The 144,179-nt window shown below is 38.7% G+C and overlaps 3 protein-coding genes across 9 annotated transcripts; 2 read left to right on the top strand and 1 right to left on the bottom strand.

The window, feature by feature from the left end:
• Nucleotides 1–11,982: 11,982 nt before the first annotated feature.
• LOC121467815 (uncharacterized protein K02A2.6-like) lies at nucleotides 11,983–13,500 on the top strand. The gene is made up of 2 exons (XM_041710121.1): nucleotides 11,983–12,188; nucleotides 12,465–13,500. The coding sequence occupies exons 1-2, from the start codon at nucleotides 11,983–11,985 to the stop codon at nucleotides 13,498–13,500; spliced, it is 1,242 nt and encodes a 413-aa protein (XP_041566055.1).
• Nucleotides 13,501–57,671: 44,171 nt separating this feature from the next.
• Nucleotides 57,672–59,006, bottom strand: LOC121467814. The gene has a single exon (XM_041710120.1). It carries the CDS (start codon nucleotides 59,004–59,006, stop codon nucleotides 57,672–57,674), a length of 1,335 nt encoding a protein of 444 aa, XP_041566054.1.
• A 4,858-nt stretch (nucleotides 59,007–63,864) lies between these two features.
• Nucleotides 63,865–126,728, top strand: LOC108136294 (eukaryotic translation initiation factor 4B). Of its 7 annotated transcripts, none has more exons than XM_041710113.1 (5): nucleotides 63,865–63,971; nucleotides 64,393–65,535; nucleotides 73,678–73,723; nucleotides 98,688–98,811; nucleotides 126,607–126,728. In XM_041710113.1, the coding sequence occupies exons 1-5, from the start codon at nucleotides 63,959–63,961 to the stop codon at nucleotides 126,658–126,660; spliced, it is 1,380 nt and encodes a 459-aa protein (XP_041566047.1). In that variant the 5' UTR covers nucleotides 63,865–63,958; the 3' UTR covers nucleotides 126,661–126,728. The 7 variants fall into 7 exon arrangements, with proteins under 7 accessions (XP_041566047.1, XP_017112898.1, XP_017112890.1 ...); XM_041710114.1 differs by having other exon boundaries at nucleotides 63,944–63,971; nucleotides 64,393–64,401; XM_017257409.2 differs by lacking the exons at nucleotides 98,688–98,811; nucleotides 126,607–126,728 and adding an exon at nucleotides 80,846–80,887.
• The last annotated feature ends 17,451 nt before the right edge of the window (nucleotides 126,729–144,179 follow it).

Raw genomic sequence — 144,179 nt, 5'->3', positions numbered from 1 at the left:
ACATCAACAGAAGGGCGAAAAGAGAGTCCTAGAGGTAGTTGTAGTCTAGAGGTAGTTGTTTGGACTTCTTGCTTGTTGAAAATTCGGATTTTCTCGGATTCAAATACACAGGATAGCATTGACTATTAAGAACATTAAAATCCGATCGAGCAACCGTATATTTCGAAAAGCCCGTCCTTTTGTACTATTTGTAAGTGTTTGTTTTTAGGTTTGTAAGTCATTGAAGGTCTTGTGTAGACCACGGGGGTATGTTGTCTTGAAGGAAGACTTTCAGGAACGCATTCATTAAAAACGTTTTTATATCCATATACATGCATTTGTATAAGTTTGTCCAGTTGTAATTGGAAATCAAGTAGTTTAGCTTATGTAGTCACAAAACAAAAATTGTTTGCAAAAGTTGGTTGCAAGTAGCTCGCAGATCCTTTTTTGTCCTGAAGAGGATCGAATTAACTGAGTTTTAACTGCTTTCACATTGGCTTCTTACAAGTCTCAAAAGTTGGGGCTATATGGTGGGTTAAAATGACACAAAATCTGACGAAGTGCTAAAAAGGGGACTACTTATTTTGAAAGTTGTTGTAGAAAATGGTGATTCTAGATCTTAAGTGCTGCATCAGCTTAAATAAAATTTGTGCCGTAATCGCTGGACATATGCTGGCAGTATCCACGACTAGAGATGAAGCGATTTAAGGCCATTAAAAAATGTTCTGTTGACAATCCCGTAAAATATATGCTTTATAAGTTGTGTTTCCTCGGAATCGAAAGGCAGGTATTACTTTTGCTCCGGTATAGTCATTTCCTGTTGCAATAATGGCTCGGCTCTGTGGATTCACCCTGTGAAGAGGAGAGTCTGTCATCACTTGTGTGCTTGGTTTTGGAAGATGTCTAAAGCAGCGTATGCATTTGAGAAGAACATGTTTAACAAATTCTTTCCCGTTCACAATCCAAAATTGTTGTCTTATCGTAGGCACAGAGAGCTCGTTGCCGCCATGTAAAGAGATCATATGTGCATTTCGCATTAGTTATTCCGTAAAAGGAAGATTTTGAGGTATTATCATCGGATTTCTTTGCTCCATTTCAAGATGCATTGCAGTAGTTTCGCAGTCAAACCCAGACGCGTAGAATCTGGTTTTCCAAAAATTGGGATAGTTATCACAGCTTACTAGCTGTTGGTAATGATTTCTTGTTATTCAGCACTATTATTTCGTAAGTGTATTTTTCTAATTGGATAATGCGTATTATATGTCGTTTATAAATCGTAACGCATAAGCTAATAATAATAATGATTTGTTGTATGATGCTTGAAAAATGGCTGCTGTTCTTCAAGCTACTTCATAGACTGCAATACGACCGAAGACGAATTTTCCTCACAGCTAGGAACGTCGACGTTTTGGACTGCCAGGGTACCGGTTGACTTATGTAATTCCGGTTATTGAAGTCATGCAGGTCCTGTCCACCATAACGGATGAACTGCAATTTCTTGGCGTGTGAGGCCATGCGTTGCGCAGTCAGCCGGGTTGTAGCTTGTAGGGAAATGTCGCAACTTTGTCTGTGAACTGCATTGAAGAACATGCCCCACGCCGCTTGCCACAAAGGTTTTCCAGCGTGCTGTATCTCCGTTTTTCCATTAAAAGACGATAGAGACGTCTGACCAGTAATTTACAGGTATTACCTCGTTTCCAGTAATTGTGTACATAGCAAATGCTTGTATGTATCATATGATAAGCTTAAACCGATATCTTGGCATGTGTCATCGATATTAGAGATCTTGGATCAAGGAAATAAAAGTTATACGCACAACAAAAACTAAATGCCGGACAATAAGCAAAACCTTGCCGACGCGCAAAGTGCGAGGTAGAGCCATCCTAACCTCACTTTCGTCCAGACCGTTAGTTTTTCAGAATTCGCACATATCGAATCCACATGGCTGAAGTGATTAGAGCGGCTTGAGGTGCATTTCTCAGAAATGGGAATTATGTTAAACGACTCCAGTTGGCTCGAAAGCCTATTGTGAAATACACAGTCTCTGCAGCCCAGAATTACCAACAAAAAAAACATACGAGGAACTATGCGCCATGCTAAAAACCCATTACGCACCGCCAACAATCACATTCCACGAACGTAGTCAATTCCACAGATGAATCGGTGGCAGCGTGGTTTGCAAGGGTAAAAAAACTTGCGCTCAGCTGCACTTTTAAGCAGCAATTAGAAGCATTCGTTTTAGACCAGTTCATCGTGGGAATGCTCAACGAGCTGTTCGAAAGTGTTATGTATAAGCAAAATGTATTCTCGCTACATCGCACATCCAAAACTAATCTGTATTCCTTCATTCTATAAGCACACACATGTATACACACACACGTTACTTTTGTTCATTCTCTCGCTGATCTCTGAATAAAGCCAGTCTGTACCAAGTCTCACCGAGAACGCTTCTAACCAAACACAACATTATTGGCGACGAGGATAAAAAGCAGAATCTCAGCCACAAGAATTATCGTTTTTGTGTAATACAGTGTCGCGTAGTCGTTGATTTTCATCAAGATGCCGGCAGATCAGAACATAATCCAGACAATGCTTGCTCAACAGCAAGAATTTACAGCAGCTCTTATTGAACAACAACGAACATGGATGCAAGCAATCCCAGAAAAAAACGCTTCTCCAGTTGCTAGTGATTCAAGCCACGCGGGTGAATTATCTATGTGTCCTCCATTCCACAAATTCGACAAAGACAATCAAAATTGGGAGTCATATCTGGAACACTTCAACGCATATTCGGTTAGTGCAGAACAAAAACAAAAAGCTTATTTCCTTTCATGGTGTGGTGTTAACATATTCGAACTATTAAAAAATCTATTCGGGAGTAACAATTTGAACACGTATAAATTAGATTTTTCACTGTGCGATATATTAAAAAAAAGCGATTTTTATTTTAATATACAGTGGAGTTTTATTGGTAATGTCTTAATAGTTAGATTCCCAAAATTGAACTGTCTTTACAATTGCATTATTCTTATAACTATGGCTTTTATCGGTGACAGCGACGCTAGCAGCGAAAGTGGACTTCGATCAGAAGATTTCGATTGGTCGAATTGGTGGCCTGATGGGTGGGTTGTCAGGCTGCATCTTTTGTTTATTAAATTTGGATTGGTCAAAGCTTCTATGCTGATGAATGGGTTCTCATGCTGGACCCTTTGTTTAAAAGTTTACCTCTTGTTTGTGTCTGCTGTCGTCGGTAAAGGCGTGCGAAATGTTTATAATAAGGGGACTGCTGATAACAGGCGTGGGAAATGTTTATGTCTAACGGGAAATGTTTACGTCTGATTAATTTGAATAACTCCTATAGTAGGCTCTGAAATGTTATGTTTGACAAATGAATTAATGGGTATCTCGGGATATACAGGTTGGGTGTTTTGTTTGACAATTGAAGTAATGGGTATCTCGGGATATACAGGCTGGGTGTTAGGCTTGATGTCTGGAGTATTTGGTAATACGTCACTCGCTCCTCCTTTAGAACATTCAACATCCTTGTTGAATCTAACAAAAATTTCTTTTTTGTTGGCTAGACGCCTGTAGGTAAATATGATGTAAGTAGTGATAGTTAAAACTATAATTACTAAAATTGTGAATACAATCCACTTGTAAACTGTTTGTTGCTTTTCTTGATAACTAATTGATTTCTTAATTTTTAACAATGGAATTGGTTCATATAATGTTACATTGGTGCTAGATAATATAATTTTATATTCGTCTATAATCTGTGAAGTAGTAAATTTTATGTTTCTTATTTCTAAAGTGCATTGACTTAATTGTATTATGTTGTTTCCCTGTATCGTTTTGTTGAATATTTCACAATCTTGTTTAATTTGTGTTTTGCTTAAATTATAAGTTATAATGATTCGGTTCAATATATTTTATGGATTCATTTTCTGATATAAACGTGTGTTGATTAGTAAGAATTTGAGAGATACATTGATCAGTGATTATAAATTTTTGGCCTAAATTTGGTGTGTTTTCTAAATAAAAAACAATGTTTTTATCAGTTACAAAATATTCAAAATTATCATTTATGTCAATTTGTCGGCCTATATTATCTGGGTATTTTATAATTCTATATTTTTGGGTTTCCTTAAATGAAGTTGGTATATGAACTAAAATAAAAGTGTCTTTAGTCTGGCTACTTATCCAAGCTGAAGTTTTGATTGCTAAAAGTTTTTCTTCGTCTATATCATCCAACTCTTCATGTTTCAATATTTTAGGATTGAATATTCCTATTCTTGTTAATTGTAATCCCGTTTGTAAATATTCAATATACTCAAGGAAAATGTTTAATGAATATCTAAAAATGTGTAATGCATCCATTTCTTCTTCATCTTTCACAAGTCTTTTTATGTCTTCGGATTGTTTATTTATTACGGTAACTATTTCATTAAAATCTTTATTTTCAATTACTTGATCTTGTAAATTTTCTAATTTATCTTCTAGCTCTTTTTTATCGTCTTCTGTTAATGTTCCAAATAAGTATTTATAAGCAGTTCCTACAATATTAAATAATCCTCGTTTTTGTCTTTGTGTAGAAATAATTCCCTTGATTTCATGTTTTAGTTGTTTTAGTGCTAAGGCAATATCTGGTACGTAATTAAACTTGTTTTGGTATTTCATAAAGTCCTGGTATGTTTCTAATATTTTTGTTTGATTAATCTGTATCATATGATGTTCGTAACTTAAAGGTATTTTTACAATCCCTGTGTTCAGAAGTAAATAACCGTTATTTGAAATGATAGGTGTAATACTAATTTGTTGAGCTGTTGTCGATGTTACATTCGTCCACGTCAGTATCAAGATCATTTTCAAGATCAGAGTCAGTATTGTCAGATTCCCTGGAATGATTAGAGAGATTTTGCGCTTTAGCTTTTTTAAATTTACTTATGTACTTTATTACTTTATGACCCCTATTAGTTTCTTGCCAATGCTTTTCGACTTTCTGTTCTAATGCTCCTGTCTTTTTGAATGGGCTTACTAATTTCGCTTTACGTTTCATATCTTTTTCAACTTTAGTATATCTAAGATCTACTTCATGTTACTCACGATTTTTATTAATTTTATCTATTTTATGTTCTTTTTGTTTTTGCATATTTTTACTCGGTTCCATACCATAAAGAAAGATTTGAGCAGGGGTTTTACCAGTGGCATCATGGGTTATTTCGTGATTATAGACATAAGTTGCTTTTTCTATATTCATTAATTTGTCTTCAGCATCTGAGAGTGTATTTATGATTCTAAGTTTTTCGTTAATTGTTTTATGAACCCTTTCTATGTCAGCTATACCGTTTTTACTACTAGTGATTTCAATATTGATATTTTCTTTCTGTAGCCAGTTTTGTAAAGATTTCGATACTAGGCCGGGATCTTGATCCATTTTAATAGTTTTCGGTTTACCTATCATATTAAAAATTTTGAGTAATGCTTTTTTACTTTCAATCCAGTCTGTGGTTTTTGTTTCTATAATGGAAATGAATTTTGAATGAATGTCAATACATGTCAAAAATTTAAGTTGGTCAATAAAATAATAGTCAATAACATATTTATCACGAATATTTTGAGTTTCAGGAGTCTTTTCAAAAGGGAGTGCAACTTTTCTGTGCTCTGCTTTGCATAAATTACAGGCCTTGCATTTATTTATAATGTTTTGAATAAGTTTTTGTGCGTCTGGGAAATAGTATTTAGTTTTAAAATCGTCATACGTCTTTTTAATGCCTTGGTGTATCTTCTTTTCGTGTATTTCTAATATTTTTTCGTGGAAGTCTGCATATGTGGACAAGTTGGGAAGTATTACTGAAGTTTTCATTAATTTTGTACCAGTGTTTGATTTAATTAAATCCATATAGGCTCGTTAAAAGACAGCGAAGTCTTCGTCATTATTAATGAACATAACAAAATTGTGTCCACATATGAATTTTATAATTATATATTTTGCTAAACGGTCAGTCATGTCACTGTAAATTATTTTATTAATAGTTTTGTTAAAGTAGTGAGTAAGTGTCTTTATTTCCTTTTTCAAATATTAGTTGGTGATTAAAAACGTTAATAGGTCGTTCAGTGATCTGTATGCAATTGCCATTATCTTCTTGTGCACTATGCACTGTTGCTGCAGTAGTTTCTAATTCATCATCATTTTGAAAACTTCTTCAAATTTTTTATCTTTAGTTTCCTTTTTTGTAATTCTTGATAAAGCATCTGCTACGTGATTCTCTTTTCCTTTAATGTATTTAATTTCATAATCAAACTCTCTAAGTTTAATTTTCCAACGTTGTAACTTCATATTAGGTTCTTTTATATTATGTAACCAAACAAGCGGTTTATGGTCTGAGCATATTTTAAAACTTCTTCCAAAAAGATAAGGGCGGAAATATTTGGTTGCCCATCCTATAGCTAGTAATTCTTTTTCAATAGCTGCGTAATTTAACTCATGTTCATTTAAAGTTCTACTGGCGAAACAAATAGGCTTACCTTCTTGTGATAAAACAGCACCTAATGCATAATTGCTTGCATCTGTAGTTAAATCAAACTTTTTTTCGAAATCTGGATATGTGAAAATTGGGTCGTTACTTATTAGAGTTTTTAATTTTTCAAATGCTTCGTTATAAGTGGGATCTTTAACATTTATTTTGGCTCCTTTCTTTAAACAAAGAGTCATTGGTTTTACGATTTTGGCGAAGTCTTTTATGAATTTGCGATAAAATCCGCAAAGGCCTAAAAATGATTTTATTTGTTTCGGAGAGTTTGGAATTTTAAAGTCTTGAATAGCTTGAATCTTATTTGGATTCGCTGAAGGAATAGTTGTATATATATGTCCTAAGAATTCAGTTTCTCGTTTCATAAACTCACATTTATCTAATTGCAGTTTAAGATTTGATCTGCGAAGACGTTCGAATACTTTTCTAAGAGATTGGATATGCTCTTGCAAATAGGTTGAAAATATGACAATATCGTCCAAATACACAAGACAATGGGTACCTATTATGTCGTATAAAATATTATTCATGCAACGCTGAAATGTCGCGGGGGCATTTTTTAGACCAAATGGCATCCTAGTATACTCATATTGACCTTTCTTGGTGGAAAATGCAGTTTTTTGTATAGATCCTGGGTCCATTTCAATTTGATGGAATCCTTTAGCTAGGTCTAATGTTGTAAAGTATTGGCATTTATCTAATTTATCTAAAATTTCATCCATGTTTAGAATAGGAAATTTGTCATTTATGGTTATTTCATTGAGTCCTCTGTAATCAATGGCCATACGAAATTTGGGAATGCCCGATGCATCCTTTTTCTTTGGTACCATTACAATAGGACTACAATAAGGAGATTTTGATTTTCTGATAATACCTTGATTTATCATTTCCTCAATTTGTTTTTCTACTTCTGTGTCATAAATGTACGGATAACTATATGGTCTCCTATAAATCGGTTCTTCATTTTTTGTTTTTATTATGTGTTTGATTTCGTTCGTGAAAGTCAAATTGTCACCTTCGCGACAATGAAGTTCAGTTTTTTCTTCATTATTTAAGTGATCGTCTCTTAAATAATTATTTGTTAAGTCTGTTTGCATGGCATAAATATATTCGTCATCGTTTGTTATACTTGAAAAAGTTTTATTACGTTCCTCTGTTATATTTATCATTGGGAATTCGTAATTATTTAGAATAATAGTGTTTCTCATGAAATCAATTTTGGCTGAGGTTTCTTTTAGAATTTTTCTTCCTTTAAGAATATCATAATGATTTGAAAAGTTTTTAAAAAAAAATGTTTGCTTGGATGAAAATAATTTTGGGATGCTAAATTCGATATATTTTTCTAAAGTTACAGATACTCCTATCGTTTGGACTTTTGTCAAAATATTTTTAGTTGGTTATTTCAAAAAGTTTTCGTTTATCAAATTTATGCTTGAGCCTGTGTCAATAAGACAGAGGCATGGTTTGTTATCAATTTTAATTTTTATTGCAGTGGTGTTTCTTCCGAGGCTATTGTCTGAAAATTTTCACTTGTGTCCATTGGCTCAGTTCTACGTTGTTGACCTGAGTCTGAGGTTCGGGCACGTTTTTGGGGAATATTAGTACTTTGAGTAGTCTGGGCATTTTGTACTTGATTATTTTGAAAAGATCTAGGATAATATTGATTGCCAGAGGAATTATTATTATAACTGCTATTATTACCCCAGTTCCTATTTGAGTCGAACTTGTTCTGTCTCTGTTGATTGTTGTTATATCGATTTTGGTAGTTAATATTTTGGATTCTTTCTCTTTGACTATTATCTGACTGCTTATTTGGGTTGAAGTTTCTTGCTGATCTAAAGTATGGATATTCGTCGTCATCATTAGAGAATGAGAATAGAGAATTAGAATTTTCTCAACGTAATATATGTTTGAACTGGCAATTTTTCACGAATCACTTCAGCTAATGTATCATTCAAAGTTCTTGAAACTAAAACCGTGTTTGATGGATTGTTATCTAAGCTGAGTTTACAACATATTCTACTTGTTTGTTCTTCTAATTCTTCGACAAATCTACGTAAATTATTTTTATATTTAGTCTCACGTAATTCCATAATCATCCGATGTGGAGGTGTTGCGCTGTTGTATTCGCTGATAAGTAAAGTCCTTAATTCCTTCCAGTCCTGTGGTATATTTCTCATCAACAATGTTCGGGCTCGTCCTATTAGAAGGTTTCGGATGGCTGCTTGTATAATTTGATGTTGGGCTTCTGATGTTGTCGGATAATGGTAAACTAGTTCGTCAACTTCCTTTATGAAGAGAGCCAAGTAGAGTGGGTCTCCATTAAATTTGTTTATCTGCTTAAGTTGCAGAAGAAAATGGTTCATGGCCACGTCTGTAAGAATTTGGGTTGCTTTTGCGGCTGTGGCTGCGGCTGCTGTTGATGTTGATGGCATTTCCATTTTTACAGTTTATTAAAATTTTTTTTTTTTTTAATTTTTTAAATAAATTTTCCTTACACGAAATATATCAGTTATTAGATTTATTATCGCTGAATTTAGACATTAGAAATCCTCATTCGTGATTTGACTAATGTTGTTGTTTTATTTTCCCAAAATTTTAAGTAAGTTCGTTTTGCGGATACAAATAAATTTATTTTCACGAAGTGATTTTTTGAAGTCCTTTTTAGGTAGTCACTCCCGAGGATATTACTTGTGTCCTACCGGCTGCGCCAATTAGATTTTTCACTGTGCTATATATTAAAAAAAGCGATTTTTATTTTAATATACAGTGGAGTTTTATTGGTAATGTCTTTATAGTTAGATTCCCAAAATTGAACTGTCTTTACAATTGCATTATTCTTATAACTATGGCTTTTATCGGTGACAGCGACGCTAGCAGCGAAAGTGGACTTCGATCAGAAGATTTCGATTGGTCGAATTGGTGGCCTGATGGGTGGGTTGTCAGGCTGCATCTTTTGTTTATTAAATTTGGATTGGTCAAAGCTTCTATGCTGATGAATGGGTTCTCATGCTGGACCCTTTGTTTAAAAGTTTACCTCTTGTTTGTAAAGGCGTGCGAAATGTTTATAATAAGGGGACTGCTGATAACATGCGTGGGAAATGTTTATGTCTAACGGGAAATGTTTACGTCTGATTAATTTGAATAACTCCTATAGTAGGCTCTGAAATGTTATGTTTGACAAATGAATTAATGGGTATCTCGGGATATACAGGTTGGGTGTTATGTTTGACAATTGAAGTAATGGGTATCTCGGGATATACAGGCTGGGTGTTAGGCTTGATGTCTGGAGTATTTGGTAATACGTCACTTATACATACAAGCAGCTCACAGACAAGCTAACGGAGCATTTCACCACAAAACGCCATATTGTAGCAGCTCGCTACGAGTTTTTCAAACGAGAGATGAAGCATTCACAAACACATAGAGAGTGGGTAGCCGACTTGCGCGGGATCGCTCGTGAATGCCAATTTGTGTGCAACGCAAACGGTTGTTTATCAAATTATGTAGATGAGATGATACGAGATCAGATCATAGTACATACTCCGTATGATGCAGTCCGGGCATCTGCTCTTCAAAAGTCACAGCCAACTCTTGAAGATGTTCTCATAGTTGCAGAAACCTATGAGACAACAACAAAAACCGTTGCAACGCTAAAAGAGAACGTATACAAACAGGATCCAATCAATGCGATCCACTCATACACAAAAAAAGCCAGCAAGCAGTGGAAATGATGCCAGATCGTTTAAAGGTGATCTTAAATCTTGCTCTGGTTGTGGTCAAACTCACCAGAGAGAAAAATGTAAGTTCAGAATCGACGTATGTCACCAGTGCGGTAGGAAAGGTCATATAGCAGTCGTCTGTATGTCAAAGTATGTCAAGTCAAATGTCAAATGGCCGGGTCAAGTAAATAACCGGGAAGTAAAGTCCAATAAGAACGAAGCAAACGAAGTCGAAGTGATCGAAGCAGTTTACAGTGTCACAGGTCAAGTAAATGTCAACAAAACAGAAAAGTTACTGACTACAAAATATTAAAACAAGTTATCTCATTTCAAATGGATTCCGGAGCAACAGCATCCGTGATAAACTCCAATACATACGCCTTGCTGCAGAAGCCGAAATTGCATAAGTGTTCCCGAGTTTTACATGCGTTTGGACATACTCCAATACCAATACTAGGGGAGCTGCACACTTTCGCAAAGTGCGGAGAGAAAGAGAAACAAGTGGTCATAATCGTGGTAAATATAGAAAGTTCTACTAATCTCTTCGGCATGGATTTATTTAATGTTTTCGGATTTGATATCATGCAAGTATCAAACATTTTTGAGGTACATAATGACAAAGTAAGTGACCCCTGCAACAAGTACAGCAAAGTGTTTGAACCAGCCATGGGTGTCATTAAAGACTTCAAAGCCAGCGTATTTTTAAAATCTTCAGCGACACCAAAGTTTTATAAATGCCGCCAAATTCCGTTCGCTCAAATGGACAAATTTAAAGCCGAAGCAGACAGACTCACACAAGCCGGAATTTGGAAACCAGTAAAATTCAGTAAAATTCAGTAAAATTCATATTCGTATTTGTGGCGATTTTAAACAGGCAGTCAACGCACAAATCGACGTCGAACAGTATCCGTTACCAACAAACGAAGCTTTATTTCACATCATGGTAAGCAGTTCAGCACGATAGACCTCAAGGATGCCTATCTCCAGATGGAATTAGATGAGGCTTCGAAGGAAATCATGGTGGTAAGCACACCACTGGGCCTTTTTCAATATCAGCGTCTTCCTTACGGGATTGCAAGCGCACCAGGCACCAAGAGAACGACATCAGATGCAAACGGCAAAAATGCTTCTTTTTCAAGGAAGAAATAGAATACTTAGGGCGAAGAATCAGCGCAAACGGCATTCTCCCAGACAGCTCAGGCTTGGAGGCTGTAAAACTGTTGTGTCCGCCTTCTAACTTACAACAATTGGAAGCATTCATGGGTAAAGTTAATTATTATTGTAATTTTATTCCGAACTATTCGCAGTTGGCTGCTCCATTGAATCAACTTCGCAGAAAAGACGTAGCCTTCTTTTTTGACCCACAACAGCAGCAGGCTTTTACAGTTCTTAAGTCCCACATCATTAACGCAACGCAGCTAGCTCACTTTGATGAAAAATTACCGCTAGTGCTCGCTACATATGCCTCATCCTTTGGCATCGGGGTAGTCCTTTCGCATCTTCAGCCAGTTGGCGGAGAGAGACCCATTGTTTTCGCATCTAAAACGCTCGACAAGCATCAGGTTAAATACAGCCAAAGCGAAAAGGAAGGACTTTCCATAATATTTGGAGTAAAACGTTTTCATCAATACCTTTATGGCAGAAAGTTTATCCTAATCACAGACCACAAGCAGCTTGTTACCATTTTTAATCCAGGCAAGCATCTTCCGTTGATGACGTCAAACAGGCTACAACGTTGGGCTATTATTCTCATGGCCTACAACTTCGATATCCAGTATCGATCCACATCTGCTCAGGGTAATGCAGATGCTCTCTCACGCCTCCCAGTGGGTACAGATCCAGACTTCGACAAAGAAGAGGAAGCTTGCCACAATGAAGTCGAAGTATCACCACCGATAAATTCCGAGCAAATTCGCAACCACATGGACAAAAACAAAGTTCTCAAACAGGTCCTGCAGTACGTATCTATAGGATGGCCAGAAAAACTCCAGCCAGGCAACGAAGCCCTATTGCCTAACTTTAACCGGAAGTTTGCTCTTACAATTAACAAACAAATGCTTTGCCTACACACAGACGCAAATCGTATTATAATTCCAGCCAGTCTACGTGCCCATATCCTAAAACTCTTACATGAAGGCCTTTGGGGCATTATTCGAATGAAGCAGTTGGCAAGACAACATGTTTGGTGGCCTACCATAGACGATGACATCAAAAGCCTTGCTCAGTCTTGTAGCATCTGCAAGTGCAACAATCCTGCACCACCAAGAGAGTACCAAAGTTGGCCAGCAGCAACAACAGCATGGGAGCGAATTCATATCGACTTCGCCGGTCCAATCTTTGACGCTATGTGGCTCATATGCGTGGACGCGTACTCACAGTTCCCATTTTTCATCCAAATGTCGTCTACAACAACTGCCAACAAGATCGCTGCACTTTCTTCGATTTTCGCCATCGAAGGATACCCGAAAACCATGGTTAGCGACAACGGTCCTCAGCTTACATCTGACGCCTTCGAAGAATTCTGCAAACTGCACGGTATAGAGCATATTATCACAGCACCGTTTCATCCAGCATCCAACGGATTAGCAGAGCGATTTGTACAGACATTTAAATTCGCAGTCAAGAAGAACCTCAAAGACGGTATACCACTTAAGGAAGCTGTAACAAAATATCTTTCTTTTTACAGGTTCACTCCAAACGCCCAAGGTAAAACTCCTGCCGAGTTAATCCACGGTCGAACAGTCCGCACCGTGCTTAGTCAACTTATCGAGCAGCCTGTCGAGAATAAACGGACAATCACCAAGTACATCTCTAATCAAATGGTATACGCTCGAAACTATTCAAGGGGAGAAAAGTGGATTGAAGGCATTATCGACCGTCCAGTTGGAAAAATGCTGTTCATTGTTCGCACGTCAAATGGTTACATCAAGCGCCATTTCAACCAGCTAAAACCGAAGTTGTCAGCAAACAACTCAATCAAGAGACCTCCAGAGTTTTGGTGGATTCCTGAACTGCCAAAGTCATCCTTCAATCAAGAAATACAGCAGCAAGATCGACCGCTAACTCCGCCAGTTGTTCAGCAATCTGATCCTGTTCCTGTTTCTCGTCCTCCTGAACGCGCAGCAGAGCCTACCCAGCAGCCGAGGCAGAACCAATCTACACGACGTCTTTCAGGCATACCAGTACGCCAAAGCAGCCGTGTTCGCCAGGAAGTCGATCGTTTTAAGCCAAAGGACTTCAGAAAAACTAAGCATATAAATAGTTCTTAATTAAAGGAGGAGATGTGTTATGTATAAGCAAAATGTATTCTCGCTACATCGCACATCCAAAACTAATCTGTATTCCATCATTCTATAAGCACACACAAGTATACACACACACGTTACTTTTGTTCATTCTCTCGTTGAGCTCTGAATAAAGCCAGTCTGTACCAAGCACTCACCGAGAACGCTTCTAACCAAAGACAACAGAAAGATTTTGTGAGGACGACGGGAGCATACCCTTAGACTTGGCACTAAAAAAGGCGTTAATGTACGAGACTAAGCTGGCGACCAAGGCGAGCACAATGGAGCACGAGTGGAAATACAAAGACCGTACGTGCCATAAATATGGCAAAATTGGACATCTTGCAACTGTATGCAAGTAACGAAAATCACACAATATAAACTTTGTATGTGCTCCAAGCCACCTGAGTAGTCATAACGACATTTATAATAATAGCATTTTCAGTATTGTAGGTAAAGGCTCAGAGGAAGCGTACACACTTAACATCAAATTTGAGCCGCTTGTGACACTGATGCATTTTGTAACCGGATCCCTGTAGATCTATTTCGAAAAATGAAAACGTCCAAGTTAAAATCGTGCAAAACACCATATGTAAATTATAATGGTGGCCCGATAAGGATTCTGGGTGAGTTCGTTGCACAAATAAAGTTCAAAGATACCTGTGCAAATTCTATTTTTGTTGTGACTAAATATAAAAACATGCCTCTACATGGAAGATCCTTTTTACGAGCATTTAATTTAGAGTTGTTTCAAATTAATGCCATAAAGAGCAGTGATTGATCAAGTTGAAAACGAGTTTTGTTCAGTTTTTTCGGAGGAAACCCAGTTAAACTTAGAGTTTCTGAGGAAACTAAACCTATATTTCACAAACCGACAGTAAGTCGAACGCAACGCAATTACCTTATTTAATTTCCATCGACGAGAGCCCTCATTGTGGTATTCTAGGTTCGGAAAATTAATTATACACATATGCATAAATATATATATATATATATAAGTGCAAATTCACTTAACACTGTTGATAAATAGTTGAATTAATTTATATAAAACAAGAAAGGAAGCAAACTTCGGCAAGCCGAAGTTCATATACCCTAGCACCTATTGCAAAAACAATATTCTTGAAAACGTTAAAATTATGATTTACTTGCGTGTATGTTGAAGCTATGATGATTTGCAGCTTAATTATTTGATATTTCCTATGGCAGCTTATGATATCGTATTCAAAATAAAAAGCGTAATTCTGAACTGTCATATTATTAATTTGTTAAAAAGAATTTCTAAAAAAATTACAAAATAAAAAAGTTAAATTAAAAAAAAAATTAATATTTTTATTGTTTCCATGGGAACTATATAATATAGTCGTCAGATTTTAATGAAATTTAAACCGTAGTTCTGAAATAATAAACCACTACTATGTCGCAAAACTAAAAAAAAAATTTAAAAACAGCAAATTTAAAATTTTTTTAAATTTTTTTTTCCGATTGATTTTATGGGAGCTATATGCTATAGTATTCCGATCCGGCTCGTTCCGACTTATATACTACAGGCAATAGAAAGACAACTTTTGTGAAGGTTTCATGCAGATAGCTTTAAAACTAAGAGACTTGTTTGCGTAGAAACGGACGATCAAGAATATATATACTTTATAGGGTCGGAGATGTTCACTGCGTTGCAAATACCCTCTGCAAGTGTATAAAAATTATGTTATATGAAATTGTTTGGAATTGGTCAATTTTGGTAATTTTTCACAAACAAAAAAAATAGTATTCGCTTTATTGCGTTACAAATTGCGGGAAGAGAAGAGTGAAAACGGCACTCGCGATGTTTGACGGTGGCGCTTCTAACCAATAACATACAAAAACTTTGGTCTTTTGCTTGCATTTAATTGTTCATTTATTATTGTTAGACGTTGTTGATTGTTCACACAAGTCATATATTGACAAAATTTAAATAATTAGTTATGAAGTATAAGTTAGTTGTGCACGGATTGATATTTTATGGCTGGCTCCTTTCTGGCCATTTGGTAGTGACAGCTACGATTTTCTCCAGTTCGTGTCCGTGGTCCCGACGAATCTGCACAGATCGCTTGTACATCCGGAGTAAACTCAGAAGCAAAGTAAGAATGAAGAGTCCAGTAGTGAAGCACCAAACATTGTAGACTTTAGTGATGTCCTCCTTGTGATTTACAATTTCGACGTTGTTTACCACGTTGGCCGTATTGTCGACTGCCTTCGAGGTTGTGGATCTTATGTGTTGCATTTTCAGTTGAAGCCGTCTGGAAAATACAAAAACGAACCGATACGTCAGCAGGTCCCACTATCGATAAGATTCGGTGGTGACACCGACTATTGATAGCGGGAGAGGATCTAGCTATTTAAATTTAGCCCGGTTCGCTCGTTAACTGGGTTAAATAGCCTTGAATATGTTCGCTGACCCATCTTGAGAGAGCGGGAGGGAAAATGGCGAGCGACTTTGCTGTAGGTCAGAGTTTTGCTTTAGTTAACTAACTAATATAACTTTGATTTGTTTTGATTTGTAAAAGAGATGGTAAATCTCCAGGCTAGTGTTGTGAGACGTCCGATGAGTCGGAATCGATTGTTCGGACTGCAGGGCATAGGGGGTACTCCGCCCTGGGACTCCGTGGCTAGTCGGCGCTGCCCTCCGGGAAAGATGCAGTTCCGTAACAATATGGCGCCCAATCTAACAAATAAAATATGTGATAGCCGAGTCGACGTCTTCTCGCATATCTATATATCTCCAGCCAGCCCATGACACACATGCAAAATTTAAATTTTGTAGGGATAAAGGGAGGCGTGTCCACTAGAGGTAGGACAATTGCTCCCGAGGCACAATTCACAGGGTTTAGCTGTGATTTGGCGGTGACATCCTCTTCGAAGGAAATCGAAAGATTCGCATCCCAGGTCGTCCGTGCAATAAGCACGAAAGGTTAAACCAAAAACTGTGATAAAACTGTGATATAGGTATTAGGGACATATTTTTTTTTTTGTTAACGTAATTTCAATGAATGTTTTGTTTTGAGGGTTACAGTGTTGTTGTTTGTTTTGTGCAGATCCTTGGGCTTTCTTGGTAATTGCTGTTCATATCATATCGGTTTCAAACTTAAATGTGTGGTCGTGACCCGTGACGTCCTCACGCGCTGCTCGGCCACCGCGACTTGAATGATTATAATTTATTGGCCTGGTAATATAAGTATGCCTGTTATTTAGGTGCAGATTATTTAGTGGTATTTATTTATTATATCATTATTATTCAGCATAATTTATTTATTTATACATAATTTGCGTTTTTGGTTGTCACATTGAATCCGGGTTTCGGAAGTTACCAAAATTCAGGATGTCAAAGCGACAAGGCAGCAAGCATGATCACCTGCTTCGGTCGAAGGGTTTTCCAGGCGAGGACGACGAAAATATGTGGTCCACGGATGTGGAGAGCGCTACCGAGGGTGGCTTGCCGCGCATATCGGAAGGGTTGGCTAGGACTCCGCTTGCCCGTTTGCGCCAGGGACTGCAACAAAAGCAAAAAAGACCACAGGACACCGGACTGCAGCAGGACCTGGAGGGAATTGGTTCCGCGGCGGATGAGTTGTTGCAGCTGGACGATAAGGACGCAAGACTCCACGATCCTTTTGTGGATTCCGCGGCAAGGTCGGCCGTTAATGTGGCTTTGGCACAGGCGGAGACCCATCGGAAGGCCCAAGAAGGCGGGATCAATCAGTCACTGAGGGACGAGATCCAAAGTGGCTTCCTGGAAATGATGAAGCTGATGAACGAGGTGTTAAGGCCTGCTGCTCAGCGGCCTCAGCTTCCCCTGGAGAGCATGCCGGATGAGCGAAGGCGTCCGGATTCAAAGATCACCGCAGGAATCCCTGGTCAAGCCCCGCAAGGTGCGGTGCCGAATAGCACACGGGTCGCCGGCATGGACGGTTCCAGGCTACCTCCGCCGAGGGTGCCACCCAAACCGCCGAGGAGGCTGCTAGATTTCCAGGAGTTGGAGAGTAGCAGTCCCGGGTATCCTCCGGATTATAGAAGGTCGCGCCGAGACGATGGCCCGGCCCGAAGCTGGTGCGTTGAGGACTGCAGGGCCTCAGAGTTTCGCGAGGAGCCTCACCTGTATGCCAATGTGGGGCCGGTAGCCGCCAACCAGCAATGGCGAATTGAGCGGTGGGGCGTGTCCTTTGACGGTGAGGATGAACGAAACTCGGTGGAAGATTTTCTCTTCCGGTTGGAGTTCTTGCAGCGGCAGTGCCAATGCCCGTGGCAAGAGGTGCTCGGAAACTTCCCCCTGCTGCTTACTGGGCGGGCTCGGGAGTGGTACTGGGTGCACGTGCGTCACTGCAGGGTGGACAGGTGGTTCCAGCTTCGAGCCTCGGTGATGGATAGGTTCCGATGCCACCAGACGGAGCACGACCGGATGCACCAACTTCTGCAGGGGGAGCAGCAGCCCGGAGAAGGAGTTGGCGATTACATCCACGCGATGCAGCAGTTAGCGGCCCGTCTGAAAAGGCCACTGTCAGAGCGACAGTTGGTTAAGATAATTAAAAAGGGCTTGAGGGAGAGCATCGCAAGGTTTGTCTATGCGATGGATGTGCTTACAGTGGATGAACTGCGGGAAGAGTGCTGCGAGGTGGAACGCAGTTTTGGACGACGTGGACGGACCACGTACACGCAGCCGATGCGGTATCCTCCGGCGGAGAAGGTCAAGGTTAACGAGGCTATTGGCCCAGATCCTGGTGAGGATCCTCCGTGGCACGAAGTGGACGAAGTGCGGGCGAAGAATCCGTTCCGAGCCGGCTGCTGGAATTACGGAGCCGTGGATCACGGGTTCCGTGACTGCGCAGCAACAGAACGCAGACTGTTCTGCTACCGATGTGGGAAGCCAGACACCGTGTCTCCCAAATGTCCGGATTGTGCGGAAAACGGTCGGCTGGGCGGAGAGGATGCGTCCAGACAGGAGTTCCGCAGAGAAGAAGAGCTGGTAGGGTAAGATAAATGTTTACCTTCTAAGAACAGTAATAAGTTTGCATTACGATACTTACCTTATGCGGAGAGGATGCGGCGGTACCTTGAGACCAGGAACAGAATCTTCTCAGAGCACCAATTAGGCGGAATGCGTATGGTGTCTCGCAAGGTGCAGAAGGCCAGGGATCGATTTCGCAAATGTCGGGCCTGCCGACGCGAAGCAGTGGCCGCCGTGAAGCTGAGTTTATCGCGAGATCCCAGACCATTCGACGCAGTCCGAGTCCTGACCAAGCAACTGACGGGATTTTTGGACACTGGAGCGAGTGTTAGTCTGCTTGGTAAAGGTTGCAGAGAGCTGGTTGAGGCATTGGATGTGCCCGTCTAGAAGTACTTATCCGCAGTCCGAACGGCGTCTGGAGAGTATCGGTCAATTATAGGACGGGTCAAGCTACCGGTGGAATACCGAGGACGGACGGGGCACATCCTCTTCTACTTGTGTCCTGGAGCAGCCAGCTTATTTTGGAGTGGATTTTTGGCAAGCATTCGGACTGGCCCGAGCAATTATATGCCACATCGATCCCGAAGACCTGAAGAAGGCCGAAGAATTACACGCCAGGGAGATGGAGCACTACGTTGAGGTCGAGGATGACGATGAGGAGAAAACCGATCCCGAGTCCTGGACGCTTTCCAAAGCCGAGGAACAAGAGCTGGAGGAGATCAAGCAGCAGTTCTTTACTTTCGAGAGGGATGGCTTAAGTACCACCAGTCTGGAGAAGCACACTATTGAGCTGATGGACGGAGCCAAAGTGTTCAAGGATCGACCCTATCCGATGTCTCCCGCGAAGCAGAAGGTGGTCGAGGACGAGGTCGACAAGATGCTAGCGCTCGGAGTCATCGAGGAGAACAAAAGCTCCTGGAGCAACCGCACCACCGTAGTATCAAGATCTGGAAAACACCGGTTCTGTTTAGACGCACGTAAGCTTAATAATGTGACCATCAAATATGCTTACCCGTTGCCCAGCATAGACGGAATCCTGTCCGAAATCGACCAAACGTACTACATTTCCAGCGTGGATTTCAAGTTCGCTTTTTGGCAGATTGAGTTGGACACGAGCAGCAAGGAATACACAGCCTTTACGGTTCCTGGTCGGCCGCTTTACCAGTTCCGTGTGATTCGTTTCGGACTCTGTAACGCATCACAGAGGCTGGTGAGACTCATGAACCGAGTAATTCCAGCTGAAATCCGCTCGAATGTGTTCGTCTACTTGGATGACCTACTAATACTAGCGCCTGACATGAGAACGCACTTGAAGTATCTTCGCCGAGTCGCTGAATGCCTGAAAGAAGCAGGCTAAACCATTGGTCTGAGCAAGTCGAAGTTTTGGTTCAAGTCTTTGACCTACCTCGGCTTCATAGTGGGTGGAGGATGTCTACGGATGGATCCAGGGCGTGTAGCAGCTATTAGGCGGATGCCTAAGCCAAGGACCATGAAGGAAGTGAGAGCCTTTCTTGGAACCGCGGGTTGGTACCGTCGGTTCATAAAGAACTTCGCGACGTTGGCGGCCCCGCTCACGGAATCCTTGAAGAAGACGGGAAATAAAAAGTTTTCCTTGAGTCCAGAAGCACAGCTGGCAGTAGAGTCCTTGAAGTTGGCCCTAACTACTGCGCCAGTGCTGGTACATGCGGACTTCAAGCGGCACTTTTTCATCCAGTGCGATGCATCCCAGATCGGAGTCGGTGCAGTGTTGTTCCAGCGGGATAAAGACGGCCAGGAGCAACCCATAGCGTTCTTCTCGGCCAAGATGAATTGTCACCAAGTGCACTACACCGTCACCGAAAAAGAATGCCTCGCAGCCCTGCTGGCCATTCGAAAGTTCCGGCCGTATGTGGAAGTAATGCCGTTCACGTGCATCACGGATCATGCCAGCTTGAAGTGGCTCATGTCCATGAAAGACATTTCGGGTCGGCTGGCTCGGTGGTCATTGCAACTCCAGGGATATGACTTCAACATCGAACACAGGAAAGGAAGCGAGAACGTCGTGGCAGATACCCTTTCGCGTTGTTTTGAAGAGCTAACGGTGGACCCGTCAGAGTTGATCGTCTTCAAGACCACTGAGTTTGCTGGAGAAGAGTACACGGAGTTGTTACAAGAAGTGGAAAAAAACTTGGCCCACCTACCTGACTTGAGGATAGTGGACGGTCTCATCTTCAAGAGAGTCTCTTCGGAAAATCTGGATGACGAGGTGGAAGGCTTCGAATGGAAGTTGTGGATTCCCCAGAGTCTGACCCACAGCATAATTGAGCGTGCACATTCGGATCCAATGGCAGCCCATGACGGAATGGGAAAAACTCTGGAAAACCTACGGCGGCAGTTTTACTGGCCTGGCATGGCACTGCAAGTCCGGGAGTCCATACGCAGGTGTGAAGTGTGCAAGGAGACGAAATCCCCGAATTGCCGGATGCAAGTTGGCATCGGTGAGAGAGTCCAGACTGAGCGGCCATTTCAGAAGCTGTACATCGATTTCCTGGGGAAGTATCCGAGGTCGAAGAAGGGACAGGCCTACATCTTCATTGTGGCGGATCACTTCTGCAAATATACATTTCTGAAAGCCATGCAAGAGGCATCGGCCTCAAATGTAGTGGAGTTCTTAATTCACGAGGTTTTCTACAAGTTTGGGGTTCCAGAAATTGTGCATTCGGACAACGGCCGCCAGTTTACGTGCAAGATCTTCGAGGAGGCGATGGAAAGCTTTGGCATTACGCACATCAAGACGCCAGTCCACTCTCCGCAAAGCAACGCAGCGGAAAGGGTAAACCAAAGCGTGTTGGCGGCGATCCGAAGCTACTTAGAAGAAGACCATCGAGAATGGGCCGCGTATCTTCCGGAGATTGAGGAGGCCATCTATTCAGCAACTGGAGAAGCTCCGTTCTTCACCGTATTTGAACGACACAGCTACAAGTCGGCAAGGAAGTTGAAGTCGCTGTGTGATCACGAAATGTCTGTGATGAGAACAGCTGATAAACTCCAAGTGACCCATGACAAGGTGCAGAAGAACCTCGAATATGCATACGATCGGAGTCGCCTGCGGTACGACAAAAGGACTCGTACTTTCCTTGCGAAGCCAGGTCAGGAAGTGTATCACCGCAACTTTGCCCCCAGCGATTTCAAAAAGGCCTTCAATGCAAAGTTTGCTCGGAAGTTCTTGAAAGCTCGGGTGGTCAAGACAGTCGGCAATAATGCGTACGAGCTTGAAATTCTTCAAGGACGACCGATCGGAGTGTACCATGCCAAGGATATTAGGTTGTGATCTGGAAAGAGGAATAACAAAGTACACGAGCTCAGCATCGGCATGCGTCTACTTCCCGTAAGGCGTGAGCCCCGCGTTGGACACCGTTGGAACTGCATCTTGGTATCGAGACCGGCTGAATCCGAATAGTCCAAGTCCAAATGCTCCCAAGTATTCCTGCGCTTGTCTAAAACTCTGTGTTAGCGTGTCTCGGAATCCAGAGTGGTGTTGCATTTTCAGTTGAAGCCGTCTGGAAAATACTAAAACGAACCGATACGTCAGCAGGTCCCGCTATCGATAAGATTCGGTGGTGACACCGACTATTGATAGCGGGAGAGGATCTAGCTATTTAAATTAAGCCCGGTTCGCTCGTTAACTGGGTTAAATAGCCTTGAATACGTTCGCTGACCCATATTGAGAGAGCGGGAGGGAAAATGGCGAGCGACTTTGGTGTAGGTCAGGGTTTTGCTTTAGTTGCTGCAAGAAGTAGTAGGAGAACGGTCGGGAAAAAGCTGAAGACTTTAAATTCGTAATTATTGGATAACTCAAAGTGAGTGGTTATTTATTAGTCCTGAACTTGTAAACGACAGTGTTTTTTTTTTAAATGTTAAAGCCGCCGGGGACCCTATCTAAAGGGCCCAGGAAATTTAAAAGATTCGGGAAGGTCAAACCTTACCAGGCGAACCTAACCTGGTCGTCTTCCACCAGCCGCTGCAGCATAAGCCGCAGCACCATCTCCAGCAGCAGCGATCGGCTCCAACAGCGGCAGCGATTAGTGGCATCAGCCGCAGCAGCATTAGCCGCAGCAACATTAACCGCAGCAGCAGCATTAGTCTCAGCAGCATCAGCCGCAGCAGCATCAGCCGCGGCAGCATCAGCCGCAGCAGCATCAGCCGCAGCAGCATCAGCCGCAGCAGCAGCAGCGATCAGCAGCAGCAGCAGCAGCCTCCAGCGTCAGCAGCTCCAGCAACTGCCTCCGAGACGGCCAGATACGGAGATTCCCTCGGTGAGTCCGTTCCGGGAACGAATGCCCGCGCTGACCACGTGGTCATCTCTAAGTCCACCGACGCACCGCCTCCGGCCCCGCTTACGCAGACGCTGCGCTATCCTCCGGACCAATTGGCTCCGTGCGGACTCGCGCTGGTTTTCACCGCTAGCGATTTTCTCTTCTGGCTGCAGTTTCAACCACATCCGACGTTGAACTCTGCAATAAATAAGTTTTAGTTATTAATTTTGTGATATCATACAGTCAAGATTGTCAAGTACTCACTGTGAAATCTAATCTAAAATTAGAGGCTTAATTCCGAACCCTAGCCGCGCGTCCAACTACGTCTAAATTGGGCCGCGAAATTCAACCACATCCGACGTTGAACTCTGCAATAAATAAGTTTTAGTTATTTTTTTTGTGATATCATACAGTCAAGATTGTCAAGTACTCACTGATCTGATCTAAAATTGGAGACTTAATTCAGAACCCTAGCCGCGCGTCCACTACGTCTAAATTGGGCCGCGAAATTTAATGACTTATGGGATTTATTTAGCGTACTTACCTTTTCAGCACGTCCCTTCTTTTCCCTTGGAGCTCCTCAGGATTAGGCGACCCGGTTGGCAAACGCCTCCAATTTAGTGCCGTGCGGCGATTTTGCCATCGAAGCCACCAATTTCGTCCAATTGTGTTAGTTTTTTGATGTAAATATAACTTTGTTTTGTTTTGATTTGTGATAGAGAAGGTAAATCGTCAAGTAAGTGACGTGAGACGTCCGATGAGTCGAATTCGATTGTTCGGACTGCAGGGCGGGGGTACTCCGCCCTGGGATTATTCATTTTTTCTTCCATCTCATCTGTATAATCTTGTACTAATGTTCCGAATAGGTATTTATAAACTGATCCTATAATATTGAATAAACCTCTCTTACTTCGTTTTGCTAAAGTTATTCCATTGATTTCTCTTTTAAGTTTTTCTACTAGATATCGGATTTGTATTAACACTAAATTCATTAGCTTTTTCCAAAAGTCTTTCGAAGGTTTGTTCAGTCTTTGTTATGTTTACACTTAATAATTACACTTACATAATTAATCGGTATATCTATTGATCATGTTATAAATACAGGATATCCGTTTTGTGCCTTAATGGAATTTATTTCGATACTCTGACCGATTGAAATTGGAATTATAGTTAGTTGTTAATACTGTGGAGAAAATCATTGTTTTCATTGAGTTGTTGTTGAGTCCGTTAATTTTCTTCTGATTGCCTGGAATTATCATCATATTTACTTTTATTAATTTTCTTCCTCTTTTTAAATTTTGATTTATAATAAATAATCTTTCTTCCCCTATTTGTTTCTTCAAAATGTTTTTCGTCTATTCATCTATTTCTTCAAAATGTTTTTCGTCTATTCATCTTAAGGCTTGGTCCTCAAGAACTAGTGGGATGGTTCGAAGGGAGGCTTAGCTGGGGCCACCAGGCGGGTCGCAGGTTGCGGATAGCGAACGACCTTCTGGGAAGGTTAGTTGCGAATAAGCGTAAGCAAATAAGCAACCCCGGACAAACAGCGGGTATACCGATGGAGGTATACCGACAAGACGCTTGTTTGGCCGTCTTAACACCGTAGCCTTACACACCCCCTCCCTCACGACTACCCACCTCCATCCTATCCCCCACATCTCACCTCGGTGCCGGACTAAGGTGTCATTCGACCCGTGCCGATAGTCAGCCTGGCTGGGGGCCCGAGTTAACAAATAGCCCAGTCGCAAACGGAGGGTTCAGGCAAGTGGCGACCGCCTGTCCTAAGTACGCCTTACCCGGGTACAGCGGATCTCTGCCCGGGCGGACCACATACTTCTCCGCAGCTCGTGGGAACACATGAAAAGAAGCAAAGAAATAAAAATCCCGCAGGATATCCCTGCAACCGGTGTCGCAAGACACTTTGAGGAAAGATCCCTCGAAGGCGACAGACCCCAGGCGGCAGCGCACCCGCCTAGGAATAAACCAGCAGCCCAGACATTCCCAGCCAGGGAGCGTGGGGTGCCAGCAGGAGCTACCCTGCCAGCACGCCCACCTCTCGCATCTGATAGGCCAACCTCTATCAGGCAGCTGAAGAAGCAGGACGCTCTTCCAGCCCTGGGACAGCCTGGAGGACTGGACGACCCCAACAGGCGTGGCCTGCCAGGGTCAAAGGTAAAGTGGTACCTGAGGTACCTCATGCAGGGCATGAAACCAGAGGAGGCCTTGAAGAAGGCAAAGGAGCCGAGGGAGCAGCCGGCTTTGGGGACAGCACCGGTTGGTAAACGGCTGAACACCAGCCGCACACCACCGACGGACACCCCCAAAAGGTCTAGGCACGGCCCGGGGGCTAGTGAGACGTCCTCACGGGTCCCTGAGCAAGAGGGGCCTAGCACATCAGCAGCAGCGGCAGTAAAGGCAAAAGTGCGGGCCAGGAAGATACCTTCCCAGCCCCATCAAAACCAGAAGCCGACAACCGCTGGAGGAAGACCCTCTAGCTCGGCACCGCCGGTCATCGGACCCCGTCCGACTTACGCGGAGGTTGCCAAGAAAGCCACCCTCATCAGGGTGGCTATACTCCCGGAAGGTTTCCCGGCGGCCAGCCTGACCGCAGAGGAACTATCCGGGCTTCAGGAGTCGGTCATGGACGAGATGCTCACGTCAGCGTGGAGCGGTCCCGTCGTGTTCAGGGGAATCCACTTCAGGGTGGGTTACCTGATTATCGACTGCCTGGATGAAGGCTCAGCTGAGTGGCTCAAGATTGCCGTACCTCAGCTGCGGACGTGGAAGGGAGTACCCCTAGAGACCCGCACGGGAGCAGACATCCCGGCAGCATACAACGCCACGTTGTTCTGCCCGAGGAGCTCCGACCGGACCAATGAAGAAATACTGGCCTTCATTGGTTTCCAGAACCGGGTCGAGACGGACGCCTGGAAGGTCATCTCCAGGAAGAACGACGGAGCTGGTGCACTCCTGGTCGTAGGGATGGACCAGACCGGAAGGGATGAGATAGTGGAGCGTGACCACAAACTCAACTTCCGGTTTGGCCACGTCACCGTGAGCGGTCTGAAAAAGACCAAGAGAGCTCCGGAAGAGACGCCCAATGACGGCACATGCAAGGCTGTCGAGGATACCCTCGAACAACCGAATGTGGAGCCGAAGTCACAGCGAGGTGAACAGGATGAACAATCCATCACCAGCATGGACATTGGGGACGACCAAGGGGATGGACACCCTATGTCATCCCAAGAGCTGGCCCAGGAGCTCCTCCTGGACGAAAGCTGCGAAGAAGCCGAGGTGACCGTGATAGCCGGTGGTGGAGAGACTTGCTCTCTCTCTTCACCAGACCTCACGGAGCATCAAACCTCGGAGTGATGGCTGCATCAAGCAGCACTCGGCTAGCCCAGGTAAACATCCATCGGGCCAAAGCAGCATCTGCTGTCTTGGCGAGGATGTTCACCTCCCAACACCTCGGGCTAGCCCTTGTACAGGAGCCATGGTGGCACCATGGCATAAAAGGCCTGTACACGAAGGACACTAAGGTAATATGCGATCCAGGAGGATCACCTCCCAGATCATGCATCGTTATAAGGAAAGATATCAACTATAGTATCTTTTCAGAGTTCATGAGCAGAGACTGCGTCGCCGTAACCATCGACGGCACAGAAGCTGCACCGAAGCTAGCAGTGGCCTCCGCCTACTTTGCCGGGGAGGAGGCCTGTCCACCGCCAGGAATACCCGGGCTAGTAGACCACTGCCGGACGAACAAGATCCCCCTCATCATAGGATGTGATGCCAACGCACATCACGTGATCTGGGGTAGCACGGATGTCAACAACAGAGGTGAGCAATTACTAGAATTTATTTTAAACAATAACCTAGAGATCTGTAATGTCGGCGCCAGGCCGACATTTGTTACTAGGGTACGAGAAGAGGTGCTAGACATAACTCTAGTAACCAACTCTTTTAAACCCCACATTAAGAACTGGCATGTGTCACCAGAAGAATCAATGTCAGACCACAGGACAATTTTGTTTGAAGTAGCCTTCAAAACAAAAAGATGTAGCCCTAAAAGAAACCCCAGAAAAACAAACTGGGACAAATTCAGGTCAACTCTAGAGCTCAATCTTTCCAACGAACCGTCAGGATACCCTAGGCATCCCTTGGAATTAGACAGAGCGGTAGACAACCTGGGTCACAAGATAGTAAATGCCTTTGAAGACAGTTGTCCTCTAGGTAGACAGAGGCGGGAAACAGACGCACCATGGTGGAATGCTAGTCTTGAACGACTACGAGTAACCACTCGGAAGCTTTTCAACAAACCAAAAACTGATAGAAACTGGGAACTATACAGGCAAAGCCTGACGCTCTACAACAAAGAGATCAGGAAGGCCAAACGGAAAAACTATAGGAACTTCTGTGAGGCAATAAGTAACGTCAACGAGGGCGCGAGACTGCAAAAAGCAATGGCTAAAAGTGCAGCGGATAGTAATTTAGCCCTGAGGAAAGGGAATAACACCTTCACCTCCACGGATCGGGAGAAATTAGAATTGCTATTTGACACGCATTTCCCGGGGAATACTCCCACTATGGGAAACGCAAGGCGTGATCAACATAGAACCCCTAGGACAGTAGCCAGTGACTGGGCAACAGCCAAATCTATAGTTACGCCCGAGAAACTCAAATGGGCTATTGGAACCTTCCAACCATTTAAATCACCGGGATTAGACATGATCTCTCCAGCTTTCTTACAGCAGGGGCAGGAACTACTCCTAACCCGCCTAAGAAGACTATTGGTGAGCAGCCTAGCCCTTGGGTATATCCCAAGTGCATGGTGCAGCGCTAGGGTGGTCTTCATCCCCAAGATCGGGAAGAAAGACATCACCAGCCCAAAGTCCTTCAGACCTATCAGCTTAACTTCGTTTTGTCTCAAAACGCTGGAAAAACTGGTAGACTACAACATCAGAAGAACAGCTCTCAGAGACTGTCCGCTGCAAAACACACAGCATGCATATAGAGCAGGCCGTTCAACAGACACTGCACTTTATCAACTATGTCGCACCCTAGAAGGGGCAATTGACAGCAAAGAAATAGCTATCTGTGCCTTCCTAGACATAGAGGGAGCCTTCGACAACACATCACATGATGCAGTTCGAGCTGCCCTGTCCAGAAGGAACATAGACACTACTACGAGCAAATGGATTGGCAACCTACTTGAATCCAGGCAAGCAACATGTACACTGGGTTCGGAAAGAGTAACAATCGCTACCAGCAAAGGCTGTCCGCAAGGAGGAGTACTGTCCCCTCTGCTATGGAGCCTGCTAGTAGATGACCTTCTCAGCAAGCTTGCTGGAAAAGGAATTCAATGTCAAGGATACGCCGATGACATCGTGATAATCGCCAGAGGCAAATTTGAAGCGACACTCTGCGACATCGTCCAACTAGGACTAAGGACAACGCTAGACTGGTGCAGGGAGGTTGGACTCAACTTAAATCCTGCTAAGACAGTCATCGTTCCTTTCACAAGGAAGTACAAACTACAGAGAATGAGACAAATCTCACTGCTAGGAACTCCTATAGAAACTAGCCGAGAGGTTAAATATCTAGGAATCACCTTAGATAGTAAACTGACTTTCGCTTCCCATGTCCAAAAGACATTGGAAAAGTGTTACAGAGCACTCTATACCTGTCGGAAAATTGCTGGGAAATCCTGGGGAACCAGGCCTCAGATAATACGATGGCTATACTTAATGATCGTGAGACCAATCCTCACCTACGGAGCACTTGCATGGGGCAAACGAGCTAAGCTCATCAGCATGCAAAACCAGCTAGGAAAACTACAAAGACTTGCCTGCGTATGCATGACAGGGGCAATGAGAACCTGTCCTACAGCTGCCTTAGAAGTTTTGATGGAGCTAACACCACTCCACTATGTGATTGATATCCAACGCAAAGCTACACTCCTGAGAATAAGCACTGAGGGCACAGGTAGTGGTTGCATTCTAAATAACAGGGATGCGACTAATTTGCTAGGTGAGGTGCCCCTAATACTCCACCCTAGGGATGAAATGACAGCCGAACTAATCTTCGAGCAGAACTTCACAGCACACCTAGGCAATAAGAAAGATTGGACCACACTGTCTGAAGTGCATCCGATGGCTAAACACACCATTGCATGGTACACAGATGGATCCCTGACACAACAAGGCACGGGCCTTGGAGTAGTAGGGCCTCGCATTAAATACCACGAATCCCTTGGCCAATACACCAGCATATTCCAGGCTGAGGTATGTGCCATTGGACGTTGTGCAGAGCTCAACATACAGCGTGGATACAAGGAAAAGGACATATCGATCCTTTCGGACAGCCGAGCAGCAATTACTGCCTTACATAGTAACAAAATCACCTCGAAGCTAGTCCTAGAGGTGAAGAGTAAGCTAAATATACTGGGCAGTCGAAACAGGCTGGCCCTCAGATGGATTCCGGGACATAAGGACATATCCGGAAATGAACTTGCCGATAAAATGGCAAAACTAGGAGCCGAACAGCCCCTGGTAGGCCCAGAGCCCTACTGTGGCATAGGGAGGCACACTATAAAAGAATACCTTAGGAAAGCGGAAGGCGCCATGAGACAAGAACACTGGAGAAATACCCCAGGTCTTAGGCAAGCCAAAACTCAAATAAATAACTATAACAAGAAGAGGTTCAAGGAACTTATTCAACTGGGGAAAAACTCACTTAGGATCGTTACCGGATTACTAACCGGGCACTGTAGACTGAAAAGTCACCTAGGTAAGATGGGAATAACCAGCAGTGGAACTTGCAGATTCTGCGACATAGAGGACGAAACCTCTAGACACATCATTGCAGACTGTCCGGCGTTAGCAAGCATAAGATGTAAAATCTTAGGAACCAGAACTCTTACACCTGAGCTCCTAGTAAGAATCAACCCACTAAAACTCCTCGACTTTATTCGAGGAAGTGGGTTGATATCTGAGCTGTAGGCTCTGAATGGGGGTACAATAGATCTTATAGGTCGCGGTACACTGGACACCCCGATATTAATAATAATAATAATTCATCTTAAGGTCTTCCTTAATGGACTAGTAATTTTGGACTTTATAAAAGGTGCTTGTCTATATTTTGTATCTATTTCATAATCATTACGTTTTTCATTTAATTTTTAAATTTTTTTATTTATACGTTTTATTTGTTTATTGAAGCTTCTCTAGAAGAGACTTACAATAAGTATTGAAATCTTAACCTATACTGCATTAGAATTGTTAATTGGTTAATGGCCCTAAGTTGGGCAGGAGTGGACGGTCGTTGCGCTGTAACCGAGAGTGGTTACTGAGCTGCCTGGCTAGTTGGTTTGGATGTATTGATAGTCTAGCTTCGTACTTCGAAACTTTACTATACATTTTTCTTTAACGGGTTTTATATTCAGGTCCCTATGGATGTTTGCGTTGCGAATATACCCGGGGGCCAAGTTATTGTTCGCAGTATCTTCGACTGTATTCGTTGAATGATTTCTATGTTGCTACTGCTTGCGCTTCCCCAGAGTTCAGACGTGTACATCCAGGTTGGATTTAATTAAGAGTTTTAAACAAGTAATTTGAGTTCCAGTGGCAGAGGTGAGCGGGAATTAATGAGCCAGTGGAAACTGTTGGTCTTGAGTTTTAGGGAAATCTTCTTCGCTTCAATGTGCTTTTTGCAGGTAAGCCGCCTGTCTAAGTGGATGCTATTTTTCTACGGCCCACAGGTGGTTTTTTAAATACGATGTTGCTGTTTCTGGACATTTTGAACGACTGGTCATAGCTGTGTCATCAGCAAAGGTGGATAGAGTTGTCTGACTGCTTGTGGGAATGTCAGCCGTGTATAGGATATACAAGATCGGTCCGAGCACACTACCTTGGGGACCTTCAGCTTCGATTTTGTGATTGTCTTTAAGGTAAGATTCAAGTAATTTGCAGTTTTCCCTGCGTTCAAACGCTCTGGGTATTTCAACTGTTATGCGATTTACCTGTTCGGTAGTTCCGTGCTTTTCCCTGTAGCCGAACTGATGCAGGGGGATCGCTCTATCGTTTTAAAGATGTGTTCTGAGGTGGCACAAAGCAGTTTTAATTTTTTTTTTGGATTCATCTGTTCTGGAATGGCTTTTATGATTGTGCTTGTTTCAAGAATTATTGTGCTTGTTTCAAATTGTGTTTATATATATATGTCAGCCGCTTAGCAGCAAGAACCAATACTTAATGGCTACTGTTGTTGTTAATAAAAACTTACGCACATATTTTCCGGTGCCGATTCGTTGGGCCCATCGAAGATTCAGGTGCTGTTTAGGATTTCTCAAAGAGCGTGGTTATTCAATTTAAACAGGATTAATAGTTGTGGCATCTGGCATTCAGTTAAATTATATGCAAAATAAAAAGAAACAGCTAATAAGGACAATGTCTGATTCTCAAAAAATAATTTCAAGCTAAATCAAAACAATAGGACTTCTCTTATGGGCGATCGGTATCGCCGACGTCTGCCAGTGTAGGCGCTGTTTTGCAAGTATGTGTGCTTGAATCGGTTGTACTCCGTAGCGGACTACATGCTGCTAAAAGTGCCAAACCCTCTTCACAGGTTTGCTTCGCCGATCTCCTTTAGACCTGTTTATTTCAGCCCAGAAATAGTATTATCCGCAGGCTCTCCCAAAAGGCTGTTGGACAAGTCTTCTGACGTTCTAGGTTAGGGTTCCCGATACGTGCGTTTCACCAAGTTCCGGACAGGTATCACTTGTGCTCCGCACTTAGTTCCGTATGCGACGTTTACGAACATGAGGTTGCAAGCTCCTAAACCTGCAGCAGCCCTAGCTGGGCTATACTGGTAAAGGGGTTAGGTTGTCACGTGTTGGCGTAAGTGAGCTTCAGCAACGCACAACGCACGCATCAGCACAAGGCAGGATGTTGCTAAATGACACCCACTCAGCAGAGCTCTAGAAAATACTTTGCTAGCATTTATACACTCACACATACATAATTGTAAACACATAAAATTCTTTGTCGAAGGTTCGGTTTGAATCTCAAGCCACAATAAAGATTATTCCGTTTGGAACAACCTAACCGAACACATCGACTGTTTATTAAAATCCTCTCTGAATTTGTAGTTATTACAACTAACTATAGCTCGTGTGCTTTCTGGTCGGCCTCCGATGAACGTGCTCTACATACAAGACACATTGTGAGATTACACTCGCACATTTCATTTAACACAAATAATTACCCTTGCAGTTTGACCCACTTTGTTGCCTACGGTTAGGCTCTTTTCTTCTTGTAAGAGTGCGATGGTCTATGTTCTTTATGGCTTTTTTGGTACAGGCTATGCACGTGTCAATATTAAAGTTTAAAATTAATACTGCAGACCAAATACTTGTGGTTGCTTGTCGTTCCCAAAAACAAGTGAGCGAGTATCTCTCGGCGTTGCTTCAGGCAGCTCGAATTGGAAACTTCTAGATCCAAAAAAAACGGGACTTTTCCCAAACTTTTTTTTTTTTTTGTTTACATATGCATTTTATTTGTTGAATATTCTCTGAATTGAGACTAATAATAAGTATAAAATCTTAAATTAAAGCTATATCTGACAGTCAAGATGACTGATGCGAGATGAAAGGGCTCTAATAACTATTGCTGAGCTACAAGGTCATTTCATTGTTATCGGGTCCGGTTGGAAACCCTGGCTAGGCCCATGGCGAGCTGGTTTGGATGAGAAGTTAGTTTGGTGTGGTAGGACGCTTTTTGTTTTGATATTTCATCTTTTACGGGCAGAATGCCAAGATCTCTGTGGATGTTGTCGTTCCGAACATACCAAGGTGCCCCAGTGATAGTTTTCAGGATTTTTGATTGTTCTCGCTGGATAATATCGATTTTACTGCTACTCGCGTTTCCCCACAATTGGGAGCCGTAATTCCAGACTGGCTTAAGCGTTAATTTGTAGAGCAGCACCTTGAAGTCTAGGCAGAGGGGGCAGCGAGCGTTTATAAGCCAATGAAGGCTATTGGATTTTAGTTTTAGATGAATTTTCTAAACTTCGATATGTCTCCGCCATGTAAGTCTCCTGTCTAGGTGGACGCCAAGGTACGTTACATCGTCAACTTGTGGAAGTGGCGTGCTATCTTGAGTTAACGGGGGACACGGTTGTCTGTTAAGAGTAAACGTTATGTGTTTACACTTTTGCGCATTTATTTTTATACGCCAGTCTGATACCTCGCCTCTCCACTACCACGAGATGATCAGCTAGTAGTGCTGTTGACTGAATTGGGCATTTGAACTGACTTAGGATCGCGGTATCGTCTGCGAATGTAGAAGTAGTTAGCCGCTCGTTCGTAGGAATATCTGCGTTGTAGACGAGAAAAAGAGTTGGACCAAGGGCGCTAGCTTGTGGAACTCCAGCCTCTATCGTGTAATGTTCGGATATTGTAGTGTTGCATCTTACGGCGAAGGCTCTGTTGTAAAGGTATGATTCAAGTATCCTGTGGTGTTTTCCGGCAGTAACATTCTGATTTTATGCATAAGGCCATCGAGCCAGACTCGGTCGCTCTATTGTTCCTTGGCTTTCTCGAATGCCAAATTGATGTGCCGGAATAACGTTGTGCTCTTTCAGATGTGGGATTATGCGCGACACAAGGCATTTTTCGAGCAGTTTTGACAGACACGAGAGTAAACTTATCGGTCTGTATGAAGCTGGTATTGTGTGATCTTTTCCTGGCTTTGGGATCATTATGATTACCGACTTTTTCCATTTTTTTGGAATTCTGGCCCAGCTGCCTGAAGAGTCTCTTATGGGAGTAAGTAAATCATGTAGTTTCCTAAGATCTGTAGGCCATTATGTAGGACTGCCTGGTGAAACGTAGTCCAGTTTGTTGCATGTTTGGATGAGTGCATTATATAATTGCCTTCCTTTGGGGGTCACAAGGCGGGATCCCCAGTGTGTGTGCTTGGCGTTGTAATCACCTGCTGCTATAAATCGCACTCCAAGTAAATTGTAGAAGTCCATGAATTGGTCTTCGGAGACTGTAAAGCGGGGTGGGCAGTAGACAGCGGCAATGGCAAGGTTGCATTTTCCCAATTGTAATTTTATCGATGTAGCTTGCAGATAATTTTTTGCAAACCGTTGGTGAAATTGGTGTTTGATGCGGTCTCTTATTAGGGTGCCGGTTCCGCCATGTGCTTTACCATCTGGATGATCGGTGCCGTAAGGCGTGTATCCCCGTATTTGAAAGTTATATTTGCTGGTGAGATGCGTTTCTGCCAGCAACATATCGTCGATGTGGTTTTCGTTCAGAAATTGAGTTATTTCAGGTATATGCCCTGAAATAATGTTGGCGTTCCACAGAGTTATTCGAAGGCTAGGCATAATTTATTTGGACTTGCTAAGCTGCAAGCATATGTAACAAGATATTTTGGTTTTGCATTAGAGTTTGCATGGTGGTTTTCATGAAGGACATAAATTCCATCATGTTTTGTTGCAAAGTTATCATCATAGTTTTCATGTTACTTTGTGGCTGCCCCATGGCCTGCTGTATGTTATCGATTTTCGGCTATATGTGAGCTGTGCCTGATCATAGAGCACTGGCGTAGGAAATGCCGTTGGTGGTAATTGAGGGCGCAAATGATGACCTGGCTTCTTTTGCGAAGAAAACTTCCGGTGTCGCTTGTGATTTCATGCGATGTTCTGGAGTGCCGTTGTCGCTCGTTGCATACGACTTTTCATCTGCTTGTAGACTGGACAGCCTCTGTAGTTTGCTGTGTGGTTTCCTTGGCAGTTTACACACTTTTTAGTGAGAGAGTCTTCCTTGTTGGCAGGGCAGGGTTCGGAGCCGTGGCAGTTTCCACAAGCTACACAAACTGACCTGAGGGTGCAATAAGCCCTGGTGTATCCGTATTCCTGGTAATTTGTGCATTGCACTGGCCTGTTCCGTTTGTGCGGCTCTTCTACTTGATCCTACGGTGCAGAAGGTACTGCAACTTGTTAATTGGGTGCACTGCGTTTTTTTACAAAGTTCTGCTGTCTGGCTCCGGCTCGACCTTTAAAAGTGGTTGCGGCTTCTTGTTTTCGTTTATAATATTTATAACATGCTTTGCGTAAAAACCGTTTTTTTTTAATGCCTCTATAATTTCGGAGGGGATCACATCGGGTTCTATTCCCTTGAGCACAACTTGTAAGGCCTTGCAACTTTTCAGCTGGAACGTGTTTTTGACATCGTTTAAGTACTTCGACACTGCTCGGTTCTGTTTGGTTCTTCTGTTTTGGTTTGAAGTTTGGTTTCGCTTATATTCCCTTTCATAAGCGGAATAACATGAAAGTTATCTTTTCCGACAAGCTCAACTATTTTGTTGACTAGGACGTTGGAGATCTTCTCCCGAACAAAGATAGGTGGTGGCTTAATTTTCTTTGGGGCTAATTCTTCAGACTCTGTTTCAGGCTCCGCCAGAATGGAAAATCTATTTTCATTTAATGGACCGAGATTTTCAGGGCCTTTGTTGGTACGGTTTATTTTTCCCAAACTCGCTCATCTTTCCTTCTTTACCTTTCGCACGCCGATAGAGAGCGCGAGAGGTCTAAGTGGGTGTGTGTGTGTGTGGACAATGCTACTCAGCAGGCATAACCGATTTGAAGTTTGGAAGTATTCCCTACATTTCTGCCCGGGCCTATCCGAATTGACATGCGTGATACGTTTTGTTCATTGCTATTACCCCGAACCCTACACCGCAGTTAATTCTGCTAGAGTCCTATCTCGAAGAAGTATTAACTGAAACAAGGTCGGACATTCTTCTTTAAGGTCCTTATATCTTTTAAGTGGTATACCCCAGAGGTTTGTCATCTTCGGATGCTAATTCGTAGTATATATGACTAATTTTCTTCCACACTTTAGCCTTAATGAAAACTGGGGCAAGCTTATTGCTAAACTTGTTACGAGCGTATACAGTATCGCCTACTTTAAAACGAACTGAACGGCTACGCAAGACATATACTTTAGCGTTAGCGGCGTGAGCTTCCCTTACTTTTTCCTGTGCCTGCCTCCGAGTCAATTGCATCAGATCAGACGTTCTAATCAAATTCAATTTCCTTAGAAGTTCATAGACCTTGCCGTTCATCACCATATTCTATCCGAAACACAAAAAGTACGACGAAAATCCTGTGCTTACATATGCATTTTATTTGTTGAATATTCTCTGAATTGAGACTAATAATAAGTATAAAACCTTAAATTAAAGCTATATCTGACAGTCAAGATGACTGATGCGAGATGAAAGGGCTCTAATAACTATTGCTGAGCTACAAGGTCATTTCATTGTTATCGGGTCCGGTTGGAAACCCTGGCTAGGCCCATGGCGAGCTGGTTTGGATGAGAAGTTAGTTTGGTGTGGTAGGACGCTTTTTGTTTTGATATTTCATCTTTTACGGGCAGAATGCCAAGATCTCTGTGGATGTTGTCGTTCCGAACATACCAAGGTGCCCCAGTGATAGTTTTCAGGATTTTTGATTGATAATATCGATTTTACTGCTACTCGCGTTTCCCCACAATTGGGAGCCGTAATTCCAGACTGGCTTAAGCGTTGATTTGTAGAGCAGCACCTTGAAGTCTAGGCAGAGGGGGCAGCGAGCGTTTATAAGCCAATGAAGGCTATTGGATTTTAGTTTTAGATGAATTTTCTAAACTTCGATATGTCTCCGCCATGTAAGTCTCCTGTCTAGGTGGACGCCAAGGTACGTTACATCGTCAACTTGTGGAAGTGGCGTGCTATCTTGAGTTAACGGGGGACACGGTTGTCTGTTAAGAGTAAACGTTATGTGTTTACACTTTTGCGCATTTATTTTTATACGCCAGTCTGATACCTCGCCTCTCCACTACCACGAGATGATCAGTAGTGCTGTTGACTGAATTGGGCATTTGAACTGACTTAGGATCGCGGTATCGTCTGCGAATGTAGAAGTAGTTAGCCGCTCGTTCGTAGGAATATCTGCGTTGTAGACGAGAAAAAGAGTTGGACCAAGGGCGCTAGCTTGTGGAACTCCAGCCTCTATCGTGTAATGTTCGGATATTGTAGTGTTGCATCTTACGGCGAAGGCTCTGTTGTAAAGGTATGATTCAAGTATCCTGTGGTGTTTTCCGGCAGTAACATTCTGATTTTATGCATAAGGCCATCGAGCCAGACTCGGTCGCTCTATTGTTCCTTGGCTTTCTCGAATGCCAAATTGATGTGCCGGAATAACGTTGTGCTCTTTCAGATGTGGGATTATGCGCGACACAAGGCATTTTTCGAGCAGTTTTGACAGACACGAGAGTAAACTTATCGGTCTGTATGAAGCTGGTATTGTGTGATCTTTTCCTGGCTTTGGGATCATTATGATTACCGACTTTTTCCATTTTTTTGGAATTCTGGCCCAGCTGCCTGAAGAGTCTCTTATGGGAGTTACTGTTTCGGCCGGCGCACTTATATTTGGGTGGGCCCTCCACAAGGGATACTTGGTGCTGGTTGGGTGAATGTTGCAACTAACGTACTTTTTGAACTTAAGCCAGTTGGTTCGATGCGACGTCAGCCTGCAAGGGTGCTCGATTAGTTGCAGGTTTTGAAGAAAAGTTATTAGCACTGGTGAGTGGTCCGATGATTGATCCAAAAGCGATTTTGCAGATATTAGATTGCGAGGAATATTTTTTGTCACAGCAAAATCAAGTAAATCATGTAGTTTCCTAAGATCTGTAGGCCATTATGTAGGACTGCCTGGTGAAACGTAGTCCAGTTTGTTGCATGTTTGGATGAGTGCAATATATAATTGCCTTCCTTTGGGGGTCACAAGGCGGGATCCCCAGTGTGTGTGCTTGGCGTTGTAATCACCTGCTGCTATAAATCGCACTCCAAGTAAATTGTAGAAGTCCATGAATTGGTCTTCGGAGACTGTAAAGCGGGGTGGGCAGTAGACAGCGGCAATGGCAAGGTTGCATTTTCCCAATTGTAATTTTATCGATGTAGCTTGCAGATAATTTTTTGCAAACCGTTGGTGAAATTGGTGTTTGATGCGGTCTCTTATTAGGGTGCCGGTTCCGCCATGTGCTTTACCATCTGGATGATCGGTGCCGTAAGGCGTGTATCCCCGTATTTGAAAGTTATATTTGCTGGTGAGATGCGTTTCTGCCAGCAACATATCGTCGATGTGGTTTTCGTTCAGAAATTGAGTTATTTCAGGTATATGCCCTGAAATAATGTTGGCGTTCCACAGAGTTATTCGAAGGCTAGGCATAATTTATTTGGACTTGCTAAGCTGCAAGCATATGTAACAAGATATTTTGGTTTTGCATTAGAGTTTGCATGGTGGTTTTCATGAAGGACATAAATTCCATCATGTTTTGTTGCAAAGTTATCATCATAGTTTTCATGTTACTTTGTGGCTGCCCCATGGCCTGCTGTATGTTATCGATTTTCGGCTATATGTGAGCTGTGCCTGATCATAGAGCACTGGCGTAGGAAATGCCGTTGGTGGTAATTGAGGGCGCAAATGATGACCTGGCTTCTTTTGCGAAGAAAACTTCCGGTGTCGCTTGTGATTTCATGCGATGTTCTGGAGTGCCGTTGTCGCTCGTTGCATACGACTTTTCATCTGCTTGTAGACTGGACAGCCTCTGTAGTTTGCTGTGTGGTTTCCTTGGCAGTTTACACACTTTTTAGTGAGAGAGTCTTCCTTGTTGGCAGGGCAGGGTTCGGAGCCGTGGCAGTTTCCACAAGCTACACAAACTGACCTGAGGGTGCAATAAGCCCTGGTGTATCCGTATTCCTGGTAATTTGTGCATTGCACTGGCCCGTTCCGTTTGTGCGGCTCTTCTACTTGATCCTACGGTGCAGAAGGTACTGCAACTTGTTAATTGGGTGCACTGCGTTTTTTTACAAAGTTCTGCTGTCTGGCTCCGGCTCGACCTTTAAAAGTGGTTGCGGCTTCTTGTTTTCGTTTATAATATTTATAACATGCTTTGCGTAAAAACCGTTTTCTTTTAATGCCTCTATAATTTCGGAGGGGATCACATCGGGTTCTATTCCCTTGAGCACAACTTGTAAGCCCTTGCAACTTTTCAGCTGGAACGTGTTTTTGACATCGTTTAAGTACTTCGACACTGCTCGGTTCTGTTTGGTTCTTCTGTTTTGGTTTGAAGTTTGGTTTCGCTTATATTCCCTTTCATAAGCGGAATAACATGAAAGTTATCTTTTCCGACAAGCTCAACTATTTTGTTGACTAGGACGTTGGAGATCTTCTCCCGAACAAAGATAGGTGGTGGCTTAATTTTCTTTGGGGCTAATTCTTCAGACCCTGTTTCAGGCTCCGCCAGAATGGAAAATCTATTTTCATTTAATGGACCGAGATTTTCAGGGCCTTTGTTGGTACGGTTTATTTTTCCCAAACTCGCTCATCTTTCCTTCTTTACCTTTCGCACGCCGATAGAGAGCGCGAGAGGTCTAAGTGGGTGTGTGTGTGTGTGGACAATGCTACTCAGCAGGCATAACCGATTTGAAGTTTGGAAGTATTCCCTACATTTCTGCCCGGGCCTATCCGAATTGACATGCGTGATACGTTTTGTTCATTGCTATTACCCCGAACCCTACACCGCAGTTAATTCTGCTAGAGTCCTATCTCGAAGAAGTATTAACTGAAACAAGGTCGGACATTCTTCTTTAAGGTCCTTATATCTTTTAAGTGGTATACCCCAGAGGTTTGTCATCTTCGGATGCTAATTCGTAGTATATATGACTAATTTTCTTCCACACTTTAGCCTTAATGAAAACTGGGGCAAGCTTATTGCTAAACTTGTTACGAGCGTATACAGTATCGCCTACTTTAAAACGAACTGAACGGCTACGCAAGACATATACTTTAGCGTTAGCGGCGTGAGCTTCCCTTACTTTTTCCTGTGCCTGCCTCCGAGTCAATTACATCAGATCAGACGTTCTAATCAAATTCAATTCCCTTAGAAGTTCATAGACCTTGCCGTTCATCACCATATTCTATCCGAAACACAAAAAGTACGACGAAAATCCTGTGCTTACATATGCATTTTATTTGTTGAATATTCTCTGAATTGAGACTAATAATAAGTATAAAACCTTAAATTAAAGCTATATCTGACAGTCAAGATGACTGATGCGAGATGAAAGGGCTCTAATAACTATTGCTGAGCTACAAGGTCATTTCATTGTTATCGGGTCCGGTTGGAAACCCTGGCTAGGCCCATGGCGAGCTGGTTTGGATGAGAAGTTAGTTTGGTGTGGTAGGACGCTTTTTGTTTTGATATTTCATCTTTTACGGGCAGAATGCCAAGATCTCTGTGGATGTTGTCGTTCCGAACATACCAAGGTGCCCCAGTGATAGTTTTCAGGATTTTTGATTGTTCTCGCTGGATAATATCGATTTTACTGCTACTCGCGTTTCCCCACAATTGGGAGCCGTAATTCCAGACTGGCTTAAGCGTTGATTTGTAGAGCAGCACCTTGAAGTCTAGGCAGAGGGGGCAGCGAGCGTTTATAAGCCAATGAAGGCTATTGGATTTTAGTTTTAGATGAATTTTCTAAACTTCGATATGTCTCCGCCATGTAAGTCTCCTGTCTAGGTGGACGCCAAGGTACGTTACATCGTCAACTTGTAGAAGTGGCGTGCTATCTTGAGTTAACGGGGGACACGGTTGTCTGTTAAGAGTAAACGTTATGTGTTTACACTTTTGCGCATTTATTTTTATACGCCAGTCTGATACCTCGCCTCTCCACTACCACGAGATGATCAGCTAGTAGTGCTGTTGACTGAATTGGGCATTTGAACTGACTTAGGATCGCGGTATCGTCTGCGAATGTAGAAGTAGTTAGCCGCTCGTTCGTAGGAATATCTGCGTTGTAGACGAGAAAAAGAGTTGGACCAAGGGCGCTAGCTTGTGGAACTCCAGCCTCTATCGTGTAATGTTCGGATATTGTAGTGTTGCATCTTACGGCGAAGGCTCTGTTGTAAAGGTATGATTCAAGTATCCTGTGGTGTTTTCCGGCAGTAACATTCTGATTTTATGCATAAGGCCATCGAGCCAGACTCGGTCGCTCTATTGTTCCTTGGCTTTCTCGAATGCCAAATTGATGTGCCGGAATAACGTTGTGCTCTTTCAGATGTGGGATTATGCGCGACACAAGGCATTTTTCGAGCAGTTTTGACAGACACGAGAGTAAACTTATCGGTCTGTATGAAGCTGGTATTGTGTGATCTTTTCCTGGCTTTGGGATCATTATGATTACCGACTTTTTCCATTTTTTTGGAATTCTGGCCCAGCTGCCTGAAGAGTCTCTTATGGGAGTTACTGTTTCGGCCGGCGCACTTATATTTGGGTGGGCCCTCCACAAGGGATACTTGGTGCTGGTTGGGTGAATGTTGCAACTAACGTACTTTTTGAACTTAAGCCAGTTGGTTCGATGCGACGTCAGCCTGCAAGGGTGCTCGATTAGTTGCAGGTTTTGAAGAAAAGTTATTAGCACTGGTGAGTGGTCCGATGATTGATCCAAAAGCGATTTTGCAGATATTAGATTGCGAGGAATATTTTTTGTCACAGCAAAATCAAGTAAATCATGTAGTTTCCTAAGATCTGTAGGCCATTATGTAGGACTGCCTGGTAAAACGTAGTCCAGTTTGTTGCATGTTTGGATGAGTGCAATATATAATTGCCTTCCTTTGGGGGTCACAAGGCGGGATCCCCAGTGTGTGTGCTTGGCGTTGTAATCACCTGCTGCTATAAATCGCACTCCAAGTAAATTGTAGAAGTCCATGAATTGGTCTTCGGAGACTGTAAAGCGGGGTGGGCAGTAGACAGCGGCAATGGCAAGGTTGCATTTTCCCAATTGTAATTTTATCGATGTAGCTTGCAGATAATTTTTTGCAAACCGTTGGTGAAATTGGTGTTTGATGCGGTCTCTTATGAGGGTGCCGGTTCCGCCATGTGCTTTACCATCTGGATGATCGGTGCCGTAAGGCGTGTATCCCCGTATTTGAAAGTTATATTTGCTGGTGAGATGCGTTTCTGCCAGCAACATATCGTCGATGTGGTTTTCGTTCAGAAATTGAGTTATTTCAGGTATATGCCCTGAAATAATGTTGGCGTTCCACAGAGTTATTCGAAGGCTAGGCATAATTTATTTGGACTTGCTAAGCTGCAAGCATATGTAACAAGATATTTTGGTTTTGCATTAGAGTTTGCATGGTGGTTTTCATGAAGGACATAAATTCCATCATGTTTTGTTGCAAAGTTATCATCATAGTTTTCATGTTACTTTGTGGCTGCCCCATGGCCTGCTGTATGTTATCGATTTTCGGCTATATGTGAGCTGTGCCTGATCATAGAGCACTGGCGTAGGAAATGCCGTTGGTGGTAATTGAGGGCGCAAATGATGACCTGGCTTCTTTTGCGAAGAAAACTTCCGGCGTCGCTTGTGATTTCATGCGATGTTCTGGAGTGCCGTTGTCGCTCGTTGCATACGACTTTTCATCTGCTTGTAGACTGGACAGCCTCTGTAGTTTGCTGTGTGGATTCCTTGGCAGTTTACACACTTTTTAGTGAGAGAGTCTTCCTTGTTGGCAGGGCAGGGTTCGGAGCCGTGGCAGTTTCCACAAGCTACACAAACTGACCTGAGGGTGCAATAAGCCCTGGTGTATCCGTATTCCTGGTAATTTGTGCATTGCACTGGCCCGTTCCGTTTGTGCGGCTCTTCTACTTGATCCTACGGTGCAGAAGGTACTGCAACTTGTTAATTGGGTGCACTGCGTTTTTTTACAAAGTTCTGCTGTCTGGCTCCGGCTCGACCTTTAAAAGTGGTTGCGGCTTCTTGTTTTCGTTTATAATATTTATAACATGCTTTGCGTAAAAACCGTTTTCTTTTAATGCCTCTATAATTTCGGAGGGGATCACATCGGGTTCTATTCCCTTGAGCACAACTTGTAAGCCCTTGCAACTTTTCAGCTGGAACGTGTTTTTGACATCGTTTAAGTACTTCGACACTGCTCGGTTCTGTTTGGTTCTTCTGTTTTGGTTTGAAGTTTGGTTTCGCTTATATTCCCTTTCATAAGCGGAATAACATGAAAGTTATCTTTTCCGACAAGCTCAACTATTTTGTTGACTAGGACGTTGGAGATCTTCTCCCGAACAAAGATAGGTGGTGGCTTAATTTTCTTTGGGGCTAATTCTTCAGACTCTGTTTCAGGCTCCGCCAGAATGGAAAATCTATTTTCATTTAATGGACCGAGATTTTCAGGGCCTTTGTTGGTACGGTTTATTTTTCCCAAACTCGCTCATCTTTCCTTCTTTACCTTTCGCACGCCGATAGAGAGCGCGAGAGGTCTAAGTGGGTGTGTGTGTGTGTGGACAATGCTACTCAGCAGGCATAACCGATTTGAAGTTTGGAAGTATTCCCTACATTTCTGCCCGGGCCTATCCGAATTGACATGCGTGATACGTTTTGTTCATTGCTATTACCCCGAACCCTACACCGCAGTTAATTCTGTTAGAGTCCTATCTCGAAGAAGTATTAACTGAAACAAGGTCGGACATTCTTCTTTAAGGTCCTTATATCTTTTAAGTGGTATACCCCAGAGGTTTGTCATCTTCGGATGCTAATTCGTAGTATATATGACTAATTTTCTTCCACACTTTAGCCTTAATGAAAACTGGGGCAAGCTTATTGCTAAACTTGTTACGAGCGTATACAGTATCGCCTACTTTAAAACGAACTGAACGGCTACGCAAGACATATACTTTAGCGTTAGCGGCGTGAGCTTCCCTTACTTTTTCCTGTGCCTGCCTCCGAGTCAATTGCATCAGATCAGACGTTCTAATCAAATTCAATTTCCTTAGAAGTTCATAGACCTTGCCGTTCATCACCATATTCTATCCGAAACACAAAAAGTACGACGAAAATCCTGTGCTACGATGCGTGCTTGCCCTCAAGGACGCGCTAATCTCATCTATGTTTCTGTCCCAATTGGTATGATCTGCTCCGATGTAAGTCCTGATAGCCGCCAAGACCGATCAGTTCACTCGCTCGCTCGCGTTAAAATTGTTCCTTCCTGGCTGCTGTCTATTCTGTTTACAAAACTGCTCGTGCGTTTGAATCTCTTTTCTTAAGCTATCTAAGGAGTCGATACTTAAGTGCATAAGAATAAGAATAAGAAGTTGGACCACAAGTTTTTTGATATAAAAATTGATATTCCTCAAAATGTTGTTAAGTGATTCCCATATATCTAAGTCTGTATCTATGTCCCTAAACTTTTCCCTAAATTCTTTGCAAAACTCATTCCAAGTTACCTTTTCACTGGCATTGTGGTATTTCCAGTACCACTCGCTAGCCCTGCCTAGAAAAAATAGGTGCAGGTGGTCGCATAATAACTGACGATCACCATTTAAATTCTGTTGTGCCAAAGCTTTAACTCTGTACAAATAGTCTTCCATCTTTGGCCCCATCAAATTTGATGTGCCAACTCTGAATAATTCTAGACACTTTCTCCGGATGAACCGAATTGTGGAATCTGCCTGAAATATGACTAAGCTGCTGATTTACCGGACTGATGTTTGTGCTAACGTTAGGCGAATTCTGCTCCTCCACAGGCTTTGATTGACCAGCTGTGATCCCTGAGTTCTCAGTAATATCGTTGACCGGTCTTCCGCTGGGGAACTGTCCATGGTTGCCTTCTTGCATGTTCGACAAGTTTGTCTGAATAAAAACTCTCAAGTCGTGCATAAGTTTTTGCTGTTGAGTCTGCATTGCCGCTTGCGCTGCCCTTCCTATCTCTTCAAGACTCTCTGATTTCGAAGAATCCAATATGATATCGGTATTCGCGGTTCTGTCTAGTTGTTGTTCTGGATTAAGAGGTAGCTGCGGTCTAGTAACGATGGTTCTGGGTTGCACAGTATTTCTGCCTCTTCGCGAGTTGACTCTACCTCGGCCTCGGCCTCGGCATCGATTTACGATTTGGTTACTACTGCCTTCGCCTGGATCGATTTCAGACGGCGCACTTGCAGCGTTTGATCTTTGCTCTGCGTCTGTCAACTCAGCTAACAAATTATTATTTGATATCGATAACTGCTGCACAGTACATATGTTATTACACGTTGGGCAAGTATTTGTTACTTGCAAGTGATCCGTGATGCATTGGCGGTGGAATTTAGAATTACATGGAGAAACTGCCTTCAGGTCCTCCACATTTAATGGTCGAGCACATAAAATGCAAGCCGTTGTGTCATCATTTGACGTGAATGCTAAGTTCTCCGTACTGTGATAAAATGGCATTTTCACACAAAATTGTATATGGTTTTTAAGCTTTTCAAAATTGGTCTTTGCTTTCCAACGAGCTGTTGTCAATTCTCTCGAACATGCTTGGTATTATCTCCTAAAAGTACTCTATACTAATATCTGATTGATTGATATGGCTTTCGGGATTCGTATTCGCTGCACTGGTCAAGTTACGAAGTTCCTCCGATGACCTGCTACTCCTGGTTAACTAAACAATTTCAATGAAACCTAGTTTTCTACGATCGGTTCGCCTTGGTCGATAATACCATAATGACTTGATTTTCAATCGCAATTCCAAAGACCGAATTTCCGAATTCGCTTCCCTCTAATATCCAATCAAAACTTTAGTCTACCGGATTAATTTTTGTCTTAATTATTAACCCTGTGAAAAATATCGTTCCGGTCGCCTCAATCCGTAAGGATTCGAATTGCAGTCGCTGTTCCAGGCAACCACTTTATTAAACAGTTACGGATAACCTCAAATACAAAAATAGGTTTAAAAGATTTTAAAAGATTTCAAATTGTTAAAACTTCAAAAGCTAATTGGATGAATAATTGAGCAATATTGATGGCCTAAGGTTCCTGCACATAACTTGCGATTTCGGCTCTTAGGACTTGTAATCGGTAATCGGTTTCTAGCCCCATGTTGGGCGCCATTTTCTGTAGTATCCCAGAGGAAGGTGTTCACTAGACATTGTTAGTTTTCTAGCGTATAGACGGATCGGAGTTCGTGCACTTCTTGCATGGTTCGGTGCAAAGGTCGTCGGATATGGCGTGGGTCATCTGTTTATCACACCCGTTCTACTACGAAAAGTTTAAAAAGCACCATTGTACTTTAATGATTGGTCAAAATACTGTAGATATCGGACGACACAGACGGACCCTAAAGAATTTATAATAAGAGAAGAATACCAGCAATGTGGGTGGCTTAGGTGTAGTTTGACTCCATTCTCTACCCTCCCAACCGTAGTAACAGTAGAAATTGCTTGCTGTTACCCCTTGCCTTTATTTGAGATAAAAACCATATTCGAGTAGGTTGACAAAAGCATCGCTATACCAGCAGCGGACCGTATTTTTATAATTTATTCGCTCATATTAAACGGTAACAAAATCCAAGATAATTTATATATATTCTCCACTTTCATTCTTTGTTCTATGTTTCTTTTCAGTTTCTGAATTTACATTCTAATAATTTATGTTCTTCTTTGCAATGTAAACTTCTTAAATATATTTTGTTCGGACATATTCTAATAATTCATTTAATGAAGCTCTTGGTTATGCCCTTTCTTAACACATCCCGATTGAATCAAATTATGTCTATATATATTTGTCAGCCGCTTAGCAGAAAGAACCAATACTTAATGGCTACTGTTGTTGTTAATAAAAACTTACGCACATATTTTCCGCTGCCGATTTCAGCCCAGAAATAGTATAATCCGCAGGTACTCCCAAAAGGCTGTTGTACAAGTCTTCTGACGTTCTAGGTTAGGGCTCCCGATACGTGCGTTTCACCAAGTTCCGGCCAGGTCACTTGTGCTCAGCTCTTAGTTCCGTATGCGGCGTTTACGAAGCTGAGGTTGCAAACTCCCAAGCCTGCAGCAGCCGTAGCTGGGTTGTCACGGTTTGGCGACAATGCTACTCAGCAGGCATAACCGATTGGAAGTTTGGAAGTCTTCTCCACATTTCTGCCCGGGCCTATCCGAATTGACATGCGTGATACGTTTTGTTTATTGCTATTACCCCGAACCCTATAAGTTACGTGGGATTATTAATATGTCACTACCCCATTCTTTGAATTTGGCCTGTCCTCAGATGGATAGGGTTGGATATAACATTACATTTTCTTCTATGTTAATTTGGTTTGGTAGATCGTTTGCAATTTTTTTACTTTTTGTGTTTCTTTCTTTCATTTTACATATTTTACAATAAGTTTTCTTGGTGTACTCTTAAATTTAAATTTATTTGTTAAAGTGATTATTTGGAATACATTATAATATTTTCTGTGTGATTCTATTATTTCCTTTGTTTGAATATAAGATAATGGTTCTAACTTTGTTACATTATTATTTACGTAAACGCTCTGTGTGCAATCGTTTATTGTATTTGAAAAAGTGAATTCACCTAATTTTACTGAACAATTAAGGATTTTATCAAGGTTATTTCCAAATATAGAAATTTCTTTATTAATACAATTTTTATTTAATAATGCATTAGGAATATTCCATGTCAATAAAATAATTGGTTCGATTGGAAATTTTTATATGTTTTGGTATAATTGCAATCAATATTTTCTTGCTTAATTATTCCATTTATACATTTGTCAAATACAATTTTTTTTGTTTCTTTGTTAAATACTTTATTGTCATATAAGAAATATTTTTCGAATATATTTTCTATTAAAATATTTTTATTTTCATCGGGATAAGGAATAATTTCAAAAACGGGAGATATAACTATTATTTGTGTCTGTTTTAAGCCAAGTGGAGGTTTTGATTTTCAACAATTTCTCAGGGTTCAAGTTTTTCAAATAATCATGTTTTAATATTTTTGGATTGAATAAACCTAATCTTGTCAGCTGCATCCCTAATTCAATTCTGTAAAATTTTGTAAACTCAATATTAAAACGCTGACTTGTTGTTTCCTTTCTCCGTCTGCCTTTAATTTATAGATTACCTTAATTCCATTATTTATAACATCGATAACCATGTTTAAATCGGTGTTCTGAACACTAGTGTCTACTAAATTATTAATTTTTTCTTCCATTTCATCTTTATCATCTTGGTCTAATGTTCCGAATAGGTATTTATAAACTGATCCTATAATATTGAATAAACCTCTCTTACTTCGTTTTGCTAAAGTTATTCCATTGATTTCTCTTTTAAGTTTTTCTACTAGATATCGGATTTGTATTAACACTAAATTCATTAGCTTTAGCCATTAGCCATGTCCGCTTCCACAGTTTTCTCGTCGCATAACGGTGAAAGCTTGTTGAATAGTCTCCTGTTGGATTTCACTAGAACTTTGTCGCCGACATTGAGCACTCTGTTTTGTCGAGAGGCATTTTCCCTGCTTCTCAGCTTAATTTGGGCATGCCTAATCTTATTTCGCATCTATTTCTATCCGCATGGATAGACTTGTGATATTTAGCCGTGGCCAGTAAGATCAAATGTACGGTGTCGCTGATGACTTTGTCGATTTGCTGTGGAAACGCTCCACTTGTCCGTTTGAAACGCTGTGGAGGGGCGGTGCATTCGATAAGCTAACTCCGAAGTGATTTTCCACCATGGTCAGAATGGTGTGCGATTTCAATGAAAGTTCATTGTCGCAGTAGATGACCCTGGCTTTAGGGAAGACGTTCAGAAGTTGTAGTAGAGCCGGTTTGAGATCCTCTATGGTTCTAGAGGGAATAGGTTGGACCATTGCAAATTTTAAAATTGTGTCAATGCATGTGAGGAAGTACTTCCTATCTGTGGAGAAAATGTCTATGTGCAGCATTTCCCCTACATGAGACGGGACTGGCGTTTCGCAAAGTTCGGTTTTTTTAGGATGCCAGTCATATTTATTTATACTAGCTTAGTCATTTTCGGGAAGTTGTACCTGCTTGACATTTTCCTGTGCAGATCTGTGGGCCCTATTATGCTCGGTGGTGAGGATTTCTCGTCTCTCAGCGACGGCTAATATATCCGTGACGCGGTTTATTGCAGAGCCAGAATTAGGTGGCTGGGAACTGCCGGATCAAATCATCCTGTATCACCACTAAAGTGTGCAAATCGCAATTAAGGGCGTTTAGGCCTTTGGGAACAATGGTGTCCGCGAGCTCCTCAAGCAGCGACTCTTTGCATGTGAAGTCAATAATGTGCCGTCTTATGTTTCCAAAAAGCACGAAGCCTCGTTTTGACGGAAAGATAGTGCAAGCGTGCTTCCTCCAGAGTTATCTGGTTCTGAAAGCAATGTAATGGTTTCGATGGTGTGTGTGAGTGACACTTCGCTGTGAATAGTGGCCGCACACGAATAAGCTTTCTCCTGCTCCACAACATTAAGTTGCTGTCTGGTGAGGGCATCCGCTACGAGATTCTCTTTGCCTGTCTTATAAAACATTTTATTGCCGGACTCGTCGATGCGAGATTTCCACCGTTTGATTTTCGCATTCGGATTGGACTCCAATACTGCGAAAGACAATGTATATTGATATTTCTATCTTTTACTGAATATAAGTTATGACGTAACTTAGCCAGTGTCCAAAATATGGATAATAGTTCCTGCTCGTTAGTAGCGTAATTAACCTCTCGGTCCTTTAGGGTTCTCGAAATGGGTCTTCCCTCTTGTGATAGTAGCGCGCCAATGCCAAATGCCGAGGCATCCGTCGTTAGATCGAATGCTTTTTTGTAATCTGGGTATCTGAGGATGACATCCTTTGAAGCCAAAATGTTACGCAACTTTTGGAAAGCAAGTCGTTGCTGATCACTAAATTGCTCCTGGATGTTTTTGGATCTGTGCCCTCTGAAACTCCCATACTCCCCTTTAGAATACCGGAGACGGGTCTAGCTATTGACGCAAAATCTGTAATAAAGCATCGGTAATAGCTGGCTAGGCCAAGGAACGATCCTGAATGGCCTTAATTTTTTCTTGTTCGGTAGTGGCACCATTGTTCGTGACAATAAAGCCCAAAAAGCTAAAGTTTTTTTTTAAAACCGCGATTTTTGCGTTGAAACAGTCATGTTGGCGTCGTGCAGGCTCTAAAGAACCCAATCTATGTGCCTTTTGTCCTCTGAGAAAATGATGACGTCATTGACATAGACATGACAAAAGTTGTCAATCTGCTCCCGCAGTATGTCGTCGATGGTTCTTTGAAAGATGCTGGCAGCATTCTTCAATCTGAATGGCAGTCGGCGAGTCTCGTACTTTCCTCCATTAACGGAAAGGAAGATTTTTCGCGGTCACGCTCTGCCAGTGTGATCTGGTGGTAGCCAGACTTCAAATCGAGAGTTGTGAAGTACTTGGCTTTGCCTAAATTCCCTAGTATCATAGAGATATTTGGCATGGGATAGCGATTAGCTATTCAATTTGCGAAAGTTCAATACCAGCCGCATTTTCTGGTTGCCCGCTTTGTCAGTGCCCTTTTTATCTACTACCCATATTGGGTTATTGTAGGCGGACTTAGACTTTTGGATTATGCCATTTTTTAGTAACCCTTGGATTTCGTTGTTGATAAAATCTGCTGCTCCCATTGGGCTCCTCACTAACAGTTCTGATGGTAGCTACCACCGACGTGTTGTAAGTAGGGTCTCTTGTGCCAAAGCAAGTGCTGACGGCATGTCCTTGGGCTTTGCCGAGAAGAGGACGTCTGTGAGATTGCGTCTTAATCCCAAGGTAAATACTCGAAGGGCATCATTCCGGAATTTGTCGCATAAGACCTTTGCTGCCGAAGCGCCGAACGACATGTGAGAAGGGTGAGCTTTTTCTTAAACTCATCGTAATCTTGCAGAAGGGAGAAATTTCCCTGCCTAAGGGTGCCCATTTCCTGCTCGATAACATGCATCGGTCGCTTGTCACTGTATTTAAAATCCAACCGATTTATGATCGCATGGAAATTTAAAACCGTGCCAAACGAGGACATTACGGCATCGGCAGGGCCCCTAATTTACTCCTAATGATAACAAATGCCTGATATTGGCGCGAACTATTAACATGATCCCTAAATATGCGGTATGCCGCTTTTGCTGCTTGCCGCCAGGAAACATACGTTTCTTGTGCCCCGGTGAGCTCGGGCAGACACTTGACCGCGTCCAGCGGCTCGTTGCGCTCTACGTTGACTTATCTGCGGGCTCGTAGATCTGTATATAAGGGGCATCGACAGTGGTGGGCGCAATCTGTGCCGCCGCCAACTGACCGGCCAAATTTTCTATAGTTCTGCGCAATTCGTTTTCTCTGCCCCTAATTTACTCCTAATGATAACAAATGCCTGATATTGGCGCGAACTATTAACATGATCCCTAAATATGCGGTATGCCGCTTTTGCTGCTTGCCGCCAGGAAACATACGTTTCTTGTGCCCCGGTGAGCTCGGGCAGACACTTGACCGCGTCCAGCGGCTCGTTGCGCTCTACGTTGACTTATCTGCGGGCTCGTAGATCTGTATATAAGGGGCATCGACAGTGGTGGGCGCAATCTGTGCCGCCGCCAACTGACCGGCCAAATTTTCTATAGTTCTGCGCAATTCGTTTTCTCTGCGCAGGTCTCCGACAGCTTTTTCTCTTAAGGCATTGTTAATGGCAGCATGAATGACAGCATTGAGCTGTTCTGCGCTTATGGCCATATTTGTACTTGTACGGGCACTAGTGGCTGCTAGTATTGGTGTGGAAGCAATATGAAGCCTCTCACTATCCGACTCTGAGTCGCTATCTTGTATATTATTCCTATAAGTTAGGATTGGGGAGCTCATGGATAGCTATGCTAAGTTCCACCAACAAAGATTTTCATTCCTAAACAGCCTTGTATAAACAAGGGATCGTGGAAACTGAGCTCCGGCTATGGAATACTTTGTATAAACAGAACAGATAAACAGAATTGGAATATAAACGTCGCGGTGTCGGGTTCGAATACCGTCGAGAGGGGTGAGGTGGGGAAGTAATAAAAAAGCCAAAGATTGCTGCGAGGCTAATGCAAAAAATTTTAGGAATAGGCAAATATACAACGACACGAAAGGGCTGAATGCACATAATTTGATGAGACAGTTACGTCGCCAAAATAATTCTTTAAATAAATTCACAATTCGCCTAAGCCGAGTTATTTAATATTTGTATTTTATTTATGGTCGTAATGTATGAGATATTCAGCACTGAGAAATCTACTTGGTTGATATATTTTTATTTTTAGCAATTAAAAATGCAAACATCACACAGAAACAAATATAATAAAAAGATCATAAAATTCCATAATTTAAATCGTCAAATAAATAATGAGTATTCCAAGTAATAAGCGTCGGTGAACGGCGGCTCCTGTCTTCACGGTGAAGGTGGACGTCAGGTCCACCTAGTGGCTGCTAGTTGCTGGCTGCTCGCTGTTTGCCGGCTGAATTCCCAATGATGAATTAGGAAGTTTACGTTGGAAGGGTGACTGCCCTTCATTATCTGCTGCCCTAGAAACTCAGACAGTTATTCAATAATTAAGTTTTAACGACAGATTTTCGGAGTTGAGCTTACACGAGCAGTAGCTTTTTATTCTTTTGATATCAAATCTGAACTGAACTTAAAGCTAACATAAATGAAACTCATAGCGGCCACTTTAATGGGTAGTGCTTGCCGTCTATGCACGGTCTTTCGGCCCGACGCTGTGTCAGCAATTCGACCCGAGCGAGCTGTCGGCCGATCGGTCATTGCCGTCGCCTGGTTAACTTAGTTAACAGGTTAACATAGAAAATTACATTAGGGCTGACGAATAAAAATTTTATAAATTACTAGGGTCACAAAATTCGAATAAATTGAGAAGTGAATAACTTAACAATTAAATTATCTATAATTTGTTGTTATTCCTTTGACATTATTAATATTTTAATTTAACTAATTTAATGATTATTCGTCCCAAAACTTTCCGGTGCCGGTGTGGTGCGGTGAGGTAATTAGTTTTGAATTACAAGTTTATTGTTAGCGTGTTTATGGAAGTGGTCGTAGTGGATATGATTTGTTTTTCCCTTTTTTTATATTTTTTCTTTTTCTTATGGGAATGGACTCACTTTTTGTTGACCATGCCTTACCTTTTCCGGTTCCGGCTTCCGATCTCCGAGTTCTCGTTGTCGGTTGTCAAAAAATCTCTGCCTCAGCACCAGCATTTCCAGTTTTTCCATTCTATTACTTTTATCGGTTTTTTTTCCGACGGCAAAAACATCTTTCAAGGCCATGGCCTGGTCTCACGCCGCTTGTCTCTCATTTACATATAAGTGTGAGTGCAGTTCATCCTGGTTTCAATGTGAATGGAGATACTTTTGGGCCAGGGAGAGGTGGTTGAACATAAGGGCGAATTGGGGTTTCCTTTCCTGGTCGTCCACCAGAGCACAGAAGCACACGAAAACGAATGGTAAGCGAGGGACAAGTCAAAGCAAAAAGTCGTTTTAGTTTGAATTTGCCAAATAATCCACGACACGGTTATCTTGACTTTCACACGTCCTCGTGTGTTTACGTTTCGAAAATTATACAAAATACTATCTCTCAATAACAAATAAAACACGTTATAATCATGTTAAGGCATAAGTATTAAATTCGCTAAATAAAAAGCCTTAATCTATTAATCTATGAATAACAATTTGGACTTAGCATTTTCCTTTTCGATCCAAACTTAGTAACTGTGTTCACATATTTTTAAAAGTCGTGCAACATTTTACATTACATTTACATTACATTAACAATTTCATTAACGAACAATCTCATTCCTTTTTATGAAATTCGAAATTTTTTTCTCGACCAAACGACCGACACATAGCACACAGTTGTCTCGACCAACTGGCCAACACATAGCACACAGTTGTGTCAACCAACTGGCCAATTACTATTAAACAGATTCAAATCACCGATCCTTCTGAAGATTTCGACTAGACCATAGCAAACGGCGAACCACATAACTCGGCCACTCATTTGTACAGAAAAAAACGTGTAAATCTAAGGGTTAAACGGAGATTTTCGTTATAATTTACATCTTCTTATTCCATTATAACATCGCAGTCCTCATCGGCTCGATCAACAACAATCCCATTCTCTGGCAACCTTAAAAATTCATGGGAATATTTGTATGTTCGATTGGTTTAAGTTTATATCCTGGTAATCGCTTAACAACTAATAACGGGCCCTTAAATTTGAAGTCTGGTTTTGTCTGATGTCGCTCTATATTCTTGAGTAGGTCATGATCTCCAATTTTATGCCATACAATAGTGTCTTTGTACTGGTCGAATCTTAATACATATCTCATACTTCGAATTGAGCTATTCAATTTGCGAAAGTTCAATACCAGCCGCATTTTCTGGTTGCCCGCTTTGTCAGTGCCCTTTTTATCTACTACCCATATTGGGTTATTGTAGGCGGACTTAGACTTTTGGATTATGCCATTTTTTAGTAACCCTTGGATTTCGTTGTTGATAAAATCTGCTGCTCCCATTGGGCTCCTCACTAACAGTTCTGATGGTAGCTACCACCGACGTGTTGTAAGTAGGGTCTCTTGTGCCAAAGCAAGTGCTGACGGCATGTCCTTGGGCTTTGCCGAGAAGAGGACGTCTGTGAGATTGCGTCTTAATCCCAAGGTAAATACTCGAAGGGCATCATTCCGGAATTTGTCGCATAAGACCTTTGCTGCCGAAGCGCCGAACGACATGTGAGAAGGGTGAGCTTTTTCTTAAACTCATCGTAATCTTGCAGAAGGGAGAAATTTCCCTGCCTAAGGGTGCCCATTTCCTGCTCGATAACATGCATCGGTCGCTTGTCACTGTATTTAAAATCCAACCGATTTATGATCGCATGGAAATTTAAAACCGTGCCAAACGAGGACATTACGGCATCGGCAGGGCCCCTAATTTACTCCTAATGATAACAAATGCCTGATATTGGCGCGAACTATTAACATGATCCCTAAATATGCGGTATGCCGCTTTTGCTGCTTGCCTCCAGGAAACATACGTTTCTTGTGCCCCGGTGAGCTCGGGCAGACACTTGATATCCTGGTAATCGCTTAACAACTAATAACGGGCCCTTAAATTTGAAGTCTGGTTTTGTCTGATGTCGCTCTATATTCTTGAGTAGGTCATGATCTCCAATTTTATGCCATACAATAGTGTCTTTGTACTGGTCGAATCTTAATACATATCTCATACTTCGAATTTTTTTCCATATTATGCTTAGCTGTATGAGTGCAGGTTCATTGGTCAAGATGTTGCATTTGCTTGTGCTCCGGGTTCCACTCAAACGATATGTTCTTAGAAATTAATGCATACAGAGGTGTCAAAACATGTGAAAACTGAAGTACAAATTTCCTAAAATAAGAAACTAGACCAATAAACTGTCTCAGCTGCGTCACAGAAGGCTGGTAAATCAGTCAAAGCTTTTAAAATTCCTTGGATCGGGTCGTATTTCACCTGCCTTAACTTCACACCCCAAATATTTAACACAGGATTTAAGAAAAGAGCATCAATAGTTATTTGAAATAGTCGCACTTTTGCGAAGCTCCGCTTTAAACAAAGAAAAACACCTTAAACTAGACTTAGAAAACTAAAAACTGCTTACTGCAGCAACATAAACAAAAGTAAAACACATATAACTTCTTTTTGCCCAGAATAAATCGGTCTTAAGCTATTAAAATCGCTTCTTAAAAATCCCTAAAGAAACAGTGCATAGCATAACAAAAGAGCACAAAGACACAGCACTCAACACAACAAAACACTCGACCAAAAAACTCTTGTCTCCAACACAAATATATTTTCAACAGCAAAGCGACTGAGGAAGGAAAGTCCGTTGTTCAATTGCTTCAGACAATCGACTTCAGATTTTCCGAGCAAAAGGAAAGCCTTGCGGGAGAGATCCGTGATGGTGAGGCACGTACATCCGGCAGTCTGGAGGAGAAATTTAAGTTGATAGCAGCTAACTGCAACAAACTTTCTCTGCGAGTCACTCAACTGGAGAGCGAGATGAGAAAGATGGGGAAGAGGGAGCGGGTCCAGGAGCTGGAGGCGAAACTATCCAAAAACTGACTTGAAGAGTTGGAGGCAAAGTGGGTGGCCTCCTGCAACGCACAGGCGGAGTCTGAAATCGCCGGTGAGTTGCGTTAGCATGGGGTCCCACAAGTCCAGGGGAAAAACGTGAAAGTACTCTTCCCGCTCCAACTGACCCCCCCGCCTAAAGTACATTCTATTTTTAAAATGCGACCGCGAAAATTCCCCCATACACTCCAATTATAACTATTAAAATGGAACACGTGCCCGATAAAGCAGCACTGCTGCGAGCGGTCATGGCTTAAAGCTCATCGGCCTAGATTCGCCAGCGTTTATATATAATATATAAACGAACAGCTGACCAAACCAAAATACGAGATCTTTAAGCGGACGATGCCTCTCAAGTGGCAAAAGCGCCTTACAGCTGTTTTCTTTTAGCGTGAAGATATCTACGTAAAGGAGAAAGAATAAGGGGAGACGATTTGCGTGCAAAGCTTGGGTTGTAGTGGTGGCACGAACAAAATATCGTTAGACATCGGTATTTTCCGGTATTTTTTCTAAAAACGTTCGTGGCGAATGGTTTTTAATCGCATTAATTTCAAATGCGGCATTTAGCCTTATGGGATTCCCTGTGTAAATAAATGCGCATTAGGCTAAATGCATTTTAATTCGCCAATGGCTATAAATCAAGTTAATTCCACATATAGATAGATCTTATATTTCTATTTATCTAGATTTCATATTTCTATCTGATCTGTGTAAAGTGATAGCACGATCTACTCCGTTGTGCACTCGAGAGGACGCACACCATCCAACACTTCACTTAACTACTATTGGTAATAGTATACCTAATACGTCCACAATCCCTGTGCGAACACGATGTTTCCGAAAAGTCAAATACTTGCAAATGTCGCCCTATCCCTAGTTGATTGTTAGTGTCTCTTAAAATATCCTGCATATTTTAATGGATGAGCTAGTTCCCACCACGATAATCAAAACTTCCAACTGTCCTGCGTGGTCCTCAAAACACTTGACTCATTTGAAAAATATCAAGACCAGGCTGTATAAGAAAGTTTCGAAATCTGATCCGCAAACTGATTTTTCCAAATATAGCGTTGGTAAATCAAATTATTTGTTACATAATTCTGAACGTTACACCTACCTAAGAGCATTTGACTAGGTGCTGGCGGTCTGCTCTAAACATACTCCCCCCGTTGGAAGAGGCACGGTTCCAACCAAATGGGATTCGATGGGCAGAGCGGCTAGTTTGGTGACGGCCCTTTTGGTAAGACCTGTAGCTGTCCGGACCACAGCTACTCTGACGACACCGTCCTTTACGATCATGACTTCATGGATGCACCCAAGCTGCCATTTCATCGGTGGAAGGTTGTCCTCCTAAAGCAATACAACACGACCGATTTGGATGTTGGATATTTTGATCCGTCATTTGCTTCGTTCTTGCAACAGGGACAAATACTCTTTGCTCCATTTTTTCCAGAAGTGATGCTGAATTTGTGTTATTCTTTACCAACTGCTTAACCGGCCTTCGCGAAGATGAGTAACGTCAGGCTCAGGAAACCTTGTGTAGCTGGAACCTTTGAGGAAATGCGCTGGCGTTAGCACCTCAAAATGTGCAGCGTTTTCTGAAATTGGACAAAGCGGACGGGAGTTAAGAATGGCAGAAATTTCATATGCAAGTGTTCTTAATTCATCAAGGGCTAAGATGGCTGCACCGACAACTCGGTAGAAGTGAAATTTTGCCGATCTTACAGCCGCCTTCCATAGACCACCGAAATGTGGGGAACAAGGGGGTATGAACTTCCAATCAATCCCATTCGCTAAGCAGGAAAAAGTTAAAAAACCTCACATGGGTTCGCTCAAAAATAACTCCTTCAGTTCCGCTAGCTCTCGTTTAGCGCCAACAAAGTTTGTCGCATTATCACTACAAATAGTACGTGGACTGCCTCTAAGGCTAACGAATCTTCTCAAAGCTGCAATGAAAGAATCCGTTGTGAGATCCTGGACGACTTCCAAGTGCGCAGCCTTCGTCGAAAAGCAGACAAAGACGGCGATGTAGCACTTGTAGGGTGCTTTGTTCCGGGCCTCTGACTTGTGATAGAACGGTCCACAATAGTCCACTCCTGTGGTGTGAAAAGCTGGGTTAGGCTGAACTCGATCTGCTGGCAGGCTACCCAACACGTGTTCCCAAGCCACAGGCTTCATCCGAAAGCATGCGTGGAAGTATTTCTCATGATAATAGCCGATAATCGCTCTGGTGACCGGATGATCCTTGGGTAACAATATCGAATGCTTAGCCTCGTAGTCCAAGCTCGCGTTTTGAAGCCTTCCACGAACACGAAGTAAACCCTCAGAGCTAAGTATTGGCCTCAGAGAAATCAACTTTCTCTTCGGTGGACAAGGCTTGCCTTGGCTAAGAACCTCATACTCCACCGCTATGTGAACCTGTTGAATGCTCCTTAGAAGCAGAACGGTTCCGAAGCTGATCTCGTCAACGGTAAGATAGATGGTTGAAGGTAATGATTTGGCTCTGCAATTTGAAATGAATCGATAAATGTACGCGAAAACACGCTTCAACTTGTCGAATGAGTTGAGAAACTTGCAGTTGATAGATATGTCAGTGCCAACGGTTCCAATTAGCGCCGTGGAACGCCGTTCCGGAAGGTTATTTACTGCATCTAATAGGGAGGGCCAGTTCGACGCTCCTTTCAGTAGAAATGGAGGTCCATTTGCCCAAAGGGAGTGCTCCAGCAATTCTTTGGGGGTACATCCACGCGATACCACATCCGCCGGATTCAAGTCTGTTGGAACATGATGCAAAGTCATTCCTGTCGTCATGTCCTGGATTTTCGCGATTCTATTAGACACAAATACGTTGAACTCCCTCGGAAGTTGCCGAATCCAAGCCAACACAATAGACGAGTCCGACCAGCAGTGAAAACTGCAATCAAAACCTATGGTTTCCTTAACGTTTACGATAAGCTCAGCCCATAAACACGCTGCTGAAAGTTCTAAATTTGGTATTGTTAAAGCTTTAAAGGGAGCTACTCTAGACTTAGCGCAGAGTAGATGTGCTTCATCGTTGCCATTGGCCTCCGACCGCAAATATAAGCACGCGGCGTAAGCTGGTGTGCTAGCATCACAGAATCCGTGCATCTCGACGGAAGCCCGCGATTGCATTACGAATCGTGGAAATTTTAGGTTCTGGACGATCGACAACTGAGAGGTCAGCTCCCCCCATGACGGAAGAAGGGGTTCTGGCAGTGTGTCGTCCCAATCCATGTAAGTGCTCCATAGCTTTTCCAAAAAAATTTTGGGTTTTGTAACAATGGATGCTATTAAACCAAGCGAATCATAAAATTTCGCAATTGTTGACAACACAATCCGTTTTGTTGCTCGTTGACTTGATAAAATTTGTAATAAGTTAATGAGAAGAGTATCCGAAGATGGATCCCAGACCAGCCACAAAACTTTGGCGATAGCTGATCCGTCGTGGAGTTTAATCAATTGCTCTTTATCGCGATCAGACTCTCCTCATTCGAACTCAATTTTCGGATCGGAAAATGGCCCCGCGCCAGTAGCTCCTTTACCTGATGACGAATTTCTTTCACCTCTTCAACTGAATCGCCACCAGAGATTACATCGTCCACATAGAAATCCCTACGAACGATTTTTGCTCCAACTGGAAATGATTCCTCATCATCATAAGAGAGCTGATGCATGGCTCTTATAGCCAAGAAGGCAGTGACTTGGTTCCATAAGTTACCGTGTTTACTCACTCAATTTATCTGTGGAGTTCTCTCGCCAAATGATACATTGCAAAAAGTCATCAGGGTACGAAACACGAACGCAGCGGTACATCTTGCAGATGTCTCCCCAAAGAGCTACTTTAAAAAATCTAAACCGAAGCAAAATATTAAAGATATTTTGCTGAATTGTTGGTCCGGCTAGAAGCAACTCGTATAAGCTATCCCAGATGTAGTTTTAGCAGAACCATCAAAGACGACACGAAGTTTAGTTGTAGTGCTTTCAAGCTTCTGAACAGAATGGTGAGGCACGAAAAATTGTGGCACCGCTGGATCCCTTAATGCGAGAGACATGTGGCCTAAGTTGAGGTATTCCTGTAAAAATGCCGAATACTGCTCTTTCAGATTGGGTTTCTTATTTAGTTTTGATTCCAAACTTTTAAAACGACGACGGGTTAGGCAGTAGAAGTCACCTAAAGATTTGAATCCTAAAGTGGATAAAAAGCGAACCGAATATTGACCATTCTCCAGCCTAATGCAATTTTCTTTGAAATGCTGAATAGTCCTCGACCAGCATCGATGGTTTTTCTGAACTAATGTCTTCAATCTCCCAAAACCGCTTTACTACGGCAGCAAGTGTGTCATCATCTGAATGATCAGCAGGATCCTTGACAATAGCAAATTTGCGATTTAGCATACTTGACATCCCTCCAGAAACAATCCAACCAAGCTTGGTGTTTTGAAGCGTGGGCAAGATGCTATCCAAATTAATTTTGCCTTAAGCGATTATTTCGACGAACAGACCAGCGCCAATAAAAAAGATCAATTCGTTGTGACTGGTTGAAATGAGAGTCAGCTAGCGAAATGTTTTGTGGCATCCTCCATCCTGTAGTATTTATATTGAAATTTGGCTGATAATCAGTGATGCTATGGGTTTCAACAGCTGCGAATGACGCACGATAGCTTGCATCCCGTGATTGCGCCAGAATATCGACTGCCTTATCAGAGTTCTTGGAAGATTCCCCTATCCCAGAAATTAGTGTGTGCGATTGTCTAAGTTTCAAATTAAGTTGGCTAGTTAGGCACGTAGTAATAAAGTTTAACTGAGAAGCTGAATCTAATATTGCTCGGCAAGGCATAAATGCACCAACTCTATTTTTACGTAGATTATAGCAGTTGGAAGCAGCACGTAATTCATTGGCATTGTATTTTAGGTTTGTGGTGGAGAGTGCGTTAAATGGTGTTTAGGTTGTGATAATGGAAATGAGCATGACACTTGTGATGATGAAGTCGATGGTAATGGCTGAGAGCTTATAGATGAGTCGAATGATGGAGATGAAACTGAGGTCGATGGTGTGGATGACTTTGGGATAATGTGCAGTATTGAATGGTGCTTCATGCGACAATGTTTACAGTGAGATGACTTACATTGCTGCATGCTGTGGCCTTTGTGTAAACAGCGTAAACTATATCGAAGATTGGGACTCAAACTTAAAAATCGGGAGCATTTTGGCTAATAATGATCTCTAGCATCGTAAAATAACCAAATTGGATACTTTGCGTTAGTAGCAGACGTAATTAGTACACTTGGGTTATATCTATGCATGCTTTTTCCCACCTGATTGTGTGGTGTTTGAATTACCACAGCTTGGTCCAAGTTTTCTATCATCCGGCACCTCTTCTCCAAAAACGACTCCATAGCATCCCAGGTAGATAGCTCAGAGATTGGATAAATCCTCTTCCCATTTTTCCAGCTTGTGTGTCACGATATGAATAAGAAATCCATTCATTGTGTAGTGGCCAGGGTACGGATTGCTCGAAGATGCGAATTCATCCAATCGCTGAGCTCCCGAAGACCTTTAGCTGATTCCTTCTCAGCACCTTTTAAACCAAATATTGCCTGAACGAGTGTCTGAAAGTGTAAAACTTTATTATCAAATCGATTAATAAGTAAATTTAAAGCCTTTTTATAATTTTCATTTGAGGGCTCGAGGGATCGTATGGTTTCCAAAGCCACGCCGCTTAAAGAGGACCTCAAATATTGTAGTTTTTCAATGTCACGTAGCTCATCATCATTTGCAATGGCTGTGGTAAAAGTTGCAATAAAGTCCGGCCATTCTTAGTACGATCCAGGAAAAAGGAGCAATCTCTAGATTTGGCAATCGAGGCTTCCTAAATCTGATAGAGAGATCCGCATTGTTTATAATATCAAAGGATGTAGAATTGGCCGCTGTGGAACCCGGCAAATGCAGTTTGCGCAAAGCTGCTAGGGCCGATTTAGTTTCGCCTTTAAATCCATCAAGACTGCTGAAAATTTAAACCGCGTATCTTTACTAATCTCCGAAAAGTCCAGTTTTTCCAGCGAAGTCTGTGCAGAATCGAATTTCAAGTTCATAGAGTTGACCCATTCCAGCCGCGCGAGGTCATCAGATTCATCAAAATGCTCTGTAGCTCCAGGAGTTAAGTCATTCATTGCGTTTAACTGCCGCAAAACGGAACGCACTTTGGCTCGGTAAAACTCGATGTCACTGGGATCATCATTTTGAAGCTGAACCGCGTCTCCTGGGTTAACCATTTTAGTTGTCTGACCGGATTCAGAGGGCAGGAAACAACCTATGCCTATTGCCGCGCAAATATTAACGCACTCCCCTTCACAAAAAGGGAAGCAAGACTGATATTTGCAACTACCGCGGTATTGCCAAACTTAGTGCCATTCCAAGGCTTTTCGAAAAAATCATTTGCGACCAACTGCATCATCAGTGTAGCTGTACATTATCTCCCAATCAACTTGGCTTTACAAAACGTCGTTCAACTACGACATATCTTACCAAAACAATCATTAGTCAAGAATTTCAGTCTTCAAAGCAAAGTGATGTAATTTTTACGCACTTTAGTAAAGCCTTTGACTCGGTCTACGAAAAGTAACTTATTCACAAGCTTCTCCTGCAGTGGAGCTGTCAACAAGTTAATGCTTAATCCAAATAAATATATATCCATGTTGTTTTATCGATCCAATCCATATGTTTACACGTACTCCATTGATCATATTGCCTTTGAACGCATATATACCGTTCATGATCTTGATGTCCTGTCCGACCACAAGATTTGTTCAATCGCCACGTCACTACCATTTCCAGTAAAGCTAAAAGTCTCTGGCTTTCATCAAGCGCTGATCTAAGGAATTTGACGATCCTTACACAACAAAGATTCGTGATGTTTCTTTAGTTCGATCTACGAGCATTATCCAAAATTTGACACACACACTTATGATCATTTTTGATGCGGCCACCTCCATCCTTCCACGCCAGCGTTTCGACTAACATTTAGTACAGAAACTGTGGACTCGATTTGGAAAGCCGATGATAAAGCTCAGAAGCTCAATAAAAACGAATGGGGAGCGACGGACAAGTCAAAGTAAAAAGTCGTTATAGTTTGAATTTTCGAAATAATACCCGACACATATAAATCGCTGCGTTAACCTTGCAATACCCAGTTTTCTTTCGATTTTTTTCTTTGATTCGTCGTTCTGATAAGTACTCAGATTGACGAACAGCTTTGTCAGCGTAAAAAGTTTATTCTCAGACCGACGAAAGCCGTCCGCCAGCTATGAGAAAGAGCACGAAGCAAATAACCGGCGTACACATTTCGTTAGTGCCCTTTCTCATCCTGGTACTCAGATCAACAAACAAAAAAATACCAGAAAATTTCACAGTGCTGCAGGTTTCTTTGAGTGAACGAAGCCAGGCCCTGGCGAAAAGACTAAAAGCGCTCTGCGGAAATCTGCGGACTGTGGGGAAAGAGGTCATTAGGATTGTTAATTTGCCATTTATGACCAACTGAGAAGTTTTTGGTTCAATGGTTTATGACCATCCAGCATATGGGTAATGGATGAGGTGTGTGGAAACGGGGCTTATAGCCTATTCACATTGGCATCCGTCTACCATCAATGACAATGCATAGACATTTGCCGTCCCAACTTTTTCCAAAATATTTTACCGTCGACTTCTGCTGTTCCTATCTCGTGCTGTTTCACTCAGTATATATTGATCCCATCACTAAATATCTGTCATTTGAAATGAATAATTGCAGTACGTTTTGGGGGAACAAAGTGAAATTCAACCAAAATTTAGTAAAGAATTCATAATGTATTGGATGTGGCGGTAGACGCTAGACAGTGGCAGTGTGAATTGTTGTTTCCTATTTTCAGCATCTTTCCATCGTTCCCCAAAAAAATTCTGTAATGTGAATTGGCTATTAACGTATGTGTCGAATCATGCAAGTACTTCCGAAGTAAATTTCGATAACGATATAAGGAAATTGACCTCTATATGTATGCGCAATCGTAAAATTGACAAAATTTAAGTTTGTTTGGAAATCTTTGTTGAAATGGCTTCTGCAGGTTGGAAATAATTTTTGTTCATTTAATATTATATTATTCTGTTATTTTTACAAACCTTATAAGCATATCATGTTATTGCCAATTTTATATAATTTTTGAGATCCCGCATGGTTTTAGTTTTGACACGTAATGTGAGCGTACATGTGTACATATGCGTGTTTGTGTGAAGATTGTTTTTAATGGAAAATATATATTAAATATAATCAATAATGTGAGAATAATTACAAAGCAATGTCACCTCTAAATATTACTTATTAGCTTTAACAGATGATCAAACAGTTCTATTTCTATTGGTTTTTTAATTAAATATGTAATGTTCGTAAATTTTTTTACCACTGCATGGACGTTTATATTTACCTTACTAAACTTCTTAATTGATATTTATTTAGATAATAAAATGCGTTTTCAAATTCTTTTTTAGGAAAAAAGGGTAAAAAAAATAAAGGAACAGTTATTTCTTTGCAATCGTTTCTCTCTAACGCTGATACACCTGTCGGAACCACGCAAGTCTCAAAAAAAATACGAAATTTAGATGGCGAAGACAGCGATGACGGAAGTAGTACATTGCCGTTAGTTTATCAGCTACCAACAGCTCCACGCGCAAATAGGATATTTGATGATAATTCTATTCCTCATAAAGCCCCGTTTATTGCTTATATAAATAACTTACCATTTGATGCAAATGAAGATGATCTTTACGAGTTTTTTGGGTGTATTAATTTAATTTCTCTGAGACTACCTCGTGAAGATGGCGAAAACGGTCGTTCAAGGGGCTTTGGCTATGTTGAGTTAGAAAATCGAGATGATTTAATTCATGTACTTAGTTTGCCAGATCCATCTATTAAAGGTCGTCGCATTCGAATTGAGCTATCCAATGAAAACGATCAGCAAAACCGACAAAAGAACCGGCGGTTTGATGGCTTTGGTAATAGTGGAGATAATAGAGACTCTGGCAATTGGAGGCGAGATAGTCAAAATAACGGAAGTAGTTTTGGATATCCTTCCAATTTTGACAGAAGCTTTAATAGAGAAAGAAAACCATTACCAGAAAGGGAGGAAACGAACACCCCTGGATCATGGCGCTCAAGCGCTAGACCGCAATCTATTAATTCTTCACCCACTCGGAGAGATGTTGAATCTGAAAAATATCGTGACGGCCGCGACAGATTTGCAGAAAGATATTCACGAGAAGATACATCCAAGTTTGAAGAAAGGCCAAAATTAAATTTAAAACCACGAACTCTACCATTACCAGAAACAATTAAAACAGATTTTGAAAAATCTGACGCCGTGGAAACAAATGTAGGCAAACAGAGCGGAACATTGTCAGTGAATGTGTTTGGCTCTGCAAAACCGGTAGATACGGCAGCAAGAGAACTTGAGATTGAGGAACGTTTAGCTCTGGCTCGAAAACAAGATAAGACTCGCAAAGAAGAGGAGTTTCTAAGTGACAAGCTTACCGAAGTCCAAATGGATAAAAATGATAACGAAAATATAAATGCAACGATTAGTTGGCGCCGGAATCAAGACAATAGGGAGGACGACAAAATTAATATATGTCAAGGTATTTACTAGCTTTATTCACAAGTTATACTGATCGTTAATGTACCATCAAAAATAGAAACAAGTAACCAACAAGTAAAATTAAAAAAAAAAACACTACAAAAATCATTTATTGACAAAAAAATTTATTAAAAAACATTTTTGCCTCGTGCGCATGAAGATAGTCGATTTCCTTTTCGTCTTAGGATATTTTCTATAGCAGCACTATTATGCAGTCATTCGTTTTTATAAAATGAAAACCAAATTTTTTCAATATCTCATATATGAGTATAGTCGAAAATATTTGAAATCCACGAAGTTATTATTAATTATACCCGTCATTAAAAGAGTAAAAGGGTGTTATTGTATTTGTTGAGAAGTATGTAACAGGCAGAAGAAAACGTTTTCGATCCCATAGCAATATATATATATATATAAATAGTTTTTTTTTTTTTTTTTTTTTTGATAAGGATTAAAAGCTGAGTCGATCTAACCATGTCCGTCTGTCTGTCCGTCCGTATGAACGTCGAGATCTCGGCAAAAACCTGGTTCACCCAGAATCATAACCATGACTGCGAGTGGGAAGGGCTGAGTCGACAAAATAGTGTGTGGATTAACCATTGGATAATGCTTGTACAAAAACGAGAAAAGAAGTTAACTTCGGCAAGGCAAAGTTTATATACACTTGCAGCTATTTCGATTATTAAATATTCTTTAAAACATTTAAATTTTGAATTGCATGTTAAGCTAGTATGATTTATACCTCATTCGATCGCTCTTATGGCAGCTATATGACATTGTTTTCCGATTTTAAGAAAATTAAAAGCGTAGTTCTATCTATTGTCTTTCTATTGCGGACGACTATAGCATATAGCCCCCATAGGAACAATCGGAAAAAATAAAAAAAAAGTTATTGATTTGCTGCTTTTTAATTAGTATTTTGGAATTGTGGTTTAAATTTGATTTAAATCGGACGTCTTATCATACACAGCTGTGTTCATGGAAATAAAACTTTCTACATTGATTATTCCTAATATAAAATTATAAAATGCATTTTTTTATAAACGACTCATTTATTTTTTTTTACATAGCTTAGCAATTTTTTTTTTCTATTTCCTACGAATTTTTCCGGTTTGGATGAAAATTAACTAAAAAACTACAAATTTAGATGTTCAGTGAAATAGCAGTGTCATCAGAAAGATCTTATTGATCCAATTAATCCAGCCAAAACTTGATCAGAGCAAGCCAAAATATGAAGAAAGCCCAAGAATAAACCAAATCAAGCCATGTTTTTGGTTGTACATAGCTCCCAAGGGAGCAAAGATATAACACATTTTTTTTAAAATTTATTTTTACGATTGATTCAACAGGAGCTATATGATATTGTCGTCCGATCCAACTCGTTCCGATAGAAAGATAACTTTTGAATGAATACATAGACTTTATAGGGTCTGAAATGCCTCCTCCTTCTGACTAAAATTATAATAACCTCTGCGAGGGTATACAAATTTGGACTTACGTCTTTGAAGTTTGTTCGTATCAAGGGAAAATGATTCTATTTTCTTTTAACATATTTAAGTTTTTACATTACAAAGTTTTCCCATTTTCACAACACAACAGCTGCTCCTAATACTTTGGTAAAGACGTTAAAAAAAAATATTATCAAAGACATAAAAACAAAGTAAATAAATAATGTGTCAATTTTTGTTAATAGAAAGTTGTAATACCCTTGCAGATATTAAAAAAAAAGAAATATTCTATAAAAAACAACTAAGTTATGTCTTTTTTTTCACAACTTCATAGTTTTACTCAAAAAACCCCAAAAATATATTAATAACTACAGCTAAAAATGTCATTAAAAGGGTACTGGAAATGAGTGATAAGATTTACCAAAACTGTAATAACGTAAATCTATTGGATACTGAGGAAGAATAATTCCCTTCGATCATAAATTTATTAACTAACACATACAGCTACGGTCTTAGTAGTAGTTGTGTCATCTTTAATTGCTTGCTATTGTTTTTTCACTTGTCCAGTTCATACAATGGTTGCCTATTTTATTAGGTCTATTTTAATATATAGTTGAAAGTCCATTTTGCGGTTTATTTTATTGAACCCTTATATAAAATGGGGACTTATTTCGTGCGGTCAAATTACTAGTAGGGCCGACAATTAATTCAATAAAATTAAAAAAGTCAAAGTCTATACAGGCCTGTTTGTGTTTTCACTCGGAAATGAATTCGTTAACATTGGTGGATTTTCCTTAAACCTAATAAAAGTTCCCTTTCTTGCTAGCAAATTTTCCTAGGGAAATTACTATTTGGGGGAAATAAAACAGCTGACTGATGCTACTGCTCCTTACAAAAGCCTATGGTTTGTCTAAGTTTTCCAGGCAAATCTCTGATCAACATTTGGCCCGCTGCTGCTCTTAATCTTTGTTCATTATTGGTGTACACATTTAATGTCTAAAATCAGTCAAAACATCATTGCTATCCAAAAATAACAAATTCTACTTAATTTAAAGGCAGTGATTGAAACTGACCAACCAAAGTGTAGAGCAACTCGTGTGGAAATCAGCTGTGTTGCTTGAAATAATTCAGAGATTGTTGTTTTGATTTTAACAATGTTTTTGCAACTCTGGCAAATAACAAGTTGAAAAGACAGAAACTTTTGAACATTAAACGCAATAGTCGAAATTTAAGATGTAATGCTAATATTTTTCATTTGCCAGATCTGTCACCTTTCACAAACACCCGGGCAATGTCCACGTTCACCTCCATAAACTTCATAATTATGACGTCTTGTTTGTTGTTCTTATGTTTCCTCCTAATAAAATTTATTTTAAATAGAGAAAATGTTGTTCTTTCTTACTTACATTTTGTGTTTTAAATTTTGTGCGTGAATCAGCTGCTTGGCACCAGTGTTCCAAACTTTTCACAAGTAGTGCTCGGGACGAAAGTTGCAAAGTCGATGAAAAAGGTCCCAACACAACACGCTTTCATCAATAAGTACATTAAAGGGTAAAAAGAACAAAAACACTTTTACACTAAACTTATATAATTTAAATAATAAAGGCCGTGACCTCGTCGCCATGATTTCAACCCTTATAAGCAACGATAGATTCTTAATAATGTCGCTATGTCACAAAGGAAAAAAATAAAAATGTTTTTCCACAAATGGCGGCTACTCAAAAAAATTAATGTTTTTTTGGTTAATGCGATAGAAAGATATTTGAAGAAATTCAAGCCAGATTTCAAGTAAATCGACTGATTAGAACTTGAGATATTGTGGCAACAGGATCAAAAAAAAAACTTTTGAGAAAAAACGCGTTTAAAGTTTTGGAAACATTTATAATGTTTTGGACGCAACGTCACAAAATCGGCTGTATCTCTTAAAATAAATCGAATATTTAAAAATCTTTTAAGGATCATATTTCCGCTTTTTAAATTACTAGACTAGAATACGCATTGCAGTAACAAATTTGAGCTAGAAATCTAAACTTTTACGATGCGTGAGCCCTTTGTAAAATTGTAATTATTAAAAAAATACATTTGTTAATAAGGTCTTAACATTTAAAAAATTCTTAAATCAAAAATTCGCAGAGCGTCTCCCTAATTGTTGCTAGGATAGTTAGGTAATATAGGAAAAAGGCCAAAATCATTCCACCAATACGAAAAAACAAGTTTTCAGACATACAGCGTACAATTTTTCTTACAGATCCACAACACCGATAGAAGCGGAACTATGATAATGCCAATGATACTCAACTCTTGGCTTGTTTTGTGTAATGGTCTTCAATCATTGTTAAAGATAATTTTCTTTAAATTATAGGAAAGTTATAATGTAAACATGTAAGGAGTCAATGGCCTTCTATTTTAAAAAGTCATGAAAGGATACATTTATCATTCGTTGGACTTGAGTCTGATGAGAAACCTACAATAATTTGATCATCAACTTCGAAAAACTCGAATTCAGAAACAAATGTGGCTAATCATACATTTATTACCCAATATGTTCAATATTTTACCTTTTTTTGCTTAAATGACGTTCGGATCCTTCTTGATAATATAGAACCACGGTTTTTATTATTTCAAAAGGAACATAGCCCTACTATTAATTTAACCGGTTAAAATTAATCCTTAACTAAAAAAAATTGTTGTTTAAAAAAAAATTTCAAAATGGACCGATTTTCTTTTGTTTTTAATTATGTATAGTATAATTTGATTATATAGTCAAAAAATGCATGTACTAGACAAGAGAAATAACAATAACAATTATTCAATGATTAAAATAGCTCATAGACCAAAATTTAGCAATAAAAAATTGTTCATTAACACAAAAACTAAAATACCATTACCTTCAAAAGAATGTAAAATAATATTCCATGCACTGAGGATGGTGACGTAATGTGTTGGCGAGAGAAATCTAAACTAAAGACGAGAATAGAAGGACACAAATCAAATATATATGAACGTTTTATTCAAAAAACGTACCATGCTGACCACTGTGCGGACACCAGACTTTGCATCGGTCAGCATCTTGGAACTAAAAAACAATTACAACAAAAGGTTTAACTTGAAATGCTTCATATAAAAAAAATACTCCCACGCAAACGAGACTAAACTTTAAGACAGACATGAAAAAAGTCGAACACATTTACAGACGTTTACTCTATCAAATTAAAAATTAGTTTGCACTCCGCAGGGAAAAGGACGATCGCTGCGTTATCCATATTTTGTACATCCATTAATGAAAATGCGCTACAAAATTCCAAGCCTTGGGCCGGCCAAAACCCATCACAAAACCATAAACACATTACCATGAATGTTCAAATAGGTTTTGTAAGTTGTAATAAATTAAAAATGTATCTTTTAAATTGTTCAGGGGGTGTAACCAGTGCACTATGGGAAATTTGTCCCGTTTTTTGTGGCATAGATGTGTTTTCACAAGAAATCAATTTTTGTTACATACCGCAAGTGTTTACATTTGACTTACTTTTGATAAATTAACAATTCTCCAATGAAACAGCTTAAAACGTTCAAATTTGAAATGGAAATTCAGTATATAGGATTGTACATACTATATGTAAGGACCTATAGGTTGCATATTTTGTGCTTGTATTTCTTAATATTTTAAAATTTAGCACGTATTGTCGATATTGAGCTTTTGTTATAAAAACTCAACTTTAATATAATTTTTAAAAAAATGTTAATGTTTGTTCAGGGAGTGGGTGAGTCCATTCTGTGGAGCCCTTAATTCAACAGCATAAGAAAAATGGAGAAGCTTACAAAAGTATATTAGAAATAGATGGAAAAAAATCTAGGTTCATTTGAGACAAATTTTAGAGCAAAAAGTTTTTTCAGTCTGCTATTTAGGAGAAGAGGCAGCTGAATCAAGAAACAAGATTTATAAATCCGACAAACTACAGCATGCCAGGAAGGACAGTCGAGTTAGTAACTGTTCTGATTATAATTTCGTCGGTCAATTTAAAGAGGCGCATTCAAAAACACAAGAAGTCATTTACCTCTTATTATGCGAATCTGAATTTGCAGATGAGTTTTTCGACGGCGCTGATTAGGGACAGAGCCCAGATATTATGTTTTTTGTAATATTGAAATCGAAAGTGATAAATATATAGATAAAAAGGAAAAAAAAATAAATTTTAAAAACAACATTACGACGGTGGTGAGGACACGACACTTTTCCAAAATAATAGTAAGGGTATAAAAGTAAGGCACTAGAAATAATCTTCGTCAAAATATCTTGCCTAGTCTGAAAGTTATTAGTTTATGCCAAAAAAAAACTGGTCAAATTTCCCATAGTGCAGTGCGACACTACAATAAATCTATTTTTTTGGCGACTGGTCTACTTGATATTTTATAGCCGGATTCCATTGGCGCATTAAAACACATTTAGCCGAATGCGCATTTATTTACACAGGGAATCCCATAAATGCAGCATTTAAAATAAATACGATAAAAAATCATTCGGCCCGAACGTTTTAAGAAAAAATACCGAACAAGAAAGGAAGCAAACTTCGGCAAGCCGAAGTTTATATACCCCTGCAGCTATTTCAAAAACTAAATACTCTTTAAAACGTTTAAATTGGGATTTACTTGCGTGTATGTTTTAAAAAATTGAAGCTATGATGATTTGCTGCTTAATTATTCGATAGTTCCTATGGCAGCTATACGATTGTTTCTAAGGGAGCTATATGCTATAGTCGTACGATTTTGATGAAATTTAAACCGTAATTCTGAAATATTTAACCATTTCTATATCTCAAAGAACTCAAAAAAAAAAATTAAAAAACACAAAAGTTATAATTTTCTTTTTATTTATTTTTATGATTGTTCCTATGGGAGCTATATGCTATAGTCGGACGATTTTGATGAAATTTAAAACGTAATTCTGAAATATTTAACCATTACTATATCTCTAAGAACTAAAATAAGAATTAAAAAACAACAAAGTTATCATTTTTTTTTGTTTATTTTTTCGATTGTTCCTATGGGAGCTATATTATATAGTCGTCCGATTTTGATGAAATTTAAATCGTAATTCTGAAGTATTTAACCATTACTATATGTCCAAGAACTAATAGAAAAATTAAAAAACAGCAAAGTTATAATTTATTTTTGTTTATTTTTTCGATTGTTCCTATGGGAGCTATATTATATAGTCGTCCGATCCGACTCGTTCCGACTTATGTATATACTACCTGCAATAGAAAGACAACTTTTGGGAAAGTTTCATGCAGATAGCTTTAAAACTGAGAGACTAGTTTGCAGATAAATGGACGGACAGACGGACATGGCTAGATCGACTCTACTAGTGATGCTGATCAAGAATATATATACTTTATAGGCTCGGAGATGTCTCCTTCACTGCGTTGCAAACTTCTGACTTAAATTATAATACCCTCTGCAATGGTATAAAAATACCGATGCTTAACGATATTTTATTCGTGCCACCACTACAACAACTGTTTTCTATATGCAAGGTTTGCGCAATTTTGGATTCCTTTCGAGTATAAAATCTATTTTGTATGAAATTGACTGAAAACAAGAGCGCACGCTGCAAATTCTGCTCGCAGTTCCACAATGCATTACTGTTTGATCTCTGGCAGGGAATAATTTCCACATGTACGGGGATCCTTGCCCTTTTTAGAAACTGTGGTGGTCTCCATTACAAATCCGTCAAACAACACCATCAGCTTCGATTCCTTGTCGTCCAAGTTGGAAAATGCCTCGGTCGCATTATGAATGTCCTGCTGAGCATTAAAGAGTTGAGTAAACTCACTCATATTCATTATTTTTTTTAATAAATTTCCTTTGGATTTGCCAAAATTCAAAAGTAAACAAACCCAGATCAGCTTTTCGTGCCACTCTCGTGTCGGAGTAGAATTAGCTTAATGTAAATGCGCCAATGGAATCAGGCACATTTAAAAAGTTCACAAATGCGGCAATGGAATCAGGCTATCAAAACTACGCAGTCGGCTAATTTTTGATACATTTTTAAAGTCCTTAAGTATATGAAATATTTCCTACTTCAAAAATCGTATTGATTTTTTTTTGTTTCAAAAACTCATTTGGCTGGAAATATGTTAGCAGTTGTGGGTCTTTTTTTTCAACTTGCTCATTTCGGCGTCACTTCCGGCTGTTCCTTGGAAAAAACGTCAGCAGCAAAACTTATTGCAGGATCATCTGAAGTAAAAATAAAAAGAATAAGAATACAAATAATACATATATTTTTGTATTCTACAGTTGTGTAATAGTATAAAAGTCGGAATGGGACGGGTCGGACGACTATATCATATAACTCCCATAGGAACATTTGGACAGTTAAATTAAACATTTTCTTTTAATCGAATCTGCTAAACGAAGTAGGGGAGGTCGCTCAATGAACATTCTGGTATCGTTTAGGATGGGAGAATTAATGTTAATAGTGTTTACCCGAACAAAGCTTGTATTTTATTTGTAAAAAAGTCGAACGTATAAATATATCAAACTCTCTCATAAAATTCACGGAATATTGCAAGCTTGTACTTATTAAACAAAAGTTCCCAGATCAGTATTTTGCTCATGTATAAAAAACTTTTGAGTTTTACAACAAGAATGCAACAAAACAAACTACTATTATTTTTATTATTTTTCTATTTCAGATGAAAAACACCGTGAGGAAAAACATCCCCGGGACCGATTCGAAAGGTACATATAAATATTCAACATGGGAAACATTTTATTAACAATTCACAAGGCATGGTATATCTGAAAAACAGGTACACAGCTGAAAATTTTCAGAAATCATTTGTACTTTTCGTGATATTTGGGTGGTCAAAAGTTAAATTTCCACACAAAATAGAATTCATATCCGACCCCTACAAAGTATTTTTTTCTTTTGATCACTATGATGTAGATATGTCCGCCTGACCACAGTTTCAACGCAAAATTTTCCATTTTAATACAGGTAGTATTTAAGTCATACTATATCATAAAGATCCCATAGGAACACTTGGACAAAAAAAAATTAGTTTAAATCTGGATGTTAATAGGAGTGAATTCCCTCATAAATCTTTTGATATCGTATAGGATGGGAGATTTAATGTTAATAATGTTCAATGTACTGTTCCTAGTCGTCGACTGACATATTAAAGAAATAATGCCTTAGTGACATTTGTGATGGTTTAATCAGAAGTTGCCCCTACATGCTTGATCTCAATTCAATCTCAATTTGAAGAAAACATGGAGACGAGAAGACAATCCCAATTGGGTTGATTCGAAGAACTAAAAAAAAAAAATTAAAAAACAGCAATGTTATAATTTTTTTTCATTTATTTTTCCGATTGTTTCTATGGGAGCTATATGCTATAGTCGTCCGATCCGGCTCGTTCCGACTTTTATACTACCTGCAATAGAAAGACAACTTTTGGGAAAGTTTCATGCCGATAGCTTTAAGAGACTAGTTTGCGTTGAAACTGGAGACTAGTTTGCGTTGAAACTGACGGACAGACGGACATGGCTAGATCTTTATATATACCTTAAAGGGTCGGAGACGTCTCCTTCACTGCGTTGCCAACTTTTGACTGAATATATAATAATTTTTCAAGGGTATAAGGATGCTAATTTTAATGTTAAATTGGCTTTGTTCATTCTTAAATTGTTTCATCAATATCAGTTTTTTCAACTATTTCGTGTAAGGGTGCTCTCTGGTCGGGGTACAGATCTCAGTCAGATCCAGTAGTCCTTTTACAAGAAATTGGTAAACCACCGCATCACCGGACTAGAGAGTTACGCTCAACAGGTGAACGAAGATTAAGGGGTCTCTCCGAAGGTTTTTACTTACGTCGTAGGGGAGTAAACGATGTTGACCGTGTTGACATGTCAGGTCCAAATGCTAGAAGTGAAAGGGGACTAGGGTGATAGACCAGTCGGGACGGGTGTCCACGCGCAGGCCCAAATACTATGGAGGAAAGGGAACTAGGGTGAAAGACCAGTTGGGATGGGTGTCCACGAGCAAATCCAAATACTACAAAGGAAAGGAAACTAGGGTGATAGATACGTCGGGACGGGTGTCTACGCGCAGTTCCAAATACTACAAGGGAAAGGTTAGGTACTGACTAATTACAGATAAATTACAGATACAGGAACGAAATTTCGTACTTTTTTTATTCTTTATACACTGTTTTCTTTGTCGTTCCTGCTGGGTCTGCCGTGCTTCTTGACCGAGAAATGATTCTAGCTGTAGAAACCTTGGGAGTAACCTGACTTTATTTCACATGCGTCGTTCTTTTCCATATAGGAGCTTGCGTCTGCCGCGACGAGCGTTATTGCGAACGTGTTTATAATGGACTCATTCATTGCTCATTTATTTTTTTAACTATACGATTTTACGTAAGTGCGAGCAGGACAAACTTATGTCGATTCCAATGAGCAATGAATGGAGAAAATTGATAGAACCCGATAGTAAAATACTAGACTGAATTGGGCAACAAAAATAACATTCAATAAAATACCACCGAGACCAATACATCAATGAGCAAAATTGTATTTAAAAAGTACAATTTTGCTCATTCATTGGAGTTAACGATAAAACGGAATAAAAAAGCGAGGCTTAAATGTATACAAAATATTTTTTACCATTTAAAGGTAACAGCTGAAAACAGCTGAAATTAGCGGGATGAACACAATATATTATTACCAACAAAATCTCAAGCAGTATCCATATAGTGTTCTCTTTCTCTGAGCTTCAATGAATCCGTCAATGAACGAGGCGAACAATGTTGTGTCATACCCGCATAGCCGGTGCGCACATGGTTTTGGCAGCTTCGAGATATCCGCCCGTAGGGTACAGCGTCTGACCTGTTCCGCGGTCCCAAGCTATGACAGAAAATGCTCGATCGGTGTATGACCGACTTCCCTTTTCCTCCCTTTTCGGGATTTCTAGTATTTTATAATTTTCTAGTATATGTTTCTTCCCTTTTCTAGTATCTTAAAACTCTTAAAACTAACAAATTAAAATAATGAAATTGTGGCGTACCTGCCTCCTAGGCAGGATCGTCACACTTTAAAGATTATTTTATTATTCCAAAATTATAGAGGTATTTTAAAATTTGTTTGCAATCCCAAAAGCATTTGGGCTTATTATTATTTCTCATTTGCAACAGATGATTTCCTCGCTGAAATCACCTTATGAACATGGTTTTGTTAAGCGCAGGTCAACCACTTGGATTTAAAGTTTTTGGAATGAAGGAATATAGAGAGTTATTTTTTAAACGCTGTTTCCAATTTGTTTCCCAAATTATCTCCGGGTATTCATGTTAGCCCTTATCGTTATATTTATACCCTTGCGAAGGGTATTATAATTTTAGTCAGAAGTTTGCATCGCAGTGAAGGAGACATCTCCGACCCTATAAAGTATATATATATTATATATCAGCATCACAAGGAGAGTCGATCTAGCCATGTCCGTCTGTCCGTCTCTTAGTCTCTTACTTTTAAAGCTATCTGCATGAAACTTTCCCAAAAGTTGTATTTCTATTGCAGGTATATAAGTCGGAACGAGCCGGATCGAACGACTATAGCATATAGCTCCCATAGGAACAATCGGAAAAATAATAGAAAAAAATTTTAACTTTTAAATTTTTAAATTTTTTTTAGTTCTTCGAGATATAGTACCGGTTAAATATTTCAGAATTACGGTTTAAATTTTATCAAAATCGGACACCTGTTGTTATTGTTATACAGATCACATAAAAACAATAAAAATATTAAAAAAATTTTTTTTTAAATTTAACTTTTTTATTTTGTAATTGTTTTTTAGAAATTTATTTTGATTAATTAATAATTTGACAGTTCAGAATTACGCTATTAATTTTATTAAAATCGGAAAACGATTTCATTTAGCTGCCATTGTAACTATCAAATAATTGAGCTGCAAATCATTATACATAGCTTCAATGTTTTTAAACATACACGCAAGTCAATCATTATTTTAATGTTTTCATGAATATTTAATTTTTGCAATAGCTGCAAGGGTGAATGAACTTCACCTTGCCGAAGTTTGTTTCCTTTCTTGTTTTAGATTTATTTAAAACTTAAACAACAACTATTGTCCCTGAAGCTCTAAAAACTTTACCGGATTTTGAAACTTTGATGCATAAATATTATACTGGAATATTTGGTATTCTGGTATTCTAGCAACTTTCCGTGACCATGATTTTTTGTTTAAAAATAGTAAATAATGATTATTTTCGGCCCCACGGTTTTGAGTTCCAAAACTCGGTGCAGTGTAATCGGGCCTTATGCTCTTAGAAATTCTCGGAAACAACCTTTGGTAAAGATAACTTTACTTTTAGGCACGGATTTTTGTAGATATACGGGAACGAAATTTGGACTGGGCGTTGCTGAAACGATTTTTAGGAAAAGGGAGTTATAAAGAGGAAAGATTCTTAACGCTGAGTATGCGGAGATTATGCGGAACTGTCCCGGCTCACTGAATAGGCTAAACGACGATCTTATACGGGGTGCGTGCTTCTGGCAAGGACTGGACTAGTGCCCAGGGAGAGTTTCCCAGGAGAGGGTTGTCAAAAGGAGCGATCCCTTTCCTGTGCCCTTTCCTGTAACCTTCTTTATCCGGCGATGAGCGTTGAAATGCTATAGATACTGGCTTTGAAATATATAAATATATTTATTTATGTATATGCGAGCATTTTCTGATATGCGAGCTGATTTTCTTAATTCACTATTTCACACAAATATAACCAAATAAAATGTATAAAGGGTGATTTTTAAGAGTTTTCCTACTTAAAAAAAAAAAAAAACAAGAAATTTGGAAAATTTAATGAAATCTTTATTTAAATCGATAGTATGTTCAATATAATTTAATGGTTAAGGATAATTTCATTTAAATGTTGGCCGCGACTTCACCTTAAATGCTCCATCCGCTTAGTCCAATTTTGGCATACTCTTTCCAACATTTCTGCCGGTACCTCGCTCATGAAAGCTTTAATGTTGGCTTTCAATGTTCCAATTGACCGGATCACATGATCTAGGCGGCCAATTGACCGGACCAAAACGTGAAATAAACTGTTCACCGAACGCACCTCTCAGTTGGTCCATTTCATGTGATCTGTGGCATGTGGCACCGTCTTGTTAAACCACATGTCATGCAAGCCAAGCACTTCCAATTTGGGCAAACAAAAAATGAGCTCTATTGCATGGAATAGCTCTCCATTCACCGTAACATTGCGACTCGCATCATCTTTGAAGAAATACGACCCATAGAACTTTCTTAACCGAGCACTCATTTTGATAGTAAAATTCAATAATTTGCCACATTTGTTCGTGTGTTAAACCGATTCATTGTTAAATTATAAGCCTAGCTAAAAATATAAACAAGGTTTACAATACAAAAAACTAGCGTTAACTGTAAAAACTAGGGCTGCCAAAAAAAAAATTGCTTAAAAATCTCTCTTTATAAGAGCCTTATACAAAAATGTACGTAGGTCAGTTGTGGTCCTGCTAAATGTCCGGCTCTAAAAGATCTTGTCATTCCTAATCAATGCACTATGGTCACAAAGTCAAAATTTTCGACATAAATGATTTTTTTTTTGTTAAATAATTTAATGCGACTTTTTTTTATTTGATTGTTTATTAATTTAGTTCGATTTTGGTTTTCCTTATACCCTATCCAAAATAGCGAGGGAAAATTTAAAAACTTGCGACTCCAATATCAGGTAAACCAAAAATTTAAAACTAAAAGTGTCTTAATGGAAAATAATTGTTAGGGTTTGTAAATTAATAGTTACTAAACGTTGTTCTATATTTATATGTGTTTGTGTTGTTATGACCAATGTGTGATTCTTGGTTATTTTAATAAAAGCACTAATGTTCTGTGAAACTCTACTTTCAATAGCCTTCAAGGTATTAATAAAATGTGTTTTAAGGGGGTAGTCAGGTTTAGAATTTTTCCAAAAATCGATTTCCTTTTTTTTCATTTTCAATCACTATATGCCCTTAGAAATAAGTTAGAAACCCTTTTTAACCTCAGACGGTAACAGAAGTGACCGAAAAATGAATTTCGCCGCAAGGCCGCGAGCGCTCGAATCGCACAATTGGCGCGTTGAGTCGGCCGCCTTGTCATAGCGTTTTCTCAGTTTCATAACTTTGGCCTCAAAAGAACATCGAACACAGATGAGAGCGGGCAGGTCACGTGAAAACGAGATCTATGAGGACGAAGAAGGGGTATTGTATGGAGCAGGCATTGCTGATTAGAGGTGCGATGATTTTCTTTCGACTAAGGCATGTGTTTCCCGTACTCAAACTTTAAACGCGTTTATCTCGAAACGCGTTTTTTTTGGTGGTCGCCACGATTCCAGCCGATCTACTGGGACGATTTCATTCAAATTTTCAGAAAAGACCTGGCTATTGCATGACCCTCGGCCTTTATTGTAAATTGATATTTAATAACAATTTAAAGCAGTTAATGTTGAAAAAATGTGGAAAAAAAACAAAAAATCACGAAAACTATCACCATTTGTTTATTGATCAATATATTTTCATAATTGAGGCGCATGACCCTCAATTTATGTGCTCTTTACGAATAACCTTGATTTTCGTGTTTCAGATGACTTGAAGATGAGAAATCATGGCGACCGTTTTCAACATGGCGCCCATTACTTGGCCAGATATTAATGAAAATTGAAATTTTTTTTATTTTGTAGGTAATAACATGCCTTACGATATATAAAAAAGTTGTGAATGTCAAATATCAATAAATAACAAAAAAACGTTGTTGAAAGAAGGGCCTTTTAAACCTGACTACCCCCTTAACCATTTATTAACAAATTACAATTATAGTTGTTGTCCGTTTTTTCCCCCGTTAAAAAAAATATTTTTTAAACTTGTTTAAAAGTTTACTCATGCAGCGCTGTTAAAAGATTTGTAAAAAAAATTAAAGGAGAATGCTGACAAACTAACCGCCAAATACTGCACGGATCTTAAGTTCCCTGTGTTAATTCTCTATTAACTTCCGCAAAAACCGCACGGAAACCGCAAGAACAGAAATTATTTCTTTAAAGTACTTTGCGATAACTTAAAGTTCAAATTAAATTTTTACCTTACTCTTTGGTGTTTTAAGAACATTTTTGCAAAACAGATTTTGTTAACAGTAACCAATTTTAAAAAATATTTTATTCTTTATTTGATGGCACCTCAGAATCGGTTCGATTCTAACCTGTTGGAGTTTTGCAAATCCGCCGCACCTGTTCTAGTTTTCGAACGAATTTGATAGAAACGAATGTGGTTAAATAAAATATGGTTAAAAATAAGTTTTGCCAAAAAAAAAAAATTAAATAAAAAATATATATATAATATCTATATATATATGTATATATATATATATATATATATATATATATATATATGTATACATATGGTTAGAAGTGTAAATTATCAAAATTTAGTTTAAAAGTGTTTTTGTTCTTATTACGCCTTAATTTAATGTATATTTCTTCTACCTGTTACTACTTCAACGAATACAATTTAAAAATTGTGTATTTAGAAGGGACAAACATAATTATCGATTTAGTACTTTTTATACCCTTGCAGAAGGTATTATAATTTCAGTCAGAAGTTGCAACGCAGTGAAGGAGACGTTTCCGACCCTATAAAGTATATATATTCTTGATCAGCATCACAAGGAGATTTGATCTAGCCATGTCCGTCTGTCCTTCCGTTTCTACGCAAACTAGTCCCTCAGTTTAAAAGCTATCTGCATGGAACTTTCCGAAAAGTTGTCTTTCTATTCTATTCTATTCTATTCTATTGCAGGTAGTAAGTCGGAACGAGCCGGATCAGACGACTATAGCTCCCATAGGAACAATTGGAAAAATAAATAAAAAAAAATGTATGGTTAAATATTTCAAAACTACGGTTTAAATTTCATTAAAATCGGACGACTATAGCGTATTGCTCCCATAAGAACAATCGGAAAAATAAATTAAAAAAATTATAACTTTGCTGTTTTTTTTTTAGTTCTTTGCATATAGTAATGGTTAAATATTTCAGAATTACGTTTTAAATTTCATCAAAATCGGATGACTATAGCATATAGCTCCCATAGGAACAATCGGAAAAATAAATGAAAAAATTATTACTTTGCTGTTTTTTAATTTTTTTTTTAGGTCTTCGACATATAGTAATGTGGGGTTTTTATTTATTAAGTATGTTATTACTTAAAAGTTTGATTATTAATATTAATTAACATAGCAAGAAATCTGAATCTTTGTGTTTGATTTAACCGCCGTATCGCTTGAGCACGTCTTTACTCAACTCGATCCCGTCAGCAACTAACGCTCGTCCTCTCGATATGTTGCTCTGCTCGTCTCCTCGTCGTCACATCTCGTTGTAGTGATCGTTGTCTTCTTTTCCATCGGCTCGTCTTCCTTTGGAATGCGTCTTTTGACCATCTACTTGTCTTCTTAGCTGCTTCTGTCGTTGTCTAGGGCGTCATGTCATACGAATGGGGTTTTATGGGAGGGATTCGGGGAATAATGCAATCTCACTCTTTGTCTTCGAGGGTGGGCCACGGCTTAAGGTACTCTGCACTGGTTAAGTAAATTTTTGGTCCAACTGAGATGCCGACTTTTTAGACATCATAGGCACTAGTGTGCTTCACTTTGGTTATTTCGTAAGGACCCAAATACTTCGGTTTTAGTTTGAGACCGCCGCCAAACTGCGTTCGTTTTATGGCTACTAGTTCACCAATCTTATAAGTCTTTGCCGGTTTACGTCGTAAGTTGTAGGTCTTCTTTCTGTTTGGATTTTCAAAATTTGACATTTTGCCTTGAGTCGAAGGTCGTTGCGAGTGTTCTGAAACAAGGCTATGGACTCGTTGTTGATTATTTCTTGAAGCTTCTGGTCATCTTTGTTTCTCATTTTGACTCCGATTAGAACCTCAAAAGGAGTGGCGTCGATGCTTCTCGAAATAGTGGAGTTAATGGCTTGTTGAACTCGATCGACGTGTCTGTACCACTTTGTGGGATCATCCACACTCAGTGTGCCTTCGTCTTTGCAATACTGAAGATAGTCTTGCGCGGTAAAAGCTGAGCCTCGGTCCGATATAATGCAAGCTGGGTTACCATATATATAACTTTGGCCTCGTAGTTTGGCTATTACTTCGCTGGCAGTGGCTGACTTGGTAGGGTAATTTCGTAAAGGAGTCGATTACGGTGAGAATGTGCTTGTAATTTTTGCTTGTGGTGTCTAGTGGACCTAAGAAATCAATGTGATAGGTATGCAGCGGGAAATCCTCTTTGTGCAATGGATGTAACCAGCCCTCCTGTTTGCCACGCTTGCGGTTGGTCAAAATGCACGGAATGCAGCAGTCGATGTACTTTTGTATTTTTTTTGTCAATGTTTTCGATAAAATACTCGTCGCAAATCAGCGCCTTCGTTTTTTTAATAGCAAAGTGTCCTCGGTCATGTGCTCTACCAATGAAAATAGTCTTCATATAGTGAGTTGGAGTCTTCAAGGATTTTAATAATCGCTTTCAGGTGTTCATTTTTTTCTTGCGCTTGTTTAAAACCAAGGTCAAAGGAGTCGTCAACGATCGTCATTATTGGGTCCCTAGCAAGGGTATCAACGTGCTTCATACGTGAAGTCGTACGCTTGGAGCAAAAGTACCCAGCGTGCAACCCTAGTCCACAGGCTTTGTTTGTCTAGCGTCTTCGCGAATGCATTAAAATCTGTGATTATCTTAAATGGAATGTCAGGGAGATATACTCTGAACTTTGTTATGGCTTCGATAATCGCTAACACCTCTAATTCGTAGCTTGAATATTTTCGCTGAGCATCCTTTGTACTCATGAAGTAGACAGGGTAAAATTGACCGTCATCTGGTGATTTTTGCAAAAGCACGGCGTCAAAACCATCGATTGATGCATCAGTATGTACCTCGGTGTCATATTTCGGGTTGTAAATTGCCAAAACAGGGGTGGAAGTCAAGTACTTTTTTAAGGATTCAATCGCATTCATTTTTTCTGGACCAATTACGAAATTTGCTTTATTTTTAGTCAGATCAGTCAGGGGTTTCGAAATAAGAGCATAGTTGTAGATTAACTTTCTAAAGTATCCGGTAAGACCCAGAAAACTCTCTAGCTGCTTGAGATTCTGTGGAGTCTTGAATTTCGAAACGACATCGATCTTCACAGGCGTCGGGGAAATTGTTTTATTCTCGCTGATGTGACCTAAAAACTGAGTACGGGTCTGCAGAAAGTGACATTTCTTTAAGTTGAGTTTTAGCCCATATTTGCTGCAAGTTCCTATAACTTCTTTGAGGTTCGATACAGCCTCCTTTTCGTCCTTTGCTGGTATAACGATATCGTCAACTTAATGGAGAACGATTCCTCTGCGAGTCAGCGTTTTCCGAAATCGCATTAATGTGTCTCTGAAACACTCCAGGTGAGTTTGACAAACCAAAAGGCTCCTTAAGGAACTGGTACTGCCCGCTTTGGGTCACGAATGAGGTGTACTTCTTGCTGGAATCGGCTACTGGCACATGAAAAAAGCCATTCCTCAAGTCAATCGTGCTGAACATCATAGCTTCTTGTAAGCGATCAAGCTGGTCGTCAATCAGGGGCAACGGAAAAGGATCTTTTATTATTACCTTGTTGATACGCCTGAAATCCACACAAAGTCGTTGGGAACCGTCGTTTTTCTTAGCAAGCACTACTGGGCTTGTAAATTCAGAGTCGGACTCTTTGATTACGCCGTTTGAGAGCCACTGCTCGATCTGATCGTCAACTACTTTCGTTTCAGCGAATGCAAATCCAAGCGGACGCGAAAAAATTGGGGTTTCGTCGTTTAAAATGCTTTTCATTTCAATTTTTGTTGACTTCAATGGTTTAGAAATGTACTTCATTATTAGTTCACGCACCTCTTTCTTTGCATACTCACTGGCTGATTGATTAATATCGAGTTCTTCGTTGTCACACGGAACTATGAAGAAGTTCAAGTCATAAACACTGTTGTCAATCGATACTGCTTGCTTACACTGTCCAATCGGCTTGATCTTATTGGCATTGCGATCTTTTCCAAATCCAATTAAATATTCACTGCACTCTTTCAACCTTGGCAAAGCTAACTGCTTGTATAAGTCTTCGAGCAAAATGTTGAAAATGTATCAAACAGCGCCACGCAATTCTGATTTTGAATTGAAACTGCTTTTCTCGTCATGTCACTGTGCTCACTTAAAACTCGCGCCTTGGGCTTGCTTTCTTCGACTGCCTTTTCACTTTGTGGACAATTCTTGGAAATGTGTCCAAATTTTTTGGACGTGAAACACGTTCTTCCTTTTTCTTTGTTGCTGCAGCCACCAGAAATATGTCCCTTTTCACCACAGTTGTAGCAAACGACTTCCTTTTTGCCACCTTTTGAACCACTTTTTGCTGCAAAAGCGTTTTTTTCATTGACACTTCCTTCCAGAACTTTCGATTTTGCACTTATTGTTTGGTAGGCCTTCAATTTGTACTTGAATTCGTTCATGTTTTTAGCACCATACTGAATTGATTTGTTAAAAGAAAGTTCGTCGATACCGTCGATCACATATTGAATCGCATCATTCATGCGATAAAAGTATTTTTGCACATTTTCGTTTGCACGTCATTTGCTCTCTCCTAGTTGCGTATGTATTTGTTTGCTGCTTAGCCTCGACCTGAACTCATTTAGCAAAGACTCCTTTAATGCATTCCACGAATTTAATCCCTTTTCGCTCAATATAAACATCTTAGCGACACCTTTAGTTTTTGGCGAAGATAAGCTTTTGTAGCGCATTCCAACCCATAAGTAAGGCATGATCTTCAAAGTCGCTTATCCATACCTCAATTGGAATTTCATCACTCCCATCAAAATGTTTAATTGACTCTTCTAAGTCTCGAAAACTTAGAGTAAAACGCGGCATATCAACTTCCTTGATTCGTTGCGAATTCGACTTTCTCTTCATTTCGCCTGTAGAAGGTATTTCTACTCCTGTTGACATTTAATTTCTAATTTCATCATCATTTTGGCTGTCTTCGTCATTTTCCTTCTCTTCGTCGGTTTCCTGGCTCTCTGAATCGTCCACTTCGTTGAAAAAGAGAAGTTTGCCAAACTGTAGATTGCGAAAAATGTGCAGCTGCAAATTTTCTACGTCGTAGTTAATTCCCATGCGTCATTTTCGTCATACTGAAAGCCAGCAAATTCACGTAATCGTTTGCGATTGCTTTCTTTCGATGAACTTTTCAGCGTACTGGAAATCAGATCGTTTAGGCAAGCCATAGTTTAGAAAAAAATTTTATTTTCACAGTCGTCTTTAGTCACTTTTCACTTTCACCTTCAGCTTTCCTCGGATACATCCCGGCTAGCTCCCAAATGTGGGTTTTTTATTTATTAAGTAGGTCATTATTTAAAAGTTTGATTATTTATATTAATTAACATAGTAAGAAATTCGAATCTTTGTGTTTGATTTAACCGTCGTATTGTCATCACACGTTGTTCGCTTGAGCACGTCCTTACTCAACTCGATCCCGTCAGCAACTAACGCTCGTCCTCTCGATATGTTGTCGTCGTCGTCACATCTCGTTGTAGTGATCGTTGTTTTCTTTTCCATCGGCTCGTCTTCCTTTGGAATGCGTCTTTTGACCATCTACTCGTCTTCTTAGCTGCTTCTGTCGTTGTCTAGGGCGTCATGTCATACGAATGGGGTTTTATGGGAGGGATTCGGGGAATAATGCAATCTCACTCCCACAGTAATGATTAACTATTTCAGAATTACGGTTTAAATTTCATCAAATTCGGACGACTATAACCACTAACCATACAACATATAGACTGGTCATTTCATACAACCAATTTGGACACAAACAGATTGAAAGCAGGAGGCCCGCCGTGCTCACAGCAGCAGAAAGCACTTCGTGTGCGTTCGGGTTTTTTGCTCTCTCATTCTTTTTCTAATTTTTATGCTCGCGTACTCATTGCACAAGTTCAGTCGCAAAGAGGCGCTTTTTGAAGAAGACTGCCCTGCGCTTGAATTCGTCTTTGTATGTATGCGTGATCATGCTTTCTTATAAACGGGAGCCTGTGTGCGTTTATTTCATTTCAGCGCATCAAGAATAATTTCTCTTTTGCCACTTTTCAAACTGGGTACCCTAAGAATATGGGCGTATTTACTATTGGGTTATGATAAAAATATGAATATTATATGTTATAATATATTTTTTTAATATTTCAGCATACATTTTATTTTTGTTTACAAATTCAAATCAGTGGTAGCAGTAAAATGTTTTACATATATGTATGTGTCGGTGCGCACTAAGAGTGTGTGGATGTTGGTATGAGTGTATGTCCAGTCGGAAAAAACACGCTTCCAGGATGTGTTCTTTTACGCTTCCTTTGCATGCGAAAAACGCATTCCAGATCCCTGAAAACTCCCTTTCCTTTTTGTTCGAGACGGGACAAAAAGCAAGTCTTCTTTTAGAACCGATCTAAGAGCGAGTCTTAATGCGTTCCATTGGAAGGTAGTTTCAATTTCGGAAACGCTCGGCTTTCCCTTCCATTTGTACTTTACAGAGGAAGCATTCTACAGCGCACTGTTAGAATGAACATAGAAACGTTCCTCGGGAACCTTCCTGGATAGGTTCCAAAGCAAGCATTGCGTAACACATGTAAAGAATGAATATTGATCCCTTCCACAAGAACACATTTAGTATGATTCCAAAACATGCCTTCTAATAGTCTTACCCAAGAATGCAAATATTATCGTTCCCAAAAAAGCTATTGTGAACCGTTATATTTTTTTATTTCAATTTTTATTTAAAGTTGTTGTGTTACTCCTGGCGATTTTCGTCCACTCTCATCTTTTTGGCCATACTTTTAGCCTTATAAGTTTTATTTTTGGCCCTAGTGAAGGCCAGTCGAAGGACTTTAATATGGTCGGTGAAGCGGTAACCGTCTCTCCTTTGTGACTCCGAAAATATAATAATGAGAAAATACAAGGTGTGTGTCAAAAGTTTCCGAACATTTCTGGCAGGGCATTTTCTGGTGCCGCCATCTTTGTGTGAGTATATGCGTTTGAAAGATACATTATTCACCGATTTTACCTCCAAATTTCAAGACATTTGGAACAGTGGAATTGGAATTATTGCGTTTTAAGTGACAGTACCTTGTGTTAGTTGGTCGACAAAAAATGGAGCATGGAGCAAAGAGCGGTTATTAAGTTTTGTTTTAAACTCGGTAAAACTCTCACCGAGACTCATAAATTGATGAAACAAGTTTATGGTGATGATTGTCTATCCCGTACCTCAACTTACGAGTGGTTTAATCGTTTTAAAAATGGTCGTGAAAGCCTGGAAGACGACGAACGTTCGGGCCGTCCGAAAAGTGCTGTTATTGATGAAAACATTCAAATTGTTCGTGATTTTGTCACAAAAGAGCCAAAATCTTCGTTGAGATACATGGAAATGGAGTTGGAGATATCCTATAAGTCTATTCATCGCATTTTGATTGAGCATTTGGGTATGCGGAAGGTTTGTGCACGGTTTGTTCCACACACACTCAAAGAGCACGAAAAGCGCCGTCTCATCGAGCAACGCTTGTGACCGATTTTTTAACAAAAAATCACATTCTTACCGTCAACCACTCACCATATTCACCTGATTTAGCTCCGTGTGACTTTTTCTTATTCGGAAAATTAAAATTGGCAATGAAAGGAAGATATTTTGATGACATAAAGTCCATTGAAAAGGCGACGACCGACATACTCAAGGCCAGCCCGGTTGATGAGCTAAAACACACATTCGAATCACTTTTAAATCGTGCAAATCGTTGTATTGAGTCGGAGGGAGACTATTTTGAATAAATGCAAAGTTTCATTCCAAACTATTTTGTAGTTTTTTTTCTTTTTGAAAAGTTCGGAAACTTTTGACACACACCTTGTATAATAAATAATATAATATAATAATGAGAAGGAAGTATGTTATTTTATTAAAATATGATTGTAAGTTTGTAAAAGACTTACTGAATAATGTTTCATTTAATTGAATGTAGGACGCAAAACCTTCCCTGTCCCTGGTACCGCCATAATTTAGCTCCATTATCAAACTTGGACTTAATATCCTTTTGAAGATCTAGATTTTCCGAATTCAAACATTTTTAAAAGTGCATCAAGTTGAACTCCAGTAACATTATTATTATGGTACTATTCTAATAATTTTTCACGGAGATTCATAGGTATCATACTCAAAAGAATAGTTTGATGCACTTTTATCCGATTCGGGTTCACATAAATTTGGGCATTCATTTCCAGAATTATTTTCTGTATCAAAAGTAAGAGCTCTAGCAGCCGATTGATGAAGCTCTTCCTTTTGTTTTTTCGTTAAACGGTGAATATTTGATAGCGACATTCCCCTCATTTTAAATTGTATTAGTTGTGTTTATTTTGTAAAATATTTTTTCCAATTAAATCATTAAATTTTTTATTTATTTATTATTACATTTTATTTATTAAATTTTTGTTCCCTTAATTTGTGTTTTTAGGACCACCCTAAAAACACAACTTGTATGTAAATGTAAGTCCATCCTAGGAAGAAGTAAAAAGAAGAGAGAAAAAAGCAGCACACAAATAAACAAAACGAGTTCACAAAACAAAAAAAATTAAATTTATGAAATATTACCTTTTGTCTTTAAATAGTTTTTCTGGAATTAACAAAAAATATTTTAAACGCATTAATTAAATTAAAATTGTTTTATTGTTTTTATTAATTGTTTTAATTAATCCAGTGTTTGGTTCATGTTATTTTATTAACAGTATTGGAACTTCTATTTAGTTTGATTATATCAACACTTGAAAATTAAAACCGCAAAGAATATATTAACGGAAAAGACCTCGCGCTTTCATGCATTTTTTCTTTTGTTCTTGTCGTTTGCTTTTTAGAGTACCGTTTTGTTCGGTTACTTCTTGTGAATACAGTGGCGGAGGAAACTATAGCGCCGGCAAAATTTATAAAAAACTAATGCAAATTAATAATATGCCGCCAACATAACAAAGCGTTCAGATATTGTTTTTAAAGATAAAAAGTGAGTTCATTTACGCCGCTGCTGTTCATTAAGAAAAATAGATTAAATTGGTTTCCCATTTTTTGTCCATTCCGAAACAAGACTTCTTTTTGCGTTCTTTGGTAAGCGAGGTTTTCGTTGAAAAACACGATCTCAAAAATATCGGACGATCGGCATCGTTCGGGTTTCAGTTTTTTTTTACATTGCAAAAGAAGGCTTTTTTATGCATTGTAGTAGAAGGGACGATTTCACAAAAACTCTTTAGAATGCATAAAAAATGCTTCTTTATAGCTTCTTACATTCTTTTTCGCTTGCAAAGCATGCATGAAAGAAGCTTTTTTTATTGGAATGCGTTCTCTAACTTCCGACTGGGTGGGTATACAGTCTCTAGAAAATTCCACAAGACTAATTTCATCAGTAAAGTAATATTGCATCAGCCTCTAACGGTGCTTTGTTTGGTTGTATGCGTGTTGTCGCTTAAGAACTACCGTTTGTAGCGGGGCGACAGCGTTGTGTCGCTGTCGCCGAGTGTGGTTCGGTGGTAAGCAAAGAAAGAAGAAGGGATGACGCTGGTAGTTGCGTTCAGGATTTCGTGCGTGTGAAACCGAAACTCGCTGCGCTATTACAATGTCGGAAAATAATATCAATGCTGCAACATATGTATTCGAATTTATAGAAATGGGAACAGGGCATATCGCAGTCGTGTCACTTAAAACACCGGTCAACTTCAGTGGTTGAGAAAACTTCAAACTAAATAAGCTCTTGTCGATGTTTTGCGAGAGGTTGGTGCCTGCATACCCTACCGACGATTGCTTTTAAGGGTAGCGGGCTTTTGGGACACTTGTTTTAAATGTTATGTTTAGTAATCTTTGGTTGATTTATTTTTAATAATTCGCAGTGTAATTTAATTGCCTTTAAACAATTCGTTATAATCCAAGATATTGGTACAATTAAAATCTAAAATTATTATACCCTTGCAGAGGGTATTATACTTTCAGTCAGAAATTCATTTATAATGAGACTTATTTTAAAATAATCAAGCTCAGCTTATAGTTTTTGGACCGTGGTGTGTTTATATATAGCAGTTAATTTAGGTGCGCTTACGTGCTACTTTCACTTTTAAAGGTTAAAGATTATTAACTTTTTTACAAAGAACCAGAGCTCTCCAGATATGCTAAACCTTTTTGTTTAACCTATATTCATATATTGTTCCCTTCTTCAACTCAAATAAGAAATTATAAATATATATAGCTTTTTCATAGAAATTAAGTCTTACAACTAACAAAGAATTTAGATTTTCAGATAAAATTAAAATAATGAAATGTATATAAACCCTCATCTTCTCATTTACGGTTTTTTCATTTGATTTAATAAATATCATTTAAAGATGTCTATAACGAGTACATTGCTGTCATTTTGTTCTGAAGAATTTAACTGTTGCTCGTTTGTCCTGAATAGTAACACAAGCATAAGCAAAAAACGCGAATTCTTAAGAACATGGTAGCCTAAATGTCTTATATTCATTAAGGTTTAAAAACGTCCCTTTGTTGTTACCGTTTCGAACTAAAAATGAAAAAATTTTAATTTGTAATGTTGCGGCGAGATAGGTGTAAACCGCACAGGTTGCACATCGACTTAATTGGAAAAAAATGTACGTTCACTTGGGAACTCGTTTTTTCGTTTCTTTTACTAAGCTAAAACAATTTAAAATCAAAAGTTTCTTAAGATTCTGAAACGCAAAGAATCTCAGGAAAACAGGCTCCTAAACAGAGCAAACCGAAAAGCTCAGTCTCTGAGCAAGACACTTTGAACATAAAATCACTTTGAGAGTGTCTTTCGATTCCATTATTCATAAAGCCCTAAGGTAAGGTAACAAGCAAAATGGGGACAGTTTTGGGAAACTCTGCTAAGAACAAAATTTTATGTACATCTTGGCAAGCTAAGAGGATGGTAATTGCAGGTTGGTGCAAAAGGTACATTAAAAGTACCAAATCTATGGAGTTAATCAGCCCTGTTCCAGTTTTCACGCGGAAGTTATGCCGACGCAGCGCAAGTTGATTAAAAAAAAAAAATTAAAAAAGTCAACTTTTATGTTTTCGAAAATCTTCGAAAATTTTCGAACTTCCCATATTTTCAAAACTGGAGGTGGGCAAAAAAAACTAATTGGTGGGCAAAAGTGGGCAAAAAATGGGCAAACGATTCCGCTTTTCAAATTTCGAAAATTCGATTTTAGTCGACCCAACTTCTTTGAGCTGGATGATCATTGCTGAATAAAGTTAACAAAAATATGCCCGAATGACTACCCTGAGGCACACCAGATGTTACGTTAATCATATTTGAAACTGCGTTTTTAAAAATTACCGACTGAGTTCTTCCATTCAAGTAAATTTAAATTCAAGTTAATAGATTATTCGAAAACCCAAGCTGATCTGATTTACATAAAAGAAGAAATTGATTAACAGATTTTTAAATCCTTACTAAAACCGGTATATATAACATCAGTCTGCATTTTATTGTTAAATCCCTCATGTCAATTCAAGTAGGCTCGTGGTGGTTGACCTGAGCTAAACAAAGCGAGGAACACAAGTGTTGGAAATGAAAAGTAATGATGAACTCAAATTTAAGGAATTGCAATTTTGAACAATTTTGTACATCTCTTTTTATGAAGAAAAATAGTAATGGCATCTTTTCAGATAGTTGAAAAAACTGATGTTTGAGGTACGCAAATTAAGAAGTTTAAGAATCGGTTTAGAAATAGTTGAGGCCCTTAACTTAAGCACACACCCAGGAAGCCCGTCTGGCCCTGGTGAATTCCCTTAGAAAAACCACGTGTTTTGAACAATTCGATGGCATTCCTGTCCGTATGTAAATTTGGAAAGTGTTTGATTTTAGGTTTTTAAGTTTTTGAAGCTCTTGTGTAAACCTCGGAGGTCTGTTATGTTTTGGAGGAAGACTGTAGGGAACGCATTCATTATAAATACGTGTTTAAAACGCTATTAGTTCAGTGGCACTTTTTATATCGATGCAATTGTATGAGTTTGTCCAGCTATTTTCGGAAATCAAGCAGTTTAGCTTATTCAAGTCACATTAACGAAAGCATTTTGTTTTAGTTTGAGAAATTAAATGGGAATAGGTGTCAGGACCGGGTAGGGTATTTGTCAATTCCAATTTGGGATGGTATCGGTCCTCTGGGACAACAAGAGGGTCAATTCTAGCCACAACGACCTCGGTCGGATCCAAAGCAAATACCACATCTAATTGCCTATTAAGTAGAAACGGATAAAGCTAATTTGTTGTAATTACATAAATAGATAAGGCATGTAAAGATACTTTTACACTAACAAGGCCAAAAAGGTCTCCACTGGAATTTCATACCACATTTTTTTTTTTTTAGAAATATCCACAATTCGGCATTTTGAAAAGTATTTCTTCCGATTCGACGTTTTAAGTCTTCCCAAATGTTTTCAATTGGATTTAAGTCCGGAGACTGGCTTGGCCAACTCATAACTTTCACCTGGTTTCTGCAAACCAAGCCTTTTGGGTTGTTATCTTGTTAAAATAGCCATCGCAAAGATTTATCTTTGATTCATCGCTCCATAAAATATTATTCCACTTTTTAGAGCCCTCTGGTTCAGACCATTCCAAATCATTTTGAGCAAACTGTCGGCTCATATTTAAATGTTAAGGGGTTATATACTTTCTTTGTCGAAGAGAAAAATGATAGTTTGGATTTTTATTTAGGTATGTAGCAATTATTTCATTAAACGAATGTTTTTATTTTTTGATAGTACACTTTTTTAACAATGTGCGAAATTTCGTGGAAAAATATCAAATAGTTTTTGAGGGGTGGATGTTTCCCTTAGAGGCCTTTTTTTTGGCAGAGCCTTGCGGTGACGGTTTCCCAGGTCGAGCAAGTCAACTGAAACCATAAAAGTAAACAAATTTCATTAGTTTAGTATAATTCCTTGTGCTTTTATTAATTTTTATTAATTTTTTTATTAATTTTTTTGTTTGTACACACTAAAACGTTTTATGCAAAATATGGTCACTAGAAATTTCACTTAAAAATTCATTTCGGCGAAAAAAAAGTTTGTGCGTGAAAAATCGATCGTTCAATCTCAGAAAAATTTTATTACAAACATTTTAAAGAAAATTTGAAGAAAATCAGTTCAGTAGTTTTCCGCCAATCCACGTCACCGCAAAGTCATGTTTCAAAAAACACCATTTCGAGATATTCGCGTTTAAAGTTTCAAGTTTTGGGTTTAGGGCCGCGACGAGGCGCGCGGTTAGAAGTACTGTAACTTTTTTTCTACTGCTGGAATCTCTATGAAAATTTGAGAAAATGTTCTCAAGGAGTTGTTCTTTAAGATAAAGCAATAAGCAAATTTTCGATTTTTCGAAAATTAAAAACTTATATAACCCCTTAAGATAATGTTTCTTTTCCCATTTGGGTGGCAATGGACTTGGTAGTCATAAAGACACCCTTTTTTGCAAGTCTGACGATGCGGGTGTCTGTTGATTGTGAAGATTTCTTATTTCGTCCACGACAACGCTGAATAAGGCCAGATATTAAGATCTAGACGTTTTAAGTTCTTAAGCGATCGGCTCATTAAACACTTTTAAATCTAATCATTATTTTTCAAGTTATTAGCACTGCGTAAATGTAAAGTTGTAGGCAAGTGGCGACACCTAAAAATGATTATGATTAGGAGTTTATTTGGTTTGAAATTGGTATCGCCTCATCCCGAAATTGTAAAATTTTAAATATTGCGAACAATATACGATTCTTAACTATTGAAGTTTATCAGGCCTGTTCCAGGTTTCACTCGGAAGTGAATTCGTTAACATTGGCGGACTTCCCTTGAACAAAATCAAAGTTCCCTTGCTTGCTACCAAATTTCTTAGGGAGATTACTAATTGGGGGGAAATAAAACAGCTGACAGTCTGACGTCCTCGTTATTCACATTAGCTTTGGGTTTTAATGAATTGAAAAAAACACACCGATCGTCCAACTTTTCGCAATTTTCCATCATTTTGAAGATTTGCGGCAATAATTGTTTCTTCAAGGGTGCAATGCATGTTTGGTCCATCTAAATAACTGTTTTAAACTCGAATGTGCTTTAATTAGTAATGAGAGGAGTTAACGAAAACCAACATACCTTAACACAAAACTAGGTTAAATCTCTTAACATTTAGGTAAACCACTTGTGTGCTTATTATTTTGACCAGAGCTTTGCATTAAATGTATGACGTTCTCCACTTTTATTTCATATTTAAATGTCTTTCAACAATGTAACTATTCAAAATATAATCGATTTGCTGTGTTCCATAACATTCGAATTTCGTCCCAACAAATGAAAATGATAACTATGTATGTACTTATTGTTTTGGCCAGTATTGTATCCCCGATGTAAGACTGGAGTTGACAGCAATGAGCACCTTACCTCCCCTACGAGAAACGCGATCGTTTCTATAAGTGTTAAAGTTTAAAGTGTTAAAAACTTTGGAGTTGGAAATCTCCGGTTTCAGCCAAGTTTTTGCGAATACTAAAATATTAAAGGCAGCGAACTCAACGTACAGCCTAGGTAACTTCAAATTAAAGAGGTTTTTTTTTCTCTCTCCATATTTTGAAAGTTTAGACATTCAAAAACATAATTTTTCAAGACTCGAATTATTTTTGGAGACACAGACAATTCGGTGACGTGGAGTCCGGCAATTAAAATCGTTTCCTAATCTTTAAACGCGTTTTTCTCGAAATACTTTTTTTTGAGGTGGTTGACATGATTTTTCAAGTTCTACTGAACCGATTCCTTTGAAATTTGGTATATATCTTGTTTATACTACTCTCTATCTCGTCTGCCTCGGACTTAAAATAATTTTCGTTATAAGTATTTTAAAAATATTTGAAAAGGTAGAAAAAATTTGTTTGAAAATATCTTTTGTTTTCGTTATTTTAAATTATTTTTTTGTTTGAAGGGGTCAACCCGATAACAACATCTTTACTAGTGAAGAACTTGTTTGAATTTTTTTCCGATCTCTAAAAAGGCTGAAATCATGTCAACCAGGACGCACCGTTTGTTTGAAGACGCACCTCCACCGGGCTGTATATCGGCGACTATCGTGTTTTTTTTTTGTTGCATTCTTAAAATTTTAATAAAAACATATACAAAATTGTGTATAAAAAATGTTATTCATTTCTTTCTTATATTACTTGAAAAACTTGCTATAATTTAGGATTCTTGACCAGAATACTCCCTTAAGTCCCCTTACATTTTGATAGGCTAGATATATAGAAGTGTTCAGTTTCTTCTAAAATCGGTGGCCTATTATTATATCTTTGTGTTTTAGGAACAAATTATATTATTAAAATGGGATTTGGGTCAGATTTCTTTTCTGATACTAAATTCTTCTCACTGACCTCGAGCCGCTCAGCAGAAATACTTCATCATCAGGTATAAAGATTTTACCATATTAATATGCACAGGAGTCGCGATATGAGTCGAAATGTGAATGTGTTCTTAAAGCTCCTTCAAATAAAAAAACCGACCAATCTCACTCCAGCGGGAGTAAGATTGGCTGAGTAACGGGTATCTAAGTCGGGGAATACGACTATAGCGATCTTTCTTGTTAATTGGAGTTACATAATTTTTCTTTACTGGCAAACAGTCTTAGTATACCACCGCATTAAAACCAAAGTCGAAAAAACTGATTTTGAAACAATTTCTTCAGGCTCGAAGTGCTTCTTTAAATACATCTTCATTTGTATTTATGTATATAATTGTTTGTATTTTTAATAGCATTATAAGCTAAAATTGTTGGGTACAATCTTCTACTATTTTCTCCATTTTTAATAAAGTAATGGCAGCCTTTAACATGTTTTGCAATGAATGCAAAATCCCAAAGTCTCGACGTTCATACGGACAAACAGATAGACAGTGAGGACACTCAGACGGACAAAGCTAGATCGACTCTGCTAATGACCTTGATCAATATTTTATATGGTCGGGAATAGGGGACTGCTCCATTCATATTGTGAGAGCAATAGAAGTGAATTAAGTGAGTGAATTTAGCCGTTTAATCCGAATGGTTTTTGACACACTCTGTCCATTCGGTCATTTCGTTTGGTGTTGCAGTCATAAGAAAAATGACGTCAAACAAGGCATACATGCGTTTTTGTTTCCCTTTGATCGGTTTAAGACACCGTTGCTCAAATCTATGTATTGCCCTTGACAACAAAGTTCTACGAAATAGTTGTTGGTTTGGCCAGAGCCCTGACAGCCCCTGAAGAAGAATGTCGTTTCAATCGCACTTACTCTTCCACTCCTTATTAAACTTGCTGTTGCACTAAACTAACTTGTATGATTCGAATTCAAATACCGCCGACAATTCTCACTCATACAATTCGTTAAAATATTGTGCGCGTGAGACCTACACGAACCTTCACTCATATATTTTTAGCTACGCATTCAACTCAATTTGACAGTTGTGCATTCGAATGCCTTTTTTAGCCATTCATGTAGACCTCTAGTCGGAAACGCTTTTCTCTACTCGTTGCATATTTTATGACGAATTATATTTTTAGAAGTACGATTTTATCATGGTTTAACAAAAAAACCGGCAAACCAGTTTTTATACCCTTGCAGAGGGTATTATAATTTCAGTCAGAAGTTTGCAACGCAGTGAAGGAGACATCTCCGACCCTATAAAGTATATATATTCTTGATCAGCATCACTAGGAGAGTCGATCTAGCCATGTCCGTCTGTCCCTCCGTCTGTCCGTCCGTTTCTACGCAAACTAGTCTCTCAGTTTTAAAGCTATCTGCATGAATCTTTCCCAAAAGTTGTCTTTCTATTGCAGGTAGTATATAAGTCGGAACGAGCCGGATCGGGCGACTATAGCATATAGCTCCCATAGGAACAATCGAAAAAAAAATAAAAAAAAATTATAACTTGGCTGTTTTTAATTTTTTTTTTCCGATTTACGGTTTAAATTTCATCAAAATCGGACGACTATAGCATATAGCTCCCATAGGGACAATCGGAAAAATAAATGAACAAAAAAATATAGCTTTGCTGTTTTTTAATTTTTTGTTTAGTTCTTCGACATTTAGTAATGGTTAAAAATTTCCGAACTACGGTTTAAATTTCATCAAAATCGGATGACTATAGCATATAGCTCACATAGGAACAATCATAAAAAAAAAATAAAAAAAAATTATAACTTTATTGTTTTTCAATTTTTTTTTTAGTTCTTCGAGATATAGTAATGGTTAAATATTTGAGAATTACGGTTTAAATATCATCAAAATCGGACGACTATAGCATATAGCTCCCATAGGAACAATCATATAGCTGCCATAGGAACTATCGAATAATTAAGCTGCAAATCATCATAGCTTCAATGTTTTTAAATATACACGCAAGTAAATCATAATTTAAACGTTTTAAAGAGTATTTAGTTTCTGAAATAGCTGCAAGGGTATATAAACTTCGGCTTGCCGAAGTTTGCTTCCTTTCTTGTTATTATTTATTTACACTTTATTATATATTAATTTTTGTTTAATTTTTTCCGGTTGTTTCAATGCGAGCTATATGCTATAAATAAAATAATTCAAATCGTTATTGAGAAATATGTATTATTTATTTATATTTTATTATTTATTATTTTTTGTTTTAATTGTGTATATTACGGCGGTTGTTTCAATGGGCCGATTTAAAGACAATTTAAATCGTTATTGTAATATATTTAACCAATTCTATATTTTTAAGAAAAAAACAAATTTAAAAACTGCAAGTTGTCATTTTTTTAAATTTCATTTTCCGATTGTTCTTATGGGAGCTATATACTATAGTCGCACGCTTCAGCTCGTTCCGACTTATATACTACCTGCAGCAGGAAATTAGAGACCAGTTTGCGTGGAAACGGACGGACGGACATGACAAAATGCTGATCAAGAATAGGGTCGCAAATGTCTCCTTTACTGCGTTGCAAAATATCCTACAAAAATTTAATACCCTCTACAAGGGTATAAAACGTATAACTGGTGTCTTCCAATTATTTTTAAATATTCTTTAAAATATAGTAATGGGTATTTTTTTTAATATTGTATAAGATATAGTAATGGTTAAATATTTTAGAATTACCGTTTTCAATTGTTAAAATTTAACAACTTTATCTTTTAGCTCCCATTCGGACAATTATAAAAATAAAAAATAAATAATTATAGCTTCGCTGTTCTGCTTTTTTTTTATTATTCTTTGGTTTTAATTTAATTAAAATCGGACAACGTATCATATGCTTCCATAGGAAGAATCGAATAATTTAGCGGAAAATCGCTATAGCTTCACTTTTGTTAAGCACAAAGGCATCAAAATAGAAATATTGTTGTCTTATAAACTTCGTATATAAACTTCAGCTTTCCGTAATTAGCTGCAAGTGTATATAAAGTTCGGATTGCCGTAGTTTGCTTCCTTTCTTGTTTTTAATTGTATTTTATTTGTGTGCTGGTGCTTTGTGCTGTGTGTAATTTTATTTTTCAATTATAAATTTAATGCAATTATCTTTTTGTATTTACTTTACAGGCTTGAGTTTTTAAAAGAAACGGTTTATACGAACGGGGAGAGCAAAATTCAAGAGGATTACAAACACAAACGAGATTCACGTAATGACCGTTCACTGCCTAAAAATATTCCCCAGATTGAACCAGTAAGTAAAACTTTCTATTTTATTTTAATACTTGCAAAAAATTATATTCTGGGTATCCACACCCCTCCGACTGTTTTTCGGGCAGTTTTTTTGAAATCGAAACAAAAAATTAAATTTTTGAATTTAACCAAGAAAAACGCTATAGTGGAGTGCTCCGATTATCATATAGCAGTTCTGTTAACCCATTTAAAAATTCTTTTGTCGCGGCAAATCATAAAGTCGAAAGCGTCAGAGTTTCGGTTCGGTTTCGATTCGAGGTCAAGGAAGAATAAGTTCAAAAATATTAGCTGTTCCCGAGTGCAAGCTAGGAGCTAACATTAACAGTAACCCAAAGTCCCTTAAAGTCTGTTTCTGCTGGTCAAAATGACAGCTGATTTCAGAAGCCAGATCAAGAAAAGCATAGCTTTGTGCCTTACAGCTCAAGAACTCTAACGTTTTTCCTTCAAATTACAGACGCCGAGAAAACTGAATTGCTTTTACGACAAGTTCATCTGCTTTTAACTTCCAGCGATTGACTGAATGGTGCGGTATGTGGTCAGGCAGTCGAAAAGGTTACCGCTATTGCGGAATGTTCGGCGAATTTTTTCTTAAACTGGCTATACAAAAAAAAAGGAAGGTTATTTATACCCTTGCAGAGGGTTTTATAATTTCAGTCAGAAGTTTGCAACGCAGTGATGGAGACATTTCCGACCCTATAAAGTATATATATTCTTGATCAGCATCACTAGAAGACATGTCAGTCTGTCCGTCCGTTTCTACGCTAACTAGTCTCTCAGTTTTAATGAGAAACATGAAACATTCTCAAAAGTTGCCTTTCTATTGAAGGTAGTATATAAGTCGGATCGAGCCTTATCGGACGACTATAGCATATAGCTCCCATAGGAACAATCGGAAAAAAATAAAAAAAATTAAAACTTTGCTGTTTTTTAATTTTTTTTAGTTCTTCGACATATAGTAATGGTTAAATATTTCAGAATCACGGTTTAAATTTCATCAAAATCGGACTACTATATCATATAGCTTCCATGGAAACAATATAAATATTAAAAAAAAAAAAAATTTAATGTAACTTTTCTATTTTGTAATTTTTTTAAAATTCTTTTTGACTTATTAATAATTTGATAGTTTAGAATTAAGCTTTTAATTCTCTAAAAATCGGAAAACGATATCGTATAGGTGTTATAAGAACTATCATATAATTGAGCTGCAATTGTCATAGCTTCAATGCTTTTAGTAAATCATAACTTTAATGTTTTCAAGAATATTTAGTTTTGAAAATGCTGCAAAAGTATATGAACTTCGGCTTGCCGAAGTATGCTTCTTGTTTTCAAATATTTTTTTTTATTGAATGTCTTAACATTTCCTTTTATTTGTGGAAGACCACTTCATTTATATGGCTGCCTCGTGAGGCCCTGCAGTAGGTCATCCGATCGACTCAATTTTTTAGAACATTGTTGGACGGAGTTTTCAAGCTTACAAAAACAGAGATATTTATTTCCCGGACCTTCTGGGGATAGCTCTGATAGCTCACTTTTTCGGTATGAAAAAAAAACTCTATACTGTCAATAATGTACAATAAAATTACTCAATTATGTAACAGGTAGAAGGAAGCGTTTCCGACGCTTTAAGGTACAATGAGGGTGTCAAAAAATACTTGCGGTATTTTCGCTAGCTTGCAACGCCAGCGCGTAGTTCTAGTTATGTTTGTTGCATCGGGTCAAGCTATAGCTTTTTTCACGCCCTTTGTTGTTTGGTTCAGTGAGTTTTAGCACCGCAAACATTTTTTTTATATGCATTTTATTTATTGAATCTTCTCTGAATTGAGACTAACAATAAGTATATAAAATCTTAAATTAAAAAGCTATATCTGACAGTCAAGTTGACTGACGCGGGATGTAAGGGCTCTAATAACTATTGCTGAGCTGGAAGATCATTTCGTTGCAATCGGGTCCGGTTGGAAACCCTGGCTAGGCCCCTGGCGAACTGGTTTGGATGAGAAGTTAGCTTGTTGTGGTAGGACGCCTTTTTTTTTTTTTTTTTTTTTGAAATTTCATCTTTTACGGGTAGAATGCCAAGATCTCTGTGAATGTTGTCGTTCCGAACATACCAATGTGCCCCAGTGATAATTTTCAGGATTTTTGATTGTGCTCGCTGGATAATGTCGATGTTACTGCTCCTCGCGTTTCCCCACAATTGGGAGCCGTAAGTCCAGACTGGCTTAAGCGTTGAATTATAGAGCAGAACCTTGAAGTCCAGGCAGAGGGGAGAGCGAGCGTTTATGAGCCAATGGAGGTTATTGGATTTTAGTTTTAGATGAATTTTCTTAGCTTCGATATGTCTCCGCCATGTAAGTCTCCTGTCTAGGTGGACGCCAAGGTACATTACATCGTCAGCTTGTGGAAGTGGCGTGCTATTTTGAGTTAACGGGGGACACGGTTGTCTGTTAAGAGTAAACGTTATGTGTTTACACTTTTGCGCATTTATTTTTATACGCCAGTCTGATACCTCGCCTCTCCACTACCACGAGATGATCAGCTAGTAGTGCTGTTGACTGAATTGGGCATTTGAACTGACTTAGGATCGCGGAATCGTCTCCGAATGTAGAAGTAGTTAGCCGCTCGTTCGAAGGAATATCTGCGTTGTAGACGAGAAAAAGAGTTGGACCAAGGGCGCTACCTTGTGGAACTCCAGCCTCTATCGTGTAATGTTCGGATATTGTAGTGTTGCATCTTACGGCGAAGGCTCTGTTGTAAAGGTATGATTCAAGTATCCTGTGGTGTTTTCCGGCAGTAACATTCTGATTTTATGCATAAGGCCATCGAGCCAGACTCGGTCGAAAGCCTGCGCAACGTCAAGGAATACCGCACTGCAGTATTCCCGAGACTCGAATGCAATTCGTATTTCTGTTGTTAATCTGTTAACTTGCTCTATTGTTCCATGGCTTTCTCGAAAGCCAAATTGATGCGCCGGAATAATGTTGTGTTCTTTCAGATATGGGATTATGCGTGTCAAAAGGCATTTTTCGAGCAGTTTTGACAGAAACGAGAGTAAACTTATCGGTCTATATGAGGCTGGAATTGTGAGACCTTTTCCTGGCTTTGGGATCATTATGATTACCGACTTTTTCCATTTTGGGAAGTAGCCAAGTCGTGTAATCCCGTTAAATAGTAGGGAGTTAGGAGTTATTAGATCACCGCCTGGGGCCTTTTTTGTTTTTAATTGCTCGCTGATTACTTTTGCAACTTCGTTTGTTTGGAACAGAATTGGCGCCGTCTCAGTTCCACCTCGAATTGACGGCGACGGTAGTGTGAATGAATTATTTGCAGGGTTTGGCTGAAAAACATTTCGAAGGTGTAAAGCAAATGTACAGGCTCTGTCTTTGTCGCTTCTGGCCCAGCTGCCTGAAGAGTCTCTTACGGGAATTACTGTTTCGGCCGGCGCACTTAGATTTGGGTGGGCCCTCCACAGGGGATGCTTGGTGCTGGTGGGTGAAAGTTTCTCAATGTACTGGCGTTGTGCTTTTTCTTCTTCGTGCCTTAGAGCCCTGGTAAGTCTGCGACCAGCTTCCTTAAGACTATGTTTTGAGGATGGCGATCTGCTGGTTTGCCAAGCACGCCTCAAACGTCTTTTCTCCAAAACAAGCTGTTCGATTTCAAGGTTTGTTTTGTGTTGGTGTGTGTGCCCATCCCTCCATTGCGGTGTAGAGACTTTGGCTGCTGCGACGAGTACAGGCTCCAGTGCGTTGGCATAGCAGTCGATGTCCTCCTTGGAGTTGAGCTGTGGAGTTAGTTCGATGTGGGAACTTACGTACTTTTTGAAGTTCAGCCAGTTGGTTCGATGCAACGTCAGCCTGCAAGGGTGCTCGATTAATTCCGGGCTTTGAAGAAGAGTTATTAGCACTGGTGAGTGGTCGGATGATAGTTCCAAAAGCGATTTTGCAGATATTAGATTGCGAGAAATATTTTTTGTCACAGCAAAATCAATTAAATCAGGTAGTTTTCTAGGATCTGTTGGCCAGTATGTAGGACTGCCTGGTGAAACGTAGTCCAGTTTGTTGCATGTTTTGATGAGTGCATTATATAGTTGCCTTCCTTTGGGGATAACAAGGCGGGATCCCCAGTGTGAGTGCTTGGCGTTGTAATCACCTGCTGCTATGAATCGCTCTCCAAGTGAATTGTAGAAGTCCATGAATTGGTCTTCTGAGACTGAAAAGCGGGGTGGGCAGTAGACAGCGGCAATGGCAAGGTTGCTGGTGCCCAACTGTAATTTTATTGATGTAGCTTGCAGATAATTTTTTGCAAACCGTTGGTGAAATTGGTGTTTGATGCGGTCTCTTATTAGGGTGCCGGTTCCGCCATGTACTTTACCATCTGGATGATCGGTGCCGTAAGGCGTGTATCCCCGTATTTGAAAGTTATATTTGCTGGTGAGATGCGTTTCTGCCAGCAACATATCGTCGATGTGGTTTTCGTTCAGAAATTGAGTTATTTCAGGTATATGCCGTGAAACAATGTTGGCGTTCCACAGAGTTATTCGAAGGCTAGGCATAATTTATTTGGACTGCTAAGCTGCAAGCATATGTAACAAGATATTTTGGTTTTGCATACGAGTTTGCATGGTGGTTTTCATGAAGGACCTAAATTCCATCATGTTTTGTTGCAAAGTTATCATCATAGTTTTCATGTTACTTTGTGGCTGCCCCATGGCCTGCTGTATGTTATCGATTTTCGGCTATATGTGAGCTGTGCCTGATCATAGAGCACTGGCGTAGGAAATACTGTTGTTGGTAATTGAAGGGCCAAATGATGACCTGGCTGCTTTTGCGAAGAAAACTTCGGGTGTCGTTTGTGATTTCATGTAAATGTTCTGGCGTGCCGTTGTCGCTCTTTACATCCGACTTTTCATCTCCTTGTAGACTGGACAGCCTCTGTAGTTTGCTGTGTGGTTTCCTTGGCAGTTTACACACTTTTTAGTGAGAGAGTCTCCCTTGTTGGCAGGGCAGGGTTCGGAGCCGTGACCTGAGGGTGCAGTAAGCCCTGGTGTGTCCGTATTCCTGGCAGTTTGTACATTGCACTGGACCGTTCCGTTTGTGCGGCTCTTCAACTGTGATCCTACGGTGCAGAAGGTACTGCAACTTGTAGATCGGCTGCACTGCGTTTTTTTTTTAAAGTTCTGCTGTCTGGCTCCAGCTCGACCTTGAAAAGTGGTTTCGGCTTCTTGTTTTTGTTCGTAATGTTTATAACATTTTTGGCGCAAAAGCCGTTTTCTTTTAAAGCCTCTCTAATTTCAGAGGGGGTCACATCGGGTTCTATTCCCTTGAGGACAACTTGTAAGCCCTTGGAACTTTTCAGCTGGTACGTGTAGTAATTCTTTTTGGCATTGTTTAGGTACTTCGACACTGCTCGGAAATCATCTTCGGTTTTGGTTTGAAGTTTGGTTTCGCTTATATTCCCTTTCATAAGCGGAATAACATGAAAGTTATCCTTCCCGAAAAGCTCAACTATTTTATTGACTAGGACGTTGGAGATCTTCTCCCGAATAAAGATAGGTGGGGGCTTAAGTTTCTTTGGGGCTAATTCTTCGTACTCTGTTTCAGGCTCCGCCAGAACGGAAAATCTATTTACAGATTTTTCAGGGCCTTTGTTGGTACGGTTTATTTTGGGCATATTGCCGTCAGATTTTTTTGGGGGGGTTAGCTTGCGCTTGGAAATATTAATATAGCGATCCATGCCTGTCTGCATGGCCGAACCCGCTTGCGGAATTGTAATTTTTTCTACCGTAGCTTTGTTTTTGCCGTTTGACCCGATTTTTGCACTTGGTTGTGTTGTTGCTTTACCCGCTGCAAAGAAGAGAGTGGAGTTGTTATTGCATTGTTGGCGACAGAGACCGTCGTATTTGACGTAGTAGTTGCTGTTGTTGTTGCACTAGGTGGCAGAAGCTCGGTTGGAGTTTTGCATTGCTCACTCCATGGTGTTTGTGCGGTGAAAAGCAGGGCGGGAGAGCAAGAACTAGCTCTCTGGTTTTCGGCGGTCAGTAAACTTGCACTTTCTTGCACTTTCGGTTCTAGAGTATTACTCATGAACGAGAAATAAGCATTGTTTCGGGCCAAAGAGTGACGACGTTTGTCTTGCTCTCTTTGAATTTTTTCACGGGCTTTGTCTTGTTGTTTTTGGCGTTGGGTGCGCTGATCCACGTTCTTACTCATTTATTGATAGAGCGTAATATTAATAAATTAATTAACTTAAACTTTAGTTTACGAATCGCAAAACCTCGCGTTTATAAATTTTTTCGGAGCGTTAAGAAAACACGTCTACACGCGACCGAAGTAGTGATAAGACATGAGCAAACATGGAGCAAAATAAAGACAACATCCGGCTTACTTAACACTACTCACACGACAAAGGCAAAAGTGCATCTCAAGCCGCCATTAAAATTTGTGCAGTTTATGGACCCAATACAGTTTCTATTTCCACCGCACAACGATGTCTTCAACGTTTTCGTTCTGGTGTAGAGGTGGTCGAAAGAGCTGTTTTTATTATAAAAAATTGACCGTCAACAATGGCTTACACTAATGTTGTTGCTAATTCTGGGGCTGATATTGTCAACTTATAAGATTAATTTTTCTCTGCCCAATTTGAGCTTGCATCTAGCTGGGATAATCAGCTAACTTTAAATAAAATTTCGGAAATTTTTAACATTGGGTCTTCTAAAATCACTGATGAGAATATTTCTGAAGCCATATCTCCCTTTAACTATTCCACTAAGTCTGACATTGATGAAGTCTCTTCATTCTTTCTAAAACACTGCTATAATAGTCTTCTTCGACCTCTTTAGATCTTCTTATCTTCTTGGCAATCTTAGGATAAGCTTATATCTAGACGGAAAATTGTTAAAATTCTACTGGTACATAAATGCGAGAGAATTATAGTTAAAACAAGAAAGGAAGCAAACTTCGGCAAGCCGAAGTTCATATACCCTTGTAGCTATTGCAAAAATTAAATATTCTTGAAGACATTAAAATTATGATTTACTTGCGTGTATGTTTAAAAACTTTGAAGCTACGATGAGTTTAATGACAGCTATATGATATCGTTTTCCGATTTTAATAAAATTAACAGCGTAATTCTGAACAGTCAAATAGTTAAATAATCAAAAAGAATTAAAAAAAAAATTAGGAAATAAAAAGTTAAATTTTTTTAAATATTTTTTTTTTTATAAAATTATTGTTTCCATGGGAGCTTATTTTATAGTCCTCCGATTTTTATGAAATTTAAACCGTAATTCTGAAATATTTAACCATTACTATTTTTCGAAAAACTAAAAAAAAAAGAATTAAAAACCAGCAAAGCTATATTTTTTTCAATTATTTTTCCGATTGTTCCTATGGGAGCTATATGCTATAGTCGTCCGATTTTGATGAAATTGAAACCGTAATTCTGAAATATTTAACAAGTACTATATCTGGAAGTACTTAAAAAAAATTAAAAACAGCAAAGTTACAATTTTTTCATTTTTTTTCCGATTGGTCCTATATGCTATAGTCGTCCGATACGGCTCGTTCCGACTTTTATTCTACCTGCAATAGAAAGTCAACTTTTGGAAAAGTTTCATGCAGATAGCTTTAAAACTAAGAGACTAGAAATGAGAATATGAGAATGAGACAGCAAAAAACCCGAATGCACACGAAGCGCCGGGGTCTGCTGCTGAGCGCCCGGGGCCTTCCGCTTTCAAATTTTTGTGTCGAAGAGAGCTTGGGTTAATGTGTGTCATATAAATGCTCAAAGCCTCACACGGAATATTGAAGAATTAGATACCTCTTTATCAATTCGAGCGTAGATGTTATATGTGTTTCTGAAACTTTGTTTGTTCCCAATTTATGTGATGATTTAGTTGAATGTGATGGCTAAAATTTGCATCGCTCTGATAGTGATAGTCATGGGGGTGGGGTTGCAATATTTGTGAGTGAAAAATTATGTGTCACGTTTGTATGTAAACACTCAACCATTAGTGAAATTGAATACTTATTTATAGAAATTAGATGCCAAAGATATGCTGATAAGCTACTATATACCGACATAACTGTCGGATTGACTATGAACAATTTTTAAACATCCTTCCTGACGTGTCGTTAAATTATTCAGACGTCATTATAACACGGGATTTTAATAGCGATATTTTAAGGGAATCCCACCTTACAGAGGGCATGAAATGAAATTGGTTAACTTGGCCCCTACGCATTTTACCGAAACCCACAACTCGCTTTTAGATTAATTTTTTGTGTCTGATACAGACAAAGTAGCTACATATGACCAACTTATTGTCCCATCGTTTTCAAAACATGACCTACAATACCTTGACCATCCAACAGTTTTTAGGGACTTTAGAAATATCAACTATGACCTTTTGGACTCCACCTTTAATTTGTGCAATTGGAATGACATATATTCCCTTTCCGAAGTAGACGAACAAGTTAACCTTTTACAAAACCGTCTCGTCTCGTGCCTGTTCGCAGCAAAGTTATTCGTTTTTCTGAAAAACCATGGTTTCAAAGAAACATCAAAGAAGCAATATTAAAGAGTGACGGGGCGTACAATAAGTGGAGAAGATACAGAACACTTCAAGCTTACGCAGTGTTAAAGCCATTGAGAAAAAAAGTGACCAAACTTACTGACACCGCCAAGACAAATTTCTATTCCCATAAATTCAACAACGCATCTTCCACTGCTCAGACATGGAAAATAATTAAAAACCTAGGAATATGTAAAGTTAAACCACGACTTGAACAAGCATAAATGTAAATGAACTAAATAAAAAGTTCTTAAACTGCACAGTACCTGAAATCACAGAAAATAAATATCTGAACCCACGATTTGTACCTGAAACTGCCTGAGATATTAGATTTAGGTTTATATATGTTAATCAGTGTGATGTCCTTCAAAGTATACTAAGAATTAAGAGTGGCGCCACTGGGTCTGACAACATAAATCCTAAATTTATATAAATTCTGCTGCCAAAAACCCTGCACACATAACCTATACCTTTAATACTGTACTGACTAAATCTACTTATCCAGACTGTTGGAAAACGGCAAAAATAATTCCGATTCCTAAATCAAATAATGAGTACAGACCCATCCCCATTTGACCATACCTATCAAAGGTATTTGAGAATCTCATGGCTGATCAAATTAATAAATTTATGTCCGACAATGCAATGCTTACTTATAATTAGTCTGGGCTTAGGAAAAACAGAAGCTGTACCTCAGCTATTTTAAAAATTGCAGACGACCTAAGGAAACAATGTTACACTCTTAGATTAACTGGACTATAGTAAGGCCTTCGAAGCAGTAAACTATAATGTCCTTTGTGCAAAACTACATAATATGTTTATGTTTTCTAAAACTTCTGTCAAACTTGTGTCTTCGTACCTACAAAATCGTCGTCAATCTGTTGTACTGTTTAGCGTTTCGTCTTCATATGAAAATGTTAATCGTGGTGTACCCCAAGGGTCTGTGCTTGGTCCCTTATTGTTTACCTTATATGTTAATGACTTTCCCAATGCGTTATCTGAATGTAATGTACACTTGTATGCTGATAATGTCCAAATGTATGTGAGTCGTTCTTTAAACAGAATAAATGAATGTGTAGATGTTTGTAACAGAGAACTAGAACGTGTAAATGAGTGGGCCGGCAATATTGAACTTGGGATCAACCCATCAAAATCAAAATGTTTTGTCATAAGTAAAAGAAATATAATTTTTAACAATTTGCAGCCACTGAATATGAATAACACGCCACTTGAGTGCGTTGATACAGCTATAAACTTCGGTTTCACATTCAACAGAACTCTTACCTGGAATGATCATATTACAAAGTCTGTAGGGAAAACATATGGCACAATAAGGACATTATCCGTAACTGAAAATTGCCTGCCACTCATAAACATTTAGCTAAAATCTGCATTGTTCCAGCGCTATTTTATGCAGTAGAAGTTTATTCAAACTGTGACACTATCAGGAAAAAAAATAAAGTTCTATTTAATAACATAGCCGTGTATGTATTCATAGAGTTCCGAATTTTCGCAGAAAATACTCGATATCTCGCTAAATGATTGGATAAAGATGCGAATCTTAATTTTTCTGCAATTATTATTAACAATAATTATTTTTCAAAAAGAATCTTCGTATCTTTTCGAAAAACTACAGTTTACATCCTCTAGAAGAGCAAACAATCTTACTTGCATAGATCACTGACATACGAAAGACAATTTCTAATTAATGCTATTCGATCATTGAATCAGCTCCCCAACCATCTTAAAAATATTAGCAGTGCTACGCAATTCAAGATAAAATTATTCACACACCTTAAAAATACTGTTACGTAAATTAAAGTAGAATTAAAAAGCCGACATAGGTTAGTTTTTATGAAAATTAGTTTTAAGTATAATGTAACAATTCAACATTTGCAACTCTTAGTGACAAGCGCATTAACTTATAAGTTCCAAACTTGTAGAGTTAGGATGAAATTGTATAATAAAATTCAAAATACAAATACAAATTCATTGTATGAAACGACCAGTCTATATGTTGTATGGTTAGTGCCCATACTCAATTGATTGGATAGAAGGTTCTTTTGCATCCACCGTATAGTCCGGACCTCGCACCAAGTGATTACCCCCTGTTTCTGTTCATGGCGAACGAGCTTGGTAGTTGGCCACAAAAGAGGCTTGTGAATATTTTTTGCCAATAGGGACGCGAACTTATAAAAGAGGGGAATTATGAAGTCGGCATATCTTTAGGAACTAGTCAGAAAAGATTGACCAATTTAAAAACAACTTAAAATTCAATCAAAACTCTCAAAAAAAAAAACAACGTTCCATATTGTTTTTAAAAAGATTTTCATTATTGACGCGACAGTAAATATTGTCGTCGTCAAACTCGGAATTCAGTTTTTCTCAAGAGCCGTTGATTAACTAGATTGGCAGAAGACAATGAAAATGTAAGAAACCGAAACCAGGCTGCAGCCGCACATACTAGCGTTCTCTCTTAATTTTATTAATTTTTATGATTTTTTCAAATGGAGCTTCTAAATATATAAGCATCTTGACTTATAAAAAATTACAAATTCAGCGAAGCTATAATTTTGTTATCCATTTTTTTAAGTGTTTATAAAGGGGCTAAATGATATCCGATTTCACTACGGGTCAAAATAATAAGTAAACGTCTCGAGCCATTTTTTTTAATAAACCAAAAACAAAGTCAGAATTAATTATATTTTTGCGATACAAAGTAGGTTTTAAAAATTGTTGATAATTTTTTCAATTCAAATATCAAATAAATCTAAATAAATTTAAAATGGGGTGGATCAAAAAAATAACTACATCAATTCAGGTGTAATAGTATACTGTGTGTGTAAAACTTTCATGTTCGAAACATATGTACTGACTAATTTACAAAGCCTGTCAATTCTACAAAACGAAAAACTAAAATAATAATTTATAATTAGTATCCATTAGTATAGCCACCATTATTTTATACGAATTTGACCATTCTTTTGTGGTTATTAGAAATAAGTTTGCGGCAAGTCTCTACTGAAATTTTGTACAACAATTCTCCGTCATTAAAAATCGTTTTTCTTCCAACTTCTTCGAAGTTTTAAGTCCCAAAGGTTTTCAATCGGATTTAAGTCTGTAGACTGGCTTGGCCAACGCATAGGGTTCGAGCTCGTTTTCTGTAAACCATGCCTTGTCCAGAGTTATGGTGTGTTTTGGTTCTTAATTTTGTTGAAAGACCCGTCTTAAGGGCATGTTTTTCTCAGCATATGATAGCATACCGTCGGACTTTTAAATCCAAATTCATAGTATCAGTTATGAGATGAATACTACCAACGCTATTCTAAGAAAATCTGCCCTAAACCAATATGCATCCGCCTCCCGTGATTAAGGGTCTTCTTTGTGTTAAGAAGTAATGAATTTGAATAGAAAATTTTTGATTAATTTGGACCACGTAAGTCCGTGTTTAAAATACAATGCTGCTGTTACATGAAAAAAATATGTGAATACATTAATAAACTCAAATAAAAATAACCGCCAAGTCTCACGTGCTATCAAGGTAGGGAGGGTACAGAACGGGAAGTGAATAACACCTAGCTACCCCGAACTCTTCATATAACTTGATCTACTTATTCTTTAGAGTCCTTCCGCTTATCGCATATTCTGTTCACATCCCTATTTGTCTGGAACCTGTTAGATTACCGCTTAGTGCACCTAAAACTTTTTTTGTTTTGTGTGACAGTGTTTATCATATCGAAGACGATGAAAGAACAAAATCGTCATAGCATCAATGTTTTTAAACATTCATGCATATAAATCGAAATTTAGATGCTGTAAAGAATATTTAATCTTAACAATAGCTGCAATGGTTTATAAACTTCGGCTTGCCGAAGATTTCCGTCACAAATTGAAGATGCATACTTTTAGGAGAATATTCATGGACATCAGTTTTTGCTTTATAGCTTTTAAAAAAGACTTATTAGGGCCATGTCCTATATATCAAGGGTTGAGATATCTCGAGAGCGGGTTATATAATAAAAAAAAGTAAAAATATAAATAGTTTTTACCGTTTTAATCAAAAATTTTAAAAATAGTGAAAAAGATATTTTTTGTTATAATATAATTTTAAAACTATTGTATAAAGGCCAGCTATGTTAAGGCAGCTGAGTGTGCAAAGTTTAGCTGTCCCACTCTGACTTTCCACCATACTATCAAGTTTTTCAAAAAGTCGCGAAACAAATGTTTTTCCTAACGACCTGCCCCACACATTTTAAATAATGCATGGGGCCCTAAAATAAGCCCTTACAATTTTTTAAACTGACAAAAATAAAAAAATTGTAATTTTGATATATTCAACAAAAATATTTATTTTGAAATTGATTAGCTGAGTAGGGGTATTAATTGGTCGGGGAACTCGACTCTAGCTTTCCCTTTTGTTAAACCTATATACCAGTTTTAGGATTTACTCTTGCGATTTTTATAAAAATAAAAACCAAAAATTTTAACATGTTAACTATCAGGCATGTTCCAGTTTTCACTCGGTAGTGAATTTGAAAACATTTTCGAATTTCCCTTTAACATTAAGTAAATATTATAAGGAAATTTCCCTTATTCATTTGTGAATTCGCCACTAAATGTGCGCTGACTGACAACTGGGAAAGGCGTTTTTTAGTTTTCGTTTTCCTGCCTTAGGACTGTTTAAACATATCGCAAGAAGTGTTGAGAACCAGAGTTTGCAAAGGCGATGAAAATGGTCCAACATAACACGTTTTCAACAATTATTAGGGGAGAGTGGTCCCATACCGACCCATCGTACCATACCGACCCCCCCATGTTTCTCAGAGATGGCGATGCTAGCCAAATTGTCGGTAACGTCGGTGAAAAGCTGTTATAACACAGACATTTTGGAGATAGATAGCCATTTTGACTTCTTTTGTTTCGCTGCAATTTTCCCGATTGTTTTGTTTCAACGCCTGTGACATTCATTTTTGAGCTTCAATGAACTTGAGCTGAAAGTGTTTTTTTTCTGCATAAAAATCGGAGGGTAAGTTATTTTGATTGTTGATAGTCCTAGCTTTCATTCACGCTATTAGAGTTACATCGCTCCTTGCGTCATTAGATAATGGCGAGCAATTAATTAAAAAAGGTCGTGGTGGTCCGAAACCGACCGCGAAGTGATGGTCCGAAACCGACCCCCATTTATTGGCAGCGTAATTTGTCATAGCGTGTTTTTGAGGTAAAATATGTAATTTAAAGTGAAATAGAACAAATCGCCGAACAAGAGAAAATGCGAAATGCGAAAAAAAAGCAACAAGAAGAGAAAAATCAAGAAAAACAAGAAAAGAGAAAAAGAAAACAAGATTCAGTAAAGAAAAGTCAACAGAAACAGCAAAAACATCAGAAGAAAGCGAAAAGACAAATGGAACCACAGTCATCAACGAGCGGCTTTCGAAAAACAACGCGAGTGAAGACCATTCGAACTTACTTTGAGAAGGAGGACTGCTCAGACTTTAGCAATTGACTACAGTGCCCTTTATTTCATATATTAATTTTTATTTTCTGGAAAGAACCTTCAAAATGTTTCTTAATAAACGTCAAAATCATTAAATTCTATTTTATGTTATTGAATTTTTCTTGCACCTTACAATGAAAATTCGAAATCATACTTTTTATTGCAATTTTCTGCTGAGAAATAGGGGGGTCGGTTTCGGACCATGTGGAGGTCGGTTTCGGACCACTATTTTTGAGTACGTCCAAAAAGTGAAGTTTCATATTTGCCTGAATATCTAACACTTCAAAACAACCAACTTACCTTACTAATCGATAAGTGTATAGTCGACTGATCCCTCTACAAAGTAAATTTTTGAACTGAACAGAAAAATTGATTTTTCTCACCTTTATCGCCTTTGCCATTTAGGGGGTCGGTATGGGGCCACCCTCCCCTACATTAAATTAAACGGTAATAAGAACGAAAACCATTTACACTTAATTATTATTAAATACTATAGTTACTAGTAGAAGTAGATTTTTTTATTTAATAAAAATATTTGAAACTACAAAATTATATTTTATAATCTATATATTTTTATTAAAAAACAAGAAAAGAAGTAAACTTCGGCAAGCCGAAGTTCATATACCCTTGCAGCTATTGCAAAAATTATATATTCTTTTCATAGTTGCTAGGGCAGTTATATGATATCGTTTTCCGATTTTAATAAAATTAAAAGCGTAATTCTGAAGTGTCAAAATATTAATTATCCAACAAAAACTTCTAAAAAAAAAATTACAAAAGAAAAAAGTTAAATTTGTTTTAAATTTGTTATACCCTTGCAGAGGGTATTATAATTTCAGTCAGAAGTTTGCAACGCAGCGAAGGAGACATCTCCGACCCTATAAAGTATATATATTCTTGATCAGCATCACTAGGCGAATCGGTCTAGCCATGTCCGTCCGTTTTTACGCAAACTAGTCTCTCATGAAACTTTCCCAAAAGTGGTCTTTCTATTGCAGGTAGTATATAAATCAGAAGGAGGCGGATCAGACGACTATAGCATATAGCTCCCGTAGGAACGATCGGAAAAATAAATGAAAAAATTGTAACTTTGCTGTTTCTAATTTTTTTTAGTACTTCGAGATATAGTAATGGTTAAATATTTCAGAATTACGGTTTAAATTTCATCAAAATCGGACGACTATAAAATAAACTCCCATGAGAAGAATAAAAATATTTTAAAAAATGCAACCTTTTTATTTTGTAATTTTTTTTTGAAATTCTTTTGATTACTTTATTTATTTGACAGTTCAGAATTACGCTGTTAATTTTATGAACTATCGAATAATTGAACTGCAACTCATCATAGTTCCAATGCTTTTAAACATATACATAAATAAACATATAAACATAATGTTTTCAAGAATATTTAATTTTTGCAATAGCTGCAAGGGTCAACATAATTGACGATTCTCTCTGCGATTTAAACTTGTTAGAACAGCTTTGTTGAAAAACTCGGCCGGAACTCGGTCGAAACCAGGATTTTTATTTGGTTTTGGCTTGGAGTCCGCTGAGTTCTATCGCTTCGTGGAGGTAATATATTTCCAAGTATGGTAATGTGTAACAGATCTGGGTCCTGCTTGACAACTGAAGTAGTCCCTTAAAATGTTCATGGAGTGATCCTGCGGTTGCGGAACCATTTAATTTGTTTGCCAATTCTTCGCTTTTTGCAAAAGCGTGCTTTAGTGCACACTCGCACTGGTTAACAACTCCTTCCTGCTTAAAATCACGTTGACGAGAAGTTTGTATAGATTGTGCTGCTTCCCGTATGATCTGCGTAACTTCATTTACTATGCATTCATAGTGTTAGCTTCTTTGCCTCAAACAGCTAAGAACCTTGTTTCTATATATTTCTGCCTTTGATTCGACCCATTTATTCTGGGTACTGTTGTTCGTAGACTGAGACCATTTCAACACAAACAGGCATATGATCGGAAACCTCGTGCAAAATTAAAATTTCCATCCCAGTGGAGATACACACGTTTTGTCGTTTAACATTGCCATACTTGTAGTTTCGCAAAGTTAAATGCGCTTATGGCCATTGGTGTTCTTTGTTTTATCGTAGGCTCTTCGAGTCTCCATTATATAGCTCTCCGTTGAAAAAGAATTTTCCGTATTGATCTGGTGTTCGCCTATCTTCGGATTCAAGTCGTCAACTATCATAACATTATTTCCCTCGTAGTCCAAAAGCCAATTGTAGAGGTCCTCAAAATCTAGCTTCCAGGCAATATACAGTTCATATCACAATTATAAGACATTTGCAAAATGCTTATTGAAATCCTGAAAAATTGTTGATACCTTAAACTAGAGGCTTAACAAAAATTTATGACGAAAGTGATTGCAGTCCTTGTCGATAACATACCGTTACTTTTTATTTTTGGCCTGGCATGGAAGAGAACCGTTACGTTTCCAACCAAGATAACGAACTTATCCTAGTTTCTATCTTAACACAATTATAAGACACATTGCAAAAAGTGGAGTTGCTGTAACCGTGTCAATTTTTTTTTCTTAAAATTGAGTTGTAATTAAAATTTAATACTTTTTGCATATATTGCCACGCTCTACGCTCTTGACAGACCAAGAAAACGGCTCGGCTTGAATGTGAGCTAAATATCTAGAATTATTGGTAGAATTCGAACCGTTACAACAAATTTTCTCTAGAATCCAGACAATTATGGTCAAAAACGAAGCACTGGTCGAAAACCAATACTTTCTGACTGCGAAAAAAGGCGTATATTACATAAAGCCAGTAATTCTAACGTGTTGTGCTCCCAGCTAGCTGCTCTCAGCCGTCGAAAAGTCTTTCAAATGGCTGTCTGAAGGACTCTAAAAATCTCAGGACAAATTTAAAAACAAATACCTCAAATTACTAAGCGTCATAAAATCGCTCGCACTAGTTTTGCTAGACGCAATTAAGATACTAACTGGGACTCAGTAAATTCAATTTAACACATATCTTTCATATTACCCTTATCATTTTATTTCATAAAAGGTAATGCTACATATCATAAAAACACCTACAGACATACGGATGCAAAAAAATTTGTTAACAACTCCACGTCACCGGACGCAGACGTGTAAATTAAATGTATGTCAAATGTAAATTGTTTTCTGTTTGTTAAAAATATTAAAATCGTTGTAATTATTTTATAGTTGTCCTGAAGAGCAACCGAAATATATTGACAAATAACCAAAATTAAAATAATTTTGTGTTTTTTTCAACATCATGACCTCGAAACAACAAAACAATTTAATCTCGACGGACCAGATGGATTTAGACATTATTGGCGAGATTCGAGGAAGGAGCCCCTTAATTTTTCAAGGAGAAATTTCGGGGCGGATAAGTCATAGTTTGGGGCGCTTTTAATAAGCTTGCAACTCCTAATTTTCACTTCACAAGCTCCAGAACGAACAGCAGTGAGTACATTCGGGTACTGAACAATAGCCTGCTTCCATATTTGATGGAAAAATCGGGAAAAGCCGCATATATTTATGCAGAACAAAGCCCGAATCCATACTAGCCGTCCAACCACACAGTTTTCGCGAGATTGTTCTGTCGAAGTTATGGACTGGACAGCGTGCTCTCCGGATCTGAACCCTATAGAAAACATGTGGGGAGTACTAGCAAGGCGAGCTTATAAAGATAATGCCAAGTATGAGCGCGTTTAGGACCTTAAAACAATTATTTTATCTGAATGGATCCAACTTGAACCAAGTTAATTTGAAAAACCTCATAAATTCAATGAAAAAACGAATTTTTGATGTTGGTATTTGTCAAGGTTCTGCCATAAACTATTAAAATGTTGTTTTCTTATAGTACATATATATTTATATTTATAGTTTCTTATTTCCTACATCATAACCAAAAAAAAATCAAAAGTGTCTTATAATTATGATAAGGTTAAAAATTAGATTTTTTTTCATTTTTGTTAAACAAAATGTATAAACGGTAAAATAATAAACTAAAACCAACTTAAACACATGTCTAATTTATTTTTTAACAATTTTCAGACTAGTTTTCCACCACTTATCAAACCAAATTATATAAAATATCTCAAAAAAAATCTAACTGTCTTATAATTTTGATATGAACTGTAGTTAGTTATCTTTGCGCTTAGACTATGGGTTTCGTGGTCACGCTTGCACATCCCCTTGCAAGTGCGTTTCATATTGGTCAAAGTTCCGCTTATTTGGTAGCTTTATTTATATAGTAGATTTATTATATGCTACTCTGCCTAAAATTATTATAATCGTGAGGTTATCGTTCTGGCTGCTGTTGCGGTTTATGCCTTTTATTAGTTTTTTGGCAATCTGGTTTTTGAAAGAAGAACTGTATAGCTTATTTCAGCTGGCTTTATCCTATTTCCATTCAACGCACTTAGGTTATCTAGTTGACTTTTGTGGAAAAGTGTTTTTTCGGGGCTATAATACCCTTGTATATTTATTTCATCTCCCCTGACCATTAATTTAAGACCATTGTAAACCGTTTCTAAATGATTTTTGAGCTGTAGCAACACAATTTTGTCCTCCCCCACTTGTAGTTGGAGAATATGTAAGACTCGAAACGGCAAGGTGGCTAGATAGACGATATCATATAACTGCCCTAGCAACTATGAAAAGAATATTTAATTTTTGCAATAGCTGCAAGGGTCAACATAATTGACGATTCTCTCTGCGATTTAAACTTGTTAGAACAGCTTTGTTGAAAAACTCGGCCGGAACTCGGTCGAAACCAGGATTTTTATTTGGTTTTGGCTTGGAGTCCGCTGAGTTCTATCGCTTCGTGGAGGTAATATATTTCCAAGTATGGTAATGTGTAACAGATCTGGGTCCTGCTTGACAACTGAAGTAGTCCCTTAAAATGTTCATGGAGTGATCCTGCGGTTGCGGAACCATTTAATTTGTTTGCCAATTCTTCGCTTTTTGCAAAAGCGTGCTTTAGTGCACACTCGCACTGGTTAACAACTCCTTCCTGCTTAAAATCACGTTGACGAGAAGTTTGTATAGATTGTGCTGCTTCCCGTATGATCTGCGTAACTTCATTTACTATGCATTCATAGTGTTAGCTTCTTTGCCTCAAACAGCTAAGAACCTTGTTTCTATATATTTCTGCCTTTGATTCGACCCATTTATTCTGGGTACTGTTGTTCGTAGACTGAGACCATTTCAACACAAACAGGCATATGATCGGAAACCTCGTGCAAAATTAAAATTTCCATCCCAGTGGAGATACACACGTTTTGTCGTTTAACATTGCCATACTTGTAGTTTCGCAAAGTTAAATGCGCTTATGGCCATTGGTGTTCTTTGTTTTATCGTAGGCTCTTCGAGTCTCCATTATATAGCTCTCCGTTGAAAAAGAATTTTCCGTATTGATCTGGTGTTCGCCTATCTTCGGATTCAAGTCGTCAACTATCATAACATTATTTCCCTCGTAGTCCAAAAGCCAATTGTAGAGGTCCTCAAAATCTAGCTTCCAGGCAATATACAGTTCATATCACAATTATAAGACATTTGCAAAATGCTTATTGAAATCCTGAAAAATTGTTGATACCTTAAACTAGAGGCTTAACAAAAATTTATGACGAAAGTGATTGCAGTCCTTGTCGATAACATACCGTTACTTTTTATTTTTGGCCTGGCATGGAAGAGAACCGTTACGTTTCCAACCAAGATAACGAACTTATCCTAGTTTCTATCTTAACACAATTATAAGACACATTGCAAAAAGTGGAGTTGCTGTAACCGTGTCAATTTTTTTTTCTTAAAATTGAGTTGTAATTAAAATTTAATACTTTTTGCATATATTGCCACGCTCTACGCTCTTGACAGACCAAGAAAACGGCTCGGCTTGAATGTGAGCTAAATATCTAGAATTATTGGTAGAATTCGAACCGTTACAACAAATTTTCTCTAGAATCCAGACAATTATGGTCAAAAACGAAGCACTGGTCGAAAACCAATACTTTCTGACTGCGAAAAAAGGCGTATATTACATAAAGCCAGTAATTCTAACGTGTTGTGCTCCCAGCTAGCTGCTCTCAGCCGTCGAAAAGTCTTTCAAATGGCTGTCTGAAGGACTCTAAAAATCTCAGGACAAATTTAAAAACAAATACCTCAAATTACTAAGCGTCATAAAATCGCTCGCACTAGTTTTGCTAGACGCAATTAAGATACTAACTGGGACTCAGTAAATTCAATTTAACACATATCTTTCATATTACCCTTATCATTTTATTTCATAAAAGGTAATGCTACATATCATAAAAACACCTACAGACATACGGATGCAAAAAAATTTGTTAACAACTCCACGTCACCGGACGCAGACGTGTAAATTAAATGTATGTCAAATGTAAATTGTTTTCTGTTTGTTAAAAATATTAAAATCGTTGTAATTATTTTATAGTTGTCCTGAAGAGCAACCGAAATATATTGACAAATAACCAAAATTAAAATAATTTTGTGTTTTTTTCAACATCATGACCTCGAAACAACAAAACAATTTAATCTCGACGGACCAGATGGATTTAGACATTATTGGCGAGATTCGAGGAAGGAGCCCCTTAATTTTTCAAGGAGAAATTTCGGGGCGGATAAGTCATAGTTTGGGGCGCTTTTAATAAGCTTGCAACTCCTAATTTTCACTTCACAAGCTCCAGAACGAACAGCAGTGAGTACATTCGGGTACTGAACAATAGCCTGCTTCCATATTTGATGGAAAAATCGGGAAAAGCCGCATATATTTATGCAGAACAAAGCCCGAATCCATACTAGCCGTCCAACCACACAGTTTTCGCGAGATTGTTCTGTCGAAGTTATGGACTGGACAGCGTGCTCTCCGGATCTGAACCCTATAGAAAACATGTGGGGAGTACTAGCAAGGCGAGCTTATAAAGATAATGCCAAGTATGAGCGCGTTTAGGACCTTAAAACAATTATTTTATCTGAATGGATCCAACTTGAACCAAGTTAATTTGAAAAACCTCATAAATTCAATGAAAAAACGAATTTTTGATGTTGGTATTTGTCAAGGTTCTGCCATAAACTATTAAAATGTTGTTTTCTTATAGTACATATATATTTATATTTATAGTTTCTTATTTCCTACATCATAACCAAAAAAAAATCAAAAGTGTCTTATAATTATGATAAGGTTAAAAATTAGATTTTTTTTCATTTTTGTTAAACAAAATGTATAAACGGTAAAATAATAAACTAAAACCAACTTAAACACATGTCTAATTTATTTTTTAACAATTTTCAGACTAGTTTTCCACCACTTATCAAACCAAATTATATAAAATATCTCAAAAAAAATCTAACTGTCTTATAATTTTGATATGAACTGTAGTTAGTTATCTTTGCGCTTAGACTATGGGTTTCGTGGTCACGCTTGCACATCCCCTTGCAAGTGCGTTTCATATTGGTCAAAGTTCCGCTTATTTGGTAGCTTTATTTATATAGTAGATTTATTATATGCTACTCTGCCTAAAATTATTATAATCGTGAGGTTATCGTTCTGGCTGCTGTTGCGGTTTATGCCTTTTATTAGTTTTTTGGCAATCTGGTTTTTGAAAGAAGAACTGTATAGCTTATTTCAGCTGGCTTTATCCTATTTCCATTCAACGCACTTAGGTTATCTAGTTGACTTTTGTGGAAAAGTGTTTTTCGGGGCTATAATACCCTTGTATATTTATTTCATCTCCCCTGACCATTAATTTAAGACCATTGTAAACCGTTTCTAAATGATTTTTGAGCTGTAGCAACACAATTTTGTCCTCCCCCACTTGTAGTTGGAGAATATGTAAGACTCGAAACGGCAAGGTGGCTAGATAGACGATATCATATAACTGCCCTAGCAACTATGAAAAGAATATTTAATTTTTGCAATAGCTGCAAGGGTCAACATAATTGACGATTCTCTCTGCGATTTAAACTTGTTAGAACAGCTTTGTTGAAAAACTCGGCCGGAACTCGGTCGAAACCAGGATTTTTATTTGGTTTTGGCTTGGAGTCCGCTGAGTTCTATCGCTTCGTGGAGGTAATATATTTCCAAGTATGGTAATGTGTAACAGATCTGGGTCCTGCTTGACAACTGAAGTAGTCCCTTAAAATGTTCATGGAGTGATCCTGCGGTTGCGGAACCATTTAATTTGTTTGCCAATTCTTCGCTTTTTGCAAAAGCGTGCTTTAGTGCACACTCGCACTGGTTAACAACTCCTTCCTGCTTAAAATCACGTTGACGAGAAGTTTGTATAGATTGTGCTGCTTCCCGTATGATCTGCGTAACTTCATTTACTATGCATTCATAGTGTTAGCTTCTTTGCCTCAAACAGCTAAGAACCTTGTTTCTATATATTTCTGCCTTTGATTCGACCCATTTATTCTGGGTACTGTTGTTCGTAGACTGAGACCATTTCAACACAAACAGGCATATGATCGGAAACCTCGTGCAAAATTAAAATTTCCATCCCAGTGGAGATACACACGTTTTGTCGTTTAACATTGCCATACTTGTAGTTTCGCAAAGTTAAATGCGCTTATGGCCATTGGTGTTCTTTGTTTTATCGTAGGCTCTTCGAGTCTCCATTATATAGCTCTCCGTTGAAAAAGAATTTTCCGTATTGATCTGGTGTTCGCCTATCTTCGGATTCAAGTCGTCAACTATCATAACATTATTTCCCTCGTAGTCCAAAAGCCAATTGTAGAGGTCCTCAAAATCTAGCTTCCAGGCAATATACAGTTCATATCACAATTATAAGACATTTGCAAAATGCTTATTGAAATCCTGAAAAATTGTTGATACCTTAAACTAGAGGCTTAACAAAAATTTATGACGAAAGTGATTGCAGTCCTTGTCGATAACATACCGTTACTTTTTATTTTTGGCCTGGCATGGAAGAGAACCGTTACGTTTCCAACCAAGATAACGAACTTATCCTAGTTTCTATCTTAACACAATTATAAGACACATTGCAAAAAGTGGAGTTGCTGTAACCGTGTCAATTTTTTTTTCTTAAAATTGAGTTGTAATTAAAATTTAATACTTTTTGCATATATTGCCACGCTCTACGCTCTTGACAGACCAAGAAAACGGCTCGGCTTGAATGTGAGCTAAATATCTAGAATTATTGGTAGAATTCGAACCGTTACAACAAATTTTCTCTAGAATCCAGACAATTATGGTCAAAAACGAAGCACTGGTCGAAAACCAATACTTTCTGACTGCGAAAAAGGCGTATATTACATAAAGCCAGTAATTCTAACGTGTTGTGCTCCCAGCTAGCTGCTCTCAGCCGTCGAAAAGTCTTTCAAATGGCTGTCTGAAGGACTCTAAAAATCTCAGGACAAATTTAAAAACAAATACCTCAAATTACTAAGCGTCATAAAATCGCTCGCACTAGTTTTGCTAGACGCAATTAAGATACTAACTGGGACTCAGTAAATTCAATTTAACACATATCTTTCATATTACCCTTATCATTTTATTTCATAAAAGGTAATGCTACATATCATAAAAACACCTACAGACATACGGATGCAAAAAAAATTTGTTAACAACTCCACGTCACCGGACGCAGACGTGTAAATTAAATGTATGTCAAATGTAAATTGTTTTCTGTTTGTTAAAAATATTAAAATCGTTGTAATTATTTTATAGTTGTCCTGAAGAGCAACCGAAATATATTGACAAATAACCAAAATTAAAATAATTTTGTGTTTTTTTCAACATCATGACCTCGAAACAACAAAACAATTTAATCTCGACGGACCAGATGGATTTAGACATTATTGGCGAGATTCGAGGAAGGAGCCCCTTAATTTTTCAAGGAGAAATTTCGGGGCGGATAAGTCATAGTTTGGGGCGCTTTTAATAAGCTTGCAACTCCTAATTTTCACTTCACAAGCTCCAGAACGAACAGCAGTGAGTACATTCGGGTACTGAACAATAGCCTGCTTCCATATTTGATGGAAAAATCGGGAAAAGCCGCATATATTTATGCAGAACAAAGCCCGAATCCATACTAGCCGTCCAACCACACAGTTTTCGCGAGATTGTTCTGTCGAAGTTATGGACTGGACAGCGTGCTCTCCGGATCTGAACCCTATAGAAAACATGTGGGGAGTACTAGCAAGGCGAGCTTATAAAGATAATGCCAAGTATGAGCGCGTTTAGGACCTTAAAACAATTATTTTATCTGAATGGATCCAACTTGAACCAAGTTAATTTGAAAAACCTCATAAATTCAATGAAAAAACGAATTTTTGATGTTGGTATTTGTCAAGGTTCTGCCATAAACTATTAAAATGTTGTTTTCTTATAGTACATATATATTTATATTTATAGTTTCTTATTTCCTACATCATAACCAAAAAAAAATCAAAAGTGTCTTATAATTATGATAAGGTTAAAAATTAGATTTTTTTTCATTTTTGTTAAACAAAATGTATAAACGGTAAAATAATAAACTAAAACCAACTTAAACACATGTCTAATTTATTTTTTAACAATTTTCAGACTAGTTTTCCACCACTTATCAAACCAAATTATATAAAATATCTCAAAAAAAATCTAACTGTCTTATAATTTTGATATGAACTGTAGTTAGTTATCTTTGCGCTTAGACTATGGGTTTCGTGGTCACGCTTGCACATCCCCTTGCAAGTGCGTTTCATATTGGTCAAAGTTCCGCTTATTTGGTAGCTTTATTTATATAGTAGATTTATTATATGCTACTCTGCCTAAAATTATTATAATCGTGAGGTTATCGTTCTGGCTGCTGTTGCGGTTTATGCCTTTTATTAGTTTTTTGGCAATCTGGTTTTTGAAAGAAGAACTGTATAGCTTATTTCAGCTGGCTTTATCCTATTTCCATTCAACGCACTTAGGTTATCTAGTTGACTTTTGTGGAAAAGTGTTTTTTCGGGGCTATAATACCCTTGTATATTTATTTCATCTCCCCTGACCATTAATTTAAGACCATTGTAAACCGTTTCTAAATGATTTTTGAGCTGTAGCAACACAATTTTGTCCTCCCCCACTTGTAGTTGGAGAATATGTAAGACTCGAAACGGCAAGGTGGCTAGATAGACTCTGCCAGTGATGCAGATCAAGAATATATATACTTAATAAAGTCGGAAATGTCTCGCGCAAGATGTAAATCGGTTATAGTAATATATACCCATATTAATAAAACGCACTTGTTACACGTGTTTTGTCTATTCGCTGCAACAGGTTATGGGCCCTGGTCATATACCCATGCGACCATAAAACACTTCACTTGTAGCCAGTCTTAGCTTATTCACTCGCTAATAGTAGCCAGTGCAGTTGCAAGTGCGTGTAGTACTCGTGAAAACGATCTGTGTCAGTATGTAGATGACCTAGCCCAACTTTAGAAGCTGATGACTCCGCCGTATGGAAAACGTACGATGAAAAAGTTCGGACAAATATTTTGTTATCAGTAAGTCCATCGTAGCTGGCCTTGATCAAGGGAAGTCCCACACCCAAGCATTGTTGGTTAAAATTGCAAGAGACTTTTTTAACTTGAGGTCCGGGGCGAAAAGCAGCGCTTCTGAAGAAAGTGGTATTGTCACGCCTGTGTGAAGGTGGTAATATACGAGAGCACATAAAGGAGCTGTTTGATGCCGTGATAAAGATAAAGGAAATTGGCGTATTAATAGGAGATGATTTACTACACAGATTTACTACACAGTGAAGAACTGGATAAAAAATGCAAACACATTTCAAAATCCTGTGTGCATCTTACGGAAGGCAACATGGAAGGAGGATCCATGTTAATTCGTAAAACGACAAGAAGAAAAAATGCTCCTAGTTACTTTATAAGTCGACGACTTTTTCCTTGCCGAAACGGAATTGAGTCTGGCCGAAGCATTTGAAATAAAAGGAAGGCGAAGTCAGCCCCTGCCTAGGTATGGAGTTCCGGCAAAACCTAAAAGACAATCGTATATTTATCTCGCTGGAGCAGTACATAAACAAGCTGCTAAACAGATTTGACATGGACGAGTTTGCATTAACCCCCGTCGATGCCAAGAGCAATCTAAAGCGACCCAGACGTAGCTGACGAATCGGAAATGAGAAAGTATCCTTATCAGAACTTAATCGGTGCTTTAATGTTTCTTTTAGTTTCCACTCGTCAGGATATCACATTTGCTGTCAGTTTCCTTAGTCAGTTCAACTTAAATATCATTGGGGAGTACTGGAATCCAGCAAAACGCGTTCTACGGTACCTACCCGGAACTAAACGATTGGGCTTGTTATATCTTTGAATATGAGTAAGGAGGATCTATACGGCGTTACTGACGCTGACTGCGGAGCAAACCTTAGCGACAGGCATGAAAACAGCGAACGGTAACACTTTCAAGTACGGAATCGGATTACCTTGCGATATCCGAAGCAATTTACCAACATTATGCGAAAATGTGGCACTGTCCGTTCTTACAACGACAACCAAAGCTCCCAAAAACTAGTATCAGGATTTGGCTGCCCCCGCGCACGAAACACGTTGATGTGCGCCATCACCATATTCAATAAAAGCAGAGAAATTGCGTTAACCAAATCATAATCAAATACATGCCAACCGAACACAAGCCAGCCTACGTTTTGACTAAAGGTCTTAGCCAAAACAAACACCAAGTCTGCATCAGTGCGTTAGGAATTTATCAATTATAAACTTATTACTTTGAGAGGGCGTGTTGAAAGTATATAATGTACAAGGCAACAAATTTAAATAATATGAACTATTCCTTATGTTCCATAAGAGACCATATGTTAAGTAAAGTAACGGCATGTTTATAGCCGAAAGAGATAAAGAGATGCGCGCTTCTTTCTTTTGTCAGTTAGTCAGTCGCAGTTTTTCGAATTTAAATAGCACTTATTATTTAATCTACAAACACACTTGTTCTGTTTATTCGCGGCAACATTGGCTGGTCCTAGTTCTTAAAAAAAATGAATATTAAAAAAGAACAATTATTGACGATTAGATTCATTCCAGCGCCTTCAATCACTTCCGTTAGGTCCGAAAACGTGTTTCTGAAAAAACGCGTTAAAGCGCGCTCGGCTGCTGCTCGACGATGCTCTATGTAAAGGCCTTTAACTTTTGTATTTTGTCGATTTTGATCGGAAATTTCTGAAGCACATCTTTTTTTAGACGTAAGCATTGGGCGGCAATTACGTGCATTGTATACCCTGTTGCGAATATCGGCTTATCATCATTCGGCTTTGAAGACTTTCTTACGTAGTGAACTAACTGCGAAAAGGGCGAACCATAAGAGAGGCAATCGAGTAATCTTGTTTGTTTTATTTTTATTTTCGTTTTATTTATTTTTTGTTTATCAAGCCCTTTAAGTTAAAGTTGTAATCTCACCATTTTAAATTTACTGCGTAATTACTGAAGTAAAAAAAAATTTCTGAAGACAGTATTTTTAAGTTTTCAAAGCTCGTGTTTGACTTCTGCCCTGTTGTCATTTGTCAAAACATATGGTATGTTACCTCATATCGTGATGTTTTTGCATAGAAATGGTACGACTATGTGTATGCATTAAAAAAATATAATATATTTATAGTACAATTTTGAACAGGGGACATTGGTATTTTCATATGTAATAATATTAATTTCGTCATATATTTTAATCAATGTTTTTAAAACTCCATTATTTTATTATTATTGCAGGTTCTGCAGTCTTCTAATAAGTATTCTGGACTAGACGATGAAGGATCTGAATAAAATATTTGTATGTTTCTTATAAATTAATAAAAATAAACAGAGCATATATAGCCTAATTCCCAAGCAAATTTTAATACCTGTCTTTCGCCTTGGGAACGAACTTTCTTAATAGTTGCAGCCACAGCATAAGTAAACCTTTCATTCTGATATACGACTAGCACTTACGGTGATGAGGCATACTATCGTCCAGCATGGATATCTTGTAAGCCCCGCAGCTGTGAGGAAGCTTGCGTGATCAAATGATTATTATCCAATGTTTCAATTTCAGATTGAGCCGCCATAGCTTACGTGAAGTATAATTCCAAAATTCCTAGCTGCCGCTTAAACTAGGCACAGGAAAGTCCAGTGTCTTCACCAGCGCTTGTATTTACAAGTGTTTTATGCGTTTTTTATTTCGTTTTATATTGGTTCGTTGGAGTTTGCATTGTTTTAATGTTCCCATCAGATCTTGATGTACTGACGATCGAAGTTCTAATGCGAAAAGAGCGACTGGCCAGATAAAGTTTGGCAACAGTGTGCTTGCAGCAAGCGTGGCGACACTGACGAGAGTGAACGAGATGGTTAATGAGCTTGCAGTCACAGCGACGAACGGCACGATAGATGAGAGAATTTCCGATAAATGCGTTTGGAATTTTAAGAATTGTTCAAAAATTAATATATTTAAGTTTTCCAAACACATGCCCCACATTGGGCGCCAAAATGGAGAGTGAACTATAGAGCGTTTTCTACAGCTTTACTCTCATTTAAATCAGAGATGGGGTGTACTGAAAAACAGAAAACCAACTAATACTGCTAAGATTGAGCACAACGTTCTTTTCCAAAGATGATATGCAACTGAACTTTATTGCCGAAGGCTCGTACAACCGATCAGAATGAATTAGTGTAATACAGAATACGAAATAAAAATCTGACCCAACAGAATGTAAGAAAAATAATACAAAATAAATCCGTGACCGTGCATCTTAGGAGGCGCATTGAAAAAAGTAGGTTTGCGGTGAACATCATAACTCTTGACCGGGCTATCAGAAAAAAAAGTATATGAATTTTGAAACTGATGAATTTTTCGAGGTAATCACAAAGAGATTTTTTTTCTATTTTTTTAACGCTTTGAAGTAAAAAAAGCGATTTTAGTTTAAAAAAAGATAATTTGTTATTAAAAATAGAAACAAAGTTTTCAAAAGGATCGGTTCAGTAGATTTTGATTTCTGATGTTCATGAACTTCAAAAAAGACGTTTTCGGGAAAACCGATTTAAAGTTTTTCATACGTCAACAATCTGGTAGCACCACCGGTCGTTTTAAACGCTGTATCTAGCTCCGTTAGTTTTACTTGGAATGAAAACCTCCAACAAGGCTATCCGACGAAGTTTCGTCCTTTTTGAGCATTTAACAAAATCATTTTGGATCGTCCACGGTCAGCACTCGTAATTATTGGTTAATGAAGATTAGAAGGCTTCAGTTAAATAGCTTCTTTAGTGTTCCCAATTTGATTGATATTGCACAAATATACTCTTAATACGTTTGATATTTTCTTGCTAATGTAACCAACACGTTTACTAAGCTCATTGAAGTCAACGACATAGTTCTTACTTTTCTATTTCTATTCTATAGATTACTCTCCGCCTTTTTTCTGTATCTTTTGCGCGAAAATGACGAACGCATTGCGTTCTATTTTAAGAAAATCCCAATTTCAGTTCCAGAGAAAACCCGTTTGCTATAAAAAAATGTTGTAAACTCAAGTAGATTAGTCGTAGTTGAATGATGTTTTGTAAAGCCATGTTGATATGGAGATAATATATAGATACACTGATGATGTAGTTAGTCGCAAATGAAGAATTAGGAATGGCACTAAATGTGGCAATATCGCGTTAGTTGCTTATATCAGTCTTGCATCCCTCTTTGTGAAGGGGAATGATAAAGGATTCCTTCCCAATGTCCGTGAAAAATTCTTTGATCAATTGATTTTTGAAAGAACGTTGTCAATGGAACTGCAAGTGAGCTGGCACAGTATTTGAGAACACATAATTAAAGGTCTGAAAATTGAGTCAGTATAGGGAAGCTGGTAGCGACAACTGAAATTGGGAATCAGATTATTTAAAGAATAAGTGCCTTGGAAAATGTTCGCAAACAAATAAGCAATTCCTTGGCCATTTGACGCAGATGTGTTGTTTGGCTGGAGAGATGGAGGAAACATGTTGGATTTGCGCTTTGAGTTTACAAAGGAGTAAAATAGTTTAGGATTGTTGCGAAATTCGGTTTTGTAGCGTTGGGAGTAGCTGTTGTAATATTTAGAATTATGTAAAAAAATAATTTGATTAAGCAACGCTATATTTCGAAAAATCAGTTTGCAGATGTCGCAAATGTCTTACACAGCTTGGTCTTGATATTTTTTAAATAAGTGAAGTGTTTGGAGGACCAAGGAGGACCGTTGGAAGTTTTGAGAATGGTAGTAGGAACTAGCTCACCAATCAACGTATGCAGGATATTGTAAAAAATTGTTATAGCCTAATTGATAGGGAAGACAACATCTGCAAGTAGTTCACTTGCGGAAACATCGTTTTCGCACAGGGATCGTGAAATGCCAATTATTAATAAGTGAAGTGTTAAATGGAGTGCGTTCTCTGTAGTGGACAACGGACTAGATTGTGCTATAATCACTTCACACAGATCAGATAGAAATATGAGATATAAATATCTACCATTCTCATTGGATATGGAATTAACTTGATTAAGGGATAAGTCAATAAGACCGTCCACAAAATCATTCTGCTCGCCAGGAGTTAAGTCAGTGATGGGGGTGAAATATTAAAGTCGCCCAACACAATTAGGTGGTCGGAATCATTAGCAGATGAAGATATACATATATTGAATGGCAGGAAGGTGCAGTAAAAAGACCGAAGCTTCTGAATCTGGAGCAATATAGAAACATCTTATGAAAAGCTTGCAGTTTGGAAGAGATTGGTATTTTGGAACCGGAGGATGCAGGAGTTTGAGGCTTTGTTTTGGAAAGGTACTCATGAACAATTGCATGCTGCAGCTAGATAGAAATATCCAGGACCTTGGGAAAAAGTACCTCAGGAATTTCAATTTTAAACGAGGATATTTTATGTATCTGCCTAAAGTTGAATGTCAGTACCCGGAAAATTTAGTTTACTGTTCAAATGGCTAACATCGCTTTTGGAAGCACTAGAATACGGACGGGAAAGAAATATAATCTTTTTGTGGGCAACACCAGCTATGGGAATTGCTTTCCTTGGCGGCACGTCAGATATAAGTTGTCCTTATGGTCCACGGGAGATATTTGTCGGCAAATTGACAGTATTCCTTATACTAACCGGCTTCGCCACGGAAGGAGCAGGTTGTCGATGCCTAGTCATCAATAGTGGACAGCGAACGTGGAGGTGCATCTGAATCAGGAGGTACGGAACTTCTAGCGGAACTAGGAGGGCACGCTGAAGCTGAAGCTTTCGACGTTGATGCGTGATTACCGTTAAAAGGCTGCGAGCCCGGAATTGCGTGGGAGTCAAGCGGGCCATTATCAGCGGTAATAAAGTCTGTTGGAGCGCCATTCGTCGGACTGAATAGGATAAGAGCGGCACTGGAACTTTCAGAAGAAGATCAGGCAAAGTGGAAGTACACTTCATTCGTTATAGAGCATCACTTAACAGTTTCAGTGTCTTTCAATGGGATTCCGTCGTCTGAAACCGGCATAGCAAGTCGTTAAATCCAGTAGACAGAGGTTGGATGTCAATTGAGTCTGCCTCATGAATGCCTTTATATTAATTTTGAAAATTGTGGGCTGCCGCGAAGTGATTTTGTTAGTAAAAGCGCAGGCATAAGGAAATTATGTTATTAGGCGCTTTACTAAAACAAGAAATGTTGAAGTATTACGAATTATAAAGGCGCAAGGAAATGGTCAAAACAAAATACAAAGAGCCAAGGCGCGTGTTGTTCTTCTAGAAATGCAGCAGGCGACGAGAGAGCAATCGCACGACAATAACAACACAATGCAATGATAACAGGTAAACGCGTGAACTTGAACAGCAGCAGCAAAGAAATTGAGACAATAGTTGGCTTTTAAACTTTAATTTTTAGTTTAAGGTCCACTGACTTTTATTAAAATTTTTCCGTTGTTTTGGATTGTAGAAGGTTTCAAAAACACCGAGCCGTAGGCAAAAATCGGAGCTAAATTGTAAAGATATAACCAGAGAAAACTTGATACGAAGATTGAGCGTAAAAAAACACGTCCGACTATATCAGCGACTTTGACTCTATTGTATAGGGTACAAAATAATCATATATTGTTTTATTTAATATTTTAAATGATATGGGATAACGGCATAAAAATGGTTTACATCTGTTCGCCTACGTCCTTGGTGCACAGAAATTAAGATGGCCGACATGCATCTTAAAATTGCTTTGCACCAAGATTTTAGTGCTGCACGTAAAAAACATTGGCTAAATATCGACTAAAAACGTGCGGTATCGAACGTGTCCGATGTATATATTTTATGACACGTTATTATTAGCAGTTGTCGGCAGGTTCAGAAATGTTTGTTAGGATAGAAGTTGCCATCAGTAATTACCGAGATTTTATAAAAAAATGTATGTCTATATCGTACGTTCTTCCGACCGTTGAATGTTGATCGTTTCTGCCTTTTTCTGCTGACAGGTTTATCTGACGGTGCGCATTTTTTAAAGAAAACACTTTGTTACTGAGTCTTTGTTTATCACTTAAGCTGTGGAGGTTGATCTCGTTGGTTGTGTCTCGTTCAAATGTACAGCTTGTAGAAGTTATTATGGAACGTCGAATTTTGGTGCATACAGTTTTTGCAGCCAGATGGTATATTTTGTATTCTATTTGAACAAACCTCAGACAATGTAAATGTATACTCGTTACAAAGATCCATTAATTTAGTATAGCTTTTGATGAGTTGTGTTTATCTTGTGCTCTATGATTTTTGTCAAGTTTTGCTTAACTTTTGAAGTACTGTTATTTTTCTATTAATCAAGTTTAGCTTAAATGCATTGTGTGTGTTGGAACTAGGCTTTTCTTTTAAATCTGTATTCAACATTAGAATTATAATCATTTTTATTTTAATGCATGTTTATTGTTATTGTAATTTCAATTACAATGCTTATTGAAAGGATATCTATAGAGGGATTTCCAAAGCAATAGACTCACTTAAATCAGAGATGGAGGTGTAATGAAAAACGAAAAAAAAACAATTAATATTAAACAACGACTGGGATTGAGCACAACGTTCTCTTCTAATGATGATATGCAACTTAACTTTATTGCCGAACGTTCGAAGGCCGAATAGAACGGAGAATATTATGATCTTTACAGTAATGAATGGCGATGTCGAAACCCACTTAGTTTTTAATTGAAGTGCGGTGAAGTAGACTGTAGACCGTATTTAAGCTATTAAGTTAATGGTGAGCATGCTTTAGCTGAACGAACGCGTCAGAAGTGGTTGGATTTGGAAGACGAAGAACGACCCGGAGAGTTACCAAAATTTGAGGACGAGGAATTGGAGACATCATTTTAAAACAATAGGAATCATCCGAAAGGTAGGAAATTGGGTACCATATAAACTAAAGCGACGTCTCGAACGCTCCTTCCGATTACCATCTGTTCCGATCGATGGCTCATGGCCTGGCAGACCAGCACATCTCCAACTATTAAGAAGCTAGAGAATGAATGGACTTATGATATTAAAAAAAGTCCAGACTTCTTTCGACGCGAAATCTGGCTAGCGATTAACAAAAATTTGAAGCGTTAATACATAACCAATTTTTTAAAATAAAGCTTCAATGCTCGTAAAAAAAAACCGCAAGAACTTATTTATATACCCAATTATATAAACATTGAATATTTTCGATAATAATAAACCATACGGAACTACCAAACGATTATCAACTTCAACGCATTTTAATGGTTGCCGTTTCGCCATTATCATTATGTGATCTACGTCGGTACAACGAATATCCGTCATTGCCCGTTATTGTGTCAAAAGTCAATTGTCTTAGTTATCGTTTCAAACACTTTCCATCAATCGTAATTGAAGAATACACATTTAGTTCACCGCAAGGACCAATTGTCATGTTTGAACGACAACTTGAAAAACTCAGGATCAACAGTGCGAGCAGAAATTTTAACGTTGTCGATTTGATCCGGAGCTATTTTATGTACCAGCTAAATTAATATATGTGCGTGTGTTACAGTCCTGTCACCGAAGGAGTAGAGGAGGTCTCATACGCGAGTATGACTTTATAAGATGCTGGAAGGTAGCTTGCAAACAAAACGACTGTGTTGCTTGGAGTACAAAATAAGAATGAATGTATATAACAAAGAAGTATGTACGATTATATGTATCTGTGTACGATAATGTGTGTGTTCATCAAAATTCTTGCATGTTGGCGATTTTTGTTGTTGTCCATCAGTGCTAGGCTTGCATTAGCCGGGTCTGCGTTAATTAATTCCTTTCCTTTCCGTTTTTAATTCCTCCCCCCAGTCCGAAGAGAAGGCCATAGAGGGGGAATGGCCGGATCAGAGTAGGATGGCTAGGCGACGTACTGTTGGTGTACGCCACGAACTCCGACGATGTTTTGAATTTAACATGTTTGTATCAATTTGGGAATCTTAATGTAAAACATATGTGTTGCGTTGAAGGTACAATATGATTTATAAATGTGCTCATAACAATTTAGGGATAATGTTTACAAAATCAGTTGGTAAGTCTTTATTGTAGTTTATCCTATTAATATATTAAAATGAATAAATGTTACTTCTGTCTTTCGTTAGAGAAGGAGTTTTGTACATTTTCAAAGAATTTTGTTGTATCGTAGATTGTTTCTTGTTAATATACTTAGTTTCATATTTATAATTTTATCTTTCTTGTGTTTCTTCCAGACCTTTGGAATTGGTTTGGATATTTTTCAGTTCCACTATTATGTTTTCTCCGTCGTTGTCATCCAGACCACTAATGAGATCCCTTTTACTTCTAGTGTGCGGAAAAAATGTAATTATTTTGACTTCTACCTGTTTGATTTTGTTTCGTAGAACTTCTAATGATACTTTAAGGGTTGGGCGGTTATTAAAAGGATTCTGGCACTACGGGTCGAAGTACGTTGAGAATTATGTGTCGGTGTTAGTAGTGTCTCTGTCTTCGTTTAATTTAGCCTTCTTCTTTCTGTGGTCGCGTTCAAATGTTCCTGTACTTTTGGGTATATGTCTTTTCTAAATTCGTTTAATTTCTTAAGGTAGTCGGGTTGATTGTCGAATGTTATTGTTTTGTTGAATATGTGAGTTCTTTCGTAAAAGAGCTTGAAAAGGGTAAAGGAAAAGCTGGAGAATATTGCATTGTAATATTTTGCAACTGTGAGCATTTGTTCATGCCCCCATTCTAGGCGTGCTTCCCATCCTTTGTTCATGATTATCCTGTATAGTTCGGTTAAGGTGGAATGCAGTCTTTTGACCGAAGCGTTGCCAGTTGATTATTGGAATGAAGTTGTATGAGCTGTTATTTGAAATTGGGTTAAGAGGTCGTTGTATAGATTGCCCGAAAATTACCGTCGATCGTTCTTGAGGGTTAGGCAAGTATCTCAATTTTTTTATAATTTTTGTGATCATGTCTTTTAAATGTGGAAAATAAATGTCGCTTTTTAAATGGTTATATGTTAGATTTGCAATATTTATATATTGAAACCTTTTATTTAGATGCTTCCCCTTTAATACATTGTACAAGCACCCAAAAGGTAATTGTATTATCCACCATTCAAGGTGTGCATGTTAAATCAGTAGTAGACGAACACCCAATACTAGGTAGAACAATAGTGATGATGGCCTTTAAGAAATAATTCATGTCCATAATATAATGGAATGGAATGAATTATTTAAGCAAATAAATAACATAATAATTGACTATGATAAATCATAGAAGTCACTTACTCAAAACAGGCCAATTCAAAAAGATACTATTAAAAAACATGTAGAAATACTAGTAAAATGCTTTAATGAAGCACGAATACCAATACATGGCCAGAGGGAAAAATTAAATCAAGGTCATTGGTCTCAAGTATCATAATTTTTGATCATACTACGATCTATTTTAATATTAATTAAACAAAAGATAATTTAGATATATCAGTACCGACCATACCTAACACTTCTCTAACAGTTGAAACTGGTGATGAACCGGAATCAACAGATCAAACTGACATTGACCAAATAGAAGTAGAAAAGCTTACAGAGATAAGCCCTAAAATAGAAGCTAGATTTAAATAATCTTACTTCTCCAGTTGTTTTAATGTCAGATCTGGATAATTCTACAGATTCTGACGATAGTTCAAGCATAGTAGAGAATAAAATAAGCAACAATATTACAATGGCACAATCTAATATTGATTTTATTAATACAGCATCCAAGCTTATACCAGTTTTCAATGGTTAAGAAAATTTTGGTGTCTTTGAAGACATAAAAGATAATTACATTATACACATAAAAGGAATAAGTGAAGAGGTTATCAAGTCCAAATGATCAACCTTTGTTGAGATACAGACCACTAAGTACATAGTGGATTTACAATTCGGTATTTCTTGCATAATAGGCATCGATTTTATACAAATTTATAACTGTCAATTATACTTCAAGCAACCTGAAAATAGTCTTATAATTAGACCTAATAACTTAAAATTTTCGATTTATGTTCCGATAACATACAGTTCTGGCAAGAACTTAATACTTTTGCCAACAAGATCCCAAGTTATTAGAAAAATTCAACAAAATTCAAAAGAAGATAGTGTATTGATTTCAAATCAAGAAATTAAACATTGTATTTACATATCAAGTACCATAGCAACAACTGAAAACGCTTTAATAAGACTACTTAATACAAACAAATAAAGATCATGTAGTCAGTACAAACAACTTAACGTATGAGTCACTTTCGAACTACGAAGTAGTCAAAACTAATCCAGAAGATAAGGAAAAGCCTGTATTATCTCAACTTTCAAATAACTTCCCACCAGAATTCAAGTCACAACTTTCAAGCTTATGCACCAAATATAACAAAATAAATGGCGATTAGTGATTGACTATCGTCAAATTATTACCCAGCGCCGCGCAATGCGGACAGCACTAGGCGTTTCGTAGCATTTTGCAATTATTATAGACGTTTCATAAAAAATTTCGCCGAATATTCGCTGCACATAACAAGATTATGTAAAAAGAATGTTCCTTTTGAATGGACAGATGAATGCCAAATGGAACCTACTTTGGTACAATACCCCGATTTCAGCAAAGATATTTGTATAATTACTGATGCAAGCAAGCAGGCATGTGCATCCGTTTTAACTTAAAACCATAATGGAGAACTTCCTATTGCATATGCATCAAGAGCTTTCACTAAGGGAGAAAGTAATAAGTGTACTACTGAGCAGGAGTTAGCTGCTATACACTGGGCAATATTACATTTTCGACCATATATTTATGGAAAACACTTTACAATTAAAACAGATTACAGACCATTAATATATTTATTTACAGTGATCAATCCAAGCTCTAAACTGACACGTATGAGGCTAGAATTAAAAGAGTATGACTTCAAAGTCGAATATTTTAAGGGAAAAGACAATCACGTATTAACCATTAAAAAACTACAAAATATTACAGGAAATATAAAGAAAGTCACTGCCAGGTATCAAAATAGACAGAAATTCCGCGCGGAAAACTAAGAAATAGAATTGCCTACGCAATCTATAGAGAAAACTTCTAAGCCCAACATATATGAAGTCATAAACCATGGCGAAGTTCGTAAGGTAGTGACCTTGCATGTAAAAAATATGCTGTGTTTATTTAAACATGGTAGAAAAATTACTGCAAGATATGACGCTAGTAATTTATATACCAATGGAATTCTAGACTTAGGTAAATTTTTCCAAAGGCTTGAAACGCAAGCCGGTATAAACAAAATCAACCAACTCAAAATGGCATCGTGGAAAATATCTTTGAACATGTTTCAATAGTTAATTCTAAACAAATAGGCAATAAAAAATTGATTACATTAAGAGTAGCGCTACTCAACCCGGTGACCCGTATAGAAAAACAAGATGAGAAATGACGATTTAACACAAGGAGGTCATACTGGCATTACAAAAACCTTGGTCAAGGTCAAAAGACATTATTTTTGGAAAGGTATGACTAGAGATATTACTGAATACATACGAAAATGTCAGAAATGCCAAAAAAACTAAAATAACTTAGCACAATACGACTCCATTAATAATAGTAAATACGCCTATAGATGCTTTCGACAGAGTCATAGTGGACCCTGTTGGTCCACTACCAAAATCAGAAACTGGCAATGAATAAGCATTCACTCTAATATGTAACTTAACTAAATATTTAGTTGCCATACCAGTTCCAAATAAGAACGCGAACACTTATTCTGAAGTACGTCCATATACCATCGCGCTCCAGCTTAAGAGAGCATAATTAAATGCACATAACATATAAGATATACATTGCCGTCTCTCTGCTGTTCAACTGTGGGCAGCGCAGCTGCGAGACTTAGGCTTACTTACAACCTAAGGAAAAATGTAATATCAAACAGAACTGGACGTTGGTAGCGGCACCTTTGCCAATCCAAATTTAAATAAAAGATTAGAACGAATCGAAGATGTTTTGTTTCTACAACTCGACGGAAAAAGACAATGATAGCTTACGCCAATATATTTATAATCATAATCATACAATACGTTTTCATTTTTTTGATTCCTAAGTACAATAATTGTTTACAACAACTATGAGTAATTAAAATTTAACATTTATTAATTTTGGTATCTTTCTTTGAACCATTTAGTATTATATTTAAAAAAAACATTTAATTCGGCAGGCTCGGAATATGTAATTTCAAATATATGTTGTAATATGCTTATACTCACAGTCTAATTAAATACTTTTCGATGTAACATTGGGTCTAAGAAGATTCCGGCGTGTTCAGGTGTAGGCGCTATGTAATTTTTAAAAGATTTTTAAAGTTATATATATATATCAAGAGAAATGTTCCTAGCTTCCCAAATATACATTGCTTAGTTACCTATTTTTATAGTTATTTTTAATTAATTTATGTAGTTACTTATAATTTCCTAAAAAAATAGTATTAAGTTACATGGGTATTACCGATTGTAGGCTATACTAGAGCTTTTACACATAACAGGTGCGCCAGCCGCAGTTACGGTAAATTCAATTTATAGCGGACCCACCAGATTTCGGCAAAGGTCTTCACCTTCACACAAATCAATTTTCTCAGGTTTTATCGCATTATTACTTACGAAAAACTTCTTAGCCTGAACACGGTTATCACTAGAACTATGAAAATGAAGGCACCGTCTTCTTAGTTGGTTTCAGCTTATCTTGAATGCTTCCTTTCCGTTAACTATCCCTCACAGGCGATGAAAAGTATTAGATTCCTCAGTCTTCCATCCAGGTGTCTGCACCAGCTGCAGCTCAGTACTAAGGGTGTTTTGCAATTGTTTTGCAACTCTTAGAGGTTCTTAAGACAAACCTTCTGCTAATAGCACTCGAAAGTATCGCGGTTTTAATTTTGTAGCACTTGGTTTTATTTACGCCGCTATAAGTAGCTTTTAGAAGAAATATTTTCTGGCACCACGTGTGTGTAGTTTTTAACAGCGCTGGCGCGACTTATAGTAAAGGTGTTTACTATGCCTGCACGCGAGAACTTCGGATAGTCTGTACCCCCAAAATCTGGTGTTAGCTTAAAAACTTTTTCGTAGCGGTGGAATTGGATTTCCCTTTATTTCTTTCATTCCACTAGTTGATGCAAACTGCAATTACGAGGGCGGAAATTACAGTTGAAAAGCACCAATTGTATCTAACATTTTATTTCTGAGTTCTACGTAGAAAGAGGACACTCAACCTCAGACGGATCCTAAAAAAATACCAGATCTAATTGCCTATTTTAAGAGTATATATATATATATGATAGGTATAAAAAACCATCAACAAATTCATCGTCCGACAAAGGAGTGCAAACAAGTAAGTCAGTAGGAGAGGACCAAGATATATCTGGGAGATTAAAATTGCCGTAAACCGTCAAGACATCAAACGTGTAAGAGCGTAAGCTCAGAAAAACATTTAAAAAAAGGAGCAAAACTCGGCAGCAAGAACGAGACGAACGTCGGCTTTTGTCAATCGGAAACAACGCTTACTTCTCTATACGAGCGGAAGAAATACCATCAAAAACTGCAGAGCACGCTCTCTCTCCCCTGCATTATTATTCCCAAGCGTTACAACAACGGGTCATACGCCTAAATCTCTAAGCCGACACTTTATCAAGCCACTGCAAGAATAATGCAGTAGCAAAAGTACTACAAGGTATTAAAGGAATTGAGTCAACAGTCCCTATCGACGAGATAATTGCTGGACTTAATGAAATGGGCTTTGATGTTAACATAACAAATATAAATAAAATTGGCCAACCAATGTTTAATGTAGAGTTGACGCATGAAGGAACGCCTCTAAAAAAAATTAAGTTAGCCACCGTTGCCCAATCTACAAACTGCAATATTTACTGCACCGTAGAATCACCCTTTAGGAACCCCACAATGGACCCGTCCAATGCACGAATTTGCTGGAATATGGACATAAGTGTAGAGCATTACAAATTAATTATTATTTATTTATTCCGGGTAAAGTTTGAAAGAGTTTAATTAAAACAGAACAAATTAAGTTTCACGACTTTTGCACTCTATGGAGACCATGACCTTCCTTCGACAAATTCTCGCAACCGACTGATTTATGGCGCAATTTCTTGGTGTGGGCCTTTTAGGGAAGAGAGTGATGGCTATAGATCAACCTGATAAAAAGGAATGGAATGCTGCTTGCGAATCTGGCTGATGACTTCATTGCATTTATTGTGAAATTCAAAACAGTGTGTCTCCATACAAACTACGAATAGAGGGCAACTAAATCAACAAAAGTATCCCTTTCCCACAATCGGCCATCCTGCATCTTCATTCGCCCCTGAATGAACCCCATTTTTTCATATATTCTGATGCTGTTGTAGTATGTTTTGGCCCCTCCTGGTTGCCTTCTTTTTGTACCTCATAACGTCCGTGATTAAGTTTTTGAGTAATTTTGTACGGGCCAAAAAATGTAGGGCGAAGTTTCATACCAGTGCCGTACTGTGTCCTCTTAATTGCTACTAATTCCCCTATATCATAATCAGTTTTAACCTTTCTCATTAAAGTTCTTTCTGTTCTCTTGCTGCACATTCTCTATGTTTTTCTGAGCTTTTCACGTATCTCTTCTCGCTCGTCATTTAACTCTTCTACACCTAAGTCTTCAAATAGTTTTCTCAAATCATCGCTTTTTCCGCATATCGAGTCCAGTCAAAATTTTAAAAGGACTATACTTGGTAGTTAGAGGTGGACTGCTGTTTATTATCTGTTGAACTCTGTCTACGTGGCGATACCAATTGGCAGGATTTTCTTGGCACATCTTGCTCAACATGGGTATGACAATTTTGTGGATTTTTTCTACTTGACCGTTACCTCTAGGCATGCCGGTGGTGATGTGAAGTAGTTGAATTCCTTCGCGGCTACAGTACTCCTTAAACAGTCCAGAAGTAAATGCAGTTCCCTTGTCAGTAACAATTCGGCGAGGGTTGCCGAAGGCTGCTGCTTGCTTTTCAAGCTTTTCCAAAACGTCTACTGATCCCGTCGATTTTGTTGGATAAACCCAAACAAATTTTGAAAATCCATCAACGACCGCCAAAATATGATTATATTTCTTCTTTGAATCAGTTAAAGAGCCAACGTGGTCGATATGATATATTCCAAGAGGTTCTTGATCCTTGTCAATGGGATTGAGCACACCCTCTTTATTTCCTCGCTTGGATTCAATGATCAGACATTCGACGCATCCTTTGACTACTCTTTCGACTTTTGGCTGGATTCCAGGGATATAATAACTCTTTTCTAATATATCACGAGTCTTTTTGATACTGAAGTGTCCCTCCTTATGTGCAATGCTTATGATTTCCTCTTCCATTGAGTCAGGAACAACCAGTAAGTCGTTTACTGTGTTTTTGTAAACCTGTCTAGAACGTCGTCAATTAAACTCATCGGAAAATTGTCTTTCTTGATTTTTTGTCGTCGGTAATCACAGCAAAATCTTCTTGATCCGTCCTTTTTTGCAACTAGTACAACTGGTGATGCTTACCCTGAGGAGCTGGGTACATTAATTCCTTCTGCCAGCCATTCCTGCACTTGCTTCTCAATAAAGCCCTTGTTCTCATACGATGTGTCTCGCGCGCTGATAAACTGGATTGTCGTCTTCCAAAACAATTCTCATGCTCACAGGTGAATCAATTGATGCTCTACCTTTAGTTTTTGACTCTTATCCAGGTGAGACAAGTCAACTTTGTCTAAAACAGAAGTTTCCTCGACGATCTTAGTAACACACATACCTTTAAATGTAGATGCGAACTCTCTCTCTTTCGATATAAATTTGACTCCATTTGAGGTGAGCATAAGGTCGACGGATTGCAGAACATCGTTTCCTGCAATCGCGGCATACTCCAGTTCATGCTGCTTGGCCACATGAAAAGTCACCGAAAAGCATACATCGTCTGATTCGAGGTCGACGTCAAAAGATCCTATTGTTACCAACTCACCCTTGCCAATACCTCTCAGGTGTTTAATTACAGGTTTAAGCCTTAGACCGTCAAAACTTTTAAAAATGTCCTCTCTTATCAAGCACAAATCGCATCCTGAGTCAATCATGGCTACAAATGACACGTCCTTTACTTTCAGCATTTTGTAAATTAAGCCCTTCGCAGCTTTAACTTCTAGTACATTAGCCGGCTCATGATTAACGCAAGCTTTTGATTTCTTCTCTTGACATTGTTTCGAGATGTGTCCTTTCTTGTTGCAGTTGTAACAAACTACTTCACCCTTGCAGTCTTTTGCAATGTGGCCCTCGCTGTTGCATTTAAAACATTTTCTTTGAAAATTACCCTTAGTCTGCTTACCTGCCGCTTCCTTGTTAACATTTTCTTTTATATTTCCCTTACCCTTCATCTTCTCGTAAATATATATTTCGTCCTTCAGTTCCCTAATGGATTTTGCGCGATACAGCCCTGCCTTGTTTACTTTGCTATCTGATATACCATCTACGAAGTATGCCACCGTTGCCCAATCTACAAACTGCAATATTTACTGCACCGTAGAATCACCCTTTAGGAACCCCACAATGGACCCGTCCAATGCACGAATTTGCTGGAATATGGACATAAGTGTAGAGCATTACAAATTAATTATTATTTATTTATTCCGGGTAAAGTTTGAAAGAGTTTAATTAAAACAGAACAAATTAAGTTTCACGACTTTTGCACTCTATGGAGACCATGACCTTCCTTCGACAAATTCTCGCAACCGACTGATTTATGGCGCAATTTCTTGGTGTGGGCCTTTTAGGGAAGAGAGTGATGGCTATAGATCAACCTGATAAAAAGGAATGGAATGCTGCTTGCGAATCTGGCTGATGACTTCATTGCATTTATTGTGAAATTCAAAACAGTGTGTCTCCATACAAACTACGAATAGAGGGCAACTAAATCAACAAAAGTATCCCTTTCCCACAATCGGCCATCCTGCATCTTCATTCGCCCCTGAATGAACCCCATTTTTTCATATATTCTGATGCTGTTGTAGTATGTTTTGGCCCCTCCTGGTTGCCTTCTTTTTGTACCTCATAACGTCCGTGATTAAGTTTTTTGAGTAATTTTGTACGGGCCAAAAAATGTAGGGCGAAGTTTCATACCAGTGCCGTACTGTGTCCTCTTAATTGCTACTAATTCCCCTATATCATAATCAGTTTTAACCTTTCTCATTAAAGTTCTTTCTGTTCTCTTGCTGCACATTCTCTATGTTTTTCTGAGCTTTTCACGTATCTCTTCTCGCTCGTCATTTAACTCTTCTACACCTAAGTCTTCAAATAGTTTTCTCAAATCATCGCTTTTTCCGCATATCGAGTCCAGTCAAAATTTTAAAAGGACTATACTTGGTAGTTAGAGGTGGACTGCTGTTTATTATCTGTTGAACTCTGTCTACGTGGCGATACCAATTGGCAGGATTTTCTTGGCACATCTTGCTCAACATGGGTATGACAATTTTGTGGATTTTTTCTACTTGACCGTTACCTCTAGGCATGCCGGTGGTGATGTGAAGTAGTTGAATTCCTTCGCGGCTACAGTACTCCTTAAACAGTCCAGAAGTAAATGCAGTTCCCTTGTCAGTAACAATTCGGCGAGGGTTGCCGAAGGCTGCTGCTTGCTTTTCAAGCTTTTCCAAAACGTCTACTGATCCCGTCGATTTTGTTGGATAAACCCAAACAAATTTTGAAAATCCATCAACGACCGCCAAAATATGATTATATTTCTTCTTTGAATCAGTTAAAGAGCCAACGTGGTCGATATGATATATTCCAAGAGGTTCTTGATCCTTGTCAATGGGATTGAGCACACCCTCTTTATTTCCTCGCTTGGATTCAATGATCAGACATTCGACGCATCCTTTGACTACTCTTTCGACTTTTGGCTGGATTCCAGGGATATAATAACTCTTTTCTAATATATCACGAGTCTTTTTGATACTGAAGTGTCCCTCCTTATGTGCAATGCTTATGATTTCCTCTTCCATTGAGTCAGGAACAACCAGTAAGTCGTTTACTGTGTTTTTGTAAAGAATATTATTCTTTAAAAAGAAGTCTTCATATACGTTATTGCTGCTCAATACGGATTTAACAGCTCTAATCTAGTTGTCGTTGTTTTGTGCCTTTAACAATCGTGACTTTGTGGAGTCTGTGATTATAAAGCATGTCAATCAGCTTAATGCATCCAGCTCTGTGCTCCACTTTGGACTCGAATTCTTGCAATGACATGGCCCATCTTGCAACTCGCGTTGGCAGGTCGTCTTTTTTAATCGTCATTGCAAATGCTTTGCAGTCGGTGATCACTTTAAATTGCTTTCCGATCAGGTAGACTCTCCACTTTTTCAGCGCGTTTACAATCCCTTAAACCTCAAGCTCGTACGAACTGTACTTTTCCTCAGAAGCATTCGTCTTTCGACTCATGATTTCTATTGGGTGAAACTGTTGATCCTCTGAGTCCCTTTGCATTAAAACGCCGCCATAGCCATACTTGCTTGCATCTGTATGCACTTCGGTTTCTGCTGGCGGATCGAACAGGTTGAGTACTGGTGCTGATACTAGCAGTTGCTTCAGAGAGTTGAAACTAAGCCTTCCTCAGTGTACGTTAACTTCCTGTCGTTTTTTCTACTATTTTTCTCTCGCAACAAGCCGCTCAATGGTTTTGCTGTTAAGGCATAATCTTTATAAATCGGCGCATGTAAGACGTCAGACCCTAGTCACGCTGCAAAGCTTGTCTGCTTTGAGGAATTGGAAAATTGACGGCCGCTTTTATTTTCTCGTTA

Source organism: Drosophila elegans, unplaced genomic scaffold (genome assembly GCF_018152505.1).
Source record: "Drosophila elegans isolate 14027-0461.03 unplaced genomic scaffold, ASM1815250v1 contig_767, whole genome shotgun sequence".
NCBI lineage: Eukaryota > Metazoa > Arthropoda > Insecta > Diptera > Drosophilidae > Drosophila > Drosophila elegans.
The sequence above is the reverse complement of the archived record's forward strand: the minus strand, read 5'-3'. Positions and strand labels throughout refer to the sequence as shown.

Excerpts from the sequence above, each read along its gene's own strand:
- LOC121467815 (XM_041710121.1), top strand. The coding sequence starts at position 11,983 with ATGGCCTACAACTTCGATATCCAGTATCGATCCACATCTGCTCAGGGT. Across the intron at positions 12,189-12,464 it reads GTTCTCAAACAGGTCCTGCA|CATCTGCAAGTGCAACAATC; the intron begins GTACGTATCTAT and ends TCAGTCTTGTAG.
- LOC121467814 (XM_041710120.1), bottom strand. The coding sequence starts at position 59,006 with ATGCAATCGCGGGCTTCCGTCGAGATGCACGGATTCTGTGATGCTAGC.
- LOC108136294 (XM_041710113.1), top strand. Across the intron at positions 73,724-98,687 it reads CCCCGGGACCGATTCGAAAG|GCTTGAGTTTTTAAAAGAAA; the intron begins GTACATATAAAT and ends TTTACTTTACAG. Across the intron at positions 98,812-126,606 it reads ATATTCCCCAGATTGAACCA|GTTCTGCAGTCTTCTAATAA; the intron begins GTAAGTAAAACT and ends TTATTATTGCAG.